Raw genomic sequence first — 126143 nt, forward strand, 5'->3', positions numbered from 1 at the left:
GGGCCAGACGCTGGATATTGGATAGGTGACAGAGCTAGCTCCCTGGAGGCCTGGCTGGCACAGTCCATAGCCTTTGTAACCCCCCTGGGAGCCTGGGGAGGGGCGTCTGGGAATGTGGCTTCCTGCTCAGCTCCGGAAGTTGGGCCAAGATGGCTGGTGGTGGTTTGGTTGGCATCCCAGGTGGCCCTAGGACAAGGCCCCCAGGTTCCATCAAGGGTCCCTGGGGGCTGGATAGCCTATCTGAGGTCTCTTTTTAAGAAGAAAAGATTTCACCACAAGCTCCCACCTAGGTGAGTGGGGGCGGGGAGAGGCAGGACACCTGTCTTGAAGTAGCAGTCGCATAACAAGTACCATTTTCCCCTCCTGAGGATCTGGGGTAACTGATAAAGATTATGGGAGGGCTTTAACTACTCCCTCAGGGCTACCACTGCTCTGGAATCAATGGTGCATCACCCCTCATACCCTGTTGAAGGATGTTGCAATACTTCTAAGCCTTGGGGCCAGCCCTGCTAGGCCCATTTCCCAGATGGGGTAACTGAGGCCCAGACTTTGGAAGGACTCACCAGATGGAGGCCAGCCAGGGAAAGAGTTCCAGGGATCTGAATTCCTCACCAGCCTGGCTGGGGTGCTGGGTGGGAAGTCAAGGAGGGAGACGGGGAAGCAGATCACGGGGCTACTCCTGTGGCTGGGCAGGGCCCTTCCGGAATTGCCAGTCTGGGCATTGACTCCTGAAATCAGTAAGTAGAGCCTTCGCGTTGGTGCCCAGCCCTGGGTTGACCTGACCGGAAAGAGTCCCTTCTGAGAACTCTTAGACAGGTAAACAACAAACTCATGGGGAGAGATAGTGTGTGTGTATCTGTCCGGGACAGGCCTTTCCAGTCACATTATCACATTTAAAACTCGAAAACTGTGCAAACCTGGAGCTGTGGGAGCAGAGAAAAAGGGGAGAAAACCTCTGCCTGGCATGGGAGGACATCCCGGAAGACTTCCTTGGAGAGGTGATATTTGAACTATGCCTTGAAGAACAATAATAATAATAGCAAACACTTTCTGAAAACTTCTTATGTGCCTGTCGGTGTTCTGAGATCTGTATCTGCTTCCTTCATATCTGTTTTATCTCATCTAATTCTCTCAAAACCCTGTGAGCGAGATACTATAATAACATATGAACCGATGAGAAAACCAAACCAGGGCACAGAGAGGTTAAGAGACTTGCCCAAGACCACACAGCTACCAATGGCAGAGTCAGCATTCAAATCCAGAGAGGCAAATCAATGACTGACTGTAAGACCTTCCGAGTGCTCTTTAATCCCTCTGAACCTCAGTTTGTGTATCCATACAAGGGGGGGGGGACTAGTACAATAGTAAGTAATGCATAGAATTATTGTGAGGACGAAGGTGAGCTAATCCTTGTAAAACGCTTAGAACAGTGCCCGGCACACAGTAAGCGTTCAAACAATTGTAGATGACTTTTATCATTGCCGTGGTGATCTTCAAGCCCTCCCCTCCCCCTCCGGCCGCGGCTTCCTCCCCCGCAGTGCCAGCCAGTGACGCGGGATCTGCCACACGCACAGTCTGGGTTTAATTAGAAACTAAAAGAGATGGAAGGGGATGTTCGCGGCCCCTCCCTTGACTCTGAAAAGGACCCCCAGGGAGGGTGTGACTCTCTCTAGCGACGCCTCCCGCCATCTCCGATACTGCTCCGGGATGGGACAACGAGGTCGGACCGAGAAGGCGGCGCGGGGATGGTAGGCAGGGGAGAGCCGGGGAGGTGTGAACGTGCTGGAGGCAAGGCAGGCAGGGGACATACTGTGTCTTCTGAGCCCGATGCCAACTCACTAGGAGCCTGCGGCCACGCCCATCATGGCCGTGGGCGGCTCTCCACCTGGCAGTCACAGCCTCCAGGCGCCCGGGGCTCCGAGGCCGGTGCGCTCTGGCACGCTTGGCTGGGGTGCCGGCAGAGGGCGCGCGAGGGGGCCCGGGAACTGGCGGGCGGGGTGCCCCGCGGGAGGCGGGATTGCGGGGAGGGCCCTGGGCCGCCCCTCCCGCCCCCTGTCCTCCCCGCCTGCCCACCGGGAGCGCTGGACTAGGAGGCAAGGGCTGGCGGTGTCCCCCGCGCGCTCAGCCGGCTCGGCGCCCAGCTCCTACCTGTAGAGTCTGGCGGGGGCGCCCCCTCCCCGGACACCTATCCTTTCTCCTCCTTCGGAAACCACTCGCTCAGCTACCCGCGTGTCGGACAGGCGGCGCTGGGATCCCGGGACAGGGTGCCAGGCTCGCTGTTTGTGACACGTAGACGCCCTCCCCGCCGCGGTACAGCCTCGGAACCTGGACGTCCTCCTGGCCGGAAAGTTTGGGGCTGGGCGCCATGGCCAAGAGCAGCTCCCTGAATGTCCGTGTCGTGGAGGGCCGGGCGCTGCCCGCCAAGGACGTGTGAGTACCCCCGGGGCCAGTCGGGGATGGGGGGCGTTCCAGGCATGGGATGGGGCGGGGGTCGCTCATTCCGCGTGCCAGGGAAGGTCGGTGAAGTGGGCGGGGGTTCTTGTCTGAGACCGAGTATTGAGGCAGATCCACCTTCATGGGGCGAGAGGCCCCACGCCTATCGCTTCATGGTGGGAGGGGACACCAAGACTTAGCAGATGCCCCGCCCCGCCCCCAGGAAAGGGGTGTCTTTGTTCCTGGGACGTGCTAAAGGGGGTCTTCCAGGGCTTCAGCCCTGGGGATTAGAGGGTCGGATTCTGTCAGAGCTGGGGAGGGGCTTTAGGGGTGGGGGGCTCTCTTTCTTAGTCCAGGCAGATGTTGGAGGTGGGGTTTCTCCAGGCCTGGGTGGGCACCTGTTAAGAGAACCCTGGGGAGGAGCCCCAGAGGGCCTGGGATCCAGGTGGCCCCAGGATTCCTCTGTGTGCATCTGGTATTTAGGTTTGCAGAGTGTCACCAAGTGGCCCACCGGCCAGGCCTGGGGGAAACTGGGGTCCTCTTGACCCAAAACCCTAAGCTCCCCAGCCAGCAGCTCCCAGCCCAATGGGGACCTTCCCTGGATGCTAAGCCGCTTGAAGAGCCAACTTCCCCCTGCAGCCCCCTCCCTAGCCAGGTGTGATGGGGCTGGAGGACCCTCAGGTTCCCCTTAGTACCAGTCCTCGCTGTGCTTCCCTCAGGGCTAAGTCAGCAGTTGCCGAGTCAGCAGAATGGGGGGAGGGGGCCCCCTCCTGCCTGGCCTGGAGCCCAGAAGGGGCTCTAAGGGTGTCAGCACCTGAAACAGGTGTGGGATCCTTGGCAGGACATTGGCTGTATGACCTTGAACCTAGTCCTGTTTGGGTTTGGATTTCCCATCTGGGCAATGAAAACCCTGGACAGGAGTCTCCAAGCCGCATGCAGCTGAGGGTGGAGAACCTCTTAGCATTTACCTGCTGGCCAGGTGAGCAGGACCGTGGATTCTGAGCCTTCGCACAGGCTGGGGCTTAGCTGTGCTCTGACTCCCCCAGCTGTGGGCCCCCAGTGAGGAGTATCCTACCTTTGACTTCATGAACATCCCCCCTCCCCAACCCTGCAGCTATGTCAAGGGGGAAGCTGCAGAGAGCAGTTCTAGCTCCCCGCATCCTCATCAGCGACCTCAAGAAAACACGCACCTGGGGAAGGCAGAGAGCTCGCTTGCTGTGCAAATGCAGCATCTGGACGAGCCCCCTGATTCCCCTCTTATGAGATGCCCTCTCAGAGCACCCGACAATTAGTGATTCTGGAACTGTCGAGGCAGTGAGGTCAGGACTGGGGACCTGCCAGCTGCTGACCTGGCCAGCTGCTCCGGCCCCTCCACCAGTCCCGGGTGAGGGCCATGAGGGAGTGACGGATGTTGTCCTTGGACCCGGCCATGGCTCGCAGGGCTCCCTCTGCCTCTTCTGCGGAGGGAGTTGACTCATACCTGGTCCCTGCGTCTCTTGGCCACCCCTCCTCCCCCAAGTTCCCGGGCCAAGGTGAGCTCTGAGGTGGGCCATGCCCCAGAACCAGAGAGGAGAGTGACTAAGCCCCAGTGGGGGATCCAGCCACACTGCCTCAGTTTCCCTGGCTGTTGGTGCCCTTCAGAGGGGCTCCCTCAGAGCGTGCTGGGATCTCCATGCCTGTGGGGACTCTTAGATGGATATGTCCTCTCTTCCCTCTCCTAAGGGAGAGGGCCCAGATTCTTCCTGAAGCCTCACCCAGTTTGAGGGGGTTTGGGCCTGGCTTGGGAGGAGGCCTCAGCTGATAATTTGAGAGTTATTTCTGTCATTAATAATAGCAGCTGTTATGTCTTTGACGGCTTCCTATGAGCCAGGTCCTGTGTTTAACACTTCCAGTAGTCCTATTAGCATTTCCATTTTACAAATGGGCAAACCGAGGCTCAGAGAGGCAAAGTCACTTGCTCAAGGTCACAGAGCTGGGATTTGAACCCTGACTGCCCCCATGCCCCAACCAGACTGGGCAGGCAACGGCAGATGGGCCTGCTTTCCCATGCTTGAGGTGGGGCAGGAGCCGTGGGAGAGGCCAAGGGTCTAGAGAGATTGAGGGTCTGGAAGGGGCAGCTCCCTTCCGCCACTGTTGCCCCTGCCTGATAGGAGCCTGATAAGGCCCTTGTGCGTCAGAGTCCTGGAGCTGACGTGCTTGGCTCCCATGAGGGACCCAGGGGTCAGGCTGGGTAGACGGGAGGAGGCGTGGCTCCCAGCCCTTTTCTATGGATCCCAGCCCATTTGCCCCACATCTGCTGCTGGGGAAACTGAGGGATTGGAGCCCGCCTAAAAGAAGCTCAGGGAGAGAGGACCCAGAGAGAGAAATGAGATAGAGGGGGTTACCAGCCACGGGCATCCAGGGGGGTGGAGCCCGATGGGAAAACTGAGGCTCGCAGGGTTACTCCGCCCAATGGGTTTGGGATAGATCAGATGGGAAAACTGAGGCCTGGGGCACTACGCAGAAGGGAGGTCAGAGGTAGAACCCAGAGAGGAGTTCAGGGACACAGGACACCAACCAGTCTGAGGTGTGCAGGGATGGAGAGCAGATGGGGAAATGAAGGTACACCCGGCAGAGGGAACTAGAGGAAGGAGTCCACAGAGGGAACCGAGGCATGGGGAGGGCTCAGCCAGCAGACGAGGTTGGAGCAGCTCCCGGTGCCAGCGGCCCTCTTCCTGGGAATCCCCGAGGCATTTGTGGATCAATGACAAACGGAGCTGAGAGAGGGGGCAGAGAGAGGTCGGGGGCTGGGGTGTCAGGGGAGGGGGCCATCTGGACAAGGGATCGTGAGCTGGGGTGCAGGCATTGGTGAAGAACATGTGTGCCGAACCCCACAGACCTGGGTTCAAATTCTGACTCTGCGGTGGTGGGAGGAGGTGAGGGTGGGGAAATACAGCTCCTCCCCCCAGGAAATCAGATTTCGGAAGTTGCAGGTAGCCATGGAGACAGACACTAAACGGAGAGAAACGGAGCAAGATGATTTCACATGCTCAGAGGGATCGGAGATCAATTTTACACTGTCTACTGTTGGAGGACAGTGGTGATCAAGGACCACCTCTCTGAGGCGGTGACTTTTGGGCTGAGGTTTGAATAATAGGATGGAGCCAGCCATGACAAGATCAGGAACAGAGCGGGTGTCTTAGTTAGGTGGAACAGCAAGTGCAAAGGCCCTGAGGCTGGACTGAGCTTAGTGGAAGACAAAGGAAGCCTGTGCGATGGGAAGGGGGCGGGGGTTGGGGAAAGAGATGAGGGCCCCTGGTCGATAGCTTGGGATGGACTAGTAACTCTTACTATGAAGCGGGGCTGGAACTGGCTTTGGTTGGCCTATGGCTCATGGCTACTCAAGGGGATGGAGCCCATTTCTCCTACTGGTTGAGTTTTGAGGTCTGGGTGCCCTGGTCTGTGCCTGCAGTGAGAGCAGCTGTCCATCCTCGCTGAAGGCTGAGCTATGGGGAGTCCCGTCCCAGGGAAACTCCCAATGGAGAGGGCAATGCTTACCCTGAGGGTGGCATTCAGGCACCTGTGGGAAAGCTCTGGGGTCGGCCATGATGCATCGCACCGTGCATTAGCTTCTTTAGCTCCTCCAACCACCCTAGGGGGTATGTGAAAATATTACACCCGACTTACGGAGCAGAGAAACTGAGGCCCACAGAGGGAAGGGGTCTTGCCAGGGTTCCACAGTTAGTAAGCTTGGGGCCAGGGATGATTCCCTAGCAGAGCACGTGCTCTGGACCACCGCTTTGGGCTTCCTGTGACCGGAACTCCAAATTTTCTGGCTTCATGTCTCAATGTTCTATTTCTTTGGGTGGAAGCCCAGGGCCCATTCAAGGAGGTCCGCAGTGGGTGGGCTGGACAGCCATGACATCATCTGCTGGTCCCCAGAGGTCCTGCCTCCACTGAACTTGCTGTGTGACCCTGGGCAAATCCCCTCCCCTCTCTGGGCCTTAGTTGCCCCCATCTGTAAAATGAAGGCAGATTGGGATCCCCACCCACGGCTGCTCCCCCAAGCCCGCTCCCCAAACCTCCTCCTTCTGCAGGTCTGGGAGCAGTGACCCCTACTGCATAGTGAAAGTGGACGACGAAGTGGTGGCCAGGTAAGGAGGGGAGGGCAAAGGGAGCAGGGCCAGGGGACGGGGCTCCATCTTGACCTGGGGAGTCCAGGCACAAGAATTCACGTTGAAAAGAGGACCTGGGGGAGGGCAACATTTACCCCAAGGGGATACTCGCGGGCCTGATGGTGGGTGCTTTGTACCCTGGCCATGGGCCCAGACAGAGGGGGCGCCGGCTCCCCTCTCCATCTGGTCCCACCAACTGGCCGACATCTTCCCCCTTCCCTCTTGTCCTGATGATGTCCCTGCTGGCGTCCTGGGCTGACTCAGTGGCGGCCAGATTGTACCTTCCGCAGTGGCCTCCCCGGGGATGGGCATCTCACGCTTGGCTGGGCTGGCTGGTTCCGGGCCTGCTGGGTGCTGCGGGCACCGGGGTGTGTACGTGTGTGTGTGCAGGGGGGTGGGGGGGCGTGCATGTGCGCCCGGCTGGGCCTGCTTGTGAGTGTGTGTCGGGATGTCGGAGGGCTGGTGTGAATGCCTGCGACCACTGGTGCGTGTCCCTGGGGGTGTGCAGGCTCAGAGGTTCATGTTGTGTACAAGCGTGGGGGGGTATACGTGTGTGTGCACACGTGGGCTGCCGTGTACATGCACGTGTGCACCAATGCCTGCTTATTTGGGTACACAGGCGCCACTGTGAACACATGTGAGGATGTGAAGATGTTTGGTGTGTGTGAGCGAGTCTCGGGCTGGGGAGACATCGGGCTGTGCTGTGCTGGGCTGGGCTGAAGGACGGCTCTCAGCCCCCGCAGGCCTGAAGGGTGTGGGTGGGCCGGCGGCTGAGGCCTCGGTTCCTATGGAGACAGCAGGATTCAGCATCCTCCTGGCACCAGTTCTGGTCCAGATGGGCCGGGAGCTGGGGGCAGGGAGCCCGTGTGGAGAAGGGTAGCCTGCAGCGCACCAGCCGACCAACCCCCATCATTCTCTCTGTGCTTGTGTTGCCCCTTATCGCATGCTGTGACCCCACCCCCAAACCCACAGACTGACTTTCCGTGTGACCCCAGGCTCTCACCCCCTCTGGGCTCTGAGGAGCTTCTCAGCTCGGGGGCTGGGGAGCCTGAGGGGCCTTCCAGCCGGGAAGAGGTCAGGGTAGCGGGAAGAGGGTGTTTGGAGAGAAGAGTCCGTCCGATGCTGGGGCCCTGGGCTGTGTGTGTGTGTGTGTGTGTGTGTGTCCACGTTCATACTCTTTGCTGGGGAAGGGTGTGTGGAAGGAAGGAGGAAGACAGTGGCAGGTGTGCAGACCAAATTTTGCAACCGTAAATTTTGGTGTGTCTTCACTGGGCAAAGTAGGTTCTTTTCTCCCCATTGTGTAAAGGGAAGTGCATCTGCAGAGGTGTTGGGGTGAAGATGTATGTGTGTCTGTTTCTGGGTTTGTCTTGGTCCCCGACCCTCCCGGGGTTCCCCTTGCTTACTGAGTGCTCTGGCCTCTGCTGACTTCATGGTCTCCTGGCCCCTCACACATCCCTGCCTCCCAACCACCATCTTCTTGTTCCTCAAACTCACCATTCCTGCCTCAGGGCCTTTGCATGTGCTCGTGCTCTTCCAATCATGCGGAATACTTGTTCTCATCCTTTCTCCCTGCTTTGCCTGACTAGCTCCTGCAGGAAGCCTTTCCTGACCCCTCCTGTCCTCACCCCAGTGGGCACCACTGAGCTAACCGATCACAGAACTTCTTTCACTGTGTCACAAGGGCTCAGGAGGGAACACCAGTCTGCTGAGCAAGGCTCTGTGGGGGTGGGGACCTTGGGTGGGGACCTCTGATTCTCCATAGCCCCCAAGACTTGGCACATAGGTCAGGGTGAGTGTTTATGGAGTGAATGAATGAATGGCTGGATGGAATCGTGTGTCTTGTCAGTTACTGTGTGACAGTGTGATTCTGCGTGTGTATCTCTGCTGCATATCACCCTCTGTATGTGAGTGTGTGTCTGTGGGTCTATGTGTGTCTCCATGTTCGGGCATTTCTTTTCTCTGTGTCTCTGTGTGAATGTTTCTGTTTTCTCTCTGTGTGTCTGCACGTGTCTATATGTAGAAACACACAGATATGTGTTTCTAGAAAATTTTGAGGATGCATATGTATATCTGTATATGTGTGAATGTGTCTCTTTGTGTCTCTGGCTTCCTTGGTATATCTGTGAATATTTCTGTTTCAGTGTGTATCCCCATGGGAGTGTGTGGTGTGTTTGTGTGTGTGTGTGTGTGTGTGTGTTGAGGTCCCTGGGTGTGTGAGGGTCAGGGTTTGTGTGTGTATTTGTGTGTGTTTCCATGCCTGGATTCTTGAGTGTATGAGTGTGTGTGTTTGTAGCTGTATTTGAGTGTATTTGAGTAGCTCTGGGTGTGTATGTGTCTGGATCCCTGTGTGTGTGTGTGTGTGTCCCCAGGTATCTGCTGCCTGTGTGGCCTGAAGGCCCCCAGCCCCCCATGTCCCCTTTTGCAGGACAGCAACCATCTGGCGAAGCCTGAGCCCCTTCTGGGGGGAGGAGTACACAGTGCACCTGCCCCTGGATTTCCACCATCTGGCCTTCTATGTGCTGGACGAGGATACCGTGGGGTGTGTGTGCTGGGGACCCAAGCCTGGGCATCTGAGGGAAGGCGGGACACCCTAATACACAGTACCCACCCACCCAGCCGTTGATGCCTTGCCTCCACCTCTCCACGGGTGGGGCAGGGGTCGCTAAGTTGGACCCTCATCTGCCTGCCTTTCTGCAGGCACGACGACATCATAGGCAAGATCTCACTGAGCAGGGAGGCCATTACAGCTGACCCCCGAGGTGGGTGAGGGGCACTGGCCCCCAGCCGGGCAGAGGGCAGAGCGGGTGGCAGTTGTAAGGGCGTAGCCAGCAGCACGGGGCAACACAGAGCCTTCAGGGGAAAATTATTTTGGTTGTTGCTTTTGTTTTTCATTTTAATTTAGTTCGTGTATTGAGCGGTTAGCTTATTTACATAGGTCAAGATTCAGAAGATACAATTAGCCATGAAACTGTCCCTCTTACCCCAGCTACTCCATTCTTTTTTTTTTTTTTTGGCCACACTGCACGGCATGCCGGATCTTAGTTCCCCAACCAGGGATCCAGCCCACACCCCCTGCAGTGGAAGCGGGGAGTCTTAACCACTGGACTGCCGGGGAAGTCCCCCCAGCTACTCCATTCTCATCCTCAGTGTTGTCAGTTTCTTGTATGTCCTTCTAGGGACATTTTAAATATATGCAAGCAAGTAACAATAGTAATAGCAGCAAACACTTATATAGTGCTTACTGTATGCTGAACACTTTCTAAGTGCTTTACACGTATCAATTCACTTAATTATCGTGATAACCCTAAGAGATAGGTACTCTTGTTATGCCCACTCTATAGGTGAACAAACTGAGGCACAGGGGGTTAAATAACTTGCCCAAGATCACAAAGTTATTAAGTGGGACAGCTGGGATTTGAACCAAGTTGTCTAGTTCCAGAGTCTGTGATCTTAATTTTAATTAATTAATTTATTTTGGCTGTGCTGGGTCTTCGTTTCTGTGCGAGGGCTTTCTCTAGTTGTGGCAAGAGGGGGCCACTCTTCATCACGGTGCGCGGGCCTCTCACTGTCGCGGCCTCTCTTGTTGCGGAGCACAGGCTCCAGACGCACAGGCTCAGCAGTTGTGGCTCACGGGCCTAGTTGCTCCGCGGCATGTTGGATCCTCCCAGGCCAGGGCTCGAACCCGTGTCCCCTGCATTAGCAGGCAGATTCTCAACCACTGCGCCACCAGGGAAGACCCAGAGTCTGTGATCTTAACTCTATACTATATGTGTTTTTATTCTCTGCTTATAGGAATGGTAGCCTATTAAACTCATCTGTTCTGTACCCTGTCTTTTCACTTCACCATGTACCTTGGAGATCTTTCCCTAATGGTGTCCCCAGAGCTTCCGCATTCTTTGATCTTCGTATGACTCCGTGGCGCTCCATTGTGCCACCCAGTGCTGGCTGTGCCATCATTTATTTGTCTGGTCCCCTCGTGATGGACACTTGGGTTGTTGACAGTCTTTTCCTAGTTCAAACAATGCTGCAATGACTAGCCTTGTACAAACGTGACTGCACACATATATGCAAGTTACATCAATCAGCTTGATAAATTCCTAGAGGTGGATTTGCTGGATCAAAGCGTACCCACATTAGCACATTTGATAGTTATTATAGTAATTAAGTTACCCTCCCTGGAGGAGTTAACAGTTTAACCCATCCTGTACCCTTGCCAACAAATACCAAACGCTTGGATCTTGTATCTGATAGGTAAAAAAAAATTGCCTCTTAGCGTGGGTTATTTTGCATTTCCCTATGAGTGAGATTTTTTTTTTTATTCAAACAGAAAGTCACAGAAATTATAATCATCCTCATCAGTTCACTGAGTCCCATGTAATTAAGTTTTTTTCATCTTGATCTTTTGTTAGCACTTTTATGAATTCATCAGTTTTCCATTAGAGTTCTGAATCTATGAGTGAGATTGAAGACCTTTTTATATATTCAAGAGTCACTTTATTTCCTTTTTTGTCTATTGTCTATTCACATTGTATGTGTATTGTTCACCCACTGAGTTGTTGCCTTTTCTTACTGATTTGTAGGAGCCCTTTACATGTGAGGAAAATGTCATATTAGCTGCAAAATGTTTTTCTCCCTTGTGGCTTATATTTTGACTTTGATTACAATTTTTTCCAGAAGAAAATTTGTTTCTTTTTTTGTAGTCAACAATTTTTTTTGGCTTTTGATTTTCTGTGATACCTAAAAGGCTTTCTCAACCCTAAGATTAAGACAATTATTTTTTACATGATTCTTTCAAGCAACAATTTGTTTCCATTTTTTTTTTTTGCAGTTAAGTCTTTCATCTATTTGGAATTTACCCAGATACAAAGTATGGGGTAGGGACTAAACTTTACTATTTTTTGTCTAGATGACTACTACTTGTCTTGACACCATTTATTGAGTAATATAATAATATATTTTTTCATTAGTGAGCGTTAGTTGACAGCCTATGTGCCAATCATCATAATCATCACTCCTATTTAATGAGGGCTTATTATGTGCCAGGCACAATGCTAAGTACTTTACATTTAGTCCTCACAACACCAAATGAAGTATGCACCAGAATGATCTCAAATTCACAGCTGATGGGAAGTGAGGCTTGGAGAGGTGGGGTGACTTGTCCCTCCTAGATGTTGCAGAGGTGGGAATTGACACCAGGCTGTGCCTGCCTCCTAAGTCTGTGTTCTTAACCTGTCCACTGAGCTGTCCCCAGTGTGCCTCAAACATCCACCCAAGGGGGTGGAATTAAATTAATGACATCTAAGGCTTAACTTCAAGGAACTTATGGACAGATAGAAAAATAAAACACATTTACCCAGAACAGGGAGGAAGAAAAAATCGAAACTGTCTTGTGTCTGTGGGTGCCTTTTATTTTTTAAAACGACTGCAATGTGGGGTGGAGGTATGTGAGGCATCACTGGCATGATAGAGGGCAGTGAGGGCTAGTGTGGTCAAGGAAGGCTTCCTGGAGGAAGGGGAATGAGTTAGTTCTTAAAGATGCTTTGGCAAAGATGCTAAGGCACATCTCCATGGATCCTCTTCTGAGGTCAGGTGTGAGCCAGGCCAGATGGAATACTCGATGGGGGTTGATTGGGGAGGAGGCCAGAGTCTGGACTTTCTTCTGGAGACACTAGGGAGTCATCGATGGTGCCTGAGTAAGACAGTGAAGAGATTGGAGCCATAATATCAGAGGATGCACTGACAGAAGAGATTAGATACATTTTCAGAAGGTTTCTGTGCTGCTGTGTGGATATGGGATCACAGTGGGACAGGAGTAGATGTGGGAGATCAATTAGGTATCTGTTGCAATAATCAAGTGAGAAAAACTGATGACATCCTGGACTTGGGGGTAGCGGTGGAGCTAGAGAGGTGAGATGCAACTTACACTTCCAGCAGCATGAGGGAACTAGATCCTCAGAAGGGCCCTCCTGCCACATAACAGTGAGATCCGGAATTACATGCAATTCCTAATACATTGTTGGAAGGATGTAAAGAAGGAAAAAACCCTCAGCATTCCTCCCCCCACCTCCTGCAAATCATGAGCTAAAACCTAATGGGGAGTGGTGAGCAACAAGAAAGGAAATCAGGAAGGAGTTCCCTGAAAGTAAATGTCAATATCAAACTCACAGTCAACAAACAGACTGAATCTTAGGCTAGGGGGAAGGCAGATATTACTGAATCTGAGAATTCCCCATTAGATTGAGACCCTTAAAAGGTTCCAGAATAAGCAGCCACCACTGCCCTCCAGGGATAAGCATCTTCACGTTGAATTTCCCACAGAGTGAGCTCCAACAAGCATGGCTTCACAATCAAAGAACACCACACACTCAAGGAAGTGTGCCATGCCACCATGAGCGAGAGTCAGCAGAGACAATGGCCCTCAGATCTAGACCCATAAAGGCTTTAGATTCTGTATTTATGATTATAGAAATTTAAAAAAATCAATAAGTTAATCACCAGAAAGGGCCAGCAATAACCATGATAAATTAAACCAATACCTTAAAAAAATAGACTGACTTGGAAAAGAACCAAATCAAACTTTTAGAGATAAAAAGTACAATTGTTGACACTGAAAACTGAGTGGCTGAGTTCAACAGCAGATCGTTCATTCAGAAAGAAATTATTTAAACCTTAGCGCAGAGAAATGAGAAGGAAAGTACAAAAGAGAAGTTGAAGGCATAGAAAATAACTGAGAAGGTCTAACATTCATTTAATTGGAGTCCTAGAAGCAGAAGATAGAAAAAGCTGGGGAGAGGAAATGATAAAAAAAATTGACCACATGGAATTTTCCAAAACTCAAGGAAGGGCATGAGTCCATAAGCAGGAGAAGCACAACCTGTACTAAGCAGGATAAAAAAAAAAAAAAAAAAATCCTTACCTAGACACATTGTGGGGAAACTGCAGCAAACATCAAAGCCATAGTCCTTAAACTTGGAAAAGATAGACTATTCACACAAGATCAATTATTAGGCTGAAATGACTTCCCAATAACTACAATCAAAGCTGGAAGTCAGTGAACAATATCTCTAAAGTGTTGAGAGAAATGAGGGAGAGGGAGAAGGAGAGAGGGAGAGGTTAAGACTGAGACTAAGATTGACTTGATTGATTCAAGCAGAGAGCCTGAATGAAGGCTCAGAGATAGGAATGTCCAAGTTTTTTTTTTTGTTTGTTTTTTTCCGTGGTACACCGGCCTCTCACTGTTGCAGCCTCTCCCGTTGCGGAGCACAGGCTCCGGATGCACAGGCTCTGGACGCGCAGGCTCAGCGGCCATGGCTCACGGGCCTAGCCACTCCGCGGCATGTGGGATCTTCCCGGACCGGGGCACGAACCCGTGTTCCCTGCATCGGCAGGCGGACTCTCAACCACTGCGCCACCAGGGAAGCCCCCAAGGTTTTTATTGAGGGGGGAGTATATTGGGACTAAATGATGCGGGGCTTTATGTATCAGGATGAAGAGTGTGATAGTACATGGTTAGGGGCATTGGCCCTAGAACTATACTGCCTGTGTTTAAATCCTAGCTCTGCTGTTTACTAGCTGTGGGATCATGGGCAAAGCTCCTTCCTCGCTGTGCCTCATTTTCCTCATCTGGAAGTAGGGATAATTACAGTACCTACAACAGAAAGCTAACATGAGAGGTCCAAGACTCAATACCTTTTTAATGTTAATTGAATTTTTAAGTTAATGCACTGTCTAGACCACGGTAGGTGCTTAATGAATGTTAGTGCCTGCGCCCTCCAGGAATTGATAGCTGGATCAACCTGAGCCATGTGGACCCTGATGCAGAGGTGCAGGGTGAGATCTGCCTGGCCGTGCAGATGCTGGAGGATGTGAGGGGCCGTTGTCTTCGCTGTCACGTGCTCCAGGCCAGGTATGGTCATGATGGGGGATTGGATGGGAGGATGGTCTGGGATTGAGCAGAAATCCACTGGGTCCTCCTGCCTTGAGACCACCTCTCTCCTGGCACACTTCTGGGCTCACAACCAGGATCCTTGGCAGGCAAACGGTCCAAGCTCACCAGGTTGCAAATTTCTTGGGTTAAAGCACAAACAAAATCTTTGTTGGGGCCCCAGTGACTAGCAACCAAAGGCCAGATACTCAGGATGACCAGACAGATGAGTGTGGAGGTGTATTAATCAAATTGTAAGTGACAGACACCCAGTTCATACTGGCTTAAGCAGATTGGCTTGTATGAATGGCATGTAGCTTCAGGCATGGCTGGATCCAGGTGCTCCAACAGTGACATCAGGACTCTGTAGAAATAGATTCCTTGGATGTCTTTTGTATTAACTTCATCCTCAGACAGTCTCTCCCCCAGGTAGGGGCAAAGATGACCCCAGAAGCCCCAGACTGGCATGCTATCAACTTGGCAGCTCCAATGGAGAAAGAACTTCTGTCTTTCACCATTTCCAACCAATATCCTGGGACTAATTCTTATTGACCCAATCTGGGGTACATGCCTATCACTAAACCAATTACACTGACTCTGACTGGTCAGGCCTGAGTTCCAAGCCCATTCCTGCAGTGGAAGGAGGGATCAACCCATATAAGTCATGTGGACTGGGAGAGAGGGAGGGATAGGTCCTGTCCCAAAGAAACATAAGAAGGAAGACAGATGCAGGACCAGTAAAACCCACAGATGAACCTCCAGGGGCAGCAGCTTCTGGGATATTCATCTTCCTTCTTGCCTATTTATCACTCCTCTCTGTTTCTCAGCTCCCCCATTCCTCTATTTCCTTAAATACTTCCACTCCTCTTTTCCCTCCCATCTCCTGTCTTGTTTTCTGCCTTTTATTTCAACACCTTACTCCCTCGACCCTTACTTTTAGGCCAGTCCTTGCCCAGGTTGGGCTGGATCTCTGTTTCTAGTTTGCTCTGTGACCTTAAAGCCCTATCTTGCCCTCTCTGTGCCTCTCCTACAACCTCCAGATTTCTGTCCCCAGCTGGGGCTCCCTGGAGTCTGGATGAAGTAGCAGGCAGGCATAGGACAAACAAAAGGACTCAGTATGGGGCAGGGACACCTCATCTGCTGTGTGCCTATGACCTCCTCCCCAGCCACAAAGCTGTGCAGGATCCTTGCAAGCAGGAGAGGGACTGATTGCAGTCGCTTAGCAACTAGGCTGGCTCCTAGGAAACCAAAGAAGGCTTTGGATGCTGAGCAGGGGTGGGAGAGGAGCAGCGGGAGGAAACAAGCAGCCCCTGGGTGTGTGTGTGTGGGAATGTCCCTGGATTTGGGGGACCTTGGGAAGGAGGGGTGGGAGAGGCTGACTGGGGTGAGCCTTTGAGTTGTCATGGCAACCAGAGGCAGGCAGTCCCTGCTTCATGCCTTTTCTTCGTCCTAGGCACAGTGTGGGCATGAGTGTTTGTTGAGTGAATGAGTGAGCTGAGCACTTACCACCTGCCGGCTGCTATGCTGAGCCCTTTACACATATTGTCACATTTAACCCTTGGCCCTGTGACGTTGGTCTGTTATTACTCCGATTTTCCAGATGAATAAACTGAGGCTCAGGGAGGTGAAGTAAATTTTCCCAGTGTCACCCAGCCAGTGAATGGGAGAGTCAGGTTTTGAACCCTGGCATCTGGCATCTGGTCTCCCATCCAGGGGCTCCAGGGAAACTGAGGCTCCCTTCCCCCTCCTCACTGCACCTTCACCTGCTGCTTTGTGATGTTCAACTTGACCTTTCGGTGCCTCAGTTTCCTTCCCTAGAAAATAGGGGCGTAGTAGTGTGTCCTCATAGGGTAGCATTAGTCAATAGGAAGATACTAGGGGCATAGTAGTGTGTCCTCATAGGGTAGCATTAGTCAATAGGGAGATACTAGGGGCATAGTAGTGTGTCCTCGTAGGGTAGCATTAGTCAATAGGAAGATACTGGGCTTGGATGGCTCTGGTGAGGGATGTTCCTCACTGGATCCCTACAATGGGGTAGTTCATTGCCTTGGAAACCAGCAGCCTTTGAATGGTCTACCCTGAACCCCCTTTCCAAGGTCCAGCTTGGGTCTTGCTCCTCAAGGGTCCTGTGACCCCCCCACCCCTTACTTCATCTGTCCCCAGGGACCTGGCCCCCCGAGACATCTCCGGCACATCTGACCCATTTGCACGTGTGTTTTGGGGCAGCCAGAGCTTGGAGACTTCGGTAAGTGGTGTAGCGGAGCCGGGAGAGTGGGGCATCAGGTGACCTTGGGAAAGCCACTTAACCTCTCTGAAGCTCAGTTTTACCATCTGTAAAATGGGGACAGTGGTCGCATTAGCTCTCTCTCTCACTCCCTCCTTTCCCAGACCATCAAGAAGACTCGCTTCCCACACTGGGATGAGGTGCTGGAGCTGCGGGAGATGCCAGGTCCCCCATCCCCGCTGCGGGTGGAGCTCTGGGACTGGGACATGGTTGGCAAGAATGACTTCTTGGGCATGGTGAGCACGCCCCCCCCCAACACCCCCCTCCCCTGACACCCTCCATGGCTTCCCATTGCCTCCAAGGGGGAAGGGGGAGATGGGCTGGGCATCTTCAGGCTTGCTTGGAAGGGTAGATGTGAAGACTGCCTCATCAGGTCCCCTGGCCAGGCCTGGGTGATGGAGTGCCATTGTTCCATTGGTGCAGAAACCTGTCCAAGGTCACAGGGTGGGCCCAGATTCTTATTCTGGGATGAGAGTACCCAGGATGACTGTGTGCTAGCCCTGTGCTAAGTGCTTCTCCAGCATCACCTCATTGGTCATCATCACCTGATGGCCACTGTTAAGAGGCTAGGACCATTGTTGTCCCCGTTTTACAGATGGGAAAATGAAGGTTCAGAGAGGTTAAGTGGCTTTCCCAAGGTCATATGATTAAGAAATGGCAGAGTCAAGATTTGAGTTCAGGTCTCTCTGATTCCAGAATCTAAGTCTAACTCTTACTCCTGGAAGCACTGGGCTCAAGGTCTTTCTCTTGGAACCTCAGTCTTCCCATCTGTAAAATGCGTGATTTTTCTTGCCTCTCAGTAGTAGTGGATGTATACTCAGACTTGACAGTTTTTGGGTTTTTTTCAGCCGCACTGTGTAATCAGGGGTTGAACCTGGGCTGCGGCAGTGAAAACACTAAATCCTAACCACTAGGCCACCAGGGAACTCCAAAGGCTGACAGTTTTTAAAAGGAGGCAATATTAGAGCAAATAAGAGGAAGACTTGGTTATGCACTCCTGGTGGGACTATAAAATGGTGCAGCGGCTTTGGAAAATGGTCTGGCAATTCCTCAAATGATTAAAGATAGAGTTACCACATGACCCAGCAGTTCTACTCCTAGGTGTGTACCAAAGAGAAATGAAAATTTATATCCACACCAAATAGGTTACATTAATGTTCATAGCAGCATCGTTCATAATAACCAAAAGTAGAAACAGCCCAAATGTCTATCAACAGATGAACGAATAAACAAAATGTAGTATATCTACACAATGGAATATTATTCAGCCATAAAAAGGAACAAAGTACTGACACATGCTACAACGTGGATGAACTTTGAAAACACAATGCTAAGTGAAAGACGTCAGTCCCAAACCTCCCACATCTTATATGATTTAATTTATATGAGATGTCTAATACGAGCGAATCTATAAAGACATAAAGTAGATAAGTCGTTGCCAGGGGCTGGGGGATGGGGAGTGATTGCTAATGGGTATAGGCCTTTTTTTGGTGGGGGAACTGATAGAAAGCGGACTGAAATTAGTGGTGATGGTCACACAACTTTGTGAATATACTAAAAACCACTGAATTACACGCTTTAAATCAGTGAATTGTATGGGATGTGAATTATATCTCTGTAAAGTTGTTATTTAAAAAGAGAGGGAGGTGGGGCTTGCGGGCCTTCTGGACTGTCTTTATTATTTATTTAGTTACCTTTGGCCGCGCCACTGGACCACCAGGGAATTCCCTTTATGCCTTTTGATAGATGCAAGTTTCGTCCCTAAACAGAGCTGAAAATACACTCAGTCCAGACATGCTGTCTCTAGCAGCTGTGTAACCTCGGGCAAGTCACTCCACTTCTCTGAACCTCAGTTTCCTCAACTGTAAATTAAGTGTCCCCTGGAGGCCCTCAGGATACGGTATGGGAGGAGGAGGTAGCCCTTGGCGGGCTTTGCCGCCCCTCCTTGGGTGGGCAGCCCGACCTCTTCTTCCAGGGCTGGGTGGGGCAGAGCTCTGCTGAGGGTCTGTGTGTCCCCCCCCACAGGTGGAGTTCCCCCCGCAGGTCCTACAGCAGAATCCGCCCAATGGCTGGTTCCACCTCCTGCCCTTTCCCAGAGCGGAGGAGGATTCTGGGTAAACGTGGGTGCAGAGGGAGGAGGCTGGGCTGGAACCATGTTGGGTACCACCTTCAGCTTGTATTATTACAGTATTTATACCGGTTGATATCTGTTCACACCTGTTTATACTGGCCACACCTGCCCACACCTGTCCACACCTGTCTTGTTTTACAAATATCTATGCTCTTTACCTGTACTCACACCTGACTATCTTGGCTCACCGCGCTGGCCCATACATACTTATGTTCCTTCACCTGTGATCTGGCCCTGGCCAGGGGGAGCCTGGGTGCTCTTCGGCTGAAGGTGCGCCTGACCGAGGACCGCGTCCTGCCCTCCCAGTACTACCAGCCACTCAGGGAGTTGCTCATGGAGTCTGTGCTGGGGCCGGCAGAGGTGGGTGCGTCACTGCGGGTGGGCAGGGATCTGGATCATGGCCTCCCCTTGCTTCAGGGATGTCTAGCTGGGCTTTTCTGCTTTGGGGTCCCAGGGCCCCAGGCCACCTCTCCTGCCTCCTGTCCTTGTGCAGGAAGATGCTGCCAGCCCCCTGGCTGTCCTGGAGGAGCTGACCTCGGGGGACTGCCGCCAGGAGCTTGCCACCAAGCTGGTGAAGCTCTTTCTTGGCCAGGGCCTGGCTGGGCCCTTTCTGGACTATCTCACCCGGCGTGAGGTGGCACGGACCAGTGAGTTGCCTGCATGACCCTCATGCATCACTCCCCAAGGATGAGTCTGCAGCGCGTCTCTGGGAGAGAAATGGGGGGGCCTCAGGCAGCGGGCAGGGGCTGCTGTGTCTGTATGTGTCGGAGGTGGCACGGGCTGTGCACTCCCAGTCAGCTGGGAGCATGGTCCTGGGTTCAGGCCCTGGTTTTGCTACTCATGAGCTGTGTGACCCTAGGCAGCTCACTTAACCACTCTGGGCCTTTGTACTGTGAACGGAGTTGACGTTGCAAATCTCCTCAATTCCTGAGGCTGGAAGAATCATGACCCCCACCTTGGGTGGGTGGGGTGAGGTGGATTCAGCCACCCAAATCCCAGCAAACACTTCCCTCTGTCCTCCCAGCTGACCCCAACACCCTCTTCCGTTCTAACTCCCTGGCATCCAAGTCAATGGAACAGTTTCTGAAGGTGAGTTGGTGAAGGCCTAGGGGGGCCCGACAGCAGCTTCCTCAAGGGAACTCCCTTCCCAGTGCTTACTCGGACCCCAGAGCTTGGCCAGCCTCAGGTAGCACTGGGTGACTGAGCTGCGGTGCTGGTGGCTGGTGGCTGGCCTAGCCCTGAGTCGCACCCCAACCCCAGCCCTTGGGCAGGCCCCCGCCTCGCTCTGAACCTCTCCCTGCGTGGTCCCCCTGACCCTCGCTCACGGGCACACCCTGGCCTCGCCCTCAGCCCCGCCCTGTGTGGTGCCCCCCTGCCCCCAGCTCGTGGGCATGCCCTACCTGCACGAGGTCCTGAGGCCGGTGATTAACCGCGTCTTCGAGGAGAAGAAGTACATGGAGCTGGACCCGTGCAAGATGGACCTGGGCCGCACCAGGTGAGCCAAGCCTGAGGGGTGAACCGTCCACGGGCCCCTTGTCTGCCTGCAGCCTTGTCAGGCCGGGTCTCTGCCGACTGCCCCCCACCCCTCCCTCCAGCACGACTGCTCAGGAGCCCCGCATTCTACCTCAAAGCCTCCCCTGCAAGCGCCCAGCCCCTCAGACGGTGTCATGCAGTGGTTATGGGCAGGACTCTGAGACATGAGTTCCCGGGGTCCAAATCCCAGCTCTGCCACACCTGCTGGGCAAGTTACTTAAACCCCCGTGAATATCTACCTGATGGATTGTCATGAGAATTAACTGAGTTATATACACAAAGCCCAGCATTAACTAATACTCCATAAGTACTAGTTATTTCTGTTATCGTGGTGGTGGTGGCTGAGGCCCTTGGGGGAGGGCCCCGCGTGGGTCTGCGAGCAGAGGTGGCATCCTGCAGCGCTCGATGACATGGGGTTAGGGAGCAGGGCAGTGACGGGGTCAGGGGAGTCAGTTCATGCCTCCCTGGGCTCCTCCTTTCTTTTTTTGTTTTGGCTGTGCCGTGCAGCATACGGGATCTTAGTTCCCTGACCAGGGATCGAACCCGCGCCCCCTGCAGTGCAAGTGCAGAGTCTTAACCAGTGGACCGCCAGGGAAGCCCATGGGCTCCTCCTTTATTGCCAGGACTTTCCTCCTCCAGCTAGGGTGGGCGGGCTTGTTCCTGCCAAGCCATCCGAGCCGGTTGCTGGGCAGTCCATTGGGGACCATGGTGGAGGCAGGAGAGGGTCTTTCCTTCACTTTGGGCCTTGCCCAACAAGTGCTGCCCTCACCTTCCGACCACCCCGGAGGCAGGTATTAGGACCCTTTTTACAGATGAGGAAACTGAGACTCAGAGAGGGGAGGTCACCTGCCTAAGCTTGCACAGTTGGGAAGTTGCAAAGTGGGGATTTGAATCCAGGCCCTGAGCAGAAGGGCAGAGTCCATCTGTGAAACCCCTAGGCCAGGGCTTTTCCCAGCACCCCTGGCAAGGATGGTGGGAGTCAGTGGGCGCCCGCAGGGAGCTGGAGCATCCAGGAAACTGGGCAGACTCTGGAACCGGCAGTCTTGAGTTATAGTCTCTGTTCTGCCACCTATTTGCAGGGGGACCTCTCTGAGCCTCAGTTTCCTCATCTGTTAAATGGGAACAATCAGCCTACTTAATCTAACATTGGGTTGCCATTAGGATTAAATGATTCAATGCCAGAGACAATTAGTTCAGGGCTTAGCTTGTTGGGTCCAGGGCACAGTGGGGCTGAGAACCCCCAGCCTGGCTTCCATGGAATTCACAATCTTAGGGTAGGCAGGACAGACCCTAAACCTGCATGGGGACAGGAAGGAAGGGAGCAAGATCATTGCAGGTAGAAAAGTGCTATTCCATCGTCTATTCAACGAAACAATTGTTAAGCACCTACTATGTGCCAGGCACTGGGCTGAAAGCTGAGTTCGTAGCAGGGAGAAAATGGACACAAGTCCCTCTTCTCGGGGGAGACAGATAATAAACTAAAGAAGAAGGTTATTGCAGGCGATCAGTGGAAAGGAGGGAGATAAAGTGAGGGAGGGTCCTGGCAAGAGCCAGGAGCAGGGGAGGGGCTTGCGATATTCCGTAGGGTGTCACAGGGACAGCCTCCCAGAGAAGGGGACATGGAAGCAAAGACTTGGAGGAGTTGAGGGAGGGAGTCGTGCACAGATCTGCTGGAAGAGTGTTCCAGGCAAGGGGAACCGCAAGTGCAAAGGCCCTGGGGCAGGAGTGTGTGTCTGGCAGGTCCATGCTGAAAATGCACTGAACCAGGGTCCGTGATGATGAGCAGTGGGGGAGGGATGGCCTCTTTGAGGAGGTGATTCCCAGCAGGGGGATCAGCAGGTACAAAGGCCCCAAGACAGAAATAAGCTCCGTGTGTTGAAGCAGCTGCAGTGGAATGGTAGGAGGGGAGGCCATGGAGATGGGATGGGAAGGTGGGTGCTCTCTGAGCTCAGTTGGGGCCCATGGAGGGTTTTGAGCAGGCAGATGCCAGGCTCTGAGGCGGAGCCCTCCACTTGCTCCCCCAGGAGAATCTCCTTCAAGGGTGTGCCCTCCGAGGAGCACGTGCGGGAGGCCAGCCTGGGACTGCTGACGGGCTACCTGGGGCCCATCGTGGATACCATTGTGGGCTCCGTGGGGCGCTGCCCGCCCGCCATCCGTCTCGCCTTCAAGCAGCTGCGCCAGTGCGTGGAGGAGCGCTTTCCCCAGGCAGAGCACAAGGTGGGCCAGGCACTCCCATTGGGCAGATGGGGAGACTGAGGCTGGGGAGGGGCAGTAGCTTGTCCAGGGTCACAGGGAGAGGAAGGGCAGGGGCGGGACAAAACCTGAGCTGCCTACGCTGAAGTGCTGTGTGTCTTGGCAGAAGTGGGGACAGTGTTCTGATAGGATCTGGGACCCAGGGGTGATGATGATGATGATGATGATGATGATGATGATAATAATAGCAGTTAACACTATATATAGCCCTTTCTAGGAGTCAGACCTTGTTTTACATATTTATTACCTCGCCTAGTCTTCACTTCCACCCTACGAGCCGGGTGCCAGTATTATTCCATTTTACAGAGGAGGAAACTGAGGCCCAGGGAGGTTAAGTTACACAGCTAGGAGCGGGTAGTGATGGGATAGGCACCCACCCAGGCAGACTCCTGAACCTGTGCTCATGACCACCAAATAATACAGTCTGGCGCAAAGCAAGTGCTTCTTAAATTCCAGCTATTAGAGAGACAGGGAGACAGAGAGACAGAGAGACAGAGATGGCTGGCACACAGGACTCAGTAGCAGACACCTAAAATAAAGTCTAAAAAGAAATCCCTGCACATGCTAGTGCTTTTCCAATACTGATACAAAAGCTGAACTCTAGGTGCTGTAGGGTTCAGGCAGGTGAGGTAAATGAACAGAGCAGTCAAGGTGTTGTACAGTAGGGAGTGGTAGGGACTGTGGCAAACTGGAGCTCCCACAGCTTGTCTTAAAGGGGCAGATCCAGACAATCAATTATTGCCATGTAGGAATGGGGACCCAATATTGCCTGATCTTCAGAGTTTTTTTGTTTTTTAATCCAACAGTCTGGATTTTATGTGTGGAATCTTATTTTTTAAATTTTGGCACTAGTTTACCTAACAACAATAACACAACAATAATACTTTGAGCCAATCATTACACGTTTGCAGCTGGACTGGCCTGTGGGTTGCCAGTTTGAGACCCCCAGGTTTAATGCTCAGCATGCCTTCCGAGGTGGCAGTCACGGTCCTTGCTTACAAATGACACCGAGTGAGGCTAGGTCTTACGCAGCACTGACATAATAGAAATGCAGACTGGGGTTCGCTTTGCAGAAAGATCTAGGACCCGCTAAATGTTGGAGATGTAATGGCCCAACCCCTAGAGCCTGGGTTAAGAGGTCCTGATTTATGCCACACCTCTCCCCACTTACAGATGGGGAAACCGAGGCCCAGAGAGGTGAGGCACCTTGGCCAAGAGTCGTGGACTCGAGGCTAGGCCTCCAGACCCGCAGTGGGAACCGCTTCCTTCTTCCCTCATCCCCACCTGCGGATTGAGCTCTGGGCCTCCAAACTGGGACATGGGTGATTTACCCCACAGCTGCAGGGCTCTTGCCTGGGTTGCCAGTGGAGGTGCTAAGTGGGACACAGCCAAGGCAGGGAGGAAGGGAGGGAAGCGGGAGGCCAGCGCCCCAGACAGCCTGGCCCTTGTGGGAGGAACCAAGATCAATGACACCCAAGTGTCGCCCAGTTTTCAGCCTCCATGGTAGGCAGAGGCCACGGGCAGGGAGCAGGGACTTCCTCAGGCCCACGAGGATGGGTGGGGTCGCAGGAACCCAAGGGAGCCCCTTTCTTTGCCGCTCTGATACTTGTTCCTCCTTAAGAAAGGAGGAAGTTGATGAGCTGATATCAAAGGCTAAAATTACCCTGGAACATAGTGGGCTGGGGGGGGCAGGCTTGGGAGCAGTTCAGGGTTCCAGATGAGTGGGACCTCCACCCTCACCTCTGGGCAGCTCCAGGTGCCCAGCTCCTGTCAGGGCTCACTGTCAACTCAGAGGTGCCCCCGGGAAGTTGGCACACACCCAGAGAGGGTATTGTCTTATGTGTGAATACAACCCCTAAATAAACACTGCAGCACATTCTCGGGCTAAATATAGCTTGGTGAGTGTGAGGGGTAGGTGAGGAGCCCCCTGGGGGGAGCTTGCACCCAGGATAGAGAGACACCTTCTCCCCAGGTCCCCTCTGCTGGAGCTGGGGGCACCAGCCTTACGTGCATGCAGGTGGGCCAGGCCTGGGTCTCACACAGAGGGGCGCCATGCTTTACAGTTTGCAGGGGGCAGAGGCTGGCAAGGGAGCCAGCTGAACTGGGTTCACCACTGAGCCTCAGTTTCCTCATCTGGAAAACAGAGATAATAGTATCTACCCCCATGGGATTGCTTTAGGAGTAAAGGTGACAGTTCAGGCTTAGTTTTTGACACTCCATAGCTAGTGTTGAATGAAGGAGAGTGTGGTGAAGAGCAGAGTTCAAATCCTGCCTGGGTTCAAATCCTGGCTCTGCCACTTATAGCTGTCTGGCCTTGGGCAAGTCACCTGACACCTCTGAGCCTCTGGTTCCTCAGCTGTAAACTGGGAATAATGATGATGCCTCTTTCATAGGGCTGTGCCCGTAGCACAGTGCTTGGCACAAAGCAGACTCTGAGGCTGTTTGGCTAATTCTGATCGTGCAGGATTGGTATTATTACTCCATTTTCCACGTGGGGAAACTGAGGCCCAGAGAGGAAAAGCCTCCTCGGCAGACCAGGACGGCCTCCTGACCTGTCTCCCATTCTACTTCCCCTTGTACCACCAATCTTTAGTCCTTGCTGCCTCAGTTTCCCCAGCTGAGAAGTGGATTTGAGGGACCCCTCTCACCTGCCACTCCTCTCCGCAGGATGTGAAGAACCTGGCCATAAGTGGCTTTCTCTTCCTGCGATTCTTCGCTCCTGCCATCCTCACCCCGAAGCTGTTTGACCTTCGGGACCAGCACGCAGATCCCCAGACCAGACGCTCACTGCTGCTGCTTGCCAAGGTGCCGGCAGTGGAGCCCCCCCATCTCGGGTGCCCTTAGCCAGTGAGAAGCATGGGAGGAACAGAGTGGAGGCCGGACCCATGGAAGACCCAAATGAAGCCCGGAGAAACCTCTGTTTGAAACGGCACCATTAGCTTTCCATCCTGAATGTGAAAGCATTCATTTCTCTTTCTAATTCCCTCTTTGGAACAAAACCCCTACCCTTCCAGGGGGAAAGCGGGAAGCAGGCTAGCAGTCATTTATGCCTTAGTATGAATTAGACCATCCTTTGCAAAGGGGCCACATTCTGAGGTTCTGATGGGCTCGAGTATGCATGATGGCATCAAGCAGTCCTGAATGGGGTTATCTGGGTTCAGGAGGGGACAAAATAAAAGCACTGGGGATACATATCTGTGCACAGAGAGGGACAGATACCATCTAAAGCAGGTGCTGCTAGGAGTTTTCTCCTTTTCTTGAGCACTGATTTGGGAGCCAGGACTCTGGGGATCTGTTCTGGGTCTACAGAGGGCCTTCCTCACTGCAGTGACCTTGGTGCTGGCATCCCCTGCTTCTTTGCTCCAGGCTGTGCAGAGCATTGGAAACCTGGGCCAGCAGCTGGGCCAGGGCAAGGAGCTGTGGATGGCCCCCCTACACCCCTTCCTGCTGCAGAGTATTTCGCGTGTGAGAGACTTCCTGGACCAGCTGGTGGATGTGGATGGGAAGGAGGGTGAGTTCCTGTGGCCCTGCCACAGCCAGCTTGTCATTCCACTGGACCCTCGGGACCTGCCCTTCTACCACCCCTCCCCCACCCCTAGCACTGAGACCGTGGACCTGTGGGTCAGCTAGTCAGTCAACAAACATTTCCTGGCACATACCGTGCTAGGTCCCACAGACGAAAAGACTCAGGCCCTCCAGACCATTCCAGCCCGTGTGGAGATGTGAGTGGGAATCGTGGCATGGTACTCATGCAATTGACAAATATCTATTAAGTGCCTACTTTGTAATAGCCACTGTTCCAGGTGCTGGGGAAACAGCAGTGGACGAAACAGAAGAAAGTCCTGCTCTCGTGGAAGTTTTATTCTAGTGGAGACAACAAGCTGTACACAAGATTAATTACCAAATCACATGTGTTAACGGAGTGATAAGTGCTTAGGAGAAAAAATAAAAGAGGGAAGGGAATATTGGGCTGGGGGTGGCAGGTCATTCTTTTAGAGAGGGTGGCCAGGAATGGCCTCACTAGGGTGATATTGGAATAAAGACCTGAAAGAGGACAGAGAGCAAGCCATGAGGATCCTGGGGAAGTGTTCCAGGCTGGGCACAGCATGTGCAAAGGCCCTGAGGTGGGGACAGAGAGTGATAGTGAGGGGGCCAGTGAAGAAGAGTGAATGAGAGGGAGTGAAAGAGAGGTGAGGGGGGCAGATCATGTGGGGTTGCTGGAAGGATTTTGGCTTTCACCTGGAGTGAAATGGAACTACGGGATAGTTTTAAGCAGAGGAGTTGGGGGTGAGTCTGTATCAGAGTGTGGGGCCCGGGTTATGAGACAGTTGGGTCCAAGTCACATAGGAGCAGCCTGTCCAAATGTGGAGGCCTGGTTGTGGCCTGATGAGGTCCCTGTGTGCTGGGGAGGGCCTGTGTCTGGACCCCTAAGGGTGGCTAGATCCAGGGCACTCCCTGGACTGACTCCATAAGGCGTGGCTCCCCCTGCTGGCTGCCTGCACATCCCTCAAGCTGGAAAGGGATCGCCAAGGCCAGCTTTGGGCCCCCCACTCTCTGACACCCCCAGCCCCCATTCCCTATGGAGAAAGTGGAGTCCAAAGTCATCTTCTCCATCCTCCTGCCTCTAGGGGAGCCAAGAATCACGCTCCTCCATGAGGCCCTCGGCAGGTTGAGCCTGGGTGGAAAGGGTTCACAGTCCCCCCTCCCCATTTCCCAGAGCCTGGGGGCCCAGCCAGGGCCCTGGTCCCGCCCTCGGTGACCGTTCGAGAAGGCTACCTGCTCAAGCGCAAGGAAGAGCCCGCCGGCCTGGCCACACGCTTTGCGTTCAAGAAGCGCTACTTCCGGCTCAGCGGGGAGATGCTCTCCTACTCTAGGAGTCCTGAGTGTCAGGTGGGGCTCCAGCCCACTGTGGAGGGTTTTCCAGGGGTGGCTTCACTCATAGAGCTGCCTCTTTGTACCCAGGGAGATACTGAGGTCCAGGAGGGGACAAGGACTGCCCAAGGCCCCGTGGCAGCTTAGCAAGTCCAAACTCTGAGGCCAGGCTCTGCTCATATCTTTGGGTCAGTGTGGGCACAGGACACGGACAGGTAAACGCCTACACATAGCATCAAACATTCTTCAGAACAGGCACCTCTGGTGGCTGGGACGTATCCTCCCAGATGTGGACATGCACAGGGCATGGACACTGCTGAACCCCACTCAGATGTGACCACCCAGGTCTCTGCCCACATACCATAGAGACTCACAATTGGATCTGTTCACCCAGAGGTACATGCCCGGCTGGACAGGCACTCACATCCAGACATTTGTTCACTCATTCATTCATCCATCAGGCATTTATTCGAGCACCTACTGTGTACCATGCAGTGTTCTGGTCACTGGAGATACCACAGTAAACAAGACATAAACTCCCTGCCCTCATGGGGCTGCCATTCAAGCCTAGCACAAACTGAGACACACACTGGATCTACCCATTCTGTGTCTGCACATGTACAGACCATAATAGCTAACACTGGAGAGGGTGCCCACAACTTACTCTTTCTACTTTATCAGCAGAGTGTAGATTCTAGAGTTCAACTCTCTGGGTTTCAATTCTGGCTCCACCAGCTGAGTGACCACAGGAGGGTCCTTTAATCCTCTTGTGCCTCAGTTTCCTCATCTATAAGTTGGGAGGAATAATAGACCCAGCCTCAGAAATGTGTTGTAATGATGAAATAAGTTGAGAAATGTATCGTGCTTAAACTACATCTCAAGCGCTGTGTCGGGATTGCGATGGTGGAAACTGCTGTCCAGAGACGTTGTCACTTAGAGAGTGATGGGCCGGGACTGCAGGACTCACGGAACTGCCAAGTGGACACGCACATAGCACAGATGCGCGGGGTGAATGTCCCCACGCCAAGGCACACACCCACAGGAAAGCTGTCCCTGGGCACAGCCACGCCAGCCCCAGCCCCCGGCCGGCCCGGCAGCGACAGTCCTCTCTCACAGACGCGATCCTCCATGCCGGTGTCGCACATCCGCGCCGTGGAGCGCGTGGACGAGGGCGCCTTCCAGCTGCCGCACGTGATGCAGGTGGTGACGCAGGACGGCGCGGGAGCGCTGCACACCACCTACCTCCAGTGCAAGGTGAGGCGCTGCGAATATGAGGGAGGAGCGGAGGGAGCCCCTTGGGTCAAACCCCACCTCTGACCGCCCCCCACCAACTCCCTGAAGAACGTGAACGAGCTCAACCAGTGGCTATCGGCCCTGCGCAAGGCCAGCGCCCCCAATCCGGACAAGCTGGCCGCTTGGCACCCCGGTGCGTTCCGCAGCGCGCACTGGACCTGCTGCCTCCAGGCCGAGCGCTCAGGTGAGGGGGCGGGGAGGGGCGGACTCAGGCCCCGCCCTCCACACCTGTCAATCAGAGAGTGTCCCACCTCATCTGGGTTGGCGCTGCAACTTTGGGCGAGTTCCTTAACCTCTCTCTTGCCTTGAAGTCTCCCCAAGTGTGAAATGGGGTTGATAATAGTGTCCACCTTGTAGGGCTGCTGTGAGGAGTAAATAAGTTGACATATGCAAAGCGATTAGAACACTGCCTGGCACACAGATACCTTTCAAGCACCCACTAAACACCGGGCGTCTAGTGGTACACAGACATCAGGCTTGCTCTCAAGGAAAACAAGTGAATAACCAGACCATTGTAATACAGTGTTACAAGTGCCAAGGTGTGGCTTTTGAGACTCCAGAGAACACCTCTGACCCAGCCCCAGGGTAGGACAGCAAGAAGGGCTTCCTGGAGTAGGTGCCACTTAAATGTGACCTGAGAAGGATAAGAGTTAAGTAGTGAAGTTGGAGGAAGGAAGAGTGTTCCAGGCAGAGCAAACGTGGGCTGAAGGATTGAAAAAGGTCTGTGGCTAGAGCGTAGAATGTGGGAGGGGGATGGAGAGAAGTGAGACTATGGCTCTTCTGGGCGAAGGTTGAGGCGGTGGGGCTGAGGGAAGTAGTAGGTTTGAAGGGTGATTTTAGAGGCAGAGGGGCAGGGCTTGGCCATGGGGCTTCTGAAAGGGGAATGGGAGGTTAATGATGATGCCGTGTTCCCCTCAGCTGCCGGTTGCAGCCGCACACACTCAGCCGTCACCCTGGGGGACTGGAGTGACCCGCTGGATCCCGACGCTGAGACCCAAATGGTGTATCGGCAGTTGCTTCTAGGGCGGGACCGGCTCAGGTGGGTCCTCCCCACCACCCAACCCACTTCACTATGCCCTGCTGGGGCAGCTACCCACTGTGCCCTCCCACGTCCACATGTTCTTTCTTTCCATGTGCATCTGATGAGCTTCCGGGGGCGCAGGCTCCAGGGAAGGACGGGGAAGCATCCTCAGGCGGACCCTAATGTGGAACTGGATCTTGGGATCTTTTTTTTTTTTTTTTAATTTTTACTTTTTGGTCATGCTACGCAGCATGTGGGGTCTTAGTTCCCTGACGAGGGATCGAACCCGCACCCACTGCATTGGACGCACAGAATCTTAACCACTGGACCGCCAGGGAAGTCCCATGGATCTTGGGATCTTTTGATACCCAGGACTCCAGAGACACAGGGCACAGAGCTTGGATGTGTCCCTCCACCTTGCTGGCTGGCCTCAGGATCACTGTCATTCAGTGACGGAGATGTGTTCCAACTCATAGTGTGGATTCTGAAGCTGGCCTGCCTGGGTTCAAATCCTGGACTGGCTACTCACTGGCTGTGTGATCTCGGGCGAGTTGCTTACCTCCTCTACCTCAGTTTCCTCATCTGGAAAATAAGGGTACCAATTGTACATACCTCATGAGGTTGTCCTAAGGAACAAATGAGTTAATACAGGTAAAGCACTTTGTAGGTGCCTGGCCACATAATTAGCTTTCAATAAAGGGTAACAATTATTATTATGCTCTGTGACCTTAGGTAAGTTACATTACTTCTCTGTGTCTCAGTGATCATCTGTATAACGGAGCTAACAGTAAGTACCTACATGTGTTTTGTGCTAATTAAATGAGTTTAAACATGTAAAGGGCTTAGAATAGGATCTGACATGCTATAAATGTTTGCTGTGATGATGAGGATGGTTTAGTGGGAACCTGTAATGTCTCCGTCAACCAGCAGAATCTCTGGGTTCGAGAGCAGCATTGGGACTCAGGAACCAGCTTGCTTTTCCCCCTCTTAACTTTCAGGATGAAATTCCTGGAGGATTCCACCCTGGATACGACTCCCGAGGCAGACACAGAGAAGGGCTCCAGTGCCACGGAAGGTAAGGGGATAAGGAGGTCCCTTTTCTTTGCCCTCTCTGATACCTCCCACAACTTGCTCAGCACCCCGCCCTGTCCTCCCCTCCCACTCTCCTCTTTCCAGTCCACCAGCAGGCCAGTGGCTGTGTGTATGCGGCCCGGGCACATTTTAGGATCTCAGGGCACCAGGCACATATGGGGCCTGAGGAAGCCACTGGATCTGAATTACAGCAGCCTGCCCTGGCCTCGCTGAGCCCCTGTGGCCTCCTTTTCTTTCTCCCAGGGGCCTGTCCTGCTGCCCTGGCTCACCAGAGAGAGGCAGCTGCCCGTCTGCTGGAGGTGCTCGCAGACCTGAATCAAGCCCACGAGGAGTTCCAGCCTCAGGAGCAGCGGAAGGTGGCCCCGGGCCCCCTGAGGCCCTGAGGACACGCCAGAGCCAGCCTGAAAGGAGGCGAAAGGAGCTGGTGGGCCCTTCTCAGCGTCCCCTGGCCCAGGAGTCTCCTCGTGGCTGTCTGGTACCTCGTGGCTGCTGTGGCTTGCAGGCTCCTGGAGAAATCCTAATCCCATGTGTCCTAAGCTGAGAACCCAGGCATGGAAACCCTTTGGCAGGGGACCATCCTTGCACTGAATGAGTCTTACCCTCTGGGTTGAGGCACTCTGGAGTGGATGGAATAAGGAACCTGACCCACTTGTCTCAGCCTGAGGTTTCTGCTTCACAGGACTGGCCTCTGCCCACACTGACATGGCCAGCCTGGCCCTGAGCTGCTGGATACGGCTGTACCTGAATCCCTGATGCCCATGTGGCCTTGTTGGCCCAGATAGGCACTAAACAGGCTCAGCCCTTCTGTTTTCATGTCTGCCAATCCCTGTAGCCACATTGATCCTCCTGAACCCTGTCCTTGGCCGAGAATCCTAACCACAAGCCTCCAGAATCAGGTGCCCTTGGGAATAACTGAGGCCGAGAGCCCAGCGTGCGTGACTCAGACCCTTGGGAGACTTTGGACCAGGCTCTTTCCCTCTCTTTGAGCCTCAGTTTACCCTGTATAAAATGAGGAGGGAGTGAGTCTAGATGTGTGGTTTTCAAAATGGGTTCCATGGGGATAGTGTGGGAGCCAGGGAGGGATTTCTCAGACTGTGGTTCAAAGCCCACCCTCAGGTTGTCTGCTAGAAATGCAGATTCCTGGGACCGCCCCCAGATCTTCTGAATCAGCATCTGAGGGAGCGTGAGGGCAGGAATCAGGGTTTGAAACAAGTTCCACAGGTGATGTGGTTGCACATGAGATTTGAGGACCATGGGGCTGGGTGGTTTTGTATATTGAGGTGAGATTTTGTTTGAGAATTAATCACAGAAGGTAAAGTGTTTGGGAACACCCAACTGGCAGAATTGGAAGGGCCTCCAAAGACTCATTTCCAGTTTTGTGTGACTAGAGGGTAGGACAGAAACCTAAGCCTATCTGGCTGGGGGAGTGGGGTGTGGTGGCGGTAACATGGACCAGATGCAGTGCTATCCTGAGCGTGGCCGGAAGGGGTCGCCTGGAGCCGTGGCGTCCACCACAGCTTCCTAGCATCCTGGGATGTTGCAGAGACTGACAGGAGACTTGCTGCAGATCCCGGGATACGTCCCTGTCTCTCTCTAGACAGAACCTGGTCCTCCTCCCTGAGGGCAGAGGCTGGGGCGCTGAGGTTCCAACGAGCCGATCACGGCGTCTCCCAGCTCCTCCATATTTTCCAGGAGGCTGGCAGCTCCCAGCCTGAGTTCCTGGTTCCTAGTAATTGTACCAGGGAGCAGCTGTGCGCGTGCTTGAGAGCAGAGCTTTCACCTGTGCCCTCTTGGGGACTAGGATTGGGAGGGTCTGCCTCTGCCACCATCACACCCCCTGCCTGCCCCAGGACAAGAGAAGTATGGGGACCCTCCATCTCCAGCTGCCCAAGGCTGACGGGGCAATGGTCCTGGGTCATTTTGTTGCAAGCGCCCCCATGGGATGGACCGAAAGCCCCCAGAAACAGAGCCACGCACACCCCTTCTTGACAGGAAAAGACCCAGCGGAGGAGGAGAAAGACCATTTATTTCTCCGCCCACAGTGGGACTGGTAGATTTTCAAAAGAGCAGTCACTGGCGTCCCTTTAAATCTTGGCTGACTTCCGCCGTGGCAGCCAATCAACAGAGGCAGAGCTGGTGAGTTGCCTGGGCAACAGGCCCCTGGTTGGCCGAGACCATCAGCCGCCCCGCTGCCCACTTCCAAGGAAAGGGAAATGGACTCTTTGCTGTCCGGTCTGCTTTTTAAACCTGCTGGCCTAAGCCAGGCCCTCCTTGTCTCACTCCTGAAGCCAGATGCTCCAGCCTTTGGATCTTGACATTGGGAGCGATTTGGTGGAGAGAATGGGGTGGGGAGGAAAGGAAAACAGTGCCTTTATCAGGGACAGACATAAGGCCTGGGGATGGCAGGGGAGAAGAAGGAGGTCAGGGTCGCAGAAGGATGAAGAGACACAAGCACAAAATAAGATTCTCCTCGTCTGTCTCCCTGGCCCGCCCCTTTGCAAAACTGCTGAATATTCTGGGAGCTTCCACCCTGTGGGCCCACAGCTGCCCATCAGCGGGTGGCAGAGATGGGGGGAGGCTGAGGCTCCCAAGTGCCCCCTTTTCTCCCGGACCCTCACCAAGCCCCCAAGTGCTTGACCCGAGTCCTTTTGTTTGCAGACAAGCCTGTACAGATGTGATAGAGACACAGATGGGAATCCACATGGAGTATCATCACAGGGGTCTTTCTGTCTCTTCCCCCCCAGTCTGGGGGTAAGTAGAGGCACGTGGGTGTGCGTGCATGTGTTCAACAGGACACGTGTGTTTGCGTGAGGGGGTGGGGCTCTCTGTCTTTTTGGAAGGGAGGTTGCTGTGGTTTCCGGTACACCCTTGCGACCCTCTCAGGTAGCTAGGGTCGAAGCCGGCTGGCCCGCCGTCCTCCCATCATCCCAACTGCTACAAGCCAAATCCCGGGAACGCTTCTGGTTCCTCCTGCAGGCTCCTCCCCAGCCCTGAACCTGGGCCGCCAGGACACACCTGGCAGAGGGAGGCATGTGCTGCATGTGCTGGACCAGGGGCAAAGCAGGAGGGAAGGTGGACAGCCTTGGGCCTCAGGCCTTGGCCACAGCCTCGGACACACCCTGGGCTGTGAGCTCTGCCAGCACGTTGTCTAGGTAGCTAGCGTCTGGGTAGCCGTGGCCCGTGAGGTTGGATCCAAACTCGGTCTTGTGGTGGATCTCGTTCCACACCACGGTGTCCGACTCGCCCGTGGTGTTGGATGTGCCGATGGTGAAGATAAGTCTCCGCTCCCAGGCGGTGATGAGCAGCCTCAGCACCTGGAGGGCGAGGCAGGCAAGGGTCACAGCCAGCCCCACCCACAGCCTGAGTCCCTCCCTGACCACACTGTGGCTCCCCTGCAGGATTCCCTGTGGCTGCCCGGCTTGGCCACTTCCTTCCCTAGACTGGCTCCCACTCTGAGCTCCCTCAGTAAAAGCACTTTCCATGTTATCAGCCTGTTTCTCTGGGGCGAAGGGTCTCAAACTGATGGCCCTCAGCTGTGTTTGGTTTGGACCTCATGCTGTATCAAAGAGCCACTTTGTGACTTCGTTGGCAATATTCAAAAACCTGGGGATTTCACGTGAAAATCAGAATTTCTGGCTTCTCTTGAAAAACAAAAAGTAAAAGCAGACAGTCTCTAGCGTGGCAGTGAAGAACCTAGACTGCTTGGGTTCAAATCCAGGCTCCACTGTTTGCTAGCTGTGTGACCTTGGGCAAGTTACTTGCCCTCTCTGAGGCTTCGTTTCTTTATCTCTAAAATGAGGTCAAGACCTTGACTTCAGCGGGCTGGTGAATGAGATGAGGTGTGTGAGGCGACTGGCAGGGCTAGACACACAAACACAGACACACAGACACACACACACACACTGGGTGGTTATAGTCAGTGCTGGTGCAGGGACTGGGGAGAACGGGGACCACAGGTCCAGCTGATGGCGGCTGGGCGCCCAGCCTGCTCCCACATCCCCGCGCCCTCACAGCACCCACCTTCCGGCCCTTCTCGTTGTTGGGCAGATAGCAGTGGCGTGGGAAGCCTCTTGCAGTGAACTTCTTGCCTGGGTTGGGGTGCTCGGGGCCCTGTGGGAGAGGCAGCAGGGGCTTGAACCGCAGACAGCGGCGGTGGCGGTGGCCTCGGGAGGGCTCAAAGCTAGGGGCCTGGGGGCTTACCTGGATGCCTGTGGGGATGTCGTAGACGATGCGGATGGTCTGGGTGTCAGCGAAGCCAGGCAGCGAGTGGGGGATGAGGTGAAACTCCATCTTCCCGGGTGGCTGAGTGCCCGTCTTCTCCCCATAGATGGCCTTGCAGGTGGGGCACTGCAGGCTGCCATCCTGGGGTGGGGGAGAGTGGCCGTGAAGTCCCCAGGTGTCCTAGCCCCGCCCGGCCCCCCCTGCCTACTCCCCACCCACTGCCCCACCCAGCCCACCTTGTTGCCATTGGAGTACATGGCCACGAGGCACAGCAGGTGGTACATGTGGCCACAGCGGCCCAGGCGGCCCACGAGCTCAGGTCGCACGCCCTTGTGCCGAAGCACGCCCTCGTAGCCGGAGGCTGTGACCAGCCGCTCCATGCAGATGGTACAGTCCTGGGGGAGGGGGCACAGACGGGAGACTGAGGACTGGGGAGGGCGGGACACCCTTCCCCAGTCAGCGCTGCTCCTGGGCAGGGGCCAGACCCCCTATCCCCCAAGGGCAAGAGACCGCCCCCTCTCTGGTCCCCATCTATCAAAAGGAGAGGACACCCCCAGGTACTGAATTCAGACACATGCAGAGGAAGAGATGGCTTGCTCACACGCCCCTCCAGAAGGATTAAAGGCTTAACGATCAAAAGCAAAACTTAAACACATTTGGTGGAAAATATGGGTAAAAATAAGCTGCAAACAGGAGGGGCTGCTGCGGTGAGAGGCCTGCGTGCCGAGGCAGGAGTGGCCCCCGCTCGCTGCGGCTGGAAAGGACCCACGCGCAGCAACGAAGACCCAACGCAGCCAAAAAAAAAAAAAAAAAAAGCTGCAAAACTAAGATTGATCAGTGTGATTCTGTTAAACGTAGCATTTCTGTTCATCAAAAGACGCTGTAAGAAAGTGAGAAGGCAAACCCACAAACTGGGAGAAGAGACTGTAACACCTAGAACCAGGTGAGGAGGTGAGGGCTGGGCTCTCCATCTCTGGAGGTGAGGCTGCCTGTCCCCCGCACAGGTACCCTCCCCTAGGGGCTCACCTCATCAGGTGGGTTCTTCACCTTCTGCATGTACCTTCGGACCACATCCTCAGGGTTCTTACCTGCAAGGACAGAGTGGGGGTGGGCTTGAGGGTACCCAGAGTCTAGTCCTGAGGGCTTGGCCGAGGACAGGGTCACGGGTCAGAGGGGTGGGGTCAGAAGCTGTAAGGGTTGGCAGGAGTCACATGTCAAGGGTTGCTCGAGGTTTGATGTAATCGGAGTTGGTGGCGAATGGGGTCAGGGAACCAGAACTGAGATGGGGTCACAAGTCTTTAGACCAAACTGGAGTTGAAGGGCCCGAGGGGTTGCGGTCAAAGGTTAGTGGGGTCAAGTTCGGGGTCAGGATCGGGCGCGGGAGGCATACTCTTCTTGAGGTGCTTCTTCTTGGTCTTGCGGCACACCCCGGGCACGCCTGGCACGGGCTTCACGTCGCTCTTGCTCACGGGCGGTGGGTGCAGGATGGGCTTGGGGGCCCGCGTCAGGCACACGGGCAGCCCCGCAGCGCAGAGCAGGATCCCGGTCATCCCTGGGGGGCGGCGGCGACAGTCAGGGGGCGGGATGCTCATCCGGGTCCCGCCCGCCCTGCTCTCCCAACATCGCGTGGACCCATGGGGTCTCTCCCCAGACTCCGCCCATCTGGTAAGCCCAGGAATCCTCAGATGGGTGGGTGGGGTGCCCGATGGGCCCCGCCCACTTAGCTCCCACCCAAGGTTGAAGCCGAGTGGAGTCCCTTCTGCGGGCCCCATGGACCCCAGTGTTATGGCCCAAAGGCAGGGGGTGTGTGCTCTTGGCCACGCCCTCCAAGGGGACGGGCCAAGGGGCCGAGAGGTGGGGCTGCCACCTTGTGGGCCCCGCCCTTCTTTCCCGTCCTGGACTGGACTCACCTGCCAGGGCCGGGTGGACTGGCCCCGTACCATTCAAGTTCTTCACCGGGAGCGCAGGGACCCTGAGGGGAGAAGAGAAGAGGCTGCAGCCCCCCCCCCCCCGCACCAGAAGATCAGGGGACTCTGCTTTGCCTTCTGGCTCTGGCTCGTGGCCATACTCTGACCCGTTTGTGCCTGTCCCAGTTATCTAGAACGACCACCAGGGAACTCCATTCCTACTCTGACATCCTTCTATTATGGAGTTCAGTGTGAGCAGGACCTCCGCGCCTGTGATAACGGAATGAACCCCTAGACTTAGTACTGACCCTCCCCTACTCCACAGCTGGCCTCCTCCCTGGTGAGAGCACTTGGCTCCCAACTGCTCCCTTTCATTGGCCACTGTGCCTGAAACCCAACTATTTGTGATTTAGCCATTCTAGCTGCTCTCAAACTTTGCTATATGGAGCACTGATCCCCATAAAAGGTTCTGGGAAAGGAGGATTTAGGGATCAGTTAGGAAACACTTCACTGTCCCACTTGGAAATTCACAACACATATGGGCATATTAAAGGCTCTGATAAGTCCTGCATAAGGAAATATGGTTAGCAATGGTAAATCCAGGTTTCCCAAAGACATTTGATGATGAACATTTCCCCCCTCTGGAATATTTACTGATGTCAGTTCCTGTGACTAAGGCACTGTCACCTCTTCAAATGAAGAGGCCCTAGGAAAATGTAGCCTGCTTCCCCTCTTTGCCCTTCCCTCCAAAGAGGCCTGGCTTTTGGAATCATCCAGAGCTACTTTCATATTTCAGCTCGACCGTTAAGCAGCTGAATGACACGTCATCACACCTCTCATAAACCTGTTTCCCCATCAGTAAAATGGGGATAATGTGGCGCCTTCCTTAAGTTTGCTGTGAAGAGTCAATGAAATTCTGCATGTCAAGGGCTGAGCACAATTCCTGGTACCTAATAAAGACTCTAATAGCTTTAACCATCATCACCACCATCATCACTATCGCTGTGTAATCCTGGCTAATTTCACCTCTCTTGCACCTGAACCCAGTTAAGTTACAGTGTAACTTCTCTCCATCTTGGATAGGAAACCATGAAAGTATTGCAGTGATAAGCTTGGGAGAGTCACTTAACCTCTGTGATCCTCTGTTTTCTTATCTGTAAAATGGGGATGACAATAAAGGAGAAATCTTGTTGTGATCTGTACAGTGTGCCCGCCTGAGTCTAGACTTCAGGGCTTAGTTTTGTGGATGAACTGGTATCTTCCTGTTGATGGGCATGGAAGGGTAAGTTTTGATGAAGAGAAGGAGTGTAATAAAAGCCACAGGGCAGCCTGAGGGGCTTGGGGATGTGCCAGGAGGAAGTGCAGGAAGGGATGCGGGTAGTGACAGCTGGGGAAGGAGCTGCTGCAGCCCCCTTTGCTTGCCTGCTCAGGTCTGAGCCTGGCCAGTGCTGCCTGGACACCTGCCCCAGCAGGTACAGTCGGCACCAGGAAGCTGGCTGGAAAGTGTCTTTAAGCAAATAGTACGTTTGGCAGGTTTTCATGCTGCTGCAGTGGGTCCAGAAACACACACACACATACCCCTGGGGAACATGGGCTATATATACATGCACACGTACACTTGGAGAACACGCCAAATGCACAAGGACACACACACACACACACACACACAAACACAGACGGAGAACACTGCTCAAACAGGCACACACTCCTGAAAACATGCCCCCCATGCATGTACACACATGCTCCAGGGAACACACGATAGATACACGCACACACAGGCATGCACACACAATCCAGGAAGCCCCCTCCCTGTACACAGATACAGACACAGGCACACATATACTTCGGGAGCGTGCCACACACGCTTGCATGCAAACACACACACACACCAGGCAGTACACACCATGCATGCATACATACAGAGGTACACAGAGACACACCTCAGGGAACACACCCCATGAACACACACAGGTTCATACAGATACACACACCTCTGCATGGAGAACACCATACAAACATGTACACACACACTCCAGGGAACAGCACACACAGAGATACCACGTGCACACACCATGAGGACAATGAACTGGACAGGAGAAGAGTCAATGGACTCTTCTCGTGCCACAGCCGCCCCTCCCCCAAATTCGGGGTAAAGGCACCTTGGTCCTCACAAGCACCCAGCAGTCTGCAGCCTGCAAAGGGACCCTGCCACCTGCACGTGGGGACACACAGACACCATGACCCATGCTCCCCAACAATGACAGGTAGACGCTCGGCTGGGGGACTTCCACTTTACACACACAGTAACACACGCACACGCACTACACACAGCCGTCCACTCTGTGGCTGCCCAGCGGCACGGGCTTACACCTGGTCGGCCAGGGCACTCCTCCCAGACCCCTCTTACTGGGGGTGGCAGCATCTGGAGCAGACATCAGGGTCACCAAACACTCTGGTGACCCAGAGTTGTGAGGGAGGTGCAGCGGAGGGTAAGTACCCCTGGGGGCCCCCAGGGGCTGGACAGCTGAGGTGTGGGAGGGGGAAAGATGCTGTGCCTCGGTTTCCCCATCTGTAATGGGGATAGAGTCTTGTGGAGGTTCAATGAGTTAAAACACATAAAGTTCATAGTTTGGTGCAGGGGTGAGAGCGGAGGTGTCCTAATTTTCTCCTTCAGCAGCCTGCTGGGACCCAAGGGATGGGGGCTGAGTACCCATCTGCCCCTTCACAGGGTTCGTCATAATCCCCCAGGACCTTCCTTGCAGGGGCATTACCACCCTAGTCTCATCCCTCCCCGTCCTCTTACAGGAAAGCGTGGAGGCACCTCCAGCTTCTCCTCCTCCTGAACTGTCCTTCAAAACACTACTAGTGTATTATTATTTTATTTATTTTAAAAATTTATTTATTTTTGGCTGTGTTGGGTCTTCGTTTCTGTGCGAGGGCTTTCTTTAGTTGCGGCAAGTGGGGGCCACTCTTCATCGCGGTTCGCGGGCCTCTCACTGTCGTGGCCTCTCTTGTTGCGGAGCACAGGCTCCAGATGTGCAGGCTCAGTAGTTGTGGCTCACGGGCCTAGTTGCTCCGCAGCATGTGGGATCTTCCCAGACCAGGGCTTGAATCCGTGTCCCCTGCATTGGCAGGCAGACTCTCAACCACTGTGCCACCAGGGAAGCCCTTCTAGTGTATTATTATTATTATTAGGCATGCAGGATCTTAGTTCCCTGACCAGGGTTTGAACCCATGCCCCCTGCGGTGGAAATGCATAGTCCTAACCACTGGACCACCAGGGAAGTCCCTAAAACACTTCTAGTGTAGACACACTGTTAAGGTCCTCTACATATCCAGGTCTTCCCATCCCCTTCCTTCCTTCATGTCTATCTCATGAGAAAACATCCTTCCTTCTCTCCAGGGCTATCTGTAAAATGGTGGAAAGAAAAGTATTTGGCACAAGTACCACCACTTCTTGTCTCCTACCTGTGGCAGGCATCACTAATCCATCACAGCACTTTCTCAAGCCAAGCAGAATCATCAGCACAGCTCTCCAGGCAGCCTCTACCAATCAGCAAGGACAGTTGGCTACCCCAGGTCTATATAATGCCCGAAGTCTGGTCCAGCTCATGACACTGGTCTTGCTGAGCCTTTGCCAGGGAGTTAGGCAGGAGGGACCCCAGAAGGGGAATATTTTAGATCTTAGCAGCCCTTCAATCTCAGGCACGCTTTAAAAACCACGGAGCCCTGGGTTACAAAAGTCAGTCTTGCTCCTGGGAGGAGGGTTGTGAGTGGGGCGTGATGGTGGGGCTGTTTTTTATTTACCCGTCGGCAAGCTGGGGGACAGTCCCCAGGTGGCCCCCAGCCTCTCTCAATCTGCGGGCCCCCTGCGAGAACCCAGGGTTGCTGGGTTCCCACGATGCCAGAGCGTGGGAGCCACCCAGGCCCCTTTTTGATGTGGGATGCGCTGTTTCCTCCGAGTCAGTGAGAACATCCTCCTGCCCTGGACAGGAGACTGCTGCCCACAGGCCTCCCGGAAGGGGGGCCGGCCTTCACTCTCTGCTCCGCCCTCTTGAGGCCCTGCCTGGCAAAGGGTCAGAGGAATCCTTCAGGCCTTGAAATCTGCTCTGACCAGAAGCCAGCCCTGGCTGCCCCAGGGCAGGGATGGGTCCCGCTGCCTTGCCCACCCCTGCATCAGATCCTGTTCCTCCCGCTGCCCTCAACCCCCTGTGGCTCTTACCTTGCTTAGAGTAAAATCCAATCTCTTTACCATATGCAGTATAGCCAGTACCTACCCCTTGAACTCTGTTTCTCCTGTGCTCACCCCTCACCCACTCCACCCCAGCCTCCCTGGTCTCCCTGCCATTCTGCAAACATACCAGGCCCATTCTCACCCCAGGGCCTTTGCACTCGCTGATTACTCTCCCAGAATGCTCTCCCCCAGATTATCCTCATGCTCTGCTCCCTCACTTAACACAGGTTTCTGCTCAAATGTCACCCTATCCGAGATCTTCCCTTCCACTTCATTCTAGAGAAGCCCTCTGCCTTTGCCCTTACCTTACTTAATGTTTTTTGTCATTGCATTAATCACAGCCTGATATTATAAAGTCTTCAGCATGACCAGGCCCTCCCTGCCTCTGTGACCTCATCTCCTACCCCCTCCATCTCTCTACTCCACACACCTCTGCTCTAAAATGCTGAGCCCTTTCAAGGCCTTTTCACTTGCTGTGCCCCTCCGCCTGAAGGCTTTTCCCGCAGATGCTGAGTGGCTCCCTGAGGTCTGCTTCAGCGCTGCCTCGGTAGAAAGACCTTCCTCACCACCTGCCATCGCCGCGAGTACATGGCACATAGTAGATTGTCAAGAAACACTTGTTGCACGAAGGAAGGAAGGAAGACTGGATTTTGCGGGGATGTTCCAAGCTGATGACTCACGCTCACGTGCTCGGGCGCCGTCTCCCCGTGCATTTTTTGCACACGTTGGAAGTGAGCCTTGAAGCAGCTGCCCCAGAGAAGCCCCTCTGAAGCCTTTAGCCCTCGGAGACTCTGTGCCAACTTTCATTCTGAAGTGAGCACACTAAGTGGGCATCCGTGGGAACAGCATGAGCAAAGTTTCTCTAAGAAGTTCCCAGAAATGCTCCCCATCCCACTCAAGGCAGAGCTTCCATGGCAAGGTTTGGGGGAACCCAGACATTTCCCGGAAACTGTCTCAGTGAACATGCCACACAGAGATGGGCCAGGGGTCAAAAATTCCAAGAGCTCGCTATGTCCCAGACTCTGTTGTAGACCTTCCCTCCCTCATCTAATTGTCCCAATAAGTCTGTGATATCCCATTCTACAGAGGGGGAGACTGAGGCCCAGAGAGATGAAGTAACTTGCCAGTAAGTGGTAGAGCCCAAATGTGAGCCCAGGATGTCAGACTCCAGAGTCTATTTTCTCAGCCATGTGACACGAAACCAAGTTCTCTCACCCTGGCTCAGAGACTGAGGCAGGAGGCTGTTATCTGAGGAAAAAAATCTCCCCAGGACGACTTTGGGGAAGAGGGTTAGGGTGTTTGGCTTCCCTCTCTTTCCTCTGCCACAGAAGAGCAAACAGAGATGCCTCATACCTGCCCTGGCTGGGAGGCAATGTTCAAAGGCAGGATGAGATAACTTGGGGAGATTTTCCTAGTTGCTGTTCCTCACACTGTTCCCTGCCCTTTCCTGTCTGCGTACCTTTGTCACACTGTTTCCCCTGCCTGTCCATACTGTCTATTCCCAATTCGCATCTTCCCTTTGAAGACAGGTTCAAAGGTCACTGTCTTCATGAGGCTTTTTTCTGATCGACCTCAAGCAAATACATAACCACTCCTTCTTTGAATTCCCAGGGGACTGTGTTTATCTTTTGTTTTTTTGAGGACACATTTCCTGTCTTGCTTCCTAGTTGTGGGGTTCCACTCTTATCTCTTCCACCAGACTGTGAGCTTCTGACCCAGTCCTGTGACCCCAGGATTGAGGATGAAACGTGGTGCAAATCGGTACTCAGTAAGCACTGAATGGAGGAGTTGAGCCAATTAAGGAATCGGTCTACTAGTTCTCTGGTCTCTTCAGAGGGGTGCCTCGTGTCCTTAGAAACAGTAGTTCTTAAAAATAGAACTACCATATGACCCAGCAATCCCACTACTGGGCGTATATCCAGAGAAAACCATAATTCAAAAAAACAAGAGAAGCCACTGCAATGAGAAGCCCACGCACTGCAACGAAGAGTAGCCCCCGCTTGCCACAACTAGAGAAAGCCCGTGCGCAGCAACGAAGACCCAATGCAGCCAAAAATAAATAAATAAATAAATAAATTTATTTATTTATTTTTTAAAAAACAAAACACATGCACCCCAATGTTCATAGCAGCACTACTTACAATAGCCAGGACATGGAAGCAACCTAAACGTCCATCAACAGAGGAATGGATAAAGAAGATGTGGCACATATATACAACGGGTATTACTCAGCCATAAAAAGGAATGAAATTGGGTAATTTGCAGAGATGTGGATGGACCTAGAAAGCGTCATACAGAGTGAAGTAAGTCAGAAAGAGAAAAGCAAATATTGTATAATAATGCATAAATGTGGAATCTAGAAAAATGATACAGATGATCTTATTTGCAAAGCAGAAATAGAGACTCAGATGTACAGAACAAATGTATGGATACCAAGGGGGAAAGGGGTGGGAAGGGAGGAGGAATTGGGAGACTGGGATTGACACATATACATTATTGATACTATGTATAAAATAGACAACTGATGGGAACATACTGTATAGAACTACCTAATGCACTGTGGTAACATAAATGGGAGGGAAGTCCAAAAGGGAGGGGATATCTGTACTCGTATGGTTGATTCATTTTGTTGTGCAGTGGAGGCTAACACAACATTGTAAAGCAACCATACTCCAATAAAAATTAATTTAAAAAAAAGAAAAAAAGGAAAAGAAAAAGAATCAGTAGTTCTAACACCAAATGTGCCCCCAGAGACAAGGTTGGAGCAGGAATGGCAAATACATGACATAGATACCATTACTGCCTATCTAGCACCCATGGCAGGCATCACCAATCAATCCTAGCACTCCTTTCCACTAAGCTAAAATGCAACTTCAGAATCCTTGTCAAGAGTGCTCCAGGAAGTCATTTCCATTCAAGCAGAGCCAGCCCAGGAACTGAAATCTGTTTGTCATTTATCTTGCAAATGATCGGAATGAGGCCCAGAGAGGGGAAGTGGCTTCACGATGGTCAACCAGCTGGTTAGTGGTCCTGGAGTTTCTGAGTCAGAGGCCAGAGCTGAGCCCACCAGGAGGATCTGTGGGGTCACCTGGAGTTGAGCCAGCCTTCTGAGCCCTCTGTGCCCTAGAGGTGGGCCAAAGCCTTTGACCTGGACCCTGGAGCTGGCTCAGGTTTGGGGGGCCTGCATTGAGGGCTTCACGAGTGGATACATTTGCCTGCTCTGGCCACTCCTCTCTGTCCCAAGCAACAAGGGGGTTCAGGACCCCAGAAACGCAGGAAGTCACAACCTAGGCTGGCCTCCCTGTCCTCTCCCTCTCCTCCATGCCCCTGGCAGGCCCCAGGCATGTCACATTCTCTGATGGTGGTTTCAGGTCCTCTGATTGGCCTCAGATGCTCTCCAGACACCTGGCACTTACCCCATGGCCCCTTGGGGAGCCTCTGGAGGGTCATGCCTCAGTCATATGGGTCCAAGTGGGTGAGGAGGGGGCAGAAGTGAGAGCGCCATGTCATGGGGAGAAGGAAGTTGAATAGTGCATGGGCCCCACCTCCCCTGTTCCTTGGGCCTGCTCCTGTCACCTGCCCCCATTCAGTGCCCACTCGTCCTGTACCTGAACCCCTGACCCCCACAGTCCGGGGTCAGCCAGGTCTGCACCCCCAACCCCTCTGCAGAGCCTGAGAACATCACGGCAAGCTCCAGGGAGACAGGGTGCCCCATGGGTCCAGCAAAAGCCACAAACCATCAAGCGGCCTGGCTCGCTTCCCCTTTCCTCGCTCCAGCCATCCCCGCCCACCCCCTGCCTGAACAAGCTGCTGAGCTTCTATGGGCCTCAGTTTCCCCTCTGTCAACTGGGACCTCTCACCCCTGACCCCGTCCACTCCTAGGGGTTCAACGGTACTAAAGTCCCCCTAGAGCGATATTTTGAGGGGTGGCTGTCATTTAGGGCCCAGGTTTATCCAGAGGCCTGGGGGCTCCGTGTCACCCTCCCCCACCCTCCTGGTCTCCCTGCTCCGTCGGCGCGGCCCGGGGTGGAGCCCAGGCAAGGGAAGGGAGGGGAGGGGCGGGCTGTCGGTTGGTTCCCACGGCCGGGCCGGGGGCAGACACGTAGACAGGAGTGTGTGGTTTGGCCTCCCAGGGAGCAGGGCAGGAAGTGCTTCAGGTCTGGGGGGCGGGGGAATGGGGCAGTTTGGTTTGACCTTGCGGTGAGGCGCTGGGGGAGCCCAGCGAGAGGAGAGGCAGGGTGACAACCAAGGCACTCCAGCCAGGACAGGAAAAGGGGGAGGGTGGGCAGGCCAGGGGCCCCCTGAGGACACGGTGAGGGTGAGACTTTTCATGTTGTGCCTTTCGGGACTTTGTTACTTTTGAAGCATTTAAAAGTAATACCCAGGAAAGAGCCGGAGAAACAAAATGTGGATTCTTTAGAACATAAATGCAAAATCACTGCAGGAAATAAAAAGAAGGAAAACACCCAAACACACCCACCACATCAAAGCCCACCTCCCCACCTATTCTCCACATCCAGACTGAACCTGTGACAACAGACTCACGCCAGTCTGGCTCCAGCTCCCAACCCCGCTGGCTACCATCCCACGCAGAGCGAAAGCCGAAGTCCTCAGCACAGCCTTCGGGGCCCTGCAGGACTGGCCCCATTTCATCTTTGGCCTCTTCTCCCACCCCACATCCCCTGTAGCCTCTCCAGCCACACTGGCCTCCTCGAACATACCAGGCCTGCTCCTGCCTCAGGGCCTTTGCACAAGCTGTCCCCTCTGTCTGCAATGCTCTCCCCCCAGTTCTCTGCGTGGCTTGCTTCTCAACCTCCTTCAATCCTTTCTCAAATGTTATATTCTCAGTGAGGCCTTTTCTGACCTCTTCGTTTACAATTGCATCCCTCCCACCACCCCCTACACCCCTTCCTTTCTTTATTTTACCTCTGTAATCATGACTACTCTCTACCATACTCTAGAATTTATTTATTTTGTTTATTGTTTGTCTCTCACTAGAATGTGAGCTCCAGGAGGGCAGGGATTGTCTGTTTTGCTCATGGTTGTATCTCCAGGGCTCCAAACAGTGCCTGGCGCACAGTAGTTGCTGAACATAAAAAGATTAACTAATTAAAAAGCAAACATAGGCTATAAAGAAGATAAAAAGAAATAGCAAACTGGGGAAAGATGACAGTTAAAGGGTTAATACCCTTAATGCAGGAGAAGCGCTTGCAAATCAATAAGGAAGTAATAAAGAGCCCAAGAGGAGGAGACGCAAAAGAAAGAAACAAGTGATTGGTAAAAGAAGGAATCACTGGTGGCCAGTAAACAGGAAGAGGCTCTCAGGCTAAGAACCAGAGGTATGAAAACTCAAATGGCAGGACTTCCCTGCTGGTCCAGTGGTTAAGAACCCGCCTTCCAATGCAGGGGACGCAGGTTCGATCCCTGGTCGGGGAACTAAGATTCCATATGCCGTGGGGCAACTGAGCCCATGCGCCACAACGAGTGAGCCCACGTGCTGCAATTACAGAGCCCATGCGCTCTGGAGCCTGCGCACCGCAACCAAGAGCCCATGCACCAGAACGAAAGATCCCACATGCGGCGACTAAGACCCGACGCGGCCAAAAATAAATAAATAAATAAATAGTTAAAAAAACAAAACAAAACTCAAATGGCATCTTGATGGCGCTGATTAGGGTGGCAACACTGTAGTCTGATAGGGACGTACGGGCAGGGCCAGATTTGAAAATGCAGGCGCTCTGATATCTGCCCCCACGTTGGTCTTTGTTGCCAGCTCCACTCCATAGGTGCAAAGACAGGTCCAGAGAGGGCGATAAGCTCCACTGGGGTCACACAGTGAGAGGAGACACAGAAGCTGGGCCCAAACTCAGCCTCTGTGGGTCCATCTACTCCCTGGACTCCACAACACCTTGTAGAATCAGGGCCAGGTCTCTCTGGGACCCTGGCTGGAAACTTGGAGTGGGCAGACAGCGGGGTGGGGTATCCCAGTACCGTGGCCGACTGGGGTTTTTGAATCAGAGTCCTAATCACGTGACCTTGATCAAGGGCCAGCCTTTCAGAGCCTCAGTTTCCTCATCTGAAAAATGGGGATAATAGGACCTGCCACCTTGGGTTTCTGTGTGCATCAAGAGAGGCGATGCATGTAAAAGCCGTGAGATGGAGCCTGGGACGTACTGAGCGCTCAGTAAATGGAAACAGGCCTGCAGCTGTCCCCCTCCCTCTCCCCTCCATCACGTGGGCTGGAAACTCTGAGTCTGTCCCACAGCTGTGTTCCAAAGTGCTGGATGCTGCCCTCTCAGGTGACAGGGTGGGTCTTTCCCACCCCTCTGTGTCTGTCCCCCAGGCCCCGGCTGCCAGCTGGCTTCTCGCCCCGTCACAGGGGGAGTGGAAAAAAACCCTGGCCGGGGGACACTCTGGCCCCACTGGCCGTGTGGCCTGGGGGCAAGTCAGTGCCCCTCTCTGGACCTCTGTCCTGAGATGAGGATGGGAGGTAAGAAGGATGACAAAGAATGATGTCAGAGTTCACCCCTCCCTTGCACACGAATCATGTGCGGTGATCTGAAATGCATTTGCACGCGCATCAGCTCTGCTGAGCCAGCACGTGTGGACTGGGGCGATTTTAGCTCCGTTTGGCAGATGGGGAAACTGAGGCCAGGGAGGGTGAAGCCATGCACCTCTCTCGGCAGGGGAGGGAGAGAGCTGATGAGAGGGAAAGAAAAAGGCAGGAGAGAAGGAACAAGAGACAGAGACAGACAGAGACAGGGAGACACAGTCACAGGGAGAAAGAGAGAGACTGAAAGGGAGGCTGAGACTCAGAAAGTGTAACAGGAAAGTCACAGACACACGGCTGTGGCTTGAATTGTGTTCACCCCAGAACTCAGGTGTCGAAGTCCTAACGCCCCCCAAGCCCCCAGACACTTTGGAGACAGGATCTCTGAAGAGGTGATCAAGTCATGAACAAGGTCATTAGCTTGGGCCCTAATCAATATGGCTGGTGCCCTTATAAAGAGGGAATTTGGACACAGGGGTACAGAGGGTAGGTGATATGAAGACACAGGGAGAAGGTGCCCATCTGTAAGCCGAAGGAGAGAGGCCTCACCAGAAACCCACCCTACTGACACCTTGATCTCAGACCTCCAGCCCCCAGAGTGCGAGACAATACATTTCTGTTGTTTGGGCCCCCCAGTCTGTGGCAGCCCAGGCACAGTGACAGACAAACACAGAGGCAGAGAGACCGTGAGAAGGGCCATGAGGGGCTCTGTGGGGTTTGGGGATCAGGGTGGAGTGGGGGGCCTGGCTGCCTAGCTCCTCAGAGACCCCATCCCTTTCCCATCATGGGCTGCGCCAGGGCCTCAGTTGCCTTGGCAACGGGAAGCTTCAGTCTGGAGGAACCAGGGTCTGCCATCCCCATGCCTCCTTCCTCCCACTCCCCTCACTCAGCAGGAGACTCCACGTGTCCTGTACCTACCCCCCCACTCTGAACCAGGGGTATTTTTAGCTGGAGTTCCTTGGAGATGAGGGTTGGGGGGCCTCCACCCAGGCTTGTCTGGCTGGGGAGGGTCTGTTAGAGGGGCAGGGGTGAGACTGGGCAGGGTCTACATGGCCAGGGAGGGACGAGGGAGCCCCATCAGTCCCCCATGTCCCCTTTCCAGGCCAATGTCTGGTCTCAGAGAGGGTCAGAAAGAGCTCCCAGGAAGGGGAGGGGGAGTGATACAGACTGGGTAGGGGGCACATGGCTGGGGAGAGCAGGGTGCTGGCAGGTCAGAGGAGGACATGTTTAATGATCAGCAACCCCAGGGAGAAATCTTTCTTCTCTCCAGAGCCCTCGTGAGCTCAAGCACACTCTATGGATCCCTCCTGCTGGCAGCACCAAGCCCAGGCCCCACCTCAGGCCCTGCCATCTGGCTCCGTACTCCCAACATGGAAAAAATCTCAGCCCCTGCCGTTCCACCTCCATCCCTGCGCAGTCTCCAGAACCTGCTGGATTCATTCTCACCCCCGCCCCTTTGCACTTGCACTGCCCCTGCGTGGGATGCCCTTTTCTGTTCTCACTGGCATCTCACACTCCAGGCCTCCCCACACCTCTAGCTCTTCTCTAAACGTGCCGTGTCCTCTAAGCCCCATTGAAGCTGTGCTTGCTGTTCCCTCTGTCTGGAACGGCCTTTCTCCAGGCCCGGCTGCCTACCTCCTCGGTGGGGTCTGCCTTGACTATCCCGTTCCCTCTCAACCACACCACCCCATCCCACCACCTTCCGTAGCACTTCCCTCTCTCTCCAGCAATTGTGTTCATTTACTCGTTTGCTGGCTGTACGTCTGGCAGTTTGGACCCTGTTTGTCTTGTTGGTCTCTGTAAACATGCACCCACAGTACACATGTGGAGAACCGATACTGAGCAATTCCCAGCTTGCCCTAAGACAGTGGCTTTCAAAACTTTCATCAGTGACTAAGAAATTCATTTCACCTGGCGACCCATTAAACACATGTAGAAATCATGCGAAAGGTTCACGGAACAATTCTTACTTTTACTATGTATGACACATGCCAATATTTTCTTTTCTATTCTATTCTATTCCATTCCATTGCCAGGAAATTCTGGTTACAACCTTCTGATTTCATAATCCACTAGTGGGTTTCAACAATATAGCCCCAGAGAGAAGGTTCTTGAATTCTTGCTGCAAAGGCCCCTGGGACTTTCCCGCTTCTGCCCCCTCCTGCATCTACTCCAACTTGCTGTTCTACTCTTCTTGTCATTCTGGGGCCCTCCAACCCTCTCTTTTCATAAGGGAGCCAGAGCCAGGTCGCAATTTACAAGGAGCCACAGTGAAAACCTGTCTGTGATCCCCAGATGGGTAAGTCCCTCCCGCACTGCTTCCCCGAGATGCTTTCCCTGACCTCCTCAGGGCTCCTCTCTGTGGGCACTGGGACGGTCGGGCCATAGAGGAATGACCTGGAGGGGAAGGTGGCGAGGAGGGGAAGGGAGGGCGAGGCTGGCAGGCGGTGGTTGCTGTAGTCCTTCCCATGGAAAATCACAGCTCCCCTGCCCCCCATACCAGCCCTCCTCCTGGATAACAATGGTAGTCCTGGCTGCCACTGCAGGACTATTGCGACACAGGTGCTATGATCAGACACACAGCTTCCATTTCACAGATGAGGAAACCGAGGCTCAGTGAAGGGGAGGGACTTGCCCCAGACCTCACGGCTCGTAAGTGGCTGCCAATAGGGGATCTGAACCCAAGCAGTCAGATTCTCAAAGGTTCAGAAGGGCAGCCTAATTCAGAGTCCCTTCCCTTCCCCAGGCCTCAGTTTCTGTTGGTGAAAGGGGAGACCTGGATACGGTGACCTCAGAGGTTGTCTCCATGCCTGGCCTTTGCTGAGGTCAGATCAGCACGGTCGCTCTCCTGGGCCGTGCCAGAGGAATTAGAGCAGAGCTGACTTTTGGTGCCCGTTCCGCCTTTTGGGCACCACGACCCACACCCCAGCTGCTCTTTTCCCTCTGGTCTATCTCAAGGTCGAGGTCTTTGCCCCTCCCTCTCTCTCCCACCACTTCAGGGCCTGGTCCTCTGCTGAGATCAACTGAACCTGGGCTCCAGGGTGGGGAGCTGACAGGCTCGCTGGGTCCCCATCCCGGGGCCTGGATGCCTTAACCCAGGGACTTCCAAAGTTGGTGTGAGCCGGGTTCCCTTCCTCAGTGAAATCCTGCTGGGAAAGCCAGTTCACAAAAGAGATTCCAAAAAGGGCTGCTCTGGTTAAAACAAGAGCAGAGAGGCTGGCTCTTGTGTGCCTGACCTCTTAACCACCACCCTCTCCTGCCACTATCTCGGGTCACCCCAGGAGTCCCTAAAGCCCAGCTTGAAAATCACAGTATTAGCCCCAAGTGATGGTGATATTTAGACGTGGCCTATAGGGGAAATGTTTCGGACAAGGGCCTAATGCTTGCTTTGAGCCTCCACATGAGATGGGTATGGACTGGGGCAGGGGTGGAAACCCTCCAAAAATTCGAAGACAACACAGCACAGAATCCTGGAATTGGTGTGAATTCCAATCCCTGCTCTCCACCTGGGTGGCCCTCAGAAGGCGCCATACCTCTCCCAGCCTCAGCCTCTCCATCTGTAGCAGGGGCATGGTGGAATTTTGGGGTGTGTGTGTGTGTAATAAGTGAGGTGGTGTAGATAAGGAGTTTAGTAAATAATAAACATGGACTGTACACCATTATAGTTGCTGCTATGGACCCATCACTGTGAATTGTGCGATTTGGGAAATGTTACTAACTCTCCCCGTGCTTCAGTTTCCTCATCTGTAAATCGGGGATGATGACTCTCCCTACCTCACAGGGTCCTTACGCCTGGAGATAAATGAGCGTTAAGGTGCTTAGTTAACGCTTGGCACAAAGTGAATACTTAATAGATGCTAGATATTACTTGTGGTTATTATAATTATTATTGTAATTCTTTGTTCCTAGCCCCAGTGGGCAGCTACCCCTGCGCCCAGGGCCCGGCTTACCCCGGCGGGATGGAGGCGCGTGCGCTCACGCTGGTGGCGCGCTGGGGCCCGGGCCGGTTGAGGTTGTTCTGCCCCGGGGTGGGCGCGCCGCTGGGGACGCTCGGGCTCCGCGGGGACGCGCTGAGGGGCTGCGCGGGCTCGGCGGGGCCGGCGGCGGGCGCGGCCCAGAGCGCGGCGCCTGCGAAGGTGGCGCTGGGGCGCACGGTGAGCGTGCCCGCTGGTCCTCCGGGCGGCGGCTGGGGCGGCGGGGGCGCGGGGGGCGCCTTGCGGCGCTGCGAAGCCAAGATGGCGTTGGAAGCGGCGCGCGTGCTGTTGACCAGCAGGCACTGCTGGCACGAGCAGGGCTGGCCCGAGCTGGCGCCCACGGGCCACGACTGCGACTTGGGGATGGAGCCGACGGTGAGCGGGTAGGCGAGGTCCAGGCGGCGGCGCAGGCGGCGGCGCCGGCGCGTCTGGCGGTTCATCTGCGACATGCTGTTGAAGTAGATGAGGTAGCAGAAGCCGAGCGACGAGAGGTCGAGCCACGGGTGCTGCTTCTCGTAGGCGTTCTGGATGGTGATGCAGATGTCCATGTCGTAGGCCGTCCACGCGCCGCCGTCGTTCTCCCACTCCCACACGATGCCCTTGCCCGGCGCCGACGACGGGTCGTAGAAGTTGCGCCGCACCGGCCGCATGGTGCCTGTGCTCACAAGGGGGACGGGAGTCAGGACCGGAGGGCCGTTAACATCCGCGGCCAGGGGGATCGGGACAGGCCGGAGCGGCGGGGGACAACATCGGGGTCAGCACGGGCTGGAGGGTCAGTACGGGCAGGGGCGAGCTTGAGGGTCAGCACATATGGGTTGGGGCGAGAGGAGAGCGGGCCCGGGGAGGGGGGCGTGGAAGGCAAGGAAGCGGGGTGTCAGGACGGGGATGCAAGTCAGCAAGGGGGGCAGGGGTCGCAAGCTGCCCCCACCACTGAAGGGTCAACACAGGCACTGAAGCAGTGGCCCATCACAGGCCCTGGGGGAGGAGAAGGGAGAAGGGGGTGTGGGCTGTTTAGACAAGGAGGGGGTGGGAAGCAGAGTCAGAGCCTGGGGTGGGAGCCGGGATCCACAGAGGCCACGACCGTGCCGACACTGACGGTCCTTCTTTCCTTCATTAGTTCACTCATTCAGTAATCCGTTCATCAGCCCATCCATTCATTAATTACTTCAAGCACAAGTTCATTTATGCATTCCTTAATTCTTTCATTCGTGCATTCCTTTATTCATGCCTTCCTCAGTTCATTCATTCAATAATTCTCTCAGCTCATTCACCCGTGCCTGCCACCATTCATACCTGCACTTATTCTCCTTCAGCAACTTTATCCATGATTTCAATCATTCCCTCACTTACGACCACCCTATATAAAAATGTGCACCCTTCCACATTCCTACTTTCCCTTCTCTCCTTCCCTGTTCCATCTGGTATACTTTATATGTTACATATATATCTTGCTTTCTGTCTGTCTCCTCCCACTAGAATGTCAGTGCCACAAGGCAAGGACTTCGTTTTATTCACTGCTGTATCCCCAGCGCCTGCACACAGTAGGTGTTCACTGGATATTTGCTGAATGTGTGAATGAATTCATTAGTTCAGATATCGATCCATTCTGAGTTCGGTTATTTTATTCTTTCATGCCTTTTGCTATCCTTGCATTGGTCCATTCCTTCATCCACTTATTTATTCCTTTTTTCATGCATCTGTTTGTTTATTTGTTCCTTCTTTTAGCAAACATGCTGCCTCTCTGCTCTGTGGAGGGCTTCGTGCTGAGCGGTCATTCAAAATGAACATAACCACGTGACAGCCCCAGCCAGGTGGGTAATCATGCTCCCATTTTAAAAACAGGGGCCCTGAAATTTGGCTCCCAGCCTCTGCTCCGTGCTTCCCAATTCTAGATGCTTTCTGAGAGCAAGGCTCCATGGACACTGGGTTAAAAAGAGATGAACAAGGTCCAGGCTGCAAGACTTTTCAGTGCCTTTAGGCTGCCCTGTGCCTTGGGGCCAGCGTGGAGAGATTCTTTTGGTTCACGTGGCACACCGGCAGGAAGGCTGCACGCTTGACTGCTCCTCAACTGTGGGCAAGTCCCTTAAGTCTCCCTAAGTCTCGGTGGCCCCATCTCGAAAATGAAGGTGATGGTAATCCATGAGCCACCCCTCCCCTCTCACACGGGGCTGCTGGGAGGATTTGGTGAGAAGAGCCACAGAGCACAGGGTCTGGGTGGGGCACCAGGGCTGGGAGGCAGACAGACCTCATTTCAAGCCCCAACTGCCCAACTTTCCAGCTGTGTGTCTGTGATCAGGCAACTCAATGGCTCTGAGCCTCAGTTTTATCATCTCTAAAATGGGCACAAGCACACCTTCCTTATAAGGTTGCTAAAAGGATCCATCAAGACAAATAGTGTCTCTACTCTGATGATTCCAATGTCCTCTCCCCTTAGAGCCAGACTTGTGTATCCAAGTGCTCCCTCTGCACCTTCCGATGCAGGTCCAATGGGCTTCCCAAACTCAGCTCTGCCAAAGCAGAGCTGTGGTCTTCCTCCGCCCCAAACCTGCTCCTCCTGAAGCCTTCCTTGTTGCGGTTACTGGCAGCTCCATCCTTCCTTTTGCTCAAGCCCCAAACCCCCAATCCTTGGACCCATCCCTGACTTGTCATGTCATGCCCCACGTCCAGTCTATCAGTAAATCCAGTGGTCTCTATCTTCAAATACATCCCACATCTGACCACTTCTCCCTCTCCCCGTCGCACCAAATCTACCTGGTCCAAGCCACTGTGTTTCTCTTGCCTGGACTATTGCAGTAGACTCATTACTGGTCACTGCTTCTGTCCTTGCCTTCTGTCGTCTCTTCGCCACACAGCAGCCAGAGGGATCTCATTCAATGCAAGTCAGATCACGTTCTTCTTTGACTCAAAATTCTCCCATGGTTCCCTGCTTACTTGGAGTCAAAGTCAAAGTCCTGGCCATGACCTACAAAGCACCACATTGTCTATAAAGCCTCTACAAAGTCCCACGGGTCTATAGAGCCCACCTCTCACTCACTCCCTGGCCCCATTGCTGTTCCTCAAACAACTGAAGCAATGTCCAGCCTCAGGCCCTTTGCATTTGCTGTCCCCTCCCCCTGGAATATGACCTAGCCACTCCCAGACGTTCTCACAGTTTTCCCCCTCCTTTCTTTTAGGTCTCTGTTCAAACATCCCCTCGTTGGAAACGCCACCCTTCCATGGCCCTCCATTGCCACCCTCTTCCCTTGCTCTATCTCTCTTCCTGGCACTCAGTGCTACCTGCATGATACATGCATCTGCAGACTTGCTTTACTCTCTGTCTCCCCCGTACAAGGTCAGGGATCTTGTCTGCTTTACTCCTGGCTCTATCCCTGCGCCTAGCACAGTGCCTAGCACGCAGTGGGCCCTCCCTACGTGGGGAGTGTTTCCACTGTCAACTGGCACAACCCCAGGGTGCCTGGCCCTGGAATCTGCAGCCAGATGGATGAGGACCCATCATGGTCCATCCTGAGGACCCCCTCCTTCCCCTGCCTTGCTTAAGCTTCTCTCTCCTGGGCACAGACTCTATCTGACCTTCACTTGGGTCCTGACCCAGGGCCGAAACAGCTAGTCCTCTGCTCTCTCTGTTTGAATCCCAAGGGCTATGGGCTACCCCCTGCTCTCTGTCAACCTCCCAGACTCTGAGAGCTGGGGAAGTCGAGGCACAGAGCTGTAGCTGTAATGAGAGAGGCGTGGTGGGCGTGGAGTCCCCGGGCTCCTGTGCCAGTCAGTCGTATGAAAACTCCCCCCTCCCAGGCCTCCAGGGCAGCCTCATTCTCCAGTCTGTTTATCGTTTTAATTTAGCGTGTGCATATTGACTTTTTCCTTGACGACGGTGTTCTTCCAGGGCAGGCCTGAGAGGGGATTAGTTAGAGGGAAGATCTGGGATCCTGTTCCCATCTGCTCCCAAGTCCTGGTCTTCCCCTCTCAGAGCCTCAGTTTCCTCATCTGCAAAATGAGGGCTCGTGACAGATGATCTTCAGGTCCGATGTGTCCAAAGTACCACCATTAGCCTCCCAGTTAAGGGTTGGGGTGCTGTGTTACATGGAAGGTGTGACCCCTGAATGGGAAGGCAGGGGGTGGGAACTTGCTATATTTAATCACCTCCGTGTGCCAGGTCTTGAGCTGGGCAGGGCAGGGTCAGGGGCGGGAGGGGCAGAGTGAAGTGGTTGAGAGAAACAACTCAGAAGTCTCACAGGCCATGTGCCAGTCCTGGCTCCACATTTAGCCTCAGTGTCCTCATCTGTCAAATGGGGCATTAATACCCACCCCCAAGGGATGACTGTGGGGCAAAGTAAGATACTGCACATCACAGGTGCTTGGCGGAGCGCTTGGCTACGGTAAGTGCTCGCGGAATGTTAGCTAAGACGCTGTTATTAGTATATACATTACCCACCTTTTCCCAGCCCTTGGTCACTTGGCAAACTCCTATTCACCCAAAAAAACCCTCTACATGCCCACCTCCTCCAGGAAGCGCTTTTCCGTTCTGCTGCTATAGCTAGCACATGCTGCTTTTTACTGCATGTATATCTTTGCACTATCATTAAGTGATTTGTTTTTGTTCTTAATCTCCCTCACTGGCTGATGACTTTCAGGAGGACAAGGACCAGGTCAGATCTATGTTTTTGTTCCCAGCACTAGGCACAAGGCGCAAATGAGGCATCTGCAACTGAAACAGGCAACCTACTTGGCATAGGTCGGGGCTCAGAGGGAGTGGGAAAGAGGAGGGGTTGGTCTTTTTTTTTTTTCTTTTCTTTTTGCGGTACGGGGGCCTCTTACTGTTGTGGCCTCTCCCATTGCGGAGCACAGGCTCCGGACGTGCAGGCCCAGCGGCCATGGCTCACGGGCCCAGCCGCTCTGCGGCATGTGGGATCTTCCCGGACCGGGGCATGAACCTGCGTCCCCTGCATCGGCAGGCGGACTCTCAACCACTGCGCCACCAGGGAAGCCCGGAGGGGTTGGTCTTGCTAGAGAGGGAGTGCAGACTGGAGCAGAGGCCAAAGTGCACAAGGGGTCCCCAGGGAAGGAGGGACAGGGTTCCTAAGGTCAGCATTGGCCAGCTCTGTAACAAAGGACTCTGGGAGCTCCTCCCAGCCAGCTCAGGGCCAACCAGCCCAGGCGTCCCTCTCTCCAGGGCTCTATTTAGCCGGTATTGATTTTCCTGCCTGTTTACTGGTAGTTATTAAAGGCTGCGTCCCTGGGGTCCTTTTCAAACGCGATCGGAACCTGGTGAGCTGGAGTAATTAGGGCAGCTGCCGTCCTCCCCGCTGGGCCCTGCACCCTGAAGCGCCCAGTGTTGCCTGCCTGCCTGTCCGTCCACCTCCCAGCTCACGCTGGCCGTGGACCAGGCCGAGGGGGGCCAGCTGGTTCCCTGGTGACCTGCCTGGGCTGCGATTTCGAGATTTCCAAGGGAGCAGCGGCGGAAACACTCTTTCTCTTCCCCAGTGGCCCTGGCCTAGATTTTTGGCCAGAACAATGGGTCTAAGATGAGGCTGGAGGTTCCTCAGCCTGGGAGATGGGAAGGGCCTCAGACTGGTGGCCTGAATGCACGGCTGGTCTTTCTAACATGGACCGGCTCTGCTGGGTCCACTCCCCTTCTCTGGCCTCACGGGTACCCAGCTGCACTGGCCACCAGGGTCCGTGTCCCCATGGCAGTTAGGAACCTGTGTCAAGCACGTACTATTTCTGGGCCTGTTTCTGTGTCTCCTTTTGTTCCCTGTCCCCCCACCCCCTCCTTCGCTTCTTAGGAATGTTTGGTTGAAAAATTCCAATCTTGTTCCAGATGAACTGAGGGGAAAGGGGCTTTGGCCAAATGTCAGCTGGAGGATTGCAGGAGCTGGGCCCCTGGAGACCGGGTGTGGGGACGGCCGCGGCCACTGCAGCCAGTGACCAGTTCGTGCCTGGGGCAGAGACAACCAAAGAGAGATCGAGACACAGGTGGGGAGAGCAAGAGACAGGGAGAGAGGGGACTTCCCTGGAGGTCCAGTGGTTAAGACTTCATCTTCCAATGCAGGGGGTGCGGGTTCGATCCCTGGTCAGGGAGCTAAGATCCCACATGCCTCGCAGCCAAAAAAACCAAAGCATAAAACAGAAACAATATTGTAACAAATTCAATAGACTTAAAAAAAATGGTCCACATTAAAAAAAAAACCTTAAAAAAAAAAAGAGAGGGAGAGAAAGGCACAGAGACAGAGACACACATGCACAGAGGGCCGAGATCAAAATGGGAAATGCTAAGGCAGATACAGGAGAATGGGGGGCAGAGAGACTTAAAGAAACAGAATCCTAGGACTTTCCTGGTGGTCCGGTGGGTAAGACTCCACGCTTCCAGTGCAGGGGGCCCATGTTCGATCCCTGGTCGGGGAACTAGATCCGGCATGCTGCGACTAAGACCCAGTGCAACCAGAATAAATACATAAATAAATAAATATTAAAACAAAGAAACAGAATCCTGAAGCCTAGAGACTGAGACAGTCAGGGACAGTCAGGGAGAATGAGAGAGCTAGGCCAGGAAACGGAGGAGCAGAGAGGGGGGACGGGGTGGGGGGGAAGACCGCAGCTACAGCAATACCAATAAAGCTAACGTTTACTGAGTCCCCACTCTGTGCCAGAGGCTGTGTTCAGTACTTTCCTTGCACTAACTCATTTTATCCTCACACGGTTCCTTCTAGGGAGGGACCAGAATTATTCCCATTTTACAGGAGACAACTGAGGTCCCAGAATAGTGAAATCTTGGGAGGGTTGGGGATAATGCTTTATTCACGGAGCCAAGGAAAGGCCAGGTTAGACTGGTTCTAAGGGGTTTAACTCAGCCAAGTGGTAGCCCAGCCTAGGATACCTCCAGCGACGGGGAACTCACTACCTCAGCTTTGCCCTCAGTTGTTTTGCTGTGAGAGGTTTCTGGCTGGAGAACGTGGTCCTGATCTGACCCCTCTGCCTGAAGGCGGGGTGTGTGGGTGTCTCAGCCCTCCAGCTTTTGGCTTTAAGAAAAAGGTGACTCTGTAGAGAGACGGGAGGGTTCTGAGCCCTCCTGTCTGCCTCTCTAGTCTCCAAAGTGTTCCTCCCTGGGCTGAGCCAGTCCTAAGGCCCAGCAACAAACCACTCCCTCTGGGGGTGGCTTCCCGGAGGGAAGTGACCTCAGTTTGGGGGCACCCAGACCCTGACGGGAAGGGGGGCCCGTGGGAGGCAGTCATGGGACATCCTGTCAGGTGGGGGGAGTCCCGCTGCTGGCTGAGGCCTGTGACTGGGGGTTGGGCAGTGGGTTAAGCATGAGTTCAACACCCACTGGATGCCAGGCCCCAATGGGGTAGTTTCCTGATTCCTCCCCCAACCCAGAAGTCATCATAACCATCATTCTCGCTCAGAGAACACACTTTTGTGGCCCAGGCTCACGTGAACTCATTTAATCCTCACAGTGGCCCTATGAGGTAGGGGTATTACCATCCCATTTTATTTTTTTTGGCCGCGCTGCGGAGCGTGAGGGGTCTTAGTTCCCTGACAAGGGATGGAACTTAGGCCCCGGCAGTGAAAGCGCCGAGTCTTAACCACTGGACTACCAGGGAATTTACCGTCCCATTTTAGAGGCAAAGAAATAGAGGCACAGAACAGGGTAGGAACGTGTCCAAGGTTATCTGCAAGGAAGTGGTCCAGCCAGAAGCCATCCCAAGACCACCCGGTTCCAGACGTTCCCTTCACTGCTCCACTTGTACTAGCCCATGTTCCAGGGGAGGAAACTGAGGCACGGAGGTTACACAGTAAGTAAGGGACACAGCTGAGGTTCAAACCCAGACTGTTATGTGGCCTTCTGGAATAGCGGCCCTCTCCCTTAACCCCTCGACAGATTATCTGCGTGGCTGGCCAACTCCCTGACAGCAATAACAGTAACCATCCTGCTTTATCGAATTCTTCTGTGCCAGCTACTGTGCTAAGGGCTTATGTGCGCCCTCCAGTCCTCGCAATAGCCCTAGAGGTTTTGTGCACTACTGTTAGCCCCATTTGGCAGATGGGGAAACTGAGGCTCCTTGGGAGGACTTGGAGGTCCACCTGGGGGTGGTGGCTGGGCTGGGATTCGAACTGCAGTCTGCGGACCTGGGGCACCTCCCTCTCCCTCCCGCCCTGTGATCAATAATCCCGCAGTGTTCTGTTTCCCTCCAGACTCTCCCAGGGGACTTGTCAACAGAGCCACGGCCCATTAGCGGTTTCTGCACATTTGAAGCTGGCCCAGGCTCCCCAGGGTCTGCTGGCAGCTGGGCAGGCGAGGGGAGGGGGTCTCCAGCCCTGCCTGGGGAAGGCTGAGGGGCTGCACGGCACTCGGAGAGGCTACCACCTTCAACTTGGTTTCAAAAGGCCCTCGCTCTGGAGGCTGCTGGCAGCTGCAAGCTGGCTTTGCCCACTTTATGGGCTGTGTGTGTGTCTTCCCAGTCACCTGGCTTCCAACACACTCGGGTGCAGACCCCCAGGCATGGCAGCAGCAGCTGAGAGACGGAAACGAGAGGGTAGGAAGCAGAAGGAGCAGAGAGTCCTCTATCCCCTGGAGCCCTCATGGTGTTGGGCAGCTGCCCTGACCCTGCCAAGCCTCTGCTTCCTCATCTGTGAAACAGACATCCTCATCATCACGATGGTAAACACTCACAGAGGGTCTGCTCTGTGCCAGGTACTGAGCTAAGTGTTTCACATGTTAAATCTTTTTTTTTTTTTTCGGTACGCAGGCCTCTCACTGCTGTGGCCTCTCCCGTTGCGGCGCACAGGCTCCGGACGCGCAGGCTCAGCGGCCATGGCTCACGGGCCTAGCCGCTCCGCGGCATGTGGGATCTTCCCGGACCGGGGCACAAACCCGCGTCCCCTGCATCGGCAGGGAGACTCCCAACCACTGCACCACCAGGGAAGCCCCACATGTTAATTCTTAATCCACATGACACTCTACAGAACAGGTACCATTATTATCATTGCCTTGTACAATTGCCAAAACAGAGAGGTGAAGTGATTTACCCAAATCACACAGCTAAGTTATTAAGCCAGGATTCAACCCAGCCAGATTTGAACTTCTCCCCGCTTCCACTGCCACCACCCTGGTCCAAGCCATGACTGCCTGCACAGACTACTGCAGCAGCCTCCGTCCTATGTCCCGGTTTCCACCTTTCGCACCCCGTAATGCATTCTCCCAAGGCAGCCAGAGGATCTTCCACAGACTCAGGTCTGACACACATCACTCCTCTGCCCAACACCCATCAATAGCTCCCTAGTGCCCTTAGGAATGAATCAGTCTAAGCTCTTTAGCTCATCTTCAAGGCCCATTACAAGCTGTCCGCACAGCTTCACACTCTAACGACACCAAACTTCTAGTTATTCTCTGAACACATCACGCATGGCTATGCCTCGGTGTATCTGCACATGCTGTTCCCTCTGTCTGGAATGTCCTGCAACCCACACCACCCCACTTCCCTCCCTGCCGAGTTCCTACACACTTGTCACGGTTCAGCTCAAGCACTGGCCTCTTAAAATCGTCTCTGCCGCCCTCAGGGAGAATCACTTCCTCCTTGGGACTCACACAGCACCTTCCACCTACAGTACCGCCCTTAAAGCACAGAGCTCACTAAGTGTTGAGGCGTCTGTGCCCTCCAACTTGGAAGCCTCTCAAAGGTTGGGCTGGCTTTCAGCCACCTTAGCATCCCTTTATAGCCAGGAGCACAGGGAAGTAGGTACTTGGAAAATGCTAGCTAAATGAATGAATGAGTCAGTGAATGAATGAATGACCGAATACACACAAGTGAACCTACCTGAGGACTACAAATGACTAGGCTGGAGATTGCAAGTTGAGGGGGAATTTGATATTGTCTTGGGCGCCACGCTATTTGCATCTTGTAAATATAATGACCAGGCATTTAAAAACTGGGGTGGACTCACTCAAGTCTGGATTTCAAAAATCACCAAGTATCCAAAGAGGCAGCCCCACGGCAACAGTTAGCAGAAGCTGAGTCACAGTCACTCCGTTCATGTTTTCAAGTATTTACTGAGTGGCTACTGTGTACCAGGCGCTAGAGAACAACAGTTGAACGCCGTTGCCTTCCCAGCCACGGCACACACTTCTATTGGCTGCCCGGGTCCTGGAAGCATCTGAATTTTCAGCCTCTTTCTAGATGGAGAAACTGGAACCCAGAAAACGAAAGCGGCTTTGTCCAAATCACTTACAACTTAGAGATAGATGTTGACCCCAGGCTCCTTGACTCTTATTTTCACAGCCCCAGGTGACTAACGCCTTGGCATGAATGAACCTTTGTTCCCTAGAAGAGAGGAACCTGGGGAGGGCTCCATAACGTGCAATTTCAGGTGAACCCTACGCTTCCCCTGGCGTGCCCTGCTTGCTCTGCTTGCAGTGGGCAGGAGAGGGCACAAAGGCTCAGTGGCGGCGGGGCCCAGCCTGTCATCGGCAGAAGAGGTGGCTACGCTGCAGCTGCTGGCAGGACTGTCCCGGTCACCAGCGCTGCCTTCTTTGATTGCTTCCTCCTTTGTTCTGCATTTCAGGGCGTTCAGCTCCACGGCCCAGTGCCAGACTCCCTCCCATTGCCCATCACCCGCCTGCCACTCCTATTCAGGCAGGTGGAGGTGGCAGCCTGGAGCAGCTCCAGAGGGACGATGGGAGGAGCCCAGAGAGGGAGAGGTGCTTGGCCAGGGTGACAGAGCAAGGATGCAGCTACACAGGACCTGGGGGAGACTCAGTCTCCAGCCTGCCTGCTCCTGGAGCCCAGAGGTCAGGAACAGCCCCATATCCCCGACCTCCTCGGCGTCCGGCCACCTGTATCGTGCCCATCACCCCTACCAAAACACAAGGGCTTTGAGGCCAGCGATTTGTATGTGTCCTGTTCACCGCTGCATCCCTAGTGCCTAGGACGGTGTCTGGCCCATAGTAGGTACTCATTAAATTCCTGCTGAATGAATGAACAAATTAGTACTGACCACAATCCCATGAGAGAGTCCTGCTGTTGGACCCATATTACAGAGGAGGAAACTGAGGCTCATGGAGAGAGTGTGGTTTACCCAGAGTCAAAAGCCAGCACCCCCTCACCCCCTCACCCCACCCCACAGTTACCAGAGGGCTGCGAAGGAGGGAATCTAGAGCCTGGGCCGCACCAACAAGGCTCCCTGAGGCAGCCAGTTCCAGATTTGGGGCCCCCTGTTCTCAGCTGGTATCAGCAAGGGCAGCTGGCAGCTGGTGGGGTGCCTCTGTGGACTGGGAGGCCAGGGGGACTCATGGTGGGGGCAACTGTCTTGGGACCTGGAGTCTGTCCTGCAGAGTGGCTACCACTGGCTGTGATGCAGGAGTGAGAGGAAGGAGGGAGGCCCAGGGAGACACAGGTGTGCGGGGAGGGAGGCGTGGGAGGGCTCTGGGCACCTTCCATACCCTGAGAATACCACCCTGAGGAGGGAGCTAGGGATCCCACTGCCCACAGCCTGAATGGGCAGCTCCACTGTGACCAGTCCTGCCCCATCACCTCCCCATCCTGGCCCCTCCTCATTACCCTCCCATCACATCCCCCGTCACCCCCTCTGTAGAACCCCCATGCCTCCCCCTTCACTCCCCTCCATCACAGCCGTTATTACCCTCCCCATCACGGTCCCCTTTATCACACCCCCAACTCCACCCCACCATCAATGGCCCCAGTCATGGTCCCCAACACCTCCCCGGCCCCTCCCCCCTCCACGGCTCTCATCACCTTCCCTATCACCTCGCCTACTCCAGCCCCACACTTCCGCAACACAGCTTCCGTCACCTCCTTCATCTCTAGGTCAGACCCTAGCTCCCTTGGACGGATGCGGGGGTGGGGGGGCGGGGGCGTTGGAGAGAGCAGGAAAGGATGGAGAGGGGAGGCAGGGTACATGAGAGGAGAGAGAAGAGGCTATGGGGAGGATTTGACCCGGGATCTCTCACACCCACACCCCACAGGACTGGTCCAGCCGTGGGTGGGCGCTGTCCAAGGTGCTGGGGCAGCCAGGCCTGGCGCAGTGGGCGCTGCAGACCACCTAGATCTGAATCTCTGATCCATCTCTTCCTAGCTTGGGCAGGTGGCTCCCCACCCGCTGAGCCTCACCTTTGCTATGTATAAAATGGGTCAGGAAGGGCCTACGTCAGCCCCTGCCCAGCCTGCTTCAGCTCTGGCCTCCAAGGGCCCTTGATTAACGAGGCTGGTCCTGCAGTGTGACTCTGGGTCCCCTGGGACCTGGCCGCTAAAGGGTGACAGCTGGCAGCCCGGCCATGCCCGGTGGGACTCAAGAGGCCTCCCTTCCGCTCCTTACCTCTTCCCACTTCTGTCACTGCCTCCGTTTTCCACTCAGGCCTGGGTTTCCTCTAGCCAGAAGTGTTCCTCAAACCATACAAAGTCTTGGAGGATTCCTCCTCCAGGAAGTTCTCCCTATCAGAGGCCCCAGGCACACACTGCCCACATCACTTGGCCAAGGGTAACCTGTACCTCTCCTATGAGGTACTTAGATCTTTTTCCTACTTCAGCATGAGTACTACGAGCAAAGCAATATTCGCCATGCTTTTACCTACATTACCTCATTCAGTCCTCACGGTAATAATCCTCTCAGGTAGGAACTATTCTTATTCCCATTTTACAGAGCAGGAATCTGAGGCTCAGAGAGGTTAAGGGGCTTGCGCATGGTCACACAGCCAGCAAGGGGCCAGGCTGGAATTCAGATCTATATCTGAATCCAAGAGTTCAACTGCCGTTCCCATGATATGTATTGATATTTGTCTTTGCCTTCACTAGACCCTGAAATCAGTTTGGCAGCGGCCTTGTCCTTCTTTCTGAGTTCCTAGGAACCAGCCCAGGGCCTGGTACTGAGCAGGCACCAGTGACTGTCAAATAAAAGTGATGATGAATTTATGGTACCAGAAGAGACTCCAGGAGCCAGACAAGCATCCAGAGGCAACAGGATGGGTCTGTAAGGGTGGAGGTGCAGGCAGTGTGACAGGTGGTGGTGGGAGACACCCCCGTACGGACTAGTTGGACCTGCGGCCACCAGTGGACGGACCCTTCCCAGTCCAAATGCACATCCTTCTTGCCCCTGGTGTCAGGCCCGGCCCCCTGGGGCCCTCCAGGTTGTCTGCGAGAGGGTCCCAAGGGGTCCTGTAACCGGGTAACTGGGCCCTGGAGGCCTCTGGGGTTGCACAGGCTGTTTCTGCTTTGGTACAGAATCCGGCAACAAGCCAGAGCTCTCAAGGGAGAAGGGGGAGGGGACTCTCTCAGCTGGCTCGTTGAATGTCACCTTATTCTCCACCTTGAGACCTGTCTGAGAGGGCTGGGTTCCAGAAGAGTGATCGACTGTGTGACTTTGGGCAAGTCACTCACCCTCTCTGGGCCTCTATCTCTCCATCGATACAACGACCTGCCTAGGAGTCTAAGTTCTGGCGGTGCCTTCCCCAGTGATGGCTGCTCTTCCCACTGGGTGGCCCCACCTGGTCTCCAGCAGCCTAAGTGTGTCTTCAGACAGGATGTTCCCATAAGGGCACCAGGGCTGAGTGGTGCTCCAGCTACCCAGAGAAGGGATGATGTAGGCTTGGAAGATGCTGAAACCAGCCGCCACCTGTGACTCCAGCCTGACAGCTTGGGAGTGCCAGGCACAGCTGTGCTTTGAGTCGTGGGGACAGTAGTTGTGGATGGTCCCCAGCCTGGCCTCACCCAGCCTCAGCTGTCCCATCTACAGAATGGGCAGAAGGCTGCCATAAGTGCCCCCAGCAGCAGTGGGAGAAGAGAATGGGCGTCGCCAGTCAGTCGGAAAGGTGGCCCTCCCTCTGCCCCCAGCCGTGTGAGCTCAGGGAGAAATCTGGAAATTGCCTAGGAATTGGTTAGGTCATATGCCTGTGAAAGGAACACCAGGGTCACAGCATCCCTGCCACTTGGGTTCCAGACCTGCTGGGCTTCAAAGGGAACCTCACCCCCTGTAGAGAGTGATGAAAACAGCCCAGCAGGGGAGAGGTGACGGGGCACCAGCTGAACAAACAGCAGCCCCCATGGGAGCAGGCCTGGCCCTTCCCTTGTGGTCCAAGCCTGACATGTGGTCCAAGCCTGACATTCTTCCGCTGGCCGCATGACAGGCATATAGACAGGGCATTTGTGGGTCAAGCAGATTGGTGCTGTGTGCGTGTATGCACACACGTGTGCACCTCGGCACACACCACGAGGCGAGGATTTCTGTGCAGGCCACACTGGGCATGCCGTGGGACCACTGCTGTCCTACCCCATGGGCAGCTTAAAAACGTATTAGGGCAGGGGTTGGTGAACTGCAGCCCGCGGGTCAAATCCACCCACTGCCTGCCTTTGCACAGCTCACGAGCTGAGTGGTTTTTACATTTTCAAATGTTTGGGAAAAAAAAAAAAGAGTTCATGACCCGTGAAAATGATATGAAATTCAAATGTCAGCGGCTGCAACTAGTTTTATCAGGACACAGACACATTCATTCATTTGTATACTGTCTGGCTGCTTTCAAACTACAGCAGGAGAGTTAAGCTATAGCAGCAGTTACAATAGAGACTGTAGGGCCCACAGAGGCTAAACTATTTACTATCTGACCTTATCAGAAAGTCTGCAGCTCCGAAGTCAGGGCACTGGGGCATGCTGCTACCTCCCACAAAAACTTAAAGTTTGGCTTCAATGAACCTATCGAGAATTTTACAATTAGAAAATCTAGAGAGAGGTTGTGTCCATTTCAGTACATGCATGTGAGCTTTGGGTTTTACAACTTTATATTGTTTGTGCGTGTGTGTGTCTGTGTACCATGATCTTCAAGATGCAGGATCTCCGACTCATCTTTCATGCATCTGTAGTGTTCAGCACATGCTAGGCTCATGGTGGGTAATTAGTTAAGGTCTGTGGGATAAAATAACGTGTGGTTCTCTCCATCAACTCAACAGTCCTGCTAGCAAAGCGATACTCTTGCCCATTTCACAGATGTGGAAACTGAGGTCTGGACAGGTGACAACGCCTGCTTGAGGCTCTTTCCTGGACCATTAATTATGAGGACAAGATGGCCTTCCTTGACTTTGTATTGCTCCTGGGAGAACTGGGCGATCGTGTTATTACACGTCTGGTGGGAGACATCTTGCCCCTCCCTCTAGCAGTTTTCCAGGCATCCTAGGTCCCCTGCCGGCCCCGTAGGTTTCCAGGCCTTCCTCCCTTGTTGGGGGTCTTGGCAGGCTCCCAGGGGCCTGTGGAGGGATGAGTATTTTTTTTCCCCTTTTCCGGCAAACAGGGGGCAGGTGTGGAGTGAGCAGCTCCCGGAGGGGGCAGTGGGAAGACGACTGAAGCTGAACTTCTGGGGGATCCGGCGAGGCTGACCCATAAGAGGGGTGCCATTGAGAGTAAGGGACCTGCTGAAAGGGGGAATGGAGGGAGTTTGGGGCGTTAGGAGCCCAAGTGGGGGTGTGGGGATAGAAAAGGAGCCCCGAACAGGAGTGTGGAGATCAAAGGCAAAGTGGCCAAGTTGGCAACCTTGGGTGGGGCTTTCGCTGCTTCTGAGGGACCATAAGTCACGCCCTGGAAAATCCGCCCCCACCCCCCCAATAGCTTTGAACCTACAGAACGCAGACCACCGAGCCAAGGAGAAGACACACTCCTTCTGCTGTCAGACCCCTGCCCTCCACCAGAGACGGTTCCAGGATAAACCAGAGAGAATGGGGCAGGGGACGCCTAGCAATTCGCCACCAGGGACTCTGCCTCTCTGGAAGGATTGGCACCAGGATTCAATGGTGACTTCCTCTACTCTCAGGATAAAATCCGAAGCCCTTTTCACGGCTGTCCAGTGCTGTACGTCTGGTCCCTGCCCCAGCCTCATCTTGTACCACCTTTCCCTCATCCACTGCACTCCAAACGCAATGGATTTGAACGTACTCTGCTCCTTCCCACCACAGGGCCTTTGCACTGGCTGTTCCCTCTGCTGGGAGCACTGTCTCCCACACTCATTCCTTAGATTTCTATTCAAACCTGACTTCCTCAGATTAGCCTTTCTGACCACTCCTAGACCAAGTTCATTTCATGTTCTCAGACCTGCAACTGATTATCTGTGTGGTTATGTGTTTGCCTGCTTACCGACTACATTGGAATCTCCAGCAGAAGTCCTCCACAAATAGACCTCTACTAAGGACCCTGGCTGTCTTTTTTTTTTCTTTTTTCTTTTGGCCGTGCTGCGTGGCTTGCAGGATCTTAGTTCCTTGGCCAGGGATCGAACCGGGGCCACGGCAGTGAAAGCACCAAGTCCTAACCGCTGGACCACCAGGGAATTCCCTGACCTTGGCTGTCTTGCTCCTTGCAGTATTCTAGGGCTTAGCACGGGGTCGAACACACAACAGGAGGTCAGTAAATCGATGATGGCATGAATGAACGATTGGTACCACCAGTGACTGCTGCCAATACCTGGTGTTTTGGAACACAGACGTACTGAAAAGTAACATCAACAAACCAGCTGTTACGATTTTGCCTGTGTTTCCACACTTGGTGACCACCCTGTAGGCACCAAGCAATGGTCTAGAGCAGAGCTATCTACTAGAGCTTTCTTTGGTGATGGTGATGTTCTGGATCGATGCTGTCCAATACAGTAGCCACGAGACACACGCAGCTATTGAGCACTTGAAATGTGGCTAGTGGGACCGAGGAATTAAATTTTACTTAATTTTAATTAAATGTAAATTTGAATTGCCACGTGGGCTTAGTGGCTACCATATTGGACAGCCCAGCTCTAAGAGAGAAGGAAAGTGTCCTCCTGTCCCCAAGGTTGCTACATGCAGTTTTGTCATCTAGGGATTCACTGTAATTCCCTCAAACCTCCATCAGCTGGTCCTTGGGGGTGAACATGCCAAGGATTCCTTGGTAGCTTCCATGAGGCAGGACCTCACCATTCCCCACTGCCCACCGAGCTTGTCGTAGAGACCACCAGGCAACAATGACTAGGGAGATCTCCGCAGTGGTGGCAAACAGAAATGCTGAGAGTGGGACATCCCCATTTTTACCACCATCATCACCTGTCACACAGCACCAAGACTGCCGCCAACCTTATCCTCTCCATCATTACCATCACACCACTCCCAAGACCACCACCAACACAGCCATCAACACCACCACCACAAATTTCACAATCAATACTACCACTGACACTATCTTCTCCAACATTACCCGCCCCCCACCATCAACACCACCAACACCCTCACCCCCCCATCATTACAACCACCATCACATCACCCCAACAATACCAATACTTAGAGCCAATATAAGATACCAGTTAAGAGTTTCGGTTCTGGAAATCAATTGGGCTTAAATCTCAGCTTTAAGTTTAAATCACTCAACTTCTGTGAGACTCAGTTTCTTCATCTGTAAAATGGGATGGCTACTACTACCACTACTACCACTAACATAATAGTGAGACTGGCTGTAACAGTTGGAAAAAATCAAATGAGGAAGTGCATGAAAAGCCTTTTTACTATGATGATTGAGCGCTAATGATCTTCTAGGTTCTTTGCTCAGTGAGCACAATTTTATTGAACCCTCACACAGCTGTGAGAGACACTGACCCATCCATCTTGCAGATGAGGAAACTGAGGCTCAGAGAGGTGATGTAACTTGCCAACAGCCCCACTCCTAATATGAGAGGCTGGACTGGAACCCAGGTCTTCAACAGGACTTTGCTAGACTGTCCCTTTTGGGGGGAGGGGGTCGGATTAGCAGATTGGCCTTCCGCAGTTCTGTGCTCCCTCTTCAGGGATGCCGGGGGGCATTTCAGCGTCCCGCCATGAAAGGCGGTATTGTGGTGGTGATGGTGGTGGTGGGGTGGGGAGGGTAGCGAGTCCACTCACCTGTGTCCTGGCGAAACTGGTGCATGGACTGCAGGTCGATGATGTAGGGCACCAGCTGGGCATCCACTTGCCCCAGGACCACAGAACCACGGGCATCCTCCTTGAGCACGTTCTCGATGTGGTGGCACACGGTGGCTGTGTAGGGCCGCCAGCGGCTGTGCTCATTCAGCCACTCCCACACCACCACCCGGGCTACATTCTGCGGTGGGAAGCCCAGCCCGTTCACGGGCATCATCACACCCTGGCCTGGTCGTGACATGGCCGCTGCTGCCTCAGGGGCCAGGACCCTACTGTTACTGGCTCAGCTCCTCCTGGGCCTGGGAGCAGGTGGGGAACTTCCTCTCTCCCCAGGGCGGCAGCAAGGACTCTCCGGCCTCCTTTCTAACTGCCGGCCCTCTCTGAGGCCCAGAGGCCTCAGTTAAAGGCGTGTGGGCTGGTGTTCCGGGCGCCAAGACCCCTTCCCGCAGAGCCGTCTCAGGTAAAGGTGCTGCTCCGGAGAGCGAGTGTCTTTCTTACGATGGGAAACGGTGCTCTAGATTCCTTGGTCCCCTGGGCTCCGATAAGGGAGTGAAGCAGCCGCCTCTACTCTAGGTCCGGGCTCTTTACTGCTGGTCTCCCGTTCTTCCTGGCCGAGCAGGGCCTGTCACCAGGCGGCCCGGCCCCGGCCCTCTGCGCTCCCCACTGCGTCCCAGACCCTGCGCCTGGCTCCAGTGGGGCTGCTTGCCTTGTCTCAGGTCCGCCCCCCCCGACGGCTCCCGCTGAAGGGGGCGTCCCTGTCCCCGTTGTCCCCGATCCACGGCGTCCTGGAAGGCCTGGGTGGCTGAAGAACGCACGGGGGAGGGATGCGGCGCGTACTCCCTGCCCTCCGGCCGGGGCTGCGGCTCCGGAGCTGGGCTGGGGGAAGAGGGGGGCGGGGGCCCGTGGGCACGCCCCACCCCACTCGTGCTCGCGACCTGCCAGGAGACAAGAAGGGGAGAGGGCCCTTTAAGAATAGAGCGCGGCACCCCCTCCCCCCTTCCCGGGAGAGCGATGGGTTGAGAACAATGGGGAACAGATGGGGGGGGGCAGCAAGGGGGGCTAAAGGGGGTCGCCTGGTCGCGCTCCCTTGGGGCAGGCCTGAAGGGAGGGCTGGGGCCGGGGGCGCGATTTCCCGAAACTCCTCGCCTGCTGCGCCCCCTCCTCAGTTCCCTGAGCGCTCCCCTCCCCCGGGGCCCGCTCCTGGCCGAGGGATGCAGGGTGCGCGGGGATGTGCCAGGATGCGCGGCGCTGCAGGCTCGGCCCAGGGCCCCTCGGGGGTCGCGTCACCGAGGAGGTGAAGCCGGGAGCTGGATCGTCTATGCCTCCCTCCCTGGGGGAACAGCCCTCCTTCCCCAGCCCAGACCTCCCCAGAGCGCGCGCGGGCCTCCCAAAGGAGCCGGGGGTGGGGTCCCTAAGCGCCCCGCGCTCTCACCGCCTCTCCTCTGCTCTGCCTCGTTCTCCGGTTCACGCTTCAGCACCGCCGCCTCCTGGGCTCCCCCCGGAGTGGGAGGGAGCCGCTGTCCCCCCTCCGTGCCCTTTGCCTCCCAGGCCGCGCGCCGGGGCGCTGGGCTTTCCGCACGCTTACAGACTACCTCGCCGACCGACGGACGCGTGAGCCTGCTGCCGGCCGCCGGGATCCCGCGGGTGGGAGGCGGCCTCGGCAGTGCTCAGGGGAGGGAAGGGGGAGGGGGCGGAGAAGGAGGAAGGGGAGGAGACAGATCGCGGCCCTAAGCGCCAGCGGCGCTGACACGCGAGTCGCCGGGCGCCCCATATCCTCGGCTAGGCCCACCTGGGACCCCGCGAGGCCTCCTGACCCAAGCAGGATGCAAGGCATGGAGTGGGGTGTCCACTGGAACGCCTGCTTGAATCTTAGTCATCTTTACATTCTAGTTGCCCAGTCCAGGGCCTGGTACAGAATAGATGCTCAATAAATGCTTGAACGAATGGAATACGATCCAGAGATTGTTTGAAGAAAGATCTTAAAGCGTTCTAGGGTAGGCTTCTTTTCTCCTTCCACTATTCTGGGGGAGGGGAGTGAGGAGGGGCTGGCAGAGGGAATCATAGAATCTGAAGTGTAAGTATGGGACAACTGAGGCCCATAGAGGGTAAGAAATAGGCCCAGGATCACACCGCAGCTTGGGGCAGTGCCCAGACAGCACCCTGCACTGATTCTCCTCCCAGTACCCAATTAGCCAGCCGAGAGCCCACTTCCCCAAGGCAACAAACCCACTCCAGGTAAGTGTGATGGCAACAACATCTTGCCTTCAGGAGGGTGGGGTGGACCTAGGCCAGGAGGCAGAGACCTCGGAGGAAGGTAAGGGTAGGCCCTCCGTCATCTCATTAAGGGATGCCTGCAAACAACAGGTGCTCGATAAATGCTCGGTGAGGGTTGGCTGGATGGAAAAGGAGGCAGGTGGTGGCAGCAGCTCAAGTGTTAACGGGATGACCAGCTCTCCCTCCTCTGGCAGGCTGAATGCAACTGAGAACACACATCATCTTGGAGGGGGATGGACCACCCGGAGCCCGCGGGTGTTTAGATTAGGGAAGATGAAGGATGCATCCGGGAACTCCAGCCTGGGTGGCAGATGGAGGTCAGCGGCCTGTTTGGGAGTCTGTCCAGAGCAGCCCACGCTCCTCTTCCTCTCCAGGGCAGCTGGTGATAAACTAGAAAAGGTCAGGGGCAGATTGCTCAGGGGAGCTTTCCCAGAACCGAGTTCTGACTCCCCAGACAGCTGGAGGGATCTCCCCCCGACACCGCGCCCCGGGGCCCCTGCTATCTCCTGCTGTCCAGTGCTCAAGGGGCTTTTCCCGGTTGGGCATGATTCTGTTTGCTTCTGCCTGCTGCAGGCTAAAGACAGAGGCTCTGTATAGAGCCAGCTCTGCAGTGCTACCGCTCCAACAGGATGGCTGAGCTCTGGGATTTTAGTCTAGGGTTCACCGATGGCTTTGCAGGGGTCCACGAGCCCTGTCCTCCCATTTACAGGCAAACTTATATGTCTGTGCATTTTTTCTAGAAGGGCTCTGGCTTTCATCAGATTTTTCTCAAAGGAGGCTGTGACCCAAAAGATTTGGAGCTGATGCTAAACAACCTTATGTTACAGAAGGGGATCTGGACCTCAGGGTAGAGAAGAGACTGGCTCAAGGTCACATGGAAATTTAGCAGCAAGTTGGAAAGAAGAAGCCAAGACTCCAGACTGTATAATGCTATTTAAGGTCTGACTAAATGTCACCTCCTCCAGGAAACCTTCTCTGAACTCATCCCATCTTCCTCTGTGTTCCTTTGCACATACCTTGATGTGACACCCTATATCACAACTAGCCGCTTCAGTGGAATCTGTCCCTGCTAGAGTGAGACAGCCATGAGATCAGAGACTGTGTCTTATTCATCTTTGTGTGGTGTGGCTGGTGTGTATTACATAAGCATTGTCGTTTATTGAGTGCCTATTATGTGCCAAGGCACTTACATAATGCTCACTCCTCTTCACAGTTGTCCTGCAAGGTAGGTAATATTGTCCTCATTTTACAGGTAGAAAAAATCTCCTGGAGCTCAAAGGGGTTAAGTGGCTTGCCCAAGTTCCCACAGGGAGTGAGTGGCAGAGCTGGGATTTGAATCCCAAACCCTTTGGCACCACCCACATCACCATACTGCCATGGTGTCTGTTCAGTGACGAATGAATGGCAACCACCTGAGGATCTGGTGCAGCGTGGCCCTCATGGCCCCTCTCAGCTAGATTGTGGAGCATCTGGAAGTACAAAGCCCTGCTCCCCAGGCATCCTGGGAGAAAGGGATTCCAAGGAGGGGAAAGGAACCTGGCCTTCAAGGAGCTCACAGTCCACTGGGGAGATACTCAGACACCAGTGGGGAAGCCAACAGAGGAGAAGCAATCCATCATGAACTCTTTTAAAAATGTATTGTATGTATGTATGACATCCCTAGTAGAAGAATCCCAGGATTTTGTCTTCTGTGTGTTTCTGTCTTGCTTCCTTGAGGCCATGATACTAGCTGAGGTCATCAGTACAGTGAGTTGGGAAAAGATGATTCTGCCACTTTTCCAGATCTTTGAGTGACACGTCAAATCCGAGGCTGATCCCACTTATTTAACCTGTGTGTGAGTTTCACACTGACTTTCTTGCTCTGTGATCATCAGTGATTTCAAATTTGCTGATGTAGCCATGCTTCATCATCACAATTAGAAACCAGACGATGACTCTGGAGCATGACCTAAAGGAACTTGGAGTTTTTCTTTCTTCTCAGCATTGTTGATGCTCTTAAGAGCATTGGCCAGGATGTTCATGTACACCATTATAGCAGCATGGGAGTACGGCAGAAAGAGATGACTCACTTTTTGTTCTCCTGTCCATCCATCTGTCCATCCAACCATCCAGCCATCCATCCATCCATTCATCTGTACAAGTACCCTCCCTCCCTCCCTTTCTCCTACCTACCCATCCCTCCATCCATCTATCCACTCATCTATCGGTCCATCTATCCATCCAAAAAATACCAGACCCAGCCCATGAGCCAGGCACTAGGCTATCTAACCCAAATAGCATGGTTCTTGCTCTCCTGTTTCTCAGACTCTAGTGGGAGAGTGAGCTGTGAATCAAAGAATCACATAAAGTATGATTAAAAATTTGCAAGAGCCATGAAGAAGTTCAGGATATCATGAGGGCCTCTACCAGGGGTCCTACCAGGTCTAGGGAGTCAGGGAGGGCTTCTCAGAGGAGGTGACATTTCAGCTACTCCCCGAAGGATCCATAGTCTTAATGTGGCTAAGCCAGTGGGAGGAGGAGCAGGAATGTGCGAAGGCCCAGAGGTGGGAAAGAGCTTGGTGTGTTAAAGCAACAGAGAGGAGGCTGGAGTGGCCACTGGGAATGGATCAGGGGTGAGCGTGGGGCAAATCGAGGTGGGCAGGGCCACCATGCAGAGCCTAGCATGGGTTTGGGATTTTTATCCTGAGAGCCATGGGGAGTTCCTGAAGGGGATTTAATGCAATCTGAGTTGTGTCTGAAAGAGCCCGACAGTAACTAGACTTTATTGAGCACCTATTGTATGCCCAGTGCCGGGCTAAGTGCCCCAGAGGGGGAAGTGAAGATGAGGGAACCGTTTTCTCTGGGACACAGAACAGGATGGGTGACCCTGAAGACCATACCAAGGTCAGGTATAATCGGGGCATGAGTCCTGGGAGGCAGATGTCACCCCTGCCCTGCACCCCGAAGGGCCAAGTGAGTTCAGACTTTTCCGAATTCTTCTCTCCAGCTCCCTACATCCTGGTGCGTGGACCAGCTGTGACCTTTCCTACAGCAGCGGGGGGAAAGTTTAAGTGGGAAATAAGAAACAGCAAGAAAGATTGGGTGTCTTGGGGACTGAAACAGGGCCCCTGGAACTCAGAGCGTTCTGCTGAAAACAGGGGACTTCCTCCGGCTTGCAGGATGCAGGTGGGGTGGCGAGTGGTACAAGATCATTTGCTGCCAGCCGAGAACCGGTGGTGGAATTAGAGAAACCCCAGAATGGTAACATACACAGCTGGCCCTGGTGGGCGAGGAGCGTCCACGGGCACAGCGGCTAGGGTGGGAGCTGCTCTGATGGCCGCACGTCCAGGTCGTGGGGTTGCTGCCAGGTGAACACAGATCCCTGAGCCTCACCCTAACATTTGGATCCAGCGGGACTTGCGTGGGGCTTGAGTATCTCTCAGTGAGACAAATGGCTTACCTTAGAGCTCTGGGCCTCACTCCGGATGCATAGGAGAATCTCCTGGGGAGTGGTTAAAAACTACCCATGTCCCAAGCCCCACCTTCAGGAACTCTGAGTTAGTTGGACTGGGGGTCCTGGCATCAGTAGTTTTTGGCCAGTGGTCCTTTCCTGGCTTGGGACGATTGAAACTGAGAGAGGGTTAAATCAGCCCAGGTAACTGGGCCGATAATACAGAGTATGAGCTCTCAGCTCTCGTTCTGGGCCATCCGCTTGTTCGTCCAATCAGAAGATGTTTATCGAGCATCTACTATGTGCCACACACTGATCTAGGCACTGGGAATACAATAATAAACAAAAGAGTCAAAAACCTCTGCCCTCCTGGTACTGACATTCTAGTGGGGTGGAGGGCAGAGATAGACAGTAAACAAAGACATAAGTAAAATACATAGTATATCAGAAAGTGTAAGTGCTGTGGAGAAAAATAAAACCTCCTTAACATTGCTGGTGGGGACGTGAATTGGTGCTACCTTGTTGGAAAACAGTCTGGCTTTATCTCCTAAAGCCGAGCATGTACGTATCCTACGACCCAGCAATCCTACTCCGAAGTAGGCACCGTGGGGAAATGCTGGCCCATCGACACCAGGAATCACCTGGAAGAATATTCATAGGGGCGCTGTCCACTAAGTGTCCACAATTGGGAAACACCCACATGCCCATCTATGGGAGAGCAAATGAATAAATTCCCATGATGAAATATTACTCGGCAGTCAAAACACAGGAACTATAGCCACACATTGCAATGTGGATGGATGTCTGAGAAAGAATAGCCAATGAAAAATGTCCCGTTACATAAACACGATATCCTTCCTATCAAGTTAAAAGCAACTAAAAGCATACACACACATATGCAATAATAAACTATAAAGAGGAAACAAGGGAAGTATCACTATAGGATTCAGGATGAAGATTATGGTGAGGGGATTATCATGGGGCGGGGGGAACCATCTGGTTAGATGCAGGTTATTGTCAAGGCTATAGTTTTTGTTTCGAGTGGTGGTTTCACAGGTGTTTATTATATTATTAAATTTAATAATTAAATGCTGATGAGAGTAGGCTGTGAATCAAGGGTTATGATTACCCCCTCTTTATTTTTTGTGAACTTGGGTTAAAGAAAAAAAAGCAAGCAAGCAGGAGGGGCTAGAGCACGCTGCTGGTGGGAGGTGGATTGCAATTTTCTTTCTTTTTTTGGCATGTGGGATCTTAGTTCCCCAACCAGGGATCGAACCCGCGCCCCTTACAGTGGAGCCCCTTGCAGTGGAAGTGCAGAATCTTAACCACTGGACCGTCAGGGAAGTCCCAGTTTGCAATTTTCAATCAGTTAATCAAGGAAGGCGCCACTGGGGTGACATCTGAGCCGAGACTTGAGGGAGGGGATAGTGAACCAAAGGAGAGATGTAGGGAAGGGTGTCCTAGGCAGAGGACAAAGCAGGTGCAAGCGCCCTGAGGTGGGAGTGTGCTTGGCATGCTCTAGGCATGGCAGCGGGGTCCGTGGGCTGGAGGGAGGGAGTGTGGGCACTTGTCCTGCATGGAGGAGAGAATAAAGCAGGCTTCGGGGAGGGGACAGGGAGCATGGTCCAGAGTTCCCCGAAGAGCCCAGATCCTGGATCTGCTCTTCTCAGCAATTTGCCTTTCGATTTTTTTTTCTTGGATTCCATGAGACACTTCAGTTTCCTTGAGGTAGTTTAACTGAGTTTCTGTTACTTGCAACCCAGTGAGTCCTACTTGGTTAAATCACTGACCCTGTCTGGTCCAGAAGACCGTGGTGCGGGTTACTTCGGGAGAGGTTTCTCAAGAGATAAGTGCAAACTCGAGAGTGGATGCTGTGCAGTAGAAAACCACCCGGAGATGGGAGGAGACCCAGGCCAGCATCAGATACGGGGCATGGAATGGTGATTAGCCCATCCACTGAGTGCTTTTTAAGCATCAGGGATTTTATTAACTTCTTTCCAGCCTCCTGGGTATTAATATAGATTTTACAGGTGAGGAGACTGAGACCCAGGGAGGTTATGACATGCAAAGTGAGCAGCTGAATGGGAAAACCCCATGTCTGTTTGACGGTGAAGCCCCTGCACCTGGGATACGAGGTTTCTGACTCTTTTCCATTGGTGTGTCCCCTCATCTTTGGGTAACTTGGGGGCAGGTGAGTCCTTGTCACTTCTCCCTCTTCTCCAGCCCCTGGGCAATCTGGAGGCCCGCGGGCAGCTAGGCGTGGTGGGCGCAGGCCATCCCAGGACCCGCTGTGTCTCCAGCACGGAGGGAGGGAAGGGACCCAGAGAAAGAACAGAGTTCAGAGTCGGCTGTGGCGGGCATGTGGCAGGGATGCGGTGCAGCTCTGGGGTTTATGCAAAGCTGGTCCATCTGAGGAAGGCGGGGAGCAGAGAGGAGCTCTGACTTTCTCCAGGATCCTAGTGCATTTTTTTCCGCCTCTAGAAACGGCCAGTTTCGTCCAGGGGAGGGAAGGGCGGGGAGGGCTGCGAATTGAAATGGAAGCATAGCGCCCCCTGGTGGCCTATTTTGGGTCATTGCTCTAATGCTGGAGGGATTTCCAGGTAATTCATTTTATTTTTGTCGTGGTAAAAACGCATAACATAAAATTCATCGCCTTAACCACTTGTAAGCATACAGCTCAGTAGTGTTAAGCATATTCAAATTGTTGTTCAACCAATCTTCAGAACGTTTTCATCTCATAAAACTGAAATTCTATACCCATTAAACAACTCCCCATTCCTCCCTCCCCCCAGGCCCTGGCAATCACCTTTTTACTTTGTCTCTATGAATTTGACTGCTCTAGGGACCTCCTATAAATGGCCTCATACAGTATTTGTCTTTCTGTGATTGGCTTATTTCACTTAGCATAACTTCCCCAGGATTCTTTCATACTGTAGCCTGTGTCAGAATCTCCTTCCTTTTTAAGGCTGAGTAATATTCCACTGTATGTACACACCACATTTTGTTTGCTTCCACCTCTTGGTTATTGTAAATAGTACTGCCATGAACAAGCGTGTGCAAATATCTGAGATCAAACTTTCAATTCTTTCCAATCTATACCCGGAAGTGGAATTGCTGGATCATACGTGCTATGGACTGACTTGTGTCTCCTTCCCCTCCCCCAATGCATTTGCTGAAGCCCTAACCCCACAATGTGACTCTATTTGGAGACATGGCTTTCAGGAGGTAATTAAGGTTGAACAAGGTCATATTGGGGTCCTGATCTGATAGGACTGGCGGCCTTATAAAAAGAGGAAGAGACAGAGTTCTCTCTCTCTTTTCCCGGTCTTCATTCACACATTGAGGAAAGGCCATGAGGCCACAGCGAGAAAACGGTCTTTTTTTTTTTTTTGTGGTACGCGGGTCTCTCACTGTTGTGGCCTCTTCCGTTGCGGAGCACAGGCTCCAGACGCGCAGGCTCAGCGGCCACGGCTCACGGGCCCAGCTGCTCCGTGGCATGTGGGATCTTCCTGGACCAGGGCACGAACCCGCGTCCCCTGCATCGGCAGGCGGACTCTCAACCACTGCGCCACCAGGGAGAGTGGTCATTTACAAGCCAGGAAGAGAGCTGTCACCAGAACCTCACCAAACTGGCACCCTGATCTTAGATTTCCAGGCATACATTTCTGTTGTTTAAGCCCCCCAGTCTATGGTATTTTGTTATGGCAGCCTGGACTGACTATTACAGTTTGGTAAATCTACTTTCAGTTTTTGAGGAAGCGCTGTATTGTTTTCCACCGCAGCTGCACCATTTTACACTTCCACCAACAGTGCAAAAGGGTTCCAATTTCTCTGCATCCTCCCCAACATTTGTTATTTCCTATTTTGTTGATAGTAACCATCCTCATGGGTGTTCCAGGTAATTTTCCTCCTGACCATTCAGTGAAGGCTTACGTGTGCCCAGTACCGGACCAAGTGGGTTCCATGTTTGCTGTCATTTAATCCTCATGTTAGCAAGTGAAAGTGTTAGCATCGTCCACATTTACAGATGAGGAAACTGAGGCACAGAGGTTGAAGGGACAAGTAACTAACTTTAATGTCACCAGCCAGTAATATTTACATCAAGGCCTCAAACTTAGTTGTGTGTCTCTCTACAGCCCAGGATCTTGACAGCAATCCTATTCATCTTGGTGATGATGGTGGTGATGATGACAGCTAGTGGTCACAGAGCATTATGCCTGTGCCAGGTGCTGTCCTCCACTTTTTAACATATATTTTAACCCATTTAAGTTTTACAACAATACTATGAGATATATTACTATCCCCATTTAACAGATGGTGAAACGGAAGCACAGAAAACTCAAGTTGCATGCTCAATGTCAGATGGCCACTAAATAGTGGCCAGGATTTGAAGCCAGTGTCCTATTCTGCCTTCCTATGGGCACACATAGCTTCCAGCAAATCCTGTTTATGAAAATCCAAATCCTCCCAGAGTAAAAATGAGGGAAGGAGTATTTGCTGTAATAAAAGCATCACTACCACAACTCTCCCTCCTGGTGTGTATGTGATGCTGTACAGTTTGCAAAGGATTCTCACGGCTCAGAGGGATTAATCCTCATGCCACCTTTGTTGAAAAAGGACTGGTTTTGAGTATGAAAGGGGCCGTGACTGATCTGAGATCATCTCTGGGTTTCTGGGAGCTGGTACTCCAACCCTGGGCTCCCAAGGAAAGCTCAGGCATTTGTATCAAACAAATCAAGTTTGTACCTGGCTCCCTTTTTCTTTTTTGTTTAAATTTTTATTTTAAATTCATTTTGGGGGGCTTCCCTGGTGGCACAGTGGTTAAGAATCCACTTGCAAATGCAGGGGACACGGGTTCGAGCCCGGGTCCGGGAAGATCCCACATGCTGCGGAGCAACTAAGCCCGTGAGCCACAACTACTGAGCCTGCGCTCTAGAGCCCGCGAGCCACAACTACTGAGCCCGTGTGCCACAACTACTGAAGCCCGCACGCCTAGAGCCTGTGCTCTGCAACAAGAGAAGCCACCGCAATAAGAAGCCCACGCACTGCAACGAAGAGTAGCCCTTGCTCACTGCAACTAGAGAAAGCCCATGTGCAGCAACGAAGACCCAATGCAGCCAAAAATAAATAAATAATAAATAGATTAAAAGAAAATTATTTTAAAAAATTCATTTTGGACTTAAAGAGAAGTTGCAAAGAATTCAATGAATTATTGTATATCCTTCACTCAGAGTCTTCAAATATTACCATTTTACCGTATTTACTTTCTTTATCTCTCTCTCTCCAGTTGATTGGATGAGGCCCACCCTCATTACAGAAAGTAATCTGCTTTACTCAAAGTCTTCCAATTTAAATGCTAATCACGTCTAAAAATACCTTCACAGCAACATCTCAACTGGTGTATAACCAAACATGTGGGCACTATAGCCAGGCCAAGGGAACACATAAAATTACCCATCCCAGCTATCAAGTTTCTTTCATCCTTCTGCTTTTCTGTCCTAGATGTGTTGACATTTCAACCTTAGCATTGTCACCTCAAGGTTACAAGATGGCTGCTGAACTCCAGAAATCACAATCTCAGACAACAATACTGTCCAGAGCAGTGGAAGTCTTTTCTTTGCCCATCTCTCTCTTAATAGACAGTCTGGGAATAGACTGGAAGACAGTCTTCCCAGAATCCCTTAGCAGACTTCTCTCTAGGTTTAATTGGACCGAATAAGGTCACATGTCCACCTCTAGACCAATCACTGGAAAGGGGACACAGGATGCCAGAATTGGCTTAGACCAATCAAGACTCATCCCCTGGGACCAGGTGGATGAATTTGGGTAGCAAGGGAAAATAGAGGAATGACTGCTGGGTAGGCAACCAACAGTGCTGGTGTGTGCTCGATGCTCATAAACGCTAAGGAGTGAACCAATGGATGACTTAAACTTGGTAGAGGCAAGAGTCCGATGAAGGAAACCAAGTGTGTAGAGAGTTGGCTTGGGTCTCCTTTGCAAGCTTAGCGTTCATGGCTTGCCCAGTGCCCTTGACGATGAACAGGCTATCTGGGAGACCCTAGCTGGTCAGGTAGACAGGGCAGCCCAGTTGCAGAGGAAGAAGTGGCCACCACCAGCCTTTGTCCTCTCTGATGTGACAATCTGGTTCCGTCCCATGGCCTCCCAGCCTGGGCTCTGGCCAACCCTCTGACACCGGGACAGCCATCTGCTGTTCTAGAAGCTGACTCTGCAGGCGGGAGACCGTGGAGATTTCCCCAGCAGGGAGTAAGGGTGGAAGGAGAGAGGGAAGAAGGGGAGCTCTCCACCCCAAAGCTAACAGCCAGTAAGAGAGGTCAAGGGTGGGGACACGGCTCGGGTCCAGGGCTCAGGGGACACGGGTTCGTGCCCCGGTCCGGGAAGGTCCCACATGCTGCGGAGCAGCTGGGCCCGTGAGCCGTGGCCGCTGAGCCTGCGCATCCGGAGCCTGTGCTCTGCAACGGGAGAGGCCACAGCAGTAAAAAAAAAAAAAAAGAGAGAGGTCAAGGGTATCCTGAACCGGGTTGGAAAATTCAATCCTCATTTATAGGATACTCTCCAAGCCTTTTCACATTTACCGTCTTAAGTATCCCCACAGGCAAGGGAGACAGATATCATTCTTCTCATTATATGGATGAGGTCCTGGAGGTCCAGAAAGTCAAAAAGCCTTGCCCAATGCATTTCCTATTGCTGCTGTAACAAATGACCACAGACTTAGTGGCTTTAAACAATACAAATTTATTATCTTACAGTTCAGGAGGTCAGAAATCCTAAAGTCAAGGTGTTGGCAGGACTGCGTTCATTCTGAAGGCTTCAAGGGAGAGTCTGTTTCTGTACCTTTTTTGGCTTCTAAAGGCCACTGTGTTCCTTGGCTTGTGGCCCCTTCCTCCATCTTCAAGGCCAGCAGTGTAGCATCTTCCAATCACGCCGCCTTTCCTCACTCTGACTTCCTGCCTCCCTCTTCTAAGGACGCTTGCGATTGCATTGGGCCCACCATCTGGATAATCCAGGACAATCTCCTCATGTCAATCACATCTGCAGAGTTCTTTTGCCTTGTGCGCTAACATATTTGTCACTTGTGGGGATCAGGATGTGGACATCTTTGGAAAGACATTATTCAACCTATCGTGGTTACCCAGCTGAGGAGAGACCGAGAACTTCTGAGCCCCTACATTGCTCCTTTGCCCTTCTCCTCAGCAGTTTCACTGTGGCTGCAGTCACTGACAGATCCTGTTTGTGCCTTGCACACCCCAGTGGCAGCATTTCAGTGGATCCTGCATTTGCCTTTTTTTTTTTTTTTTTTTGTCCGGTACGCGGGCCTCTCACTGCCTTGGCCTCTCCCGTTGCGGAGCACAGGCTCCGGACGCGCAGGCTCAACGGCCATGGCTCACGGGCCCAGCTGCTCCGCAGCATGTGGGATCTTCCCAGACTGGGGCATGAACCCGCGTCCCCTGCATCGGCAGGCGGACTCTCAACCACTGCGCCACCAGGGAAACCCCTAAAGATCATTTTAATATCTTTATTCATGAATTGTCTGTTCATAGTTTTCGTCCATTTTTCTATCTGTTTTTCACATTTTCCCCTCAAATTTAAAAGGTTATTCATATATTAGTGAGAATGGCCCTTTACCCATGATACATGTTATAAATATCTTCTCCCAGTTTGTCACTTGTCTTTTGACTTCGCTTATGGTGTTTTCGACATGCAAAAGTGATGAAAGTTTTATGTAGTCAAATGTACTAATCTTTTATTGCATTTGGATTTTGAGTCATAGTTAGAGGCCTTTTTTTTCCACACACAAGTTATGGAGGAATTCACCCATACATATACATCTAGGAATTGCAGTTTCATGTTTTACACCTAGATGCTCATCATTTAGGAGTTTATTCTTTTTTTTTTAAAATAAATTTATTTATTTATTTTTGGCTGCGTTGGGTCTTCGTTGCTGCACGCAGGCTTTCTCTAGTTGCGGCAAGTGGGGACTATTCGTTGTGGTGCGCGGGCTTCTCATTGCAGTGGCTTCTCTTGCTGTGGAGCAGGGGCTCTATGTGCGTGGGCTTCGGTAGCTGTGGCTCGCAGGCTCTAGAGCACAGGCTCAGTAGTTGTGGCGCACGGGCTTAAGTTGCTCCGCGGCACGTGGGGTCTTCCCAGACTAGGGCTCGAACCCATGTCCCCTGCATTGGCAGGCGGATTCTTAACCACTGCACCACCCAGGGAAGTCCCAGGAGTTTATTCTTGTGTGTTGTGTGAGGAGTGGATACTGGGTCAAAAGAAAAGAAAAACAGAGAAAGTATTTTTGGGACAACTGGTAAAATTCGAATAAAGGCCCTGTATTAGACAATAGTATGAAGTAAATGGTAAATGTCCTGAGTGTTATAATGGTACTGTGGTTATGAAGAATAATGTCTTTTATCTTATATGACCACCTGCTGTCTTTAGGGTTGATACGTCACTGTCTTCAATTAACTCTCAAATGGTTGAGCAAAATTACATATAAGTATGAAGAGACACTTAATAAAATGTGACAAAATATTAGCAATTGATGACAGGCATATGGATATTTATTATCCTTTACTATTCTTGCAACTTTTCTTCAGGTTCAAACTTTTGAAAAATAAAAAGCCAGGAGGAAGCGTGCCACTGCAAGGTTTGAGTAGGCTGACGAGGGCGTCCGGCCCCTTTAAGACGGCCCCGTCCCTTACGTCCCGCCCCCGGGCCCCGCCCACCCGGAAGGGCTCGGCCCAAGTCCCGCCCCTCCACCGCCAACCTCCTTTTCCAGCCAGCCCTGGGCCGGTCCTCCGCAGCGGAGTGTAGTCACGTGAGCCGGGCTGCGGGGCCCCGCTCCGCACCGTCATGGTGGACCCGATGTATGGATGCCCGGGCGGCCGCCTGGCCCGGGCGCTGACGCGGGCACTGGCGCTGGCCCTGGTGCTGGCCCTGCTGGTCGGGCTGTTCCTGAGCGGCCTGACAGGCGCGATCCCGACCCCGAGGGGTCACCGGGGAGCGGGGAGGCCGGTCCCACCCGCCTGCCGCTGCCGTTCGGTGCTCCTGGACCCTGAGACGGGCCAGCTGCGCCTGGTAGATGGCCGCCACCCTGACGCCGTGGCCTGGGCCAACCTTACCAACGCCATCCGCGAGACCGGGTAAGGGTTGGCCCGATCTCGCGCGGACCAGCCGGGGGAGGGAGTTGCGTGGGCGCCGGACCTCGCCTGCCCCTAGGACCAGCCTCTTGCCGGTGACAGAGTCCCATCCTTGTCTCCCTGGGGGTCAGTGTCCCACCTCTGAGGCTGCTGCACCGTAGTTGGGTGGGGCTGATGCAGCATCCCTCAGCTCATGGGGACCAGTCCTCTGCCTTCAGCCAGGGATGACAGTACCTCTGTTTCCCTAGTGATACAGTAACTCTTATCCCCACGTAGGCTGGCACTCTCCCCCTCAACCCTCATCTCACCCCCATGACCAGAGGGGTGGTAATGGCTCTCCAGGAGAGATTCTCACTTCCTTGGTTTTAGCTTAACCCCATGGGTGCCAGCCCCCCTGCCTTCTTTCCAGAACCAGAGCAGCAGGACTGAGCTTGGATTCCAGGCCAGTCTGAAAACAGAGGGTCCCTAAATTCACAAAGACCCAGACTGTATCATTGCTTGGCCTCTGCTCCTTGCTTCCCTCCTCTCTCCTGGTCCAGGGGAAAGTCGCTTGGCCAGATACTTAGTATGGAGTCAAGCACTCCATCTTTGGCCGTCACCGTCTCTATTCTTATCACCGGGACCCAGGCTGTCATTCTGTTGTATGGCTCTTACCTAACTGCTCTGCCTGTCTGGGCTCTCATTTCCCCATCTGTGACTTGGATTTTGATGATGTGCTCTGACTGGGAAGTTGGGTGGTGCCCCTCTCAGGCCTTGTACCAGGGCTGGTGCCCATTCATTCATTCACTCACCTGGTGCTCTTGGCTATGGGGACACAGAGCTGAGGGGGTCCCCATTCAGTCAGGGAGACAGTGCCAGGAGGGAAAATCCTGGGAGTGGGGAATATCTGCCTCAAAACCTTGTCAGCAAGACCCAGACCCTGGATCCACGCTGTGTTGGGGAATCTTGGGGAACCCTGTGTCCCACCCACCCCCTCCCCCACCTGCACTATCCCATCCTGGGGTCATCCCAGTGCTTAGAATACGTTACCCCCTCCAGCAGGCAGGGCTTCTCCCACTGCTGCCCCCATCCATTTGGCTGGCTTGCATTCATTTCTGCAGGTGTTGGGGTGACATAGGACACTGTGGACACCCCCGTTCTGGTGCTTTGTGGCACTTGGGAGTATATTAGATAGACAGACCAGAGTTTGTGGGGAGAGGATTTGCTGCAGACACAGGAGTTGGGTGCGGCTAATCTGGGAAGGCTCCCAGGGAGAGGAAACCACAGAGTGGGCTGGCGTCTGTGGAGGGAATCAGAACTCTGTGGCGACGTGACTCTGGAATCTGGTGACCCAGTCTCTGCTGACTCATATGTTTTGGGCCTCCGCTTAGCAGAGCTAAGAGAGATGCTAGGGAGGAGGCACAGAGGTAAGGCTCAGCATGGGGAGGGGCTTTGGCCCCAGCACTTCCCCGCTAGGCTGTGTTGCTGTCAATTATGGAAAACAGAGAAGTGGGGAGAGGGCTCCCCTGCTTGTGCTGGATGGAAAGTTCTTCCAGGCTCAGCTCTGGCGCTGTGTGACCTTGGGCAAATCACTTCATCTCTCTGAGCCTGTTTCCTTCCTGAAGGTGGAGCTCGAAGTGAAATTCGGGGGATCACAGAAAGCACCTCTGTTTATTTACTAAAGGAAGGAGTGAATGAAAGAGAAAGGAGCACGTGTCTTCTGCCCCCATTTTGCAGGTGGGGAAACTGAGAAGTGAGCCCTGGTCTCTTCCACACTTCTTGCTCTCACTTCACTGTTGCAGCATCTTTTCTGTCCAGTCTGCCCCTTTCCCTGTGGGTTTGACAGCATTTGGGACTATGATGTAGGGAAAACTGTATGGGAAGCCCCCATTTTATAAGCAGGGATACAGAGGCCTTCAAAGACACCCTCTTGAGAACTCAGGAGTGAGATGTAAGAAAGACATCTGGGGTGTCCTGGCGCCCGAGCAACAAAACCGCTGATTTGCAGGTGACTGTCTTATTTTTTGGAGGGTGGAAATCATGGTTTGACTCTTCTGTTCACCTAGAATTGGGATCCTTCCTCCTTTCTGGCTCCCAGATTTCACCAGATCCTGGGATTGTCAGGATAACTTGCACGTCTCCTTCCCCCATAATCTTTCCTCTTACTTGTGCTGTATCTGACTCTGGACTGACACTCCCCATGGAGCCTGAAACATTTAGGATTTAATGCTAGGGGATCAGAGATGCACCCAGAGGCAGCACCTGCTCCAGCCTCGCTCTGGTCTTGGTCCTGGGGAGGCCGAACCCTCCAACCTTACCTTTTCCTCCTTTTCTGACCTGATGCCCCCCAACAAGCTGATTGACCTAAATAGCTTTCGAGTTGGGAGAGGAAGTGAATACCAATAAGAGGGAACTAACCTATTAGGAAACTGGGAAACAACCCAAATCTATCACCCAACAGGCAGAAGCCCAGCCCAGTAAAATGGATAAATACCACCCAACCATTTCTTTATCTATTTTTTTTGTATTTTATTTAATTTATTTTTTATACAGCAGGTTCTTATTAGTCATCCATTTTATACACATCAGTGTATGCATGTCAATCCCAATCTCCCAGTTCATCCCCCCACCCCCCCCACCCCCCCGCTGCTTTCCCCCCTTGGTGTCCATACGTTTCTTCTCTACATCTGTGTCTCAATTTCTGCCCTGCAAACCGGTTCATCTGTACCATTTTTCTAGGTTCCACATATATGCGTTAATATACGATATTTGTTTTTCTCTTTCTGACTCACTTCACTCTGTATGACAGTCTCTAGATCCATCCACGTCTCTACAAATGACCCAATTTCATTTCTTTTTATGGCTGAGTAATATTCCATTGTATATATGTACCACATCTTCTTTATCCAGTCATCTGTGGATGGGCATTTAGGTTGCTTCCATGACCTGGCTGTTGTAAATAGTGCTGCAGTGAACATTGGGGTGCATGTGTCTTTTTGAATGATGGTTTTTTCTGGGTATATGCCCAGTAGTGGGATTGCTGGGTCATATGGTAGTTCTATTTTTAATTTTTTAAGGAACCTCCATACTGTTCTCCATAGTGGCTGTATCAATTTACATTCCCACCAACAGTGCAAGAGGGTTCCCTTTTCTCCACACCCTCTCCAGCATTTGTTGTTTGTAGATTTTCCATGATGCCCATTCTAACTGGTGCGAGGTGATACCTCATTGTAGTTTTGATTTACATTTCTCTAATAATTAGTGATGTTGAGCAGCTTTTCATGTGCTTCTTGGCCATCTGTATGTCTTCTTTGGAGAAATGTCTGTTTAGGTCTTCTGCCCATTTTTGGATTGGGTTGTTTGTTTTTTTAATACTGAGCTGCATGAGCTGTTTTTATATTTTGGAGATTAATCCTTTGTCCGTTGATTGGTTTGCAAATATTTTCTCCCATTCTGAGGGTTGTCTTTTTGTCTTGTTTATGGTTTCCTTTGCTGTGCAAAAGCTTTGAAGTTTCATTAGGTACCGTTTGTTTATTTTTGTTTCTATTTCCATTACTCTAGGAGGTGCATCAAAAAAAGATCTTGCTGTGACTTATGTCAAAGAGTGTTCTTCCTATGTTTTCCTCTAAGAGTTTTATAGTGTCCGGTCTTACATTTAGGTCTCTAGTCCATTTTGAGTTTATTTTTGTGTATGGTGTTAGGGAGTGTTCTAATTTCATTCTTTTACATGTAGCTGTCCAGTTTTCCCAGCACCACTTATTAAAGAGACTGTCTTTTCTCCATTGTATATCTTTGCCTCCTTTGTCATAGACTAGTTGACCATAGGTCTGTGGGTTTATCTCTGGGCTTTCTATCTTGTTCCACTGATCTATATTTCTGTTTTTGTGCCAGTACCATATTGTTTTGATGACTGTAGCTTTGTAGTATAGTCTGAAGTCAGGGAGTCTGATTCCTCCAGCTCTGCTTTTTTCCCTCAAGACTGCTTTGGCTATTTGAGGTCTTTTGTGTCTCCATACAAATTTTAGGATTTTTTGTTCTAGTTCTGTAAAAAATGCCATTGATAATTTGATAGGGATTGAATTGAATCTGTAGATTGCTTTGGGTAGTATAGTCATTTTCACAATATTGATTCTTCCAGTCCAAGAACATGGTATATCTCTCCATCTGTTGGTATCATCTTTAATTTCTTTCATCAGTGTCTTATAGTTTTCTGCAAACAGGTCTTTTGTCTCCCTAGGTAGGTTTATTCCTAGGTATTTTATTCTTTTTGTTGCAATGGTAAATGGGAGTGTTTCCATAATTTCTCTTTCAGATTTTTCATCATTAGTGTATAGGAATGCAAGAGATTTCTGTGCATTAATTTTGTATCCTGCAACTTTACCAGATTCATTGATTAGCTCTAGTAGTTTTCTGGTGTATCTTTAGCATTCTGTATGTATAGTATCATGTCATCTGCAAACAGTGACAGTTTTACTTCTTCTTTTCCAATTTGTATTCCTTTTATTTCTTTTTCTTCTCTGATTGCCATGGCTAGGACTTCCAAAATTATGTTGAATAATAGTGGTGAGAGTGGACATCCTTGTCTTGTTCCTGATCTTAGAGGAAATGCTTTCAGTTTTTCACCATTGAGAATGATGTTTGCTGTGGGTTTGTCGCATATGGCCTTTATTATGTTGAGGTAGGTTCCCTCTATGCCCACTTTCTGGAGAGTGTTTATCATACATGGGTGTTGAATTTTGTCAAAAGCTTTTTCTGTACCTATTGAGATAATCATATGGTTTTTATTCTTCAATTTGTTAATACCATGTATCATATTGATTGATTTGCATATATTGAAGAATCCTTGCATTCCTGGCATAAATCCCACTTGATCACGGTGTATGATCCTTTTAATGTGTTGTTGGATTCTGTTTGCTAGTATTTTGTTGGGGATTTTTGCATCTATATTCATCGGTGTTATCTGTCTTTTTTTTCTAGTACCTTTGTCTGGTTTTGGAATCAGGGTGATGGTGGCCTCATAGAATGAGTTTGGGAATGTTCCTTCCTCTGCAAATTTTTGGAAGAGTTTGAGAAGGATGGGTGTTAGCTCTTCTCTTCTCTCTTTAATTCTTTAAAAAAATTTTTATTGGAGTATAGCTGATTTACAATTTTGTATTAGTTTCAGGTGTACAGCAAAGTGAATCAGTTATACATAATCTACTTTTTTTTTTTTTAGATTCTTCTCCCACGTAGCCCATTACAGAGTATTGAGTAGAGTTCCCTGTGCTATACAGCAGGTTCTTATTAGTTATCCAACTGTTTCTTTGAAAAGTCACAAAAGGTAAACTTACACCATCAAGAATGGAAAAGGAGTGATAGCCACAGATGAGGTGGTACATCCCGCATAGTAGCGGGTGTCCAGGCCACACTATACACTGAAGGGACAATGATGGTGAGGGGAGATTTGTGACCCCTTGCTCATCTCACAAGAATGGTCTGGCTTTTCCCAAACATGGCCTCTTCATTAGATCCTGGAGTCATCTCAGAGGTATTAGCTGTCCCTGACGTAAAACCACAGTGTGGCCCATACACTTTCCAGAAAAAAAAAAAAAATTGGGGGAAATAGATTCAGTGCAGCCGACTTTTAATTTTTGCCAAGCAAGTGCATTAAAAACAAACCAGAACAATATTTATTGATCTCTGCCCATTTCATCTAATAAAAGATGAGCTATTTTAGAACCAAACAAGCAGGAAGGACATGATCTCTGAATGAAGAACCGTCTAATGGGGACATTTTGCTTTAGAAACACATTCTTTCCAGTGGTTTGGTTTTTTGTTTTGTTTTGGCCAGGGACTGGGGTAGAGTCTCCCAAAGTTGTCAGCCAGCACAGCAGTGAGGGATTCCAGAAGCCATTTGCTGATGTCCAAGCCTTCCTGTTTTACAGACGGGGAAGCTGAGGCTGGGAGAGCGTGGTGATGTGGTATGAGGCAGGGTTTCAGGTTTAACATCAGAGAGATCTAGGTTCAGATCTCTGCCCGGACACTTCCTACAGGTGGCTGTCGGCAGCTGCCTCACCCCACCAGGATGAGGATGGCGCCAGCCTTGCAGGGGCCTGGAAGAACATCATTTGATTAGGGCTTAGGGCCCGAGGCAACAGAGGGATCTTCAGAGATCAGCCAGAGGGGCTCTAGCACTGAAATTCCCTCATGAATGGGAATCTCTCTCTTTCCAAGGTATTCTGGAAAGATAGGCAGACACCTACATAGCCAGGTTTTCTGAGAACTCGAGCAAAGTGCACAAACTCCATCCAAACTGAATCACCCCAATCGCCCTTTGGAATAAGGCGGTTCAGAGAGGAATGCAGAAGGCACTCTCTCCAACAAGGGCAGTGACTAATTCCATATTTACCGTACTGTGGCCTGGCTGGGGGTGGGGGTGGTCGGGGGGGAATTGTCACTCTCCACTCATGCTTTTCCTTTCTGTCCAGCTTGAAAGAGTCACACTGCTCTCTTTTAAATCTTTGTAATTATTACACAAGTGCTTAACTTTCCATGGTAAAAAAGTTTAGAAAGGTGAGGTGGAATGTGGGAGGTAAACTGCACTCCCCACTCTTTCTTTTTATATATAACCACTGTTAGTTCTTTCTTCTAGAATTTTCTATGCATAAACAGGCCTAAACATACATACATGTGTATACGTACTGGTATGTGTGTGCGTGTAATGTTTTTGTACATGGGGTTATCCTGAGTCCACCATTTGTCCTTCTCTAATCTTATTTTTTTAAAAAAAACTTTGTGTCTGACATCTCATCAGCACACGGCGGTCTGCCACATGGTTCTAGAAGCCCACCGCATATATGGATAGATTATTGTATCAGGCCCCTAACATTGGATGTTTTGGGAGGGTCCTGTTTTCCTCAGCTCTAGTCAAAAATGCTGCTGTGAGCTCTATTTACAATAGCCAGGACATGGAAGCAACCGAAGTGTCCATCAACAGATGAATGGCTAAAGAAGATGTGGCACATATATACAATGGAATATTACTCAGCCATAAAAAGGAACGAAACTGAGTTATTTGTAGTGAGGTGGATGGACCTAGAGGCTGTCATACAGAGTGAAGTAAGTCAGAAAGAGAAAAACAAATATAGTATGCTAACACATATATATGGAATATTAAAAAAAATGGTCATGAAGAACCTAGGGGCAAGATGGGAATAAAGATGCAGACTTACTAGAGAATGGACTTGAGGATACGAGGAAGGGGAAGGGTAAGCTGGGACAATGTGAGAGAGTGGCATGGACATATATACACTACCAAATGTAACATAGATAGCTGGTGGGAAGCAGCCGCATAGCACAGGGAGATCAGCTCGGGGGTTTGTGACCACCTAGAGGGGTGGGATAGGGAGGGTGGGAGGACGGGAGATGCAAGAGGGAAGAGATATGGGGACATATTTATATGTATAACTGATTCACTTTGTTATAAAGCAGAAACTAACATACCATTGTAAAGCAATTATACTCCAATAAAGATGTTAAAAAAAAATGCTGCTGTGAACAGGGATGCTCACACACATCCGTGAGGGCTGTGTGAGCCCCGGTCACAGGGTGAGTTCCTAGCTGCTGCCTGTCTTCAGGGCCTTAGCACTGTGGCCTTGACTGCGCCTGCTCCCTGCAGAAGGAGAGCTTTTAAGCAGTCGCTGTCTGGAAGGCCACTGGCCTCTCAGTTATAACCAGGACTTGGCATCTGAACAGCCTTTTTGGTTTTATGTAAGTTGTGTATGTTCTCTCTTGATTCCCCCGCTTTTTTTTTTTTTTTTAATCACAAGGGGAACTACATTCTGTATCCTGTTTTAAATTTCTTCCCATCACCAAGTCTACTGGATTGCTCCAAACCTCCCCTCTCAGGTTCATGATGAGACACATTTACTGAGTATAAAACGTGAGTTCTCTTCTGGCACCTGCCATGGAAACCCTCTGAAGTGGGAATCGCTTTGCCCATTTTACAGGTGAGGAAACTGAGGCCCAGAGAGCTTAAGCAATTTGCCCAAAGGTACACAGTTGATAAGAGAGAGACCTGGGGATTCAAACGATGCCTGAGGGACCCACAATCCCAGACTCTTTGTCCTCCACTCTCCTTGAAATTTAAGACCTTTATTCTAGTCTCTTGTGTTTTTCTGTCCATATCTGTGATTATATGTGAGTCATTAGTCGGAAGTTCATGGCTCTTAGATTTGTTTGATAAGAACTAACTCCTTCACCTTCAAGGACAAAACAATCCCCCACAAAACTCAGTTAAGGCAGAGGCTCAGAGCACATCATGCTCTGTGATGTTAGTCTCAGCTCTGTTGGGCAAGTGACTTCACCTCTCTGAGCCTCGGGTCCCACAACTGTAAATTGGGAGAATCAAACTCATGTCATAGGGTCTTTGGGAGAATTTAGAGAGAGAAGTAGACATGTGATGTGCTTAGCACTGGGGGCTATTGTTATCCACCGTAGCAGGGCCTCATTATCAGTCCCCACAGCTCCATTTTATCTTGTAACTCAAGTTCTTTGCTTTGGAACTCTCAGACCTCAGGCTTCCTTCTTTTACTTTCCCTCTCCTCCCCCCCAACCCCCCTTCTCCCTGCAAGCTCCTACTTAAACTTCAAAACCTGGAGCAGCTGTCACCTCTTCTGTGAAGCTTTCCTAGATTTCACTCAGTAGCAGCAGGAGCGTACTCCTCAGGGTACTTTATTCCTTTTCTCGTCATAGCAGTTACATATATTCATTCTTGTATACCCTCGGTGTCTGGCACCCAGTAGGTGCTCAAAGAAGCTTGATTGCCGAAACTATTGGGTGTGAGTATTTTGATAGTCATTTCCTCTCCTGTGTCTTCTCTAGGGCAGAGCTGTGCCTGTCCTGGAGCTCTTTGGTGACTTTATAGCCAAATTCCTGTGAGACAGTCCTGGCTGAGCCTGGCTCTCCGTGTTGTGTAGCCTCTTAAATGTCTCATTAGTGTCTTCTGTTGCCCTCATTTTCTTAATAGAAATTGCCTTCCAAGTGTTTTCCTTAGTTACAGAGTCACCTGGGTGAATATTCTTTGTGTACTTGGAGCAAGGATGAAATCCAGAACCATAAAGGAAAGACTGACAGGACGAAACTGAAAACTATCATATGGCAAAAACAAAAGCAAAAATCAATTAAAATACAGGTATTTTCAATATTAGTGACAAGTCAAGGGCTAACATGTATATAGAGAATTTCACCAACCACTAAGAAAAGGCGATGGGAATTCCCTGGTGGTCTAGTGGTTAGGATTTGGTGCTTTCACAGCCGTGGCCAAGGTTCAATCCCTGGTTGGGGAACTGAGATCCCGCAAGCCACGGTGCAGCCAAAAAAGAATAATAATAATAAGATGAAAAAAACCACGGTAGAGAAAAATGAGTAAAGGACATGAACCAAAGAACTATAAATGACCAATAAGAAATAGGAAAATATATGTAACTTAACTCATTAAAGGATTATAATTACGTGATTGAATTTTTCAACCGTCACCTTAGTAAGAATGAAAAAGATTGATCTTAAGCAGGGAAGTGCACAGACAGGAGTTCGTATGTTGTAGAAATGCAGTATATACCCCAGGCATCACCTGGGAGCTGGTTAGAGATACAGAGTCTTGGGCTTTACCCCAGACCTCCTGATCAGAATCTGCTTCCTGGGAGCCAGCCTGCCTGGAGTTGAATCCTAGCTTTGCCCTTTCTTAGCTCTGTGACCTCTGGTATATCAGCTAGTACTGGGCAACAGTGCTGCATAACAAACTGCCCCCAAACTCAGTGGCTTGGAATGACAGCCGTTTATGCTCATGGATCCTTGGAGCAGTTGGGGCAGCTCTGCTTCATGCTGTAGTTCTGCAGACCTGGTCAGCAACATGTGTCTCTCATATTCTTGGGACCAACGAGCTGGCCGGGCATGTTTCTCTCATGGCCATAGCAGGGACACAAGTGGGAACACGGGAGGCCCTTTGAAGGCTAATCTCATAACTGAGACAGGTCACTTCTACCGCATTCCATCGGCCAGAGCAAGTCATATGACATGACTGAGCCCAAATCAAGGGGACAGGGAAGGACGTTTGGCCAGTGGTGGGAGGGATGTAAAGCCACCCAGCAAAAGGCATGGATGTGGGGGGAAGAGGCTGCGATGCCATCTACCACTGCAGGTACGTAACTCTGCTTGAACTACCTCCCCTTCTGTACGATGGAGACAGTAACGGTGCCTGCCTTGCAGGACTGTGGGATTGTCATGAGGACTAGTACATGAGTTAATAGATATGGAAGTGACTAGAACAGTGCCTGGCTCAGAAGAAACCCTCAGTAGATATTAGCTGGTATTATCCTGGGGGAGGGGCGGAGAATGAAGGTTAGTACAGCCCTGGGGGAGGCTGTTTGTCAGTATCTATTCAAATTAAAAATGCATGTTTCCTTTGACCTAGCAGTTCCTCTTTTAGGGATTTAGCCTGACACGTGCACAGAGACAGACCGACAGACATTCATGTGAATGGCAGTTCGTCACTGCGTTGTTTTCTATGGTTTAAAACTGCAGACGGGTGCATGCCGAGCTGAGGGCCCATTTCACGCTCGCCCCCTCGCTGACTAAGTGTCCCCTCTCCTACCCCTGCAGGTGGGCCTTTCTGGAGCTGCACACGAACGGCCACTACAACGATAGCCTGCAGGCCTACGCAGCGGGTGTGGTGGAGGCCGCCGTGTCCGAGGAGGTAAGGGCCAGACGCGGGACCCCGGGGTTTCCCCCGCCCATCAAGTGTGTTCCCCAGGGAGCTTTGGAGGGTTCTGAGATATGTGTAGAGGGGGCTCTCCCACCCCCAGCCTTCCATCTAGTTGGGGAGAAAAGGCTCACATGTATTTGTTAAAAATTTACACTGGGTGCTATTTGATGCATATAAAAACTACACAACACATTCCAAGTTACGAAGCTTAGTAATAAAATGAACACCCACCCAAACTAAACCCTGGAATGTTACTAAAACCATTGAAGCCCCCTTTCAACCCCATTTCCCTGCCTCTCCTACCCCAGAGACACCCACCACACTACATGTGGTGGCTGTCATTCCCTTTCATTCATTCATTCATTTATATTGAGATAGAATTCACATGCCCTAAAATTCACCATTTTATAATGTACAGTTCAGTGGCTTTTAGTATATTCATAAGGTTGCACAACCACTACCACTATCTGATTCCAGAACATTCTCATCTCCCCAGAGAGAAACCCCATACCTGTTAGCAGTCACCTCCCTTTTTCCCCACTCCACCCGGCCCCCGGCAACCGCTCATCTACTTTGTCTCTACGGATTTGCTTGTTCTGAACAGTTCCTATGAAGGGAATCATCCAATATGTGGTCTTTTGTGGCTGGCTTCTTTAACTTGTTTCCACGGTTCCTCCATGTTCTGGTGTATGTTAGTACGTTATTCCCTTTTATGACCGAATAATATTGCATTGTAGGGATAGACTATTTTCTTTATCCTTTCATCAGTGGGTGGACATTTGAGTTATTTCCACTCCCTTCCTTTGGTTAAACTAGTTTTACTACATGTGATGAAGCCTTAAACAACATATTATTTTGCATTACCTGCTTTTGGGCTTTTTAAAAGTGATAATCACAGATTTCAGAAGGCAGACCGCATCAGGAGTGGGTGAGGCAGTGGTGGGCTGGCCATGCTCCCACACTGTGCGTGAAGGTGTGACACCCAGATTGGAATGTAATTTGGCGTTAACTTGTAGAGTTGAATACACACATGCCTTAGGACCCAGGGGCCCCACTCCTTAGGTGTGTATCCTAGAGGTGACCCAAGGGGTTCAAAGCAGCCTCGAGGCAAACACACTCAAACGCCACCGGTGGGTGCACGGGTAACCGGATTGCAGTAGTGTCACACAGTGCAGGATCATAGAGCAGTGAAAATGAACGAGCAGAGTGGATGGGTGTGAGATGCATGGTGGTGAGAGGGACAGAGCACGTCACAGGAGATGGTGTACAGTGTGACAGCGTTTAATAAACTCCCTCTCCTCATTCTGACATCCAGTTGCAGTTTGAGATGCCCTCCTGGGACCTCAATGTCTGGGGAGGTGTCAGACACTGGGTCAGACCGCGTGTTTTGGGTGCTTGGTGGTATTTGAGACAAGATTCCATCCCTCAAGGGCCCCGTAGCCTGAGCCAGGAACACTGAGGCAAGGCCCGACGTGGTTCTCACGTGAGGAAGCCCAGACACACGTGCCAGGGGCTTTGCCCACGTTACCCCTCTGAGCTTGCACACCAGCCCCCGAGGGAGGCTCTCCGTCTGTTGGGGTGACGGGGACGATGGGCTTATATGATCTTTCACCCCCCAGCAGGCTGGCCCAGCTTGTTCATGTGACATCGGGGTGGGGAGGTGGGGAAGGCCTCTTGAGGGCTGGTGGAACTGCCACAGGATTCTCTTGCTAGGTTCACTGCTGTGTCCTCAGTGCTCAGGACAGGACATAGTAGGTGCTCAAAAAAAAAAAAAAGGTAGTTGAGTGACTGAATACATGTATAGATGGGGGTGGCGGTCCCCAGTAACAGAGGAGGCATAATCTAGGACAGACTGTGAGTGCTGACGGCTTTCAGAGGAGGGAGGCATCCAGAGGCATTGGGCCCTGGTGGGGGTGAGAGCTGGCTGGGTGAGAGAAGCCAGCGTGAGCAGAGGTGCGGAGGTGTCATCACCAGAGCTCCTCAGCTCTTTGGAGACCTAGATAGGAGTGAGGACTCTGAGCCCGAGTGGGGGCCAGTGGGGTCCTCAGGGAAGAGCGCAGCCCTGCTGCCCCGCCCCTGTCCTCGCCCACCCTACAGCTCATCTATATGCACTGGATGAACACGGTGGTGAATTACTGCGGCCCCTTCGAGTATGAAGTCAGTTACTGCGAGAGGCTCAAGAAATTCCTGGAGGCCAACCTGGAGTGGATGCAGAAGGAGATGGAGTTGAACAATGGCTCTGCTTACTGGCACCAGGTGGGCATGGCCCCCGTGCTCAGAGGGCTGGGGCAGCAGGCTGGGTCTGCTCTGGGGACCTGCTACCACTGCAGCTGCTACTGTTCCAGCTGGCCAACCTATCTGTCCCCTGCCCCTCTTAGCCAGCCCTTCCTCCCTCCCTCCCTCCCTCCCTCCCGCATCCATCCACCCATCTACCTACCCATCCTCCCATCCATCTACTCATCCATCCACAGATCCATCCAGTCTTCCCTCCCTCCCTCCCTCCATGTCCATCCTTCCCTTTCTCCCTCCCATACATCCGTCTGTCCATCCACCCACCTACCCCTCCATCCATCTACCCATTCATCCATCCATCTATTCATCCATCCATCCATCCATCTAGTTTTTCAGCACATTCATCCACCCACCCACAAGTCTATCCATCTTTCACTCTCTTCTTCCCATTTATTCATCTGTCACCGAGCTGCCCATCTTAGCCTAGTTGTCAGATATTCTATCCACCCGCCTTGTTGATGTACCCCATTTGGTTGCCTGTCTCTCTCTCTGTTCATCATCTACCTGTCTGTCCATCTACCCTCCCATCTACCTGCCTAGCCATCTTCCTGACGGACCAAGTTCCCTGTTTCATTCCACCTCTTCCTTCTGGCCAGAGCCTAGGCACCTCTCAGTCTGTCCATCTGTTGGTCCATCCCCTCTGCTCTGTCTCTGCTGCTCGTACATCTCGCCAGGGGCTGCCCGGTTCCCCAGGGTGATGCCCACACTCCTTAATGTGGCCTCAACACCCCCCTGCACCCTCTCCCTCCCCAGCCTCATCTACTGGCCTTCTCAATCTGTGCTCCAGCCTCCCTGGCCTCCTCCCAGTTCCTTGAACAAGATGTTACCTCTTCACTCAGGGCTTTAAAGTGTGCTGTTCCTTCTGCCTGGAACACTTTTCCTTCTCCCCCTCTGCCCGGCTCACCCCCACCATTCCTCACCTCCACGTCCCCTCCCTGCACTTCTTTGTAGCCCTCTTGTGAGGCATTCAGATTCTGTCTTCAACTGGACTTGGGCCCCATGAGGACAAGGCAAGGACCACATCTGCCTTGTCCACTGTGGTATCCCCAGTACCTAGCACAGGGGCTGGCACATGGTAGGCGCTTTATAAGTGAAGGTTTGTTGAGTATTTACAGATGAAGGAGTGAATCCATCTGGTCCCATCCATCTACTTCAGCACCTGCCTGAACATCTATCCTTTTCTTCACCCTCCTGTCCATCTAGATGATTGCCTTTCTCTCTGTCCTTCTCTCGTTTAACTCAGTAGCCACCATCCATCCATCCATCCATCTGTCCTTTTGTCTATCCATCTTACGGATGCTTGCTAAGTGCCTGGTGTATGCCCAGCACAGGCCAAGGCCCGGTGGGGGACACAGTGATATACTCCATGGTTACAGAACAATGACAGTGACAGTGGGGAGAAGTCAACCACATGACACAAGTTTGCTGAGCCAGCAGCACAGCCAGTAAAACTCAGAACAGGGAGCAGCCAGCAGTGGGCCTGGGCAGGCTGGGAGGCTTCCTGGAGGAGGTGGATTTGAGTTGGGTTCTTAAGTGTGGTGATTTGGGGTTGCCACAGGATGGAGACGTATAGTTAAATGATGGCAGGAGGGTGCTTGGCATGGAGGGGTGGGTGGTGGTTATGGGGGGGGTCAGGGTTGGCTGGAGCCTAGAGGGTGCACCTGAGCCTCCCTTGCTGAAGCCCCTCCCATTGCAGAAGGCGTGAGCCTGGGGGAGAGGCCTCACCCTCCCTCTGCCCCCTGCCCCCTGCCCCCTCCCCCTCCCCCTAGGTGCGGCTGACCCTCCTGCAGCTGAAAGGCCTAGAGGACAGCTATGAAGGCAGTGTGACCTTTCCAACTGGGAAGTTCACCGTCAAACCCTTGGGGTTCCTGTAAGTGCCACCCCCAGAGTGGACAGGGCAGGGGGAAGTGCCGCACACCTATAGTCAGACAGACCTGGGTTCCAATACCAGCCCTGCCACTTCCTGGCTACATGGCCTTGGACCGGTCGCCCAACCTCCCAGTGCCTCAGCTTTCTCTTCTGTGAAATGGGTATGTAATGGTGCTCCCAGCAGGCATGGTAACCCTCCGGCACTCTGACCCTCCTCAGCCTGTTGCAGATCTCTGGGGACCTCGAAGACTTAGAGCTGGCCCTGAATAAGACCAAGACCAAGCATGCTACGGGCTCTGGCTCCTGCTCTGCCCTCATCAAGCTGCTGCCTGGCCAGAGTGACCTCCTGGTCGCCCACAACACCTGGCACTCCTACCAGTACATGCTGCGCATCATGAAAAAGTACTGGTTCCAGTTCAGAGAAGGGCCCCAAGGTGGGTAGATGTGGGTGGGTCTGTGTGTGAGCATGTATGTGGGTACACAGTGGGCTTAGTACTGGGAGGTGTGGGCCTCAGCCCCGTATACACTGGGGTCACCATAAGGCCAGTCTAAGAGTTCATGTTATTTTTAACATGTCTATTTCCTTTTAATTTTTATCTCACAAGACGTATCAGTAAGCTACTGCTGTGTAACAAATCACCCCAAACTTAAAACAACAAAGGTTTAAAACATAGCCATTTATTTTTGCTCACATGTCCATTGGTCTGCTGGGTGGTTTTGTTATTCTGGGACAAGCCTGCTGATTGTGGCTGGCCTCACTGATGCTTCTGTAGTCAGCTGGGGTGAGCTGGCTGACCTAGGATGGCCTCGTCTGCACGTCTGGGGGTTGGCTGTCATCTGGGAGGATGTGACAGCTGGGCCACATGGTCTTCCATCCTCCCACAGGCTAGCTCAGGCTTGTTCATGTGACATCTGGGCAGGCAAGTGTGGAAGGCCTCTCGAGGGCTGATTGAAACTTGCACAGCATTCTGTTGCTCAAAGCAAGTCAAGTGACCCGTGCAGATTCAAGAAGTGGGGAAATAGACCCGACCATGTGATGTAAAGAACTGCAGTCACATTGCAGATGACGTGGATACAAGCATGGGGAGAGTTACAGCCATTTTTGCAAACAGCTACACAGGAATGGATGAATACGTTCTTCCTGTCAAATGTGAAAACCTTGCCACTAAGGCCCAAGTGCCAGACAGTGTGCCCGTCATTCCTGGCCCCAGTGTTAAGTCTAGAGGTAGCCACTGCCAGATGTTTGCAGTGCCTCCTTCTTGGCCCAACTTAAAAAAATTAATGTTGCCAGGAGGTGGCGAGAGGGTGGGGAAATGTATACCCTCATTCACTGCTAACGGGAGTGGGATCTGGCACGGCCACTTTGAAGGGGAGCCCAGCTGGCGTCTAACAAAATTTAAAATCTGTCTCGCCTGTGATCCAGCAGCCCTCTGGCTCAGATCTGTCCCTGGAGAAACATTTCTATTTCTGCAAGGGGATTGTGTACATGGCTGTCAGCTGCATTAGTGGTTCGGAAACAACCTAATGCCCATTAATTTAAATTTAAACTTCTACATTGACATTTGTACAGAAAAGTGTGGGCATCATAAGTGTACAGCTGGAATTTTTGCACGTTGAACACACACCTGTGTGTGTAGCATCCAGACAGAGAAACAACATTCCCAGCCCCCAGAAGCTTCCTTCCTGTCCCTTTCCAGGCACTGTCCCCAGCCCGTAGTGACTTCTCACAGCCTGGATTAGGTTCGATGGATTTGGAATGTTTTGCGAATGGAATCATGCAGCATGAGCTTGTTTGCACCTGGCTTCTTTCACTCAGTGTAACGTCTGTGAGTTTCATCCACGTTGTCCTCTGTAGCTGCAGATCTGTCGTTCCCATTGCTGTGTATCCACTATCATCTTAATATCTGAAAAACCTACATAAGTCATACATGTATGTTATAGAAAATTGGAAAATGCGGCAAAACACACATACACACAATGAAAGTCACTGGAACACCCCACATCCCACAAGAGGTCATTTCTGCAAACACTTGGTTGTTTTTTCAGACTTTTAAAAAACGTACCTCACTTTTCCATTTGTTTTAACTTATGAATATTTTTATTATACTATTTATATGTAAATACATCCTCACTGGCACAGATTCCAGCAACGGAGATGAAGAAATACATCTCCCTTGATCCCTTCGTCCCAAATTCCAGATCTCTCCTAAGAGGAAAGCACTGATGCCATTTTGGTTTGGATCTATCTAGATTTGGGGGGATGCATTTATATGTGTGTATATATGGACCTTTTAAAAATTAATAGACTTTATTTCTTAGAAAAATTTTACATTGACATAAATTGAGTAGACAGTACAGAGTGTTCCCATATATCCCCCTTCCCACTTTCCCCTGTTACTAGCCTCTTGCATTAGTGTGGTTCATTTGTTGCAATTGATGAACCAATATTGATACATTATTGTCAACTGAAGTCCATGGTTTACATTTGAGTTCACTCTTTGTAGAGCTTTATGGATTTTTGATGAACGCTCAATGACATGTATCCGCCATTACAGTATTTACAGAATAGTTGTACAGCCCTAAAAAGTTTGCTTTCTGGGTTTTTAAAAAAAAAACATAAATGAGATCATCCTATATGGGTTGTTTGCCACTTGCTCCTCTTGCTCCACGGCCAGCCTTGGAGAGCTTTTGATATTGTCATGTTCGGTCCACCTTTTAACAGCTGGACGTTAAATTGTTTTTTTTTTTTTTTTGCGGTACGCGGGCCTCTCACTGTTGTGGCCTCTCCCGTTGCGGAGCAGAGGCTCCGGACGCGCAGGCTCAGCGGCCATGGCTCACAGGCCCAGCCGCTCCGCGGCATGTGGGATCTTCCCGGACCGGGGCACAAACCCGTGTCCCCTGCATCGGCAGGCGGACTCCCAACCACTGCGCCACCAGGGAAGCCCTGGACGTTAAATTTTAATTAGTCCCCAGTTGAGGATGTGGGCCATTTCCAGGTCTTTGCTCTTCCTCCCTTCCTTCCTCCCTCCCTCCCTCCCTTCTTTCTTCTTAAAAAATATTTATTTCTTTATTTGGCCACACCGTGAGGCTTGTCCAGTGAGAGCAAGGAGTCCCAACCACTGGACTGCCAGGGAATTCCCAGGTCTTTGCTGTTTCAAACAGTACTACAGCAAGCAAGTGGGCCCCCAGATGTGTTTCCTGGTGGAAACGCTGGGTTAAAAGATGAGTATAATTAAAATTTTAGTTTCTAGATAGATAACAGCCAAATTGCCTCAAAAAATGGTTGGGCCAATTTACACTTCCACCGCCATTCTGTGGATATGTTGTCTTTCCCCACAGCCTTGCTAGCACTGGGTATTATCGTTCACTTCACATTTTTTTGCCATTCTACTGGGTGATAAATGATGTCCCGGACTAAGTTTGTTCTGGTTTTTTTTTTAATTCACTTTATTGATGGATAGCTTAAATACACATTTAGAGCATATAATTTGATGGGTTTGGACAAACATGCAGTCATGTAAACACCATTCCATAAAGATATAGAACATTTCCATCACCCTAGAAAGTTCCCTGTGACCTTTGCAGTTAGCCTCCACCCCTCTCCCCAGGCAACCGCTCTTCTGATTTCTTTCCCATGAGGTTAGATTTGCCTGTTCTAGAACTTCATATAAACCTGCACTAATTTTTAAAAATTTTCTAAGGGAATTCCCTGGCGGTCCAGTGGTTAGGACTCTGCACTTCCACTGCAGGGGGCACAGGTTTGATCCCTGGTCAGGGAACTAAGATCCTGCGTACCTCACAGTGCAGCCAAAAAAAAAAAAAAAAAAGGTTTTTTTTCTAGTTTTATTTATTTATTTAATTGAGGTGAAATTCACATAACAAAATTAACTGTTTTAAAGTGAACAATTCAGTGGCATTTAGTACATTCACAGTGTGGTGCAACTGCCACTCAGTCTAGTTCCAAAACGTTTTCATCACCAAGAGAGGAAACCCTGTACCCACTGAGTAATCACTCCCTTTTCCCCCTCTTCCCAGCCCCTGGCAACCACTACTTTCTATCTCTGTAGATTTGCCTGTTCTGGACATCCCATAAAAATGGAAACATACAATGGTGGTTTTCTTACGACGAGCTTCTTTGACTCAGCGTCATAATTTCAAGGCCTCTCCATGTCGTAGCAGGTGTTAGCACTTCATTCCTTTTTCCGACTGCCTAATATTTCGCCGCGTGGCGATACTACAGTTTGTTTATCCATCCATCTATTGATGGATATTTGTGTTATTTCCTTTTGTATTCTAGACTAATTTTCAATAATTAAAACAAATTAATCAAGTCATACATGTTCACTGTAGGAAGTTAGAAAATAGAGCACAAGGAAGGAATAAAAATCACTTGTAACCCACCCTGCCACCAGCCCCTGAAAAACCACCATTGGTGTTGGTTGTTTTCCCTTCCAGTTTTAGCTGTTCATTGATGACTTTGCCCTTTTTACTTTTATCTATTCATCAGTTATATAGAAATAGCTCCTTTGGTCCATCCCCTCATCCCTAGTGGCCCTCATCCCCACCCCAGAACACTTTGTACCGAAAGTCCATCCCTTGACAAGTGCTGGTCTGGTTACGCAGTAACCTTGATTGTAGGCCTACTGGGTACCCACTGTTGTGCTAGAAACTACCTCCACGATCTTATAAATTAAATCTTTACAACTGCCCTGTGTGGGATGAAGGATTATTATTCCCAGTTTGCAGATAAGGAAACTGAGGCTCAGAAAGGCTAAGTAACTTGACATAAATCAAACAGTTGATAAGGGCCTGAACCGGGATTCTGCCCAGGTCTCCTCCCCGCAAAGCCTGTGCTCTCATCTGATCCATCCATCTCACTTCCAGGAAATAAAATCTTGAGGAAGTGTCTGCACTCCTATGTTCATTGCAGTATTCACCATAGCTGAGATATGGAAACAACGTAAATGTCCATAGCCAGACAAATGGATAAAGAAAATGTACACGTACACACACACACACACACACACACACACACACACACACTGGAGTATTATTCAACTGAAAAAAGCAGGAAATCCTGCCATTTGCGACAACATGGGTGAACCTGGAGGCCATTATGCTAAGTGAAATAAGTCAGAGAAAGACAAATACTGTATGATCTCACTTTCATGTAGAATCTAAAAAAGTTGAACTCGAGGCAATTCCCCGGCGGTCTGGTGGTTAGGACTCTGTGCTTTCACTGCTGCGGGCCCGGGTTCAGTTCCTGGTTGGAGAATTAAGATCCCGCAAGCTGCGTGGTACGGCCAAAAAAAAAAAAAAAAAAAGTTGAACTGTTATAAGCAGAGAGTAGAATGGTGGTTGCAGGCGGCTGGGGGGAGGGGGAAATGGGGAGATGCTGGTCAGAGAGTACCATCTCCCAGTCAGAAGACAAGTGAATTCTGGCGTCTAAAGCACAGCATGGTGACTGTAGTTAACAACACTGTATTGTATACTTGAAACTTGCCAAGAGAGTGGAACTTCAGTGTTTTCACCACACACACAGCAGAGGTAACGATGTGAAGTGATGGCTGTATAAATTAGCTTGACTGTGGCCATCCTTTCACAGCATCTACGCCTATCCAAACATCACAGTGTGCACCTTAAACACAGACAATTTTTGTTTGTCAGTTATACCTCAGTAAAGCAGGGGATAAACCCTCCCCCCACCCCCCAAAAAAACAAAGTCCGTGCTCTCAGACTTCCTGGGTATTTGCTCTGTGAATTAGCTTTTTCACAATAGGTTTTTGCAATTAAAAAAAAAAAGAAAGCAAGCCAAAAAAAGGTACAGTAATCAAGACAATTTTATATATACATATATGTATATGTATGTATGTATACATATGGCTACTAGCTTTTACACAAATGGCCTGGTTTGCTGATTCTCAGAAAGAATGGAGTAGGGGCTTTCTCTGAAGCCTGCTGTTCCACCTGGAGACTCCCAAGTCTTGCTGGGAGGGGGAGTGGGGTTCTCTGTATGTGCTTGTCTGACCAGGCCCCCTCCCCCCCCCCCCACCCCGGGCTCACTCTCCCGCCTGCAGAGCAATCTACCCGGGCTCCCGGCAACAGGGTGATCTTCTCATCCTACCCTGGTACCATTTTCTCCTGTGATGACTTCTACATCCTGGGCAGCGGGCTGGTGAGTCATCCTCTGGTGTCACTTTTCTCCCCGGGGCAGCTTTGCACCCAGCAGCTTAGGCACAGCAGGGGGACGCAGACTCCCCCATTCCCGCATCACCACCACCCCAGGGCCGAGGCCAGGAAGCGCTTGTAAAATGTCGCTCCCCAGGTCACGCCCGGGCCACCAGACCCTGCAGCTGGCCTGGGACTCTGTATTGTCCTGCAGCTCCTCAGAAATCCCTGGTTTGGGCCCTTTTGAAACATCCGTGGCCCCAGTGACCTCATTTTGTGTTTATGTATTTAGGACGAGCCATCTCTCTCCCTACCATGACTCTGCTCTTTCTGCCTTCCCTTTTGCTTTCCACAAAACCCCCTCTAAACCTGGCTGGGTTTTCTGAATAAATGTTGTTTACAATGTGTTGTTTTTATCGGTTTTCCTGGCTGGGCTCCAAACTCATTTAGAAATCTGTTCCTGGCACCCCTCTAGACACAGCAAGCCCTGTAGTCGCCAGGGTAACACTGCAGAGGAGAAAAAACATCACTTAAAAAAAAAAATCCTAGACGCAGAAGACGCCAACTCTGGGGAGGGGAGAGGAAGGGGCTCTTTTTCTTCTATTACTTTGTGAGAGGAGCGTGGGATTTAGTTCCCTTAAATGTGGGAAGAAGCATGAAAGGGGCCAGGCAGTGGGTGAGGGGACCCCCTTGCTGCGGTCTGGGGTGGGGAAAGCAGGAGTGAAGCCTGGGGAAGGACAGTTGAAATAGTTTCATCCAGTTACAAAAAGTGTCCGGGAAGGAAATTTACCTTCCATCTGGGTTCTTAACTATTTTTACGCCACAGACTCCTTTGGCGGTCTGGGGAGCCGTGAACCCCTTCTCAGAATAATGCTTTTAAATGCACAAGCCAACATATATGGGATTATAAAGGAAACCAAGTGTATCGACATGCATTTATCGAAATATTATATAAGTAAACTTTTAATGTAATATACAAGTATACCTCGTTTTATTGAACTTTGCAAATATTGCAGATTTTACAAATTGAAGGTTTGTAACAACCCTGCATCGGGCAAGTCTGTCAGCACCATTTTTCTAACGACATTTGCTCATTTTGTGTCTCTGTGTCACATGCTGGTAATTCTCACAATATTTTAAGGTTTTCATTATTATATTCATCATGGTCATCTGTGATCAGTGATCTTTGATGTGACTATTGTAATTGATTTTTTGTTTTGTATTTTTTTTCTATTTTTAAATTGAGGTATGTACATTGGGTTTTAAGACATAATACTATTGCACACTTAATAGACTATAGTATAGTGGAATCATAACTCTTATATGCACTGGGAAATCAGAAAATCCACGTGACTTGCTTTCTTGTGGTATTCGCTTCATTGCAGTGGTCCGGAACAGAACCCGCGATCTCTCTCGGGTCCGCCTGTATGTGCTGGTTTACTAGCACGTTAAATAAGAAACTCCAGGAACTTCCCTGGTGGTCCAGTGGTTAAGATTCCGTGCTCCCAGTGGAGGGGGCACAGGTTCGATCCCTGGTCGGGGAACTAAGATCCCTCATGCCACAAGGTGTGGCCAAAAACAGAAAGAAACTCCGGTCGCAGGTGGGCTACCTGCCATAATTTACAAATAGTGAGGAGCATAAACGATATCTTGAGATGTGTGCAATCCTGTCCTGTGGTGGGAAAACATCTGTGATTTCTGTTGGTGACGATCTCAGTTACCGCTAATAACACTGTCATGTGTCACCTCATTAGCAGTGGAAGGAGATGCTGCATTTCGGTTTGACATTAGTGGAAATAAAGATGTAATGTTTCCCCACCCAAGTCTGCAGACTCCCCGAGCACTGCCCCAGGTTGAGAACAACCCCTGGCGCAGAGAGAGGAAACTGCCCTCCAGGGCTTCTGAGGCCATGCGGGTCTGAATCCTGGCGATGACGTGCGACACTAGAGGGATGAGGAGGGTACAAGTGTGGAGGGAGTAGAGAAGCTCTTCCTACCTGGGCATCGCTATTGAGAGGCTTGCTTTGCACATTCCTCTTTGAAACATATTTATGGCTACTGCTGTCTCTTAGTTGTTTTCCAGCTTCGTATAAAAAAGGAAGAAGCATGCTAATATCCTGCTGTAGGGGAGCAAGCCCCGATTTAAGAGTTGGAAGTCTGAGGGTCAAATCTTGGCCCATCCACGTAGCGGCCATGACCTTTTGGCAAGTCTTTTAGCTTCTCCAGGCCTCAAGTTTACCTTTCAAGAAGAAGGGGGCTTAATAGCAATGCTGTGTTTTCCCCCGGGGGGCTGTAAGAGTTGATGGAGATTGTCCATCAGGCTACCAACCCCAAGCCTCCCAGCTTTCCCTGCGGAACTGCAGGGAAGGGGTAGAGATGGGATGCTATCTCTCTGGGGAAAGAGTTGACCCACTTGGTAGGGGGAGTGGGTCCCGTAGGAGCAACACCCTGGGCTCTCTTAGGGGCTGTTTCCCAGGGCAAAGGTGGATGCACGATCTTGATCACGAACCCCCTCAATGCTCATCCAAAGAACTAGTGAGGAACACGCACCTAAGCCAGGACATGAAGTTTTAAAAAACGAGTCAACAGATTTGAACCACGATTGATGCAGCGCTGCCACTTGGTGACACCATGCCCCGGTTGTGAGTGAGGGGGCCCTTTCGTGCAGCGCCCCCTCGGCTCTCCCACAGGTGACCCTGGAGACCACCATCGGCAACCGGAACTCGGCCCTGTGGAAGTACGTGCAACCCGAGGGCTGTGTGCTGGAGTGGATGCGAAATGTTGTGGCCAATCGCCTGGCCTTGGATGGGGACTCCTGGGCCGATATCTTCAAGAGGTTCAATAGTGGCACGTGAGTGGGCTTCTGGAACTGTGGCCGTCCCACCCAACCTCCCCGCTAATGCTCAGACCCTGGGAGACCTGATGTGGCACGAGGGCCACACACCCCACACCCTCTGCTGAGTCCTTTCCTTGTTTTATACGTGGGGAAACAGGCACGGGGAAGGAAAGGATTTGCCCCCCTCTTGCAGGCTTCTCCACCCAGGGAAAGGCTCCCAGAGGAAGGACAGGAAGACACTTGGAACTTGAGAGCTCTGGGGACAGTGGAGAGGGCCGTCTGAGGAGATGGACATGGGTGGATGGGGGCCCCATCAGCCAGAGACGCGGGAACTGGATAGGGCAGGGTCTTAGAACATTGCGCAGAATTGACCTTGGTTCCAGTAAGCACTAGGGAGCCATAGACTCCTCTGGAGCAGGTGAGCAGCATGATGAGAGAAAAGCCTGAGGACACCTGGTCAAGCTAAAGTGTCCGGGTGACAGTCGGATGGCCGGACGTGCCCAGACCACCCCGGCCCCATGATTCCTGACTGTGTGTGGCCCTGGGGGCAGGGGGAGGCCGGGGCAGTGACCCCAGGGTCTGTTCAGCCCTCCTTCCTTGGGCATGGCAGGTACAACAACCAGTGGATGATCGTGGACTACAAGGCATTTGTCCCCGGCGGGCCCAGCCCTGGGAGAAGGGTGCTTACCATCCTGGAGCAGATCCCGTGAGTACCCGGAAAGGGGCAGGGCGTTCCAGCAGAGGGAACTGCCAAGGCAGAGGCCTGGAGGCAGCTGAATCGTGTGTGGGAGGGGAAACCTCAGGAAGGCAGTACTGGAGGAGAAGGCAGCCCCTGATTGCTAGAGATTGGGAACATAATCTAGCTCCAGGCAATGGGGAGCCAGCGAGGGTCCTTGAGCAGGGCAGCACCCACAGGAGCCCCCTTTCTCACCACCACTCCTGCCTCCTGTCCCTTCCCGGTTGCAGGGGCATGGTGGTGGTGGCTGACAGGACCTCGGAACTCTACCAGAAGACCTACTGGGCCAGCTACAATATCCCGTATGTCCCCCCTTCTTGGTATTCCCCACCCTTTGCTCAGCTCTCCGTGCTGGGGAGGGGTGCTTCCCAGGAGATTCTTTAACTCCACAAAGAAACCCACCCTTCCCCCTTTTTCTCCAGGAAAGCCCTGACGGTTTTAGGGTACAGTTGGGAGGTCGGCATCCGTTCAGCCTCCCAGTCCGCACCCACCCACCGCAGGGTGGTAGGGGGCGGCCTGGCTCAGGTGCCGACCCCTGCCGTGGCTCTCCAGCTGGCGCTGCTTTAACTGGGCTGCACAGCCAGCACCTCTTGACCCTCACTGTGCTTTACCTGGGTCATCCCCTTTGATCCGTACAGCCACCGTGCGTGGTAGCCACTGCTCCTATTCCCATTTCACAGATGATGAAACTGAGGCCTTGAGAAAGTACCTGACTCGCCCAAGGTTCCATAGGTGGCCAACAGTGAAGTCAGGATTTGAACCCATGCCTCTTGGACCCCAGAGCCCTAGCTTGGCCACCCCACCAAGCCACCCCACAGCACAAACAAAAGACATGATTATTGCTATCCCGACTGTTGTGGTTGTTGGTGTTAATGTCGTGGCACGACCACCCCCTTCCCCTCCCTGGCCACGGTCACGGCCAGGTGAAGTCAGTGGAGGTCGTGAGTGACCATCCTCGTTCCCAGCAGGTCCTTTGAGTCTGTGTTCAATGCCAGTGGGCTTCCGGCCCTGGTGGCCCACTTTGGGGACTGGTTCTCCTACGACGGGAGCCCCCGGGCCCAGATCTTCCGGCGGAACCAGTCCCTGGTACACGACCTGAATTCCATGATCCGGCTTATGAGGTACATGGGGGACCATGAGCCCAGAGTCACGTGGTGGGGCTTTGTCGTAACTCATTTCAAGTTCCCGACAAGCCCGGGGGGGCGGCAGGGGTGGGGTGCAACTGTGTAGCAGCCAAGACGGCAGAACCGGGGCAGCGCTCAGCTGAGCCCTGCTGCTGCCCTCATGTCGTGGGTGAGGATGACGGACAGCCGTGGAGTGACCGCCCTGTGCCGGGCTCCGCGCTTGGGACTGGGAAACGGGCACAGAACGTGTCCCCACTGTCCTTGGGGAGCACCCTGTCCTTTGGGGGATGCAGAAATCCCTCCCGTACTCACACTGATGTGGACGTGTAACGAGAACCGTCTGAGCTCCAGGAAATGCTATGAAGGGACAAAACGGGGCCTCTAGCCTGGCCTGGGATGGGGGCCCAGAGGGATTCCCGGAGGGAGGGATGGCAGAGCCGAGGCTGAGTGATACCTGTGGAGTGACCAGCTGAAGGGGGAGGTGGTGGCTGAAGCCCAGGCGGCGGGAGGGAGCTGGGCACACTGAAAGCAGGCGGCTGGGTTAGGGGCTGCTGCTAGCAGTCTGGCCTCCCCCGCTCCCCGCACGACTGAGGTTTCCTCTCTTTCCACATCCAGGTACAACGACTTCCTGCATGACCCCCTGTCATTGTGCAAAGTTTGCAACCCCAAGCCCAACGGGGAGAATGCCGTCTCGGCCCGCTCTGACCTCAACCCAGCCAATGGCTCCTACCCCTTCCAGGCCCTGCACCAGCGCTCGCATGGGGGCATCGACGTGAAGGTGCCGGGCCTGGGGCTGTGGATGGGGTCCAAGTTGGGGCAGGGAGCAGCAGAGACTCCCAGGTTGGGACAACTCAACGACCTGCCCTCCCCTCTACCCCCAGGTGACCAGCACGGCACTGGCCAAGGCCTTGCGTCTCCTGGCGGTCAGCGGCCCCACGTGGGACCAGCTGCCCCCGTTCCAGTGGAGCAGCTCGCCCTTCAGCAGCCTGCTGCACATGGGCCAGCCCGACCTCTGGAAGTTCTCACCCATCGAGGTCTGGTGGGACTGAGGCTCCATCTCTACTCTGCTGACCCCAGCAGGGCCACCCGACTGGCTGCCACCCTGCCCTCCTGCCTGGCCCCCCGCCCCGGTCCCCCGTGTGAGCGTTGCCACTGTGCCCAGGTTGGGGACCTGGGTCGGCCAGGTTCACTCTCGTCTGGGTGGCCTCCTGGGTGGGGAACGGAACCCGATGGGACCCAGGACTGACTCTGTCCCCCTAAGTGGGTGATGCCATCCCCGTCTCCCTCTGCCTCTCTGCGTCTCTCTCTCTCCCCCTGCTTTTCACTCTTTTCCAGCCTTGGGCCCCCTCCTCATGCCGCCCCTTCCTGAGGGTGGGAGCCGGATCCTGGGACCAGGTTCCGGGGCCCCTGGTGGGGCCGGCAGGAGAGGCCTGTTCCAGTGCCTGCTTCCCAGTGCTGTTTCTAACGGCGGCTCTGGAGCTCCAGCCCCCGAGACCCGGGCGTTGCCTCTGGTTGGCATCTCTCCTCCCAGCTCCCGACCCCAGCCCCACTCTGCTCCGTCTGGGAAGTAGCTCCCCTGTTTCTCCTCCTGGACAGCCCCCTTGAGGACAGGAACTTGAAACCAAACAAGAACCAAAGTTTCTGGCCACTTGTGGGTGGAAGGGCCTGAGTGTCCTTCTCTCTCTGGGGGCAGGCAGGAGTGTCAGCCCCCTGCTCCAGCCTCGGCCCGTGCCCCCTCAAACCCAGGCCTGCCCCTGTCCTCAGGGCATTGCCCACAGGTCCCCTGCTACAGGAACCAAATTGCAGGCTGTGCTGCCATTAAAAAGAGAGGCCATGGCCCCCGTGCTGTGCTTCTTGGGGCAGTGGGGCAGGCTGGGTTGGCGCCCTCTCTCTTCTCAGGTTTGGGTTCTGACCATTCACCTATGCATCCTCCTGTCCATCCTTCTGTCTGTCCATCTATACCTTCATTCACCTGCCAACCCACCCACCCCTTGTCCATCTGCAGTCATCCATCCATCTATCCTTCCATTTTCCAATCTTCCATCCGTCCATCCGTCATCCAGATACTGACCCATCTACCCATTCATCCATCCATCCATATCTATCCCACCATCCGTCTATCCATGTGTTTATTGAACACCTACTTTGTTCTGGGTCCTGTTCTAGGGCTCTCTTAACCACCAAGACCTTCCCAAATCCTACTGGTGGGGCGGGGACAGATCAACACAACACAGAGTCCCTCCCCACCTGATCTTACCCAAAGCCTACAGTGGAGACTCGCACAATGCGATGTGCTTCGGGAGAGGAAAGCACACAACCCGGGAGTCCGAGGCCTGGGTTCGAATCCTGTCTCCACCTCCTACTAGTTATGGGACTTAATCTCTCTGAGCCTCGGTTACCTCATCTGTAAAATAGATATAACCACGTGAGCAGCATTTTCCCACGCGTGTGTGTGCACGTTTGGTGGGAGGAGGGTGAGGATTTGCTGCAAAGGTGGCTGTGACGTAGCCCACACGGGGCCTCACACACGCAACGTTCATTCATTAGCGAGAATTTATAGAATGCTTAGAACATTCCAGGCACTGTTATAAGGTCCTGGGGATACCTCAGAACAACAGGTATCCCCCCCCCCAAAAAAAATCCCTGCTCTTGTGACATTTACATTGGGGAGGTAGATAGTGAAAATAGACATACAGCGTGTAAGATGCTGGTAAGTTCTCTGGAGAAACTAAAGCGCAGCTGAGGGCCAGGAATGGATTTGCTATTTCTTTTTTTTTTTTTGGCCTCGCTGTGTGGCTTGTGGGATCTTTGTTCCCTGACCAGGGATCGAACCTGTGCCCCCTGCAGTGGAAGCACGGAGCCCTAACCACTGGACCGCCAGGGAAGTTTGCTGTTTCTCACCATAGCTTTACAATTCTTGTTATCTGGGAACTGACAGCTTCTGGATCTAAAAAGTAACTTTTCTGCCGGTACATTTCCCAGCTCCCTTAAGAGCGTTGTCTTTCCCAGGTCTCTTGAGCTCACAACAGCCCTGTTAGGCGGGGTAGGCCGGGATGTTCACATGTGGTGAAAAGGTGCGGATGCAGACTTGGAGAAGGGAAGTGACGTGCCTGAAATCTCCAGTCTTGGGCCCTTCGGAACTAGGACGGGGGCCCAGGTCTGCAGACTCTCCCACGGGACACAGCTCTCCCTCCCCACCTCCTTGTGATGGCGCAGGCCCCAGCAGGACAAAGGTCACCACCCCCCACCACTGTGCGCCGGCCACTGGATCTTCCCAACCACTCCTGAGGCTGAGGCTTTTATGAGACCCATTCGGCAGATACAGTCAGTGGCTCAGGCTGGTGGAACTCAAACAGGGCCACTCTCTAGGAAGGGGCAACTCTTGTCTATTCCCTAGGACGATTCTGGCCCCTCTTGCGGCTTTTCAGGAGTTAAGGGTAGGCGTGAAGCTAAGGTGACTGAACAGAGGATGCGGGGCCATGCAGATGGCCCCCCCTTGAGCTTCAGCTGATCCAGTAAAGGCAGAACCCACCTTTGCAGGGGCAGCCTGAAAGGCAGTTTCCCTCAGCACCGTTGCCCTGGGGGTTTCCCACAATCTTCAGCTTCAAGATGGCAGCCGCAGGCTCATCTGTGACTTCTGCCCTCCCCTGCAGGACAAGGGTCTGGCCAGCTGGTCGACCCTGGCCCACAGCGGCTCCTCCTTTAGTGGGCAGAGATGTCTGCCTCCCTTCTTTGGGGGTTTTGTGGAAGCTGGAGACTCCTGGGGCTGATGATTTCCCATCCCTGCCTGCCCTTTCCTGCTGTCCTCTCTCCTGGGTTTTTAAAGTACATGTGCTGTCCCTTCTGGCTGGAAATCGGCATGTAGGCCTGTCGCTGGGATGGGTTTTCCCTGAAATTTCACAGCACCTGCTCTTTGTCAAGGCGTGCAAGCCCATGTGGATCTGTGTGGTATCCCAAAGGGTTAGGTTGGTTCTCAAACTTCACTTTGGACTTGGGGGTCCACTAGTGTCCCAGGGGCTGCTATAGGTAGTGCAGGGGTGTTCCTGAGTGGCTATGCGGGACTCCCTTCAGGACCTCCAGGCAGCCCCGGCAGTTCCTCTTCTGTCCGTTTATAGGCTGGCTTCAGTAATGTGCTGTCCTTGGAAGAGAGGGTTTGTGTTTGAGAGGGTTTGCTTGACGTTGACCAGACATGGGTGTCCAGTGTCAGTTTACAAACCCCCACGAATGGGGGGCTCACTACTCCGCTCCCAGTGGTTCTGTGATAAAATCATTCTGTTATCAGGAAGGACTTCTGAACAGAATGAGGTTGGACTCTTCTGCCTCCACTGGAGGCCCGCATCCCATCCCAAACCCCTGGTGTTCAGCACAGCTCCCCCTCACCTGCTCCCTGCCATGCAGGGATGCCCCCTCCCGGCACACAAGCCCAGCGGGAGTTGGGATCCTGGCCTCCAAGTGGGAGCCCGGGGTTCCCAGGGGTGGGGGTGGGGTGGAGGATGTAATGGTGCTCAGTGTTGAGAGCTGGGGGTGACAGCAGGCATGGTGGGGTGGGAGGGAGGGAGGGAGGAAGACAGCCATGTTGGAAAAACTCAAAGGAGCTTCATTTCAATAAATAATGCTTTTCTTCTTCAATGAAAGTTTGCACATTAGAAAAGTGAGTAAGGATGGACTTTGGGCTTTCTGGGAGGACAGACAAGATGGTTCTTCCACCCTGGACTGTGGCCCTGTCCACCTTCCCAGGGAGAGGTTACCACAGCTGCAGAAGATGATGCTGGGGCGTCTGCATCAGGGGACATCTCATCTTGAGGAGGCCCCGCTGCTGTGGTTCCTGTCCCTCCTGCCCACCCTCTCTGGGTACCTGGTCTATCCCACATGGGCAGTTGTCACCCTAGCAGGGGTGGATAAGAGCGGGGGGCGGGGAGAAACCACAGAGCAGTCACACAGATACCAAAGAGTGCAGTTCACAGCCTTGCTGGTTGCTTCCCTTCCGGGCCTTCTGCACAGTGTTCTCATGAGAATGAGGTTACCGGCTGGCCCGGGCCACAGGCTCCCAACAGACACGAGAATAATATTTCACAAGTCACTGGATAAAACTCCAGCCCTTCCAGGGGTCTCCCGGGTAGGGGAGGCGTCCTCACTGGGGCAGCCCGCTCTTCATGCCCAGCTGTTTCTTGAGCTCCGGCAGCTGGGCCAGGCTAATGTTGCTGCCCCCACAAACGATGACCACGAGGGAGGACAGTGGGGTACAGAGCTTCCCCTCTCCTTGCAGCTTCTGAACCACGTTGCTGTAGATGGCGGCCAGGGCTGCCCCACAGGCGGGCTCCACCAGGATCTTTTCCTCATCTGCCAGAGGAGGGGGATGGTGAGGGTAGAGCCAGAGTTCCGCAGGGTGCAAGGGAACAGTCGGGCCACTGGTAAAGCATAAGCCACTCAGCTCTCAGCCCTGGGCACAGACTCTGGTCCAGGACCAACCCCACCTGCCATCATTACCCTACACTGAACTTCCAAGGTCTGAGCCAGGGCTGAGTTTCATCATCAGTGCTAACACTGAAAAGATGATTGTAATTTCCTGAGCACCGTGTTGAGGATTCTGAGGAATCATCTGAGCAAGAATGCCAGGGTTGATTAGCCAAACTAACTGTGAGTATAGGAGAATTAAGTGGCAGCTTAAGTGTGTGTGTGTGTGTGTATGTTTGTCATCCCTGTCCCAGGATGAACCCGGTAAGAGTCCAACTTAGTTACAGACCCACCTCTGAATCCAACACTGAGGCCCATAGTTTCCTTTGTTACCCTGGCTACCAGGGAACTCAGAGCCAACATTTTAAATACTTCGTTATTTTTCCTTGCTGTTATGTTATCAGACTTCTTCATTTGTCCCTTTGGTCTTTCTATTTTTACCACCGCATTGCATTAACTTCCATTAATGGGAAATTCCAGGGAGGGACGGGAGACAGAACTGTGAATGGGATCCCTTGGCACGCCCAGTGGACAGCCACTTAGGTCCTGAATCAGCAGGTCGGGTCTTGAAAGGACTTGGCACATACCCACAAACTTCTCAACAGCGGCCACAGCCTCCTGGTCCGAGACAACTTCAGAGAAAATGGGGTGTTCCTGAAACACCTTCATAGCCTGTGCTGTCACAGTGGTCACGCCCAGGGCTTTGGCAACACTGGGAGAGGCAAGGATGGAGAAGCGGGGGAAGAGATAGGAGAGAGGAGGGAGGCAGACCATGTGACTACCTTCTGGCCAATGAGAGGTAAATGGAAGTATCGTGTCTTTAAAGGGAGGGGACATAGCTTCTGCCCTGACTTCTTCCTGCTAGATGGAGTATGGGTGTGATAGCTGGCACTTAAGCAGCTATTTTGGGCCATAAGTCTACATGATAAGGATTATGGAGAACAAACTCAAGGATCCTGGGCCCCTGGCTTCGTGGAGTTGCCCCTGGACTGCCTACCTCCAGATTATTTTTATATATGAGAGGAAATAAAGTTCAATTTTGTTTAAGCCATTGATATTTTGGGCTCCTGTATAATGTGGCCAAACCTAATCCTAATCAAACACCATCTGTCAAAAGTTTGGGGCTGGGATAAGAACTCCTTGGGAGCAGGAGCTGTGTTTATTCACCACTGTCTCCCCAGGATCAGCCAGTGTCTTGCACATATTAGGGGCTCAGTAAATGGTTGGTAAATTAGTGAGGTGTGTAAAACCCTGCCACAGAGGAACCCAATAAATGATTAATCTTAGACTTTTCATGCAAGGAAGTGTGATGTTGGTACAGAGTCACACAGACTTGGGTTTGGTCCCAGCCGTACCACTCACTGGCTGTGTGACTCTGGGCAAGTGACCAAAGCCTCAGTTTCTTCACCTATAAAATGGGACTGGCATCGGGATCTGCCTCACAGCCAGCACCGAGGGGAGAGCTCCCCAACGCTCACAGAACATAGTGGCAGCACCCCTGCCTACTTACCTGGTGATCTGGGGCAGGGTGACAAGTTTGCCGGCCTTGGTGGAAGCGTGGAAGCTGTTGGCTCCGATGGTCTCCATGGTGATGATGGGCACGTCTTCCCAGCCCACCTCCACCAGCCCCTGGGCCACTCCGCACAACAGCCCTCCACCCCCCACCGCCAGCACGATGGCCCCCGGCTTTGCGCTCATCGTCTCCTTCAGCTCCTTCACGATAGAAGAGTGGCCTTCCCTGGAGGAGGGGGGTGGCAGGTCAGGGCTGGGCTTCCTGGAGACCCCAGGCAGCCCTGAAGATGCCACTTACCCTCTGTATTTGCCCTCATCCCAGGCGGCTAATGGGCCTCGGGGCTGGTCACCTCGTCCCCGACTCTGCCCTGATTTCCAGCTGGCAGAATCTGCATCTCTACCTGAGGGCTTTCTCTGACCACTGGAGCACTATGACTGTGGCAGCTGGTGGTGCCAGGAGACGAAACCCCCTGAGAGCAGCCCTCAACCAACTATGGGAATTAAGAATTACGGGAGTCGATGCACAGACGCCCCAGCATCATCTTCTGCAGGTGTGGTAACTCTGGTTCATGTTCCACACTGGCTTCCAGGGGCCCCCGAGGGACTGAGCGCCAGCTGCCCACAGTGGTCACTGGCCCATCAGTGCTTTTTATTGGCTTCCCTCCTCACTCCTCTAATGAGTCACCTCCCAAGTCAACTGCTTTCCCTGAAATCTTTGTCTCGGGGTCTGATTCTGGGGGACCCGATCGCACACACCTGTGTATCTGAGCCCATGTGTTTGCTCACGGTCAAGGAGAATGGGCATTGGTGCACGTGTGTGTGGGCACCAGCTGCCATGCCTGTGCGTGTGCTTCTACATGGTGATGTGCACACACGTGTACACCGCTGTGTGTGATGGTGTGCATCATGGCAGGTGTCTACTCGGTGGGGTGGTGGGGTGGTCACTACCCACCCCGGGTGACCCTGGGCTCCACGTACCAGATGAGGGGGTCATCGAAGGGAGGGACGTAGATCCAGCCTGAGTTGTTTTTCGTCAGGGCCTTGGCCACCTTGACAGCCTCATCCAATGTCTGCAAGATCACAGAGGAGGCGGGAGGGGTGAGGGGCTGGGGGACCTGGCCCTGCTACCAGGTGCCCTCCGTGGCCCCTGCCCCAGGTTGGCACTCACCTCACCCACCACCTTGACCATGGCGCCCTCATTCTTGAGCCGCTGGATGGTGAGGGCGGGCGTGGTGCTGGGCACGACGATCGTGGCGGGAATGCCCAGCTTCCTGGCCGCGTAGGCAGCTGCCATGCCCGCGTTGCCTGCTGCCAGGGGTGGGGGGTGGAAAGTGTTAGTGGGACTCCCTGACCTCCAGGCTCTGAACCCTCCCTGGGTGGCTGCTGGCCTCCAGCTGGAATTCTAAATTGGGACTTCTGCAGATGTTTGCAGGGCCCAGAGAGGTGGAGCCCCTGGCCCCAGGACACACAGCAGAGGACAGGAGGAGGCATGCAGGCCACTTACCCGAGGAACAGACAAAGTGTTCACAGCCTCGCTCAGCCCACTGTAGAGACAAAGAGGGAGGGGATCAGGCCGTACATCTTCCCTCCCCAAAGAGACTGGCTCAGGGAAGGGTGAGGGAGAGTCAGGCCACTGATGGCTCTGGGATCAGTCCACAAGGGGACCCTCTGCACTGGCACCCCTTAACCAGAGGAGGCGTTAATGGTGGGTGCTCAGGCCTTGCAGGGAAGTTGCAGGGCCTAGCCTGTATCTCCTAGGATTTCACACGGCACTGGCCCTGGCCTGTCCAGAAAGAGGACCTGCTGCACTCTCCCAGGTGATGCAGAGCCCGTGCTGTACCGTCTTGCAGAGATGTCCGATGCCCCGGATTTTGAAGGAGCCGGAGGGCTGGGCACTGTCTATCTTGAGATAGACGGTGGTACCAGCCACTTTGGACAGGGTCATGCTGTCACGGACGGGGGTCTTCACGTGCAGGGGTTCGCCTGACATCGTTGCTGGGAGAAAGGAAGGAAACCCAGAGGGTCAGGGGAGCTGGCCCTGGTGGCAGCTGCTGCCATTCAGTAGGCAGTGTGGCTGGGAGGGACCTTGTCCCTAACTTCCCAGGAGGCCAAGGACAAGGCCCAGCTTATAGCAACCTGGAGACCTGAGCTCAAATCTCAACTCGGCCACCTACTTGACATGGGACAAGGAATCTCCCTTCAGCCTCAGCTGCCTCATCTGTAAAATGGGCATAAGGGTCATCTGCCCCCCACCTTGCCCACCCCAAGACACACACACGCTATGCTGGGAAGCTATGAACATCAGAAATAACATCCAGGGAATTCCCTGGCGGTCCAGGGGTTAGTACGTCTCGCTCTCATTGTCGAGGGCGTGGGTTCGATCCCTGGTCAGGGAACTAAGATCCCACAAGCTGCATGGCGCGGTGAAAAAGAGAAAAAAAAAAGAAAGAAAGAACATCCAGACTTTGTAACTTTTGAAGAGCATGAGGTGGAAATAGATTTGCAGGTGCTGATTCAGAATGAGCCGCAGGATGGCTAAGTGGCTGAAGCAGGGGCGGGATATCAGATCTAGTCTGTGCAGGGACACACGCACACACACACAATCCACATGCTCCTGTGTGCACAGAACATCTCAGCAAACACACAAGAAACCAGTCAGTGTGGGGACCTCTGAGGAGAACTGGCACTCGGCAATCCCTTATGTACAATTTGAATGTTTTGCCATGTGCATATATATTACTTATTTAAATATGCATTTTTATTTTGTTTTATTTTAAAAATTATTTATTTATTTATTTATGGCTGCATTGGGTCTTTGTTGCTGCGTGTGGGCTTTTTCTAGTTGCGGCGAACCAGGGCTACTCTTCATTGTGGCGTGCGGGGCTTCTCGTTGTAGTGGCTTCTCTTGTGGAGCACGGGCTCTAGGGCACGTGGGCTTCAGTAGTTGTGGCTCACAGGCTCTAGAGCGCAAGCTCAGTAGTTGTGGCGCAAGGGCTTAACTGCTCCGCAGCATGTCGGATCTTCCCAGACCAGGGATCGAACCCGTGTCCCCTGCATTGGCAGGTGGATTCTTAACCACTGCGCCACCAGGGAAGTCCAAAATATTCATTTTTAAAAAACTAACCTTCAGAAAGCCCTGTACCCAGTTAGGGGAAGCTTTTTATTTTTTTTAATTTTTATTTATTTATTTATTTTTGCAGTACACGGGCCTCTCACTGTTGTGGCCTCTCCCGTTGCGGAGCACAGGCTCCAGACGCGCAGGCCCAGCGGCCATGGCTTATGGGCCCAGCCGCTCCGTGGCACGTGGGATCCTCCCGGACTGGTACACGAACCCGTGTCCCCTGCATCGGCAGGCGGGCTCTCAACCACTGCGCCACCAGGGAAGCCTTATTGTTATTTTTTATAATAATTATTATATTATTTAATAATCACTTCTAAAGTGATTACCATGTGCCAGACACTGTCTTAAGCTTTACAGATATTAACTCACTTAATCCTTTTAACAGTCCTAGGAGGTGTCATTATTCTCCAGTTCTGGGGAGGAAACGGACTCTGACTCTGTGTTTCAGTTTGACCACATGTACCTCTTCTGATGCGACATTGACACTTTTCTAGATGGGAGGTGGGGTGGGGTCTATGCTTCCTCCTCTTGAACTGGGTCGGAGGTGGGAGGGGCGCTGTGGCTGCAGTGGAAGTGACGCTATGTGACGTCCAAGCAGTGAGGTGCTGGTGAATATTTAACTGTGGCTTCTCCGAAGGAAAAGAAAGTCCTGATTTCTAGTGTGTGGCTCTAGCCCAGTGTGGCTCTCAAGGCTGGTCCACGTAAGGTGACCCAGCTTCCACCTGGCTGGTAAGCTCCCTGTCCTAGCCCAGATGCCATGATGGGCGCAAGCCCAGGCCGCACGTGGAGGCCACAGGTAGGTGTCCCGCCCGACAGTTCCAGCTGAGATTCCAGCTGATGGCCAGACATGGGGTCTGACTTGGGGATGACTCTAGCCCAGCTACCGTCATCACACTGCAGCCCCCAGGTGAGACCCAAGTGGGAACTGCCTAGCTGAGTCCAGTCAAGCCCCAGAGTCATGACAGGTAAAGAATGTCTGCTGCTGTTTTCAGTCACTCACCTTGGGGCACTTTGTCACACAATAGAGGCTGGAGTATTGACTTGCCCAAGATCACACAACTAGGGAGTAGGGGAGGCAGGACTTTTATTTTTTATTTTTGGCCATGCCGCGTGGCTTGTGGGATCTTAGTTCCCCAACCAGGGAATGAACCTGTGCCTTTGGCTGTGAAAGCGTGGAATCCTAACCACTGGACTGCCAGAGAATTCCTAAGTGGGGGAGACAGGATTTGAACCAGGCAGTCTAGGCCCAGAGCCAGGCTCTCTCCAGGACACATGGGTGTGGCTCAGGGTCTCCTGTCTGCACGGATTCTGGGTGACTGAGAAACTAAGGTGGCCCAGATTCTGACCACGCCCCCTTTCCATCCTGCCTCTCCTGCTGAGTCACAGGGGAAACTGATTCTCCCCAACTTGATCGGAGCCAGAATTGATCAGCGGGTGGTTGAACAGCCTATTTGCTCCTCCCCTCCCCCCCACCCCAGAAGGCCAGGCAAGGGTGGCTACTCCCTCCCATCCCCCCACTACGTTTCCAGTGACTCCACTGGTCCAGCCCCTGGACCTGGGTACTCCTGGCCCAGGCATCCCCCCTCCCGGAATGGTCCAGGTATGCCTGGCTTGGAAGAAAAGTGGGGGATGGCGTTCTGACCACCCCAGCAGCCTTAGCACCCCCCAAATATGGGCCTCCCATGTCTGTCTGAATTAACTGACATTCAGGGCCTGGGATGGGGGAGCCCAAACACACACCACCTCTCCCCTAGATCTGCTGAATAAAAGTCAGAGACAGGAGGCACTCCAAACCGGGGGCATCCCCAGATCTGTTTGAATTAACTTTTAGTTCCTGGAGGTTATTCCTCAAACAATGGCATTCTTGTTCTGACTGACTGGACCTTAAGGTCTTATGCAGGTCTTATGCAGGTAGCCAAGTCCTGGCCTCAGGGAGCCCTCCTGGTGGGGGTGGGGGAGGCACCCACCCCTTTCAGGTGGATTCGGAACACCCGCCCCCAACCCGTCTCCCACTGTGCCATCGGATGCCCTCAGGTGAGGGGGCAGGGTCCCTCCAGCACAGTGCCCTGTGGAAAGGGGGCGTCTGTAAACTGCACTGGGCAGCCATTCCCACCTGCTAAGACTTCAAAAAAGGAGGCTGAGCCAGGTGCAGAGGAGGGAGAGGGCGCGGGAAGCTGCTGTCTGCCTACCTGTCACCCGGCAGTCAGAAGTTACAGTCTCACGTGACTCACAGTACGAGCTCAGTAAAAATGAACTATTATTATACATGGACTGAACACTTTAAGTGCACTATCTCATTTCACCCTCACAACAACCTTAAGAGGAAGGTTCTGTTATTATTACCCCCACTTTACAGATGAGGAAACTGAGGCACAGAGCTGGCAGTGCACCCAGACAGTCTGGCTTCAAAGCATGGGTTTTTATGCTCAACTGACTCTACCTCCCCCTCTTCCCCTGGGAAAACCCAGGCTGGCCGCAGGCACTCCAGTCGCAGGGATGGAGCTGAGGATGGATGGGGCCGCTTACCCGGCAAAGGCGATGAGCTGGCGGCTGCACAAAGCATGCGAGCAAGGGAGGGATAGATTGGAGATGGTCTAGATGGGTAGACGGCCCACGGACAGATGAAGTGCAGAACAGGTAGAGAGTGTCTTCAGAATCGTCCCGGGGCTAACGGGTCCGGGCTTTATCCCCCCAGGCGCCTCCGGGCAGCCAATGGGGCCCCAGGACAGGCCACACCCCCTCCAGGCCCCGCCCCCTGGCCCAAGGCCGGGGGCTTCCAGGAGGGGAACCAGCAGCTAGCGGCGCCTCTCTGGCAGCTGCTTCTGTCTTTTTCCCAGTCCCGCTAGCCACCTCTCCTTCCCCATCCACAACCTCACTTGCAAATGAGGACAAATACCTACTTCCCTAGGGATTTTAGGAGGTTGCTGGAGGAGGGTGTGCGATAACGCACTTAAAGTCGCTAGCGCGTGCTGGGCACTTCGTAGGCACCCAAGAAACAAACAGTGGAGAAAGTGGATACTGTTATCATCCCCGTCCTACAGAAAGGGAAACTGAGGCACACAGTAAGAGGGATGAGCTGGCACTTGAACGCAGCAGCCTGACTCCCAAAACTGCAATCTAAACACGGTTTTTAAAATTGCCGTCCCCTGTCATCCTTTATGACCCCTTTGTCCTAAAGGGGCAGACAGCCTTATGGGTAAGACCCAGGAGGGTCAGGGTTCAAATCCTGCCTCTGCCCTTTACTAGCTGCGTGGCCCTAGGCAAGTCACTTTGGCTCCTGGGGGCTCTGTTTGCTCATCTGTAAAATGGGGATGATAATGGTACCTCCCTCTTAGGATTAGATGACATGATAACGTATGTATGTATGGAATTGAGTGTGAGTGTTCAGTAAGTGCTGGCAGCCATCACCATCATCTTCATCATCACAGAAGTGGAAGGTCTTGCCTCCCTGCCCCATGCCAAGCCTCGGATCTGTCGCTGGCTGTCTGCAGGGGTCTGCATCCCCACAGGGGTGGTGCGCATGCGCGCGCGCGCGCGCACACGCACACGCACACGCACACGCACACACACACACACAGAGTCGGCTTTCTCCCTGGCCCCTTCAACAAAGCTTTCTTGTCCAACTGGCCAGGACGAGAATATCGATGAGACAGAGGGCAGAGAGGGCACAAACAGACCACACAGCCATCCCCCTCCATGCGACAAGCTGTCCCCCTCTGACTATCCACAGGCCATCCCTGTAAGGCCAGCAGGTCCGGGGAAGGGCCCAGGGAGCCAGACGGAACCCCCACCAAAGTGGCTGATGCAACCGACACCTGACATTGCCACACCACTCGGCCCCGGTCTTCCCACTCCCCGAGGGGCGGAACCAAGGGCTCTGAGACTGATGCAACCGACACCTGACATTGCCACAACACCCGAGAGATGACCAAAAAAGGGCTGCTTCACACAGCAAGCACCTCCCCTGCGTCCATCCCTATAAATTTTGTTCGCGCCCACACCCGGGCGCGACTTCTCTGGCCCCTTTCTCTCGGACCAGTGAACCTCGCCCGGGAGCGTTCCCAAATAAAGCTTGCTTAAGCTCTCCTCCATTTTTTGGTGCCGTTCCTTACAATCCCGAGCCCCCCTTCCTAGTGGGACATCCACAGCTGTGTGTTGGGGATTCAGGGTGGCGGAGCTGAAGGGACGTGAGCATCAGGAAGCTCACGTGTAGCCACAGCCTCCTGGTGTGCATCTGAGTGTATACAGCTGGCGCTCACTTTGCCCGAGTATCTGCTTGTGCCTGATTCCATGTCAAGTGTTTCCTATGTGGGTTTTCACTTAACCCTCAGACAGCTAGGGGAGTGGGCATTTTGAATCCCACATCATAGGTAAGGAAACAGACTCAGAGGTGAAGTAAAACTGCCCAAGGTCACCCAGGAGGCAGGGATGAAATGAGTCAACTGAAATAAAACCGCACAAGGTGAGAGCTGTGAGTTTCAGTTTTATTTGGGAATTTACTGAGGACAGTAGCCCGGGCGGGAGACATCCTCCCAGATCGCTCTAAGGAACTGCTCCAAAGAGGTGGTGGCGGGAGCGGGTGGGAGGGGGGGGCGCAGAGAGGTCAATACATATAAGATTTGGTGAAGGGGGTGCACGCAATCCAGCAAACATCTCGGTACAGCGTTGCTGCTATTCACCAGGAACAGACATCTCCGTTAATGACTTTAGTGCTTTTCTAGGTATGAGAAGATACAAGAAATTGGGTTCCTAAAAATTTTTCCTGAAAATATCCAACTGTCTGAAGGCCTGTTCTGCCAATTTTCCCAGAGCACAGAGCGCCTCATTCCTGATCACAGCCCTGAACTCCTTTTGGGCAGGGTGTGTTGAAGGTCAGAGATTGCAGTGGCTAGCGACGTCACTCTTGTAGAACCAGGTGACCAGTGACATTTTTTAGTTGTCAAGTGCAAATTCAGGAATTCTGAGTCCTTCATGGATACAAGGCTGATGGAGGGGTTGGAGGTGGGGGTCAGGGAGGGCATCTGGCCCAGCCTGGTCACAGTCAGAAGTCCCAGATTTAGGCTTTTGATGCTGCCTCCACACGGGGGATTAAGCTCCATTCCAGTGGAACAGCACCCTGACTGGGCGGTGGGAAGCTGCAAGTGGTGGAAACAAGGTGATTAATTGTTTCTTTTGACCTCTATGTATTGGTCCATTAATTTCAACAAGAATGGATCACGGCTGTGATTTGAAAAACACCAAATTAAGAAAATCAATCCTATAAGAACCAAAAAGAGAGGAAAAGACAAAAGATATATCATTTTTGATATACCGTCTGGGCATTTAAAAAAAAAAGTAACTTTACTGGGACTTCCCGTGCTTCCAGTGCAGGGGGCATATGGGTTCCATCCTTGGTCGGGAACTGCATACCATACTGCACAGTGCAGCCAAAAAAAAAAAAAGTAACTTTATTGAGATATAATTCACAAGGCATACAATTCACCCATTTACAGAGTATCAGCTTTAGAACATTTTCATCATCCCACAAAGAAACCCCCGACCCAATAACAATCACTTCTCCTTCTCCCCCCTCCCTCCAGCCCCTGGCAACGACCAATCTGCTTTCTGTCTTTATGAATTCTTCTATCTGGACATTTCATATAAATGGGATAATATACTATGTGGCCTTCTGTGTCTGGCT

The 126143-nt window shown here is 52.6% G+C and overlaps 4 protein-coding genes and 1 pseudogene across 13 annotated transcripts; 2 read left to right on the top strand and 3 right to left on the bottom strand.

Annotated features, from left to right (window-relative positions):
* The first annotated feature begins 1550 nt into the window (after positions 1-1550).
* On the top strand, positions 1551-34476 carry RASAL1 (RAS protein activator like 1). Of its 7 annotated transcripts, none has more exons than XM_060310143.1 (22): positions 1551-1748; positions 2241-2430; positions 6510-6566; positions 9013-9126; positions 9285-9346; positions 14364-14493; positions 16675-16756; positions 16900-17031; positions 18821-18909; positions 19169-19286; positions 19420-19573; positions 19951-20015; positions 20309-20421; positions 22484-22676; positions 25380-25517; positions 26079-26223; positions 27430-27602; positions 28467-28838; positions 28926-29061; positions 29796-29916; positions 30897-30973; positions 31234-34476. In XM_060310143.1, exons 2-22 carry the CDS (start codon positions 2366-2368, stop codon positions 31371-31373), a joined length of 2676 nt encoding a protein of 891 aa, XP_060166126.1. In that variant the 5' UTR covers positions 1551-1748; positions 2241-2365; the 3' UTR covers positions 31374-34476. The 7 variants fall into 7 exon arrangements, 6 of the variants coding, with proteins under 6 accessions (XP_060166126.1, XP_060166125.1, XP_030716319.2 ...); XM_060310142.1 differs by having other exon boundaries at positions 2294-2430; XM_030860453.2 differs by having other exon boundaries at positions 1553-1748; positions 2294-2430; positions 28701-28838.
* On the bottom strand, positions 32984-71529 carry DTX1 (deltex E3 ubiquitin ligase 1). 2 transcript variants are annotated; one of them, XM_060310146.1, is made up of 10 exons: positions 71206-71529; positions 69756-70708; positions 51853-52531; positions 37122-37204; positions 36602-36763; positions 36238-36299; positions 35448-35606; positions 35191-35352; positions 35011-35100; positions 32984-34304 (listed from the first exon to the last, which is right to left on the bottom strand). In XM_060310146.1, the coding sequence occupies exons 2-10, from the start codon at positions 70012-70014 to the stop codon at positions 34080-34082; spliced, it is 1881 nt and encodes a 626-aa protein (XP_060166129.1). In that variant the 5' UTR covers positions 70015-70708; positions 71206-71529; the 3' UTR covers positions 32984-34079. The 2 variants fall into 2 exon arrangements, with proteins under 2 accessions (XP_060166129.1, XP_030716321.1); XM_030860461.2 differs by having other exon boundaries at positions 32985-34304; positions 37122-37183; positions 71206-71528.
* A 2066-nt stretch (positions 71530-73595) lies between these two features.
* LOC132598355 (small ribosomal subunit protein uS8 pseudogene) lies at positions 73596-74080 on the bottom strand (annotated as a pseudogene).
* A 10179-nt stretch (positions 74081-84259) lies between these two features.
* On the top strand, positions 84260-112214 carry PLBD2 (phospholipase B domain containing 2). Of its 2 annotated transcripts, none has more exons than XM_030860450.2 (12): positions 84260-84635; positions 95250-95343; positions 97450-97608; positions 99414-99514; positions 99733-99947; positions 105591-105688; positions 108371-108531; positions 109127-109222; positions 109483-109554; positions 110218-110373; positions 110992-111154; positions 111258-112214. In XM_030860450.2, exons 1-12 carry the CDS (start codon positions 84346-84348, stop codon positions 111423-111425), a joined length of 1773 nt encoding a protein of 590 aa, XP_030716310.2. In that variant the 5' UTR covers positions 84260-84345; the 3' UTR covers positions 111426-112214. The 2 variants fall into 2 exon arrangements, with proteins under 2 accessions (XP_030716310.2, XP_030716311.2); XM_030860451.2 differs by having other exon boundaries at positions 110221-110373.
* Positions 112215-114982: 2768 nt separating this feature from the next.
* On the bottom strand, positions 114983-123127 carry SDS (serine dehydratase). Of its 2 annotated transcripts, none has more exons than XM_060310993.1 (8): positions 122990-123127; positions 119183-119337; positions 118847-118886; positions 118511-118647; positions 118321-118412; positions 117341-117568; positions 116418-116542; positions 114983-115716 (listed from the first exon to the last, which is right to left on the bottom strand). In XM_060310993.1, the coding sequence occupies exons 1-8, from the start codon at positions 123024-123026 to the stop codon at positions 115508-115510; spliced, it is 1023 nt and encodes a 340-aa protein (XP_060166976.1). In that variant the 5' UTR covers positions 123027-123127; the 3' UTR covers positions 114983-115507. The 2 variants fall into 2 exon arrangements, with proteins under 2 accessions (XP_060166976.1, XP_030716312.2); XM_030860452.2 differs by having other exon boundaries at positions 118511-118650.
* Between the last annotated feature and the right edge of the window lie 3016 nt (positions 123128-126143).

This window comes from Globicephala melas, chromosome 13, assembly GCF_963455315.2.
Source record: "Globicephala melas chromosome 13, mGloMel1.2, whole genome shotgun sequence".
NCBI classification, from domain to species: domain Eukaryota; kingdom Metazoa; phylum Chordata; class Mammalia; order Artiodactyla; family Delphinidae; genus Globicephala; species Globicephala melas.

Excerpts from the sequence above, each read along its gene's own strand:
- SDS (XM_030860452.2), bottom strand. The coding sequence starts at position 123,026 with ATGCTTTGTGCAGCCGCCAGCTCATCGCCTTTGCCGG. Across the intron at positions 118,887-119,182 it reads TCGGACATCTCTGCAAGACG|TGGGCTGAGCGAGGCTGTGA; the intron begins GTACAGCACGGG and ends TTGTCTCTACAG. Across the intron at positions 118,413-118,510 it reads TGGTCAAGGTGGTGGGTGAG|ACATTGGATGAGGCTGTCAA; the intron begins GTGAGTGCCAAC and ends GTGATCTTGCAG.
- PLBD2 (XM_030860450.2), top strand. The coding sequence starts at position 84,346 with ATGGTGGACCCGATGTATGGATGCCCGGGCGGCCGCCTGGCCCGGGCG. Across the intron at positions 108,532-109,126 it reads AAGAGGTTCAATAGTGGCAC|GTACAACAACCAGTGGATGA; the intron begins GTGAGTGGGCTT and ends TGGGCATGGCAG. Across the intron at positions 110,374-110,991 it reads TCCATGATCCGGCTTATGAG|GTACAACGACTTCCTGCATG; the intron begins GTACATGGGGGA and ends TTCCACATCCAG.
- RASAL1 (XM_060310142.1), top strand. Across the intron at positions 6,567-9,012 it reads GACGACGAAGTGGTGGCCAG|GACAGCAACCATCTGGCGAA; the intron begins GTAAGGAGGGGA and ends CCCCTTTTGCAG. Across the intron at positions 26,224-27,429 it reads GGATGTGGATGGGAAGGAGG|AGCCTGGGGGCCCAGCCAGG; the intron begins GTGAGTTCCTGT and ends CCCATTTCCCAG.
- DTX1 (XM_060310146.1), bottom strand. The coding sequence starts at position 70,014 with ATGTCACGACCAGGCCAGGGTGTGATGATGCCCGTGAACGGGCTGGGC. Across the intron at positions 37,205-51,852 it reads CGCGCCTCCATCCCGCCGGG|CCTCTTCTCTTCTCCCCTCA; the intron begins GTAAGCCGGGCC and ends GGGGGGCTGCAG. Across the intron at positions 36,764-37,121 it reads AGTCCACCCGGCCCTGGCAG|GGATGACCGGGATCCTGCTC; the intron begins GTGAGTCCAGTC and ends GCCGCCCCCCAG.